Genomic DNA, 144,179 nt, shown 5'->3' with positions numbered 1-144,179 from the left:
GTATTCAGATATACGAGGATTGGAAGGTGAGGACCCAGGAGTTTCTATCCTTGTTGCACTTAGAGGGGTGAGGTTCAAGAGCAGAAGTATGGGCAGTGGAGGAGATGAGCTGGAGGGCACTGTTGATCATGTGGGAGGGGAAATTGCGGTCCTTGAAATAGGAGCCATCAGGGATGTCCTAGAGTGGAAATGCTCCTGCTGGGAGCGGAGGTGGAGGAATTGTGAGTAAGGGATCGTGTTTCTACAGGGGTGGGGGGGTGAGAGGAGGTGTCGTACAGCTAGCTATGGGAGTTGGTAGGTTTGAAATAAATGTCCATATCGAGTCGGTCGCCAGATGTGGAGACAGTGATGTCCAAGAAGGGGAGGACAGTGTCCAAGATCGTCCAGGTGAACTTAAGGTTAGGATGGGAGGTGTTAGTGAAGTTGATGAACTGTTCAACCTCCTCTTGGGAGCCCAAGGTGGTGCTGATACAATCATCAATGTAACGGAGGAAAATTTGGGGATGGTCCTAGTGTAACTGTGGAAGATGGACTGTTCCATGGATCCTATGAAGAAGCAGGCACAGCTGGGGGCCCACATGGGTGCCCATAGCTACCCATTTAGTCTGAAGGAAGTGGGAGAATTCGAAGGAGAAGTTATTGAGGATGAGGACTAGTTCTGCCAATCAAATGAGCATGTCGGTGGTGGGATACTGTTGGCGAGAGAAGAAGAAACAGAGGGTTTGAAGAACTTTGCCATAGTGAATGGATGTGTATAGGGACTGGATGTCCCTGGATTCAACCTAGTGAACCTCTTCTGAACTGCTTCAAGCACGAGAACATCCTTTCTAGGCAAGGAGAGAGAACTAGATTAGAATGGTGCTGGAAAATTGATGTTTCAGGCAAAAGCCCTTCAGAATCCTGATGAAGGGCTTTTGCCCAAAATGTCGATTTTCCTGCCCCTCGGATGCTGCTTGACCTGCTGTGCTTTTCCAGCACCACTGTAATCTATTCTCTGATCTCCAGCATCTGCAGTCCTCACTTTTGCCAAGCAGAGAAAACTGGATACAATATTTCAGTTGTGGTCTCACAAACACCTTGTTTAATTGTAGTAACACTTTACTTTTATAATCCATCTTTTGTAATAAATGTTAGGATTCAATTTGCCTTTCTTATTAAGACGCTGCACCTGCATACCCACTTTCTGCAAAATTTGCCCTTTTATTTTTCCAGTCAAAATGCATAACTTCGCACTTATTCACATTAAACTCCATCTACCAGATTCTAGCTCATTCTCCTAGCCAATCAATTTCCATCTGTAAACTCTTTTATCTTCAAAACACTAGGAGAAAGTGAGGACTGCAGATGCTGGAGAGTCAGAGTTGATAAAGCATGGCACTGGAAAAAGCACAGCAGGTCAGGCACCATCTGAGGAGCAAGATAGTTGACATTTCTGCAGGTCCCTTCTTCGGGGCTAGGTAAGTGGAAAGGATCTGAGAGATAAATGGGAAAGGGGGATGGGACTGTGGAATGGAAAGTAGGATGTGATAGGTGAACAAAGGAAGGAGGCGATGGTGATAGATTGGTGGGAAGTGTGGAGCGGGTAGGTGCGAAGTAAGATGGGCAGATAGGTCAGATCAAGAGAGTGGATCTGAATCAGAGGATTGGATCTGGGATGGGGTGGGGTGGGGGTGAGGAGGGAGATTTGGAAACTGGTGAATTCAATGTTCATGTCATGTGGTTGTAGGCTCCCAAGGTGGACAATGAAATGTTCCTCCTCCAGTTTGCAGGTTGCCTTGTGTAGGCATAGGAGGAGGCCCAGAATGGATATGCCCTTGGGAGTGGGAGTGAGAGTTGAAATGGATGGCCACAGGAAGTTGGGGATTTTTGGTGCGTACAGATCAGAGATATCCTATGAACCGTTCCATGAGTTTGCACTCAGTCTGTCCAATGGAGAGGAGACCACATTCAGAGCACTGATTGCAACAAATGAGGTTAAAGGATGTACAATGAACATTCACCCCACATCCTGGTGAGTCTTCTTTCCATTAGCAACTTTGCTAGAGCTATCCTTGTAATTGCACGAGGTGTGGTCCAATAATCAAATAGGAACCAGGACAGTTTGATATCTATTGAAACTGTAAACTGTTTCTTGAAGCCTGCCTTTAAAGTTTGGACTACTCTTTCTCCAAGACCATTGAATGATGAAAGATATGGAGCTGTCCTCATATGACGAATACCATTTGATTTTAGGAAATACTCAAATTCCCAACAGGTAATCGATAGTCTTTTATTGTGATCAACACTTCCTTGAGTCCGGCATGGCAAAGAACTTGCAGTGTTTGAAGAATGAACTCTACACACATCCAGCCACTTTGAGTGGGCATCTACAATGACTAAGATAATTGAGCCTATGAAAGATCCTACACAGATGGAAATGTGTTGCTGGAAAAGCGCAGCAGGTCAGGCAGCATCTAGGAAACGGGAGAATCGACGTTTCGGGCATTAGCCCTTCTTCAGGAATGAGGAAAGTTGGTCCAGCAGGCTAAGATAAAAGATAGGGAGGAGGGACTTGGAGGAGGGACTTGGGGGAGGGGCGTCGGAAATGTGATAGGTGGAAAGAGGTCAAGGTGAGGGTGATAGGTCAGACTGGGGTGGGGGCGGAGAGGTCGGGAAGAAGATTGCAGGTTAGGAAGGCGGTGCTGAATTTGATGGATTTGACTGAGACAGGCTGGGGGGAGGAGAAATGAGGAAACTGGTGAAATCCGAGTTCATCCCTTGTGGTTGGAGGGTTCCTAGCCGGAAGATGAGGCGTTCTTCCTCCAACCGTCGTTTCGCTGTGGTCTGACGATGGAGGAGTCCAAAGATCTGAATATCCTTGGTGGAGTGGGAGGGGGAATTGAAATGTTGAGCTACAGGGTGGTTGGGTTGATTGGTCCAGGTGACCGAATCAACACGGACATCTACTACAAGCCAACCGACTCCCACAGCTACCTGGACTACACCTCCTCCCATCCTGCCCCCTGTAAAAACGCCATCCCATTCTCCCAATTCCTTCGACTCCGCCGCATCTGCTCCCAGGAGGACCAGTTCCAAAAACGCACATCCCAGATGGCCTCCTTCTTCAAGGACCGCAATTTCCCCCCCGACGTGGTCGATGATGCCCTCCACCGCATCTCTTCCACTTCCCGATCCTCCGCCCTTGAACCCCGCCCCTCCAACCGCCACCAGGACAGAACCCCAATGGTCCTCACCTACCACCCCACTAACCTCCATGTACAGTGCATCATCCGCCGCCATTTCCGCCACCTCCAAACGGACCCCACCACCAAGGATATATTTCCCTCCCCTCCCCTATCAGCATTCCGTAAAGACCACTCCCTCCGTGACTCCCTCGTCAGATCCACACCCCCCACCAACCCAACCTCCACTCCCGGCACCTTCCCCTGCAACCGCAGGAGGTGCAAGACTTGCGCCCACACCTCCCCCCTCACCTCCCTCCAAGGCCCCAAAGGAAACTTCCATATCCGCCACAGATTCACCTGTACCTCCACACATATCATCTATTGCATCCTTTGCACCCGATGTGGCCTCCTCTATATTGGGGAGACGGGCCGCCTACTTGCGGAGCGTTTCAGGGAACACCTCTGGGACACCCGGACCAATCAACCCAACCACCCTGTAGCTCAACATTTCAATTCCCCCTCCCACTCCACCAAGGATATGCAGGTCTTTGGACTCCTCCATCGTCAGACCACAGCGAAACGACGGTTGGAGGAAGAACGCCTCATCTTCCGGCTAGGAACCCTCCAACCACAAGGGATGAACTCGGATTTCACCAGTTTCCTCATTTCCCCTCCCCCCAGCCTGTCTCAGTCAAATCCATCAAATTCAGCACCGCCTTCCTAACCTGCAATCTTCTTCCCGACCTCTCCGCCCCCACCCCAGTCTGACCTATCACCCTCACCTTGACCTCTTTCCACCTATCACATTTCCGATGCCCCTCCCCCAAGTCCCTCCTCCCTATCTTTTATCTTAGCCTGCTGGACCAACTTTCCTCATTCCTGAAGAAGGGCTAATGCCCGAAACGTCGATTCTCCCGTTCCCTAGATGCTGCCTGACCTGCTGCGCTTTTCCAGCAACACATTTCCATCTCTGATCTCCAGCATCTGCAGACCTCACTTTCTCCTCAAAGATCCTACACAGTCAACGGATAACCAACTGTTCCCACAAATGTGGTGGCAATTTTTGTCCTTATTGGCACATTTGGCACGGCTGCACCAACATGGCTATGTCTGTATCCAATCCTGGCCACCAGACTTACCTTCTCATCAACATTTTCATTATGGAAACCCCTGAATGATGCTGGCGGTGTTCAGCCAGTATCTGGTGGTGACCTCTGCTCAGGACAACCACTCTTGCTCCCCATAATAATATCTCATTCTCTAATGTGATCTGATCTCTGAGCTTTCAACTCTGGCTGTGACAGCCCTTTTGTTTCTCCCATCACCACCACCACTGAATTTGGCCTGAAGCTATGGGCAGCACGGCCATGTCCTCTTTAAGTATATCTAGAATGGGTTTGTGGTTCGTTTTTATCACATATCTACATCCATGAAGATGTTGGTGAAACATTCTGACTCCAACCTTCCTTCTCTACCTGGATGTATTTATCTGAATGCATATGCTGTTGGGCGTTCCTCTCCATTGGGCCACCTATGAGCTAATACTACCCTGATGCCATATGGAGAGGCAGCACATAATTATACAGGATTTACCTTGGGATCATCACGAGCCAACACCTTAGAGGATGATAGCTGTTTCTTCACTTGCCTTCTAGTTTAAATCCTCTGTGTGACAGTTTGGGTATTTATCCAGCTGGGAAAAGCATTTTACTGTTCATTCAAAGTCCCCATAAAGGCAAAGCAACATGTTAGGCTTTACCATTGGTATGACCGGTACTGACCCTTCCGCAAACTAGACTACTTGGTCGACTCTTTCACTTTCCAGCCTTCTGATTTCTGCCTCTACTTTTGCCAGTAAGGCAAATGGCAGTCAATGGGCTTTGCAGAATTGTGGAACTGCTTCCTGGTCAACATGCAAGGTGGCTTGGTTTGTTTGATTTTCCCTAGACTTTTCTGAAAACTTCCTGGTATTTAGTTAGGCCTTCATCAGACAGCCATTTTCAAATCAAGAAATGTTGAGTTAATCTAGATGAATCTTTCTCAACCAACTGAATTAACTGTTTCTCATAAGAGATCAGAACCAAAGTTGTACTCAATCCATAAAGGTTCTGTGGCATAGGTTGTCAGTCTACTTGGAGTCTTGCACAAAGTTAAGAGTTGAAGTCTAGAACAAATTTTGGTTATGACTGGGTCTGCAGTCACTAAAATGGCCATGTTGGTATCAACCTCAATTAGAACCAGGTAACCACTCAACCTGACATTTATTCTGATGGGTTCTGAATTGGATGCTGCTAAGCAATGTGTCCCAAACCAGATTTAGGTGGACTTTCCAGGGTATGCACTCACCTGGAAACTGGCCTGTGAGTTTTCTTACTTAATTTAGGTCTACTGGGACTCTTTTGCTGTTCTCGAGACCACATACCGCCAGCAACTACAATGGCTTTATGGCCCGGATCCTGAAGAAAATTTTAACCATTTGGCCAAGGCTTGGTTTTGTTTTGGGGTTTTAATGTGGGCTGACTTAGAGTCCCTCTCTTCAGGACATAGCCTGACCGAGGCTATACAATTGCCTTCACTCGAATAGTGTTTCCCAAGTTCAGCTAGACTGGAGAGGATGTCTGCTTCCATCGGAAATCTCAGCAACTCATATATTCCAATTATTTCATTTTCCAATGATAAAGCCAGTTGTAGTTCCTGTTTGAAGTCCTTTTGGGCTTCCACTAGTAGGTGTTTTGAATGGTTATACAAGGATCAGTGCTGGGCCCTCTACTTTTTGTCATTTACATAAATGATTTGGATGCGAGCATAAGAGGTACAGTTAGTAAGTTTGCAGATGACACCAAAATTGGAGGTGTATTCGACAGCAAAGAGGGTTACTTCAGATTACAACAGGATCTGGACCAGATGGGCCAATGGGCTGAGAAGTGGCAGATGGAGTTTAATTCAGATAAATGCGAGGTGCTGCATTTTGGGAAAGCAAATCTTAGCAGGACTTATACACTTAATGGTAAGTTTTTAGGGAGTGTTGCTGAACAAGGAGACCTTGGAGTGCAGGTTGATAGCTCCTTGAAAGTGGAGTCGCAGGTAGATAGGATAGTGAAGAAGGCATTTGGTATGCTTTCCTTTATTGGTCAGAGTATTGAGTACAGGAGTTGGGAGGTCATGTTGCGGCTATACAGGATATTGGTTAGGCCACTGTTGGAATATTGTGTGCAATTCTGGTCTCCTGCCTATTGGAAAGATGTTGTGAAACTTGAAAGGATTCAGAAAAGATTTACAAGGATGTTGCCAGGGTTGGAGGATTTGAGCTATAGGGAGAGGCTGAACAGGCTGGGGCTGTTTTTCCTGGAATGTCGGAGGCTGAGGGGTGACCTTATAGAGGTTTACAAAATTATGAGGGGTATGGATAGGATAAATAGACAAAGTCTTTTCCCTGGGGTCGGGGAGTCCAGAACTAGAGGGCATAGGTTTAGGGTAAGAGGGGAAAGATATAAAAGAGACCTCAGGGGCAATGTTTTCACGCAGAGGGTGGTACGTGTATGGAATAAGCTGCCAGAGGATGTGGTGGAGGCTGGTACAATTGCAACATTTAAGAGGCATTTGGATGGGTATATGAATAGGGAGGGTTTGGAGGGATATGGGCCAGGTGCTGGCAGGTGGGACTAGATTGGGTTGGGATATCTGGTTGGCATGGACGGGTTGGACCGAAGGATCTGTTTCCATGCTGTACATCTCTATGACTCTATAATCCCACATAGCAAACGATCTCTCAGAAACTTATGGTGAAACCAAAGTTACATGCCTCTGCCAATCATCTTAACCTGATCAAAAATCACAATACAGATTCCCCTGGTTTTTGAATTGCCAAGTAAAGCCAATAGCGTCTCAGAATTAAAGGAGGCTTGGGATTGTAATATTCCTTAACTAAATCCAACAATTCTAGAAAGGTTTTCGTATCTGGTGCCTCAGGGAAAGTTAGGCTCCGTTTCTGTGCTGTACATCTCTATGTCTCTATGACTGTCTGAGGAAGAATTTGGATATTTCAGAAACTCCCTTGTTGAAGTTGGCCTCATCAAAACATATGCAACAGAGACAGAGGAACTGGCAGAATGGAATGGTGTCTTTACAGGAAAGAAGGTGCAAGGATGTATAGTCCAGGTAGCTGTGGAAGTTTGTGGGTTCACAGTGGATATTAGTGGCCAGTCTATCCCCAGAAATGGAAACAGACATGTTGAGGAAAGGCAGGGAGGAGTCAGAGATAGACCAGGTGAAAGTGAGGGTGGAGTGGAAATTGGAAACAAAATCGATGAACTTTTCCAATTCCAGAGGTGAGAGAGAAGCAGAACTGACGGCATCTTCAATATATTGGAGAATGAGTTGTGTGTCGAGGTCAGAATAGGACTGGAACAAGGAATGTTCCATGAACCCCATAAAGAGACTGGTAAAACTGAGGCCCATGCAAGTATCCATGGCCACGCCTCTGGCCTGAAGAAAATGAGAGGAGCTAAAAGAGAAGTTGCTCAGAGTGAGGATGAGCTCAGCCGAGCGAAGGAGGATGGTGGTTTGGTCGGTTCAGGCCTTTGCTCCAGGATGAAGCGGAGAGCCCTGACCATCCTGGTGGCAGATGGATGTGCAAAAGGAATTGCAAACCCATGGTAAAATGGAGGTAGCTGGAGCCTGCAAACTGAAAATTCCGAAACTGGCATAAAGCATCAGAGGAATCATGGATATAAATGGCAGAGATTGGACCAGGAGAGAAAAAACTGAGTCAAGGTAGGAAGAGACTAAGTTCTGTGGGGCAGGAGCAGGCTGAAACAACGGGTCGGTTGGGCAGTCCTGTTTGTGGATTTTCAGAAGAAGGTAGAAGTAAGAAGTAAGCTATGTGGGGCTGGGGAACTATCAGCTTGGAAGCAGTGGGGGAGGGGGGGGGGTGGGTTGCAGATTACCAGATGAAATTAGGTCAGTGACTGTAGTTGATACAATAGCCTGATGTGCCATGGAGGGATCATAGTCCAGGGGAAGATTGGAGGAGGTATCTGACAGCTAGCACTCAGCCACTGCAATGTAGAGGTCAGTGCGCCAGACTGCAACATCACCAACCTTACCAGCAGGCTTAATAACAAAGTCAGGGTTGGATCTAAGCACACTGAGTACCATCAATTCGAATGGAAATAGGTTGGATTGGGTGAGGGGGGGCAACCCATATCATGTTGACAGTTTTCAATGAACAGATCGAGAGCAGGTAAAAGGCCAGGGGGAAGGGTCTAGGTGGAGGGAGAGTGTTGGAGTTGTGCGAAAGGGTCTGTGGGATGGGGCAAGGACTCTTGTCCAAAGAAATGGACATGAAGGCGAAGATAAAGGAACTGGAGTTCAAAATCATGTCATGCCTGAAATTCATTAAGGTGAGCATGCAGAGGAATAAAGCTGAGAAATTTGCTGAATACAGAACATTCAGCATCAGAGAGCAGAAGGTTAGGAGAGATGGTGAATACCCAACAGTAGGTGGACTGGAGGGAGGGGATAGAGTCAGAGGAAAGAAAAGGAAGGTTCCAGAGGCCCATGGGTCTATTCTATGAAGTCCACCTGACTAACCTCATTAAATGACTACAACCACCACATCCTCAAGCGCATCTAAGGACAAGCAATAAATGTTGGCACAGCCAGTGATGCCCAGGTCACATGAGTGAATTTTTTAAAAATCTTGCACTATAATCAGAATATGTCTTTCATATGTTCACTGAGACTTGCATCCAGCCAGAGTCTGTGTTTGAAATTGGAGTTGTGTCTAATGACTCTATTGGAACATGAATCTAATATATGCAGAAAGCAACTTTTGTGTTGTATCTTTTTGTCATGCAACTATTTCCCAATATGTATTATAGTTACATCCTTTGTGACTCATAGTTTAATGTTAGTTAATATGAAATCCTGTATACTATAACTTACATTATCTTCTTCCTTCAATCAGATTTGTGCCATTCATTGCAACACATTCTGGCTTCTAATTAGTCTTCAATACTAACCCTTGCTAAGAAAAGTATCTTGAAACCTGACTGTGGTTTATCTGAATTTAATTGGCCCTAGACTTGACAGGAACTCATTGATAGACAGTGACTACTTCAGAAAAGTATTATAAAATCCACCTAAATATCTTTAGCAGCTACTACCTTGAAGAAGTGTGCGTGATTTAGAAGGCCATAAAGTTTATGACTCAGAAACCAAATACAACGCCCAGCTAACGAATATCAAATCACGAACTGGAACATTCGCAGCATTCCAGCAAGTAGCAAGCCTCATGTCAGGTAAATCGTGGATATGGACTTGGCAGCATCTGTTCAAGCATTCATGATAAAGACTTTAAACAGTATATTACTCATGACCTCATTAGTAGACTGAAACAATTGGGAACTCAAAAACTTCTCATTTAATTTTTCCAAGCATTATGAGAATGCATAATCTTAATAAATAGACAGACTCATTAACATATACAGCAGATTTGGGACATTACAAGAAGAAAAAACAAACACAGACAGAAAATTGTGGCCTGTAGCCAGAAAAGCATTATGAAACATGCACTGATCTGCTAAACAGTAATTTGAGACAAGATATTTTATTTTAAATAAATACAGGAATTGCCCATAGGATGAATGGGTACAGCTTTCCTCCAAAGAGTAAAATTAAAAAGAAAGCTTCTGATCTAATTGTAAGTAAGATTATTGATGGACTACAAATTTAAGTTCTAATCAAGAGATAAAGGAATTGATGGGGACCATAGCAATTCAAAAGAGTTATAGGCCATAAATCACTGTTTTGCCCCTGTGAAAAGTTTTGCATCCATCAGATGAAATGAAATCCAAGGCAGAAAGAAGTAGGTGTCGTCTATGAAGGATAAATCTCTATTTTGTGATAACAGTTAATCCAGAAGGACTAACACTAAGGATAATGTATAGATTGTTTAAAATATTTGGAGTTCTGGAAAAAGTGTGCTTTTGTGTGAAAAAATGCATAGGAGAAACCATGTGTGTATAGAAGCTCTTTCCTGAAAAGAAAAGCAGCTTGGTCCTTGAAGTAAAGAGACTGGAATTCTGTTTGTAAAAATTCAAGCTTTGTGACTGGAAATGTTATTCATATCAGTGGCATGGATCATCTAGATATCTATGACATAGCCCCTTCAGTATCACCTATTCCATATCAGTGTGAATACAACATTTTATAAGTGATTATGTTTTAAGCTGCCTCTTTAATTCAAGCAAAAATGGAGGAGTGAAAAGGGCCAAGTGATATGCTTCAAGTTTTGTCAACAACAAACCTAGGTGGCTTGGTTTTTCAGGACAGGGTCATCCAGATTGAGATTTACAAATTTAAATTGTAAATGACAAATTTACAAATCGTTCACACTAGAAAATAGAGGCAGGAGGAGCTGTGCTACCTGTTGATGTTCAGTCTTGTTTTTCCAGTTCTGCTTGTTCTCAGCAAACTACCAAAGAGGACAATTGTTAGCCAAAAAATTGCATCCTGTGCAGTCTAAAGGCTCTGGTAGATTTGCCTTCAGACAGCTAGGAGGGTTAGTTGCCAGAGTGGACATTGCTAGTGCTCACATAAGGAATTTTCTGAAAATAGAGAAGACTTGCATCAGACAAGGATATTATGACTTAATGAAACAGGGAGTTCGGAACTTCTTGGAAGCTGGCAGTGACTGTAGACTATTTCATAGAAAAAGACTTTAGTCTTGTGGACAGCATGCATAAATGTATAGTATTCAACTATTGGTTGCATTAGAATATTTATAAAAAAAGGTTGGGACAGGGAGAGAAATCATAGGCCCAAGTGTTTCTCTGTTTCCAAGCCCCTTATTAGCTTCAGTTAACCCTCTCTTTCAATTACATGTTATTTTCTCTCCATAACATTATAAAATATGGCAGCATAATAGGTTATCGGCCCATCGAGTCTGCGCTGCTATTTGATCATGACAGATATGCTTCTCAACCGCATTCTCTTGCCTTTTCTTCATAACCTTTGATCTCCTTACTAATCAAGAACTTATCTACCTCTGCCTTAAATACACTCAATAACTTGCCCTTCACAGCCTTCTGTGGCAATAGAGTCATAGAGATGTACAGCATGGAAACAGACCCTTCGGTCCAACCCGTCCATGCTGACCAGATATCCCAACCCAATTTAGTCCCATCTGCCAGCACCCGGCCCATATCTCTCCAAACCCTTCCTATTCATAATATAAATTTCACCCTCTAGCTGGAAGAAATTCCACCTCATCACAGTTCTAAAGGGTTGTCGCTTCACTGTGACACCATGCACTTGGGTCCCAGTCTCTCCTGCTAGTGGAAATATCTTCTTCACATCCCCTCTATCCAGGCCTTTCAGTAATGAGGTCCCCCTCATCCTTCTAAACTCTATTATGGTCAGGCCCAGAGCCCTCAACCACTCTTTATTTGACAAGTCCTCCATCCCCAGGATTATTCCTGAAAACTGGCTCCCTCAAAGATATCCTGCCTTATATACAGGGTCTAAAACCACAATATTCCAAATGTGGTCTGACCAGAGCCTTATACAGCCTCAGCAATACATCTTTGCTCTTGTATTCTAGCCCTCTCAAAATGAATGCTAGCATTGCATTTGCTGTTCTAACTATTAACTGAAGCTGCATACTAACCTTATGAGAATCTTGAACTAAGACTCCGAAGACTTCTTCAGATTTCTGAATCCTTTTACCTTTTAGAAATAGTCTACACCTCTATACTTCTTACTAAAGTGCATAACCTCACACTTTCTCACATTGTATTCCATCTGTTATGTCTTTGTCCACACTCCTAGCTTGTCCAAATCTTTCTGAATTCTCCCTGCTTCCTCAACACCACTTGTGTTTCCTCAACACTACTTGTCACTCCACCTACCATTGTGTCATCTACAAACTTAGAAACGACATCATAAATTTCTTTGTCCAGATCATTAATCTATAATGATAATAGTTGTGAACTCAACACTGTCCCCTACCAAATTCCATTAGTTACCAGGTAGCCTTTATTTCCCTTTATTTCCACTCTCTGCCTTCTCTTAGTCAGCCTATCCTCTGTGCATAGCAGTGTTTTCCTTTAACAAAATGGACTATTATCTGATTTAGCAACTTCCTGTGCAGCACCTTGTCAAAGGCCTTCTGGAAATACTTCTACTGGTACTCCTTTGTCTATTTTGCTCAGTACCTCCTCAAAGAATTCGTACAGATTAGTCAGGCATGACTTCCCCTTGATGAAGCTGTGCTGACTTAGCCCTGTTTTATCATGCACTTCCAAGTTCTCTGCAATCTTTTCCTTAATAACGGACTCTAAAATCTTACCAATTGAGGTTCAGCTAACCAGCCTATAGTTTCCTGTCTTCTGCCTCCCTCACTTCTTAAACAGGGTGTTATGTCTGCCATTTTCTAGATATCTAGGACCCTCCCTGACTCCAGCAATTACCAAAGGATCACCACCAATGCCTCCACAATCTTTTCTACTTTTCCTTCAGAACTCGGGTAAGTCATCCAGTCCAACTGATTTATCACCTTCAGACCTTTCAGCTTCTTCTTCTTAGTTATGGCCACTACACTCAGTGGTTTCTGCCCACTGACTGTCTTGAAGTTCTACTATGTTGCTGATGTCTTCCACAATGAAGATCGATGCAAAGTACACATTCAATTCCTCTGCAATTTCCTTGTCCCCCATTATGACTTCTCCAGCCTCATTTTCACACAGTCCAATGTCTACTCTTGCTTCTCTCTTACATTTTCTATATCTAAAACAAAACTCCTGCAATCTTCTTTGATATTACTAGCTAGCTTACCTGTATATTTCATCTTCTGCACATTTATTGCTTTTTTTAGTTATCCTCTGCTGGTTTTTAAAGGCTTTCCAATTCTTTGGCTTCCCACTAATCTTCACCATATTACATGTTTTTCCTCTTGCTTTTATGCTATCCCTGACTTCCTTTGTCAACTATGGTTGCCTCATCCTCCTCTTCATATGTTTCTTCTTCTTTGGCAGGAATTTCTGCTGTGCCTTCTGAATTACTCCCAGAAATTCCTGCCATTGCTCTTCCACTATTCTCCCTACTAAGATCACTTCCACTCACCTCTGGTCAGCTCCTCCTCATGTCTTTGATTACTTTTATTTGAGTGTAATACCTGATTCAGCTTCTCCCTTTCAAACTACAGAAATTGTGGTGTAGTGATAATTTTACTGGATTAGTAATCTTGTAGTTTTCTTGTCATTCATGCAAGTGTCGGGTGCTCAAAGGCACTGTTTCTTCATTAAGTCCATGTTCTCCTGTTCTGGTTGTTCAATTGGAACCCCTGACAATGTAGCCACTGTGATTTCATATTTTCTCTGAAAATGTTCAATTGTAGTATTTTATCAGTCTTAAGTGGATCTTTTGTACCCTTGGTAGCAAATGGTGGATGGGGAGAGGTTTTCTTGATTTAGCAATTTTACTAAATCATAGAAGATAGATATACCTGTCCCAATGACAATATCAAAATATATTTTACACTCATTTACTCTTATGTCAGTACTCCAGTATTTTCCATTTGATTCATTTATTTCTACCAGAAACATTACATTGTGGGCAAAATCTTTTTACAATGACAAACACTTTAAAATGCCCAGTCTTTCGCAGGTATGATATTCCATAATTTTTGCTATTCCTTTGTGCTCAGTTACATTTGTAAATAAATTTTAACTTTGGCATGTAATCCAATTTTCTTTTATGCCCAGTGTGAATAGGCAACTTGCCTTGGTTTATGTTCTCAGCACTAAATGGTAAACTATCCTTAGCTTCTCTAGGGCTTGAACAACTTTTTGAATTAATCTCTGAATCCATCTCATTTACTCTGCTTATCCTTTTCGTCAAGTTTAAAAATAAGCCAGAGATCTTTACAAGATTTTCTGTTCAGTAAAGTTCATTCTTGATTTTGTCTTTCAGTTAACTTTTAGTTAGAACTTCTTGGTTACTGGAGTCAAATGGTGGATGGGGAGAGGTTTTCTTGATTCAGCAATTTTACTAAATCATAGAAGATAGATATACCTGTCCAAATGACAATATCAAAATATATTTTACACTCATTTACTCTTATGTCAGTACTCCAGTATTTTCCATTTGATTCATTTATTTCTACCAGAAACATTACATTGTGGGCAAAATCTTTTTACAATGACAAACACTTTAAAATGCCCAGTCTTTCGCAGGTATGATATTCCATAATTTTTGCAGGATAATCTTCAGTGGACAGAGATTCTCACCACAACTGTGAAAACATTGCATCTGCCACTCTTTCTTTGCACTTCCCTGGTCTCAGCTTTGTTCTGCTTTCGATTTTGTGTCCAGCCTGCTGTGCGAATGGAACCATTTTTTTTTCCTAAGAACGCCTATGTCATCTTAAGCAAAGACTTCTGTTTCCTTACCAGCAGCTTATTTTCTGAATTGCACAACATTTGCTTCCCTGGTCTGTAAGATGTCTGATGAGGTTTCTTCAAATTCTGACCACAATCTAATTTCTAACTAGGTCATCTTTCAAGGTCCTGTCTTCACTACTAGCTACTAAACAATATATGTCATAGATCAATAAATCTATGCTGTCTCCAGTTTTTGCTTCAATTTACTAAATATTGCTCTCTATTTCCCTGATTATATTTCACCAGAGATTGTAGTACGATTGAAAGCTCTAATAAGTTCTTCATAAATCACAATTTCTTCATTTATACCTTACCTTGCTAAAACATTAGTTAAAATTGCTACCAATTCCATAGAGAAGGATATTGATTTTGTACTTCTTTCAATTAGCTCCTAACCTTAAAGTATTCCACTATTTGATGAAACATCCATGACAGTATTACAATTTCTCAGTTTTTGATTAGCTCAACTGGCTGGATGAATGGCTATGTTTGTGATGCAGAGTGATGTCAACATTGTGGGTTCATTTCTTGCAGTGGTTGAAATTGCCATAAGGACTGTCCTTCTCAACCTCTCCCCTTGTATGAGGTGTGATGACCAACAGGTTGAACCACCTCCACTTGTCTCTCTGTAATGAGAGAGCAGCCCTTGGTCTGATAAAGACTATGGCAACCTTTTACTCTGCAATTCCCTCATCCAAAAGGCATTGTTTTTATACAATATTTACATCATTCGACAGTTTTAAATATTACTATAAATATCATCAGCAAGAATTACTAAGAACAATAACTTTCAAATATGTTGTTAGTTCACGTGCTCCCTATAGGTGATCCCACAATGACTATTAAACTGGAAAAAGGATTTTAACAGCATCATGCACTTAACAAGAAAATAACCCATTATTTTGGGGTGGGTCAGATCCACAATGGAGGGAATTGGGCCGAGTACCACAGGAGCAGAGATTGGATTAATAGACTGGAATTGGTGTTGGCCCTGGGGGAATGGAGTTTGGGTCCATGGAGAGAGGAATAGTATTGGGTCTCTGTGTGCAAAGGTGGGGGTGAGGGTTGTTGCATCTAGTGTTAGCAGGTGTTGGGTTCTGGGCAGGGGTGTGTAAGGTCTCAGGGTCAAAGGGGGTATCAGATCCTAACAGTCATATCCGCTGTCACATGAGAGTTTCTGGTATGTGTAACTGACAGTGCATGATCAGTTGGTGTGTCAGATGAATAGTTACACAGAAATTAATTCGTTTTTAATAGCTTTAATAACTTGTCCTGAATAACTATTAAATTCAGTGGAACCCTTCAAATTCTCTGATTTAAGTTGATATTTTCAGCTGGTACAAGGTGGAAGGGAATTGCTCAGTAGAATCTTCAATTTTGCAAGCAATTCCACAGAATCTCCATAGGTAACTACCATAACACTTCATAAATAATTTAGATTTGGGTTTTTAGGTTTAGATTTTAGATTTTGTTGGAATGTGTACTCATGTACAGAAGTACAGGAGTACAGTGAAAAATATGTTGGGTCCAGTGTCAGCAGGTGTTAGGTTCTGGGCAGGGGTGTATAAGGTTTCAAGGTCAAAAGGGATATCAATCCCATATGGTGCCATCTTAGGTACCAAGGTACCTAGGTGCAAACAAAAATCTTAGGTACAAAGTAGTAAGAAACAAGAGTTAAAAAGTTAAGCATTACTTCACAGAATGGTAGAAATATAAATGCATCAGTAATAGCTTACATTAAAGTCTTTTATATTTTAAACTAGGAAAATAAAGGAATAAGTTAAAAGTTTAACATCTTTGATGAGTCGTCCGCTTATCTTGCTCTCCAGTGAGACATCAACTGTCTTTTCTCGACAACGCCGCCACAGGTACACTTACTGTTGCTGGAACTGCTGCCTCCCCAATCTCCTCCAGTGCTTCAACATAACATCCAAACGGGGTAAAAACAAGGACTGCAGATGCTGGAAACCAGAGTCTAGGTTCGAGTGGTGCTGGAAAAGCACAGCAGGTCAGGCAACATCCAAGGAGCAGGGAAATCGAGGCAGGGTGCCTGCAGAGTGGAGAGATAAATGAGAGGGGGGCGGGGGTGGGGAGAAAGTAGCATAGAGTACAATAGATGAATGGAGATGGGGATAGAGGTGATAGGTCAGAGAGAAGGGTTGGGGAAGGTAGCAAAGAGTACAATGGGTGAATGGGAGTGAGGATGAAAGTGATAGGTCAGAGAGGAGGGTGGAGTGGATGGGTGGAAAGAAGAACTCCTATACTCAAAGGTCTCATTCATGAATCAAGCATGCTAAACACCTTCTTAAGTGTGCTGTCTACCTGTGATGTAAATTTCAAAGAACTATGTACCTGAATCCTTAGGTCTCTCTGTTCTACAGTATTATCCAGAGCCCTGCTATTAATTGTATAAATCATGTCCTTGTTTGTGTTAGCAAAATACAATACTTCACATTTATCCAAATTAAACTCCATCTGCCACTCCTCAGCCCATTGACATAATTGATCAACATCTCTTTGTAATCCTCGGACAACCTTCTTCACTATTAATTATACCGCCAATATTGGTGTCATCTGCAAACTTATGCCTCCTATAATTCTCATCCAAATTATTTATATAAATGACAAACAAAAGTGGATGCAGCATCAATCCCTGATGAACATTACTGGTCACAGGCCTCCAATTCAAAAAACAATCCTCTACCACCACTCCGTGTCTCCTACCAGAAAGCTAATTTTGCATCCAATTGGCAAGCTCACCTTGAATCCCATGTGTCTAACTTTACCATTAACCTACCATGTGGAACCTTGTCAAAGGTTTTACTACAGCCCGAGTATATAACGCTTACTGCTCGGCCCTCATCAATCGTTTTGGGTACTTTATGAAAAAACTCAGTCAAGTTTGTGAGACACCATCTTCCTTGCATAAAACCATGCTGATTATGCCTAATCAATCCTTGCCTCTCCAAATGTATGTAAATCCTACCTTTCAGAGCCACTTCCAAATTGAGTATAGGAGTTGAGAGGTCATGTTGTGGCTGTACAGGACATTAGTTAGGCCACTTTTGGAATATGGTGTGCAATTCTGCTCTCACTCCTCTCGGAAAGATGTTGAGAATCTTGAAAGGGTTCAGAAAAGATTTAGAAGGATGTTGCCAGAGTTGGAGGGTTTGAGCTATATAGAGAGGCTCAATAGACTGGGGCTATTTTCCCTGGAGCTTTGGAGCCTGAAGGGTGACTTAATCGTGGTTTATAAAATCATGAGGTGCATGGATATGGTAAATAGACAAGGTCTTTTCCCTGGGGTGGCAGAGTCTAGAACTAGAGAGCTTAGGTTTAGGGTGAGAGGGGAAAGATTTAATAGGGATCTAAAGGGCAACTTTTTCATGCAAAGGGTGGTGCAGGTATGGAATGAGCTGTCAGAAGAAGTGGTGGAGGCTGGTACAATTACAACAATTAAAAGGCATCTGGATGGGTATATGAATAGGAAGGGTTTAGAGGGATATGGGCCAGGTGCTGGCAAATGGGACAAGATTAATTTAGGATATCTGGTTGGCATGGCAGAGTTGGCCCGAAAGGTCGGTTTCCGTGCTGTACATCTCTATAACTTACCCTCTACCAATGTCAGACTCACAGATCTATAGTTCCCAGCTTCTCCTTTCTGATATTCTTAAACAATGGCACAACATTAGCCACCCACCTACGGTACTTCATCCATGTTTATGGGTGATACAAACATTTCTGCCAGGGGCCCTCCAATTTCCTCCTTAACTTCCCACAACGTCATGGGATACATTTGATCAGGCCTGGAGATTTATAAATCGTTATGTTTTCTAAGAGCTCCAGTACTTCCTCTTCTGTGATGTGAACTGTTTTCAAAACATCAGCATTTATTTTCCTGAGTTATCTAGCTACCACTTATTTCTCAACAGTTAAAATCAAAACTAAATATTCATTGCCTATCATAGAATCCCTACAATGCAGAAACAGGCCATTTGGCTCAACAAGCCCACAACAACCCTCCGAAGAGTAACCCACCCAGACCCGTTCCCGTACTCTAGATCTCCCCGACTAATCCACCTAACCTACACATCCCTGAACACTGTGGGCAATTTAACATAGCCAATTCACCTAATTTGCACATCTTTGAACTGTGGGAGGAAACCGGAGCACCTGGAGGAAACCCACACAGACACAGGGAGAATGTGAAAACTCCACACAGATTGAGGCTGGAATCAAACCCAGGTACCTGATGCTGTGAAGCTAAACACTAAGCCACCATGCCGGGCCAATATCTCTTCCAACAGCTGAGATTCAACACAAAGATGACCTCATTGATCTTTAAAGGGTCCTACTCTCTCTGGTTGCTCCCTTGCTCTTAATGTACTGTAGATTTTTAAAAAAATTATCTTTAACCTTACCTGCCAAGGCTATCTCATATTCCCTTTTTGCCTTCCTGATTTCCTTCTTAAGAATGCCCCTACACTCTTTATACTCTTCAAGATATTCAGTTGTTCTCAGTTGTCTATTTCTAATGTGATTCTTTTTTATTCTTGACTGGAACCTTTGTTCTAGATCTTTGTTCTTCCATTGTTCCCTAATCTTACCAGCAGTGCCTTTCACCCTAACAGGAAGTTAACGCCTCTGAACTCTCACTGTCATTCTTTTGAAGGTCTCCCACTTGTCAATCATCCCTTTACGTGCGAACAGTCCACTCCAATCAACTTTTGAAAGTTCTTGTTTCATACCCTTAAAATTTGCTTTACTCCAATTCAGAACTTTAATTTTTATGGAACTTATTCTTTTCTATAACTATTTTAAAATTAATAGCAATTTAATCACTAGTGCCCAAGTGTTCCCCTTGAGATATAATTGCAATATAATGATAAATAAAATTGCAATCACAGAGACGTAGGGTGGGAACTGAATATCCTATGGTATTCAATATTTAGAAAGGGAAAAAGGAAAGGGAGCTTAGGTAACACTGTTAGTAAAGGTTGGAATCGCTGCAGAAGTGAGAAAGGATAATGGCTCTAAAAAATGAAATATGGAATCAGTCGATGTGGAGCTAAGAAGCAATGAAAGCTTGAAAATATTACTGGGTGTTGTCTATAGGTCTCCAAACAAATAATGGTAAGTTAGGAGTTGGCAGTAAACAGGAAATTAGCAAAGCATGTAACAAGAGTCTGACAATAAACATTGGTGACCTTAATCTACATAGAAACTCAACTATAATATGGTGTAGAATGTAGTCCTAGAGTGTATACAAGTTATTATTTTACACCAACTAGGGAAGAGCTATCTTAGATTTTGTCTTGTGCAAGAGAAGAGAATGCAATGAATAATCTTGTTGTGTGAGATCATTTAGGGAAGAGTGATCATAACATGTAAAATTCTTCATTGGGATAGAAAGTGAAGTGGTCCAATCCTAATCTGTGGTCCTAAATTTAAATAAAGCAGAAAGGTTTGAAGTTTGAATTAGCTGCAATAGACTTAAACCTCGTTAAAAAGCATGTCAGTGGATAGACAATGGCTAATATTTAAGGAATATACATGCATTGCAAACTTATATATTCATTGCTGGTGTAAAAATAATAGGAAAAGTGGCCCAACTATATCTAAAAGAAAATCAAAAGAGGAGTCATAGAGTTGTTATAAAAAACAGCATATCTAAGGATTGGAAGCAGTTTAGAATTCAACAAAGCAGAACCAAGATATTGATTAAGAGGGAAAAATTAAAGTATGAGAATAAACCTATGAGAAATATAAAAGCTTTAGAGTATGATAGCTTATAAAATAATACAATACAATCAAATGCAACATGGTACAGGAACAGGCCCTTGAGCCTACCAAGCCTGTGCCAATTCCTAATCCTTATTTAGACCTGCTACTTATTGCTCATATGTGGTTTCTATCCTTCTGTTCACCTTCCATTCATGTGTCTATCAAAATATGCCTTGAACATTGCTAATGTGCCTGCTTCCACTACCTCCACTGGCAGTGCATTACAAGCAGCCATCACCCTCTATGTGAATACGTTTTCCCACACTTCTCTCGTAGATGTTTTCCTTCTCAACTTGAACCTGTGCCCTCTTGGAGTTGACCTTTCCAACCTGAGAACAAGCCTCTGACTATCCACACTATCTGTGCCTCTCATAATGTTGTAGACCTCTGAGAAGTCACCCCTCAGCCTCTGTCTTTCCAGTGAAAACAATTTGAGTTTATCCAACCTCTCCTTCTAACTAAAACTCTTCAGGTCCAGCAACATCCTGGTAAACCTTTTGCACCCTCTCCAAAGTATCCACATCCTTCTGGTGGTGCAGCAGCCAGAACTGAACACAATATTGCAAATGTGGCCTAACTAAAGTTTTATACAACTGTAACATAGCATTTATATTTGATGCTCTCGCTGAAAAAGGCGTGTGTTGTACGCCTTCTTGACCACATTATCCACCTGTGTTGCCAGGGATCTTTGGAATTGTACACCCATACCCCTCTGCATTTTAATACTCCTAAGTGTTCTGCCATTTAATGTATAATTCACACCAAAATTCAATTTTCCAAAATGAATCATCCCTCATTTGTCTGGATTAAACGCCATCTGTGATTTTTCTGCCCAAATCTGCAATCTATCTATATCATGCTGTATCCTTTGACAATCCTCTTCACTATATGCAACTCCAATTGGGTTGGACAAATTTGGGTTCTATATGAAAAGGGAGAGTTGAGAATGGGAAAGAACAGATAATATACATCCCAGGGCCTGATAATCTACATCCAAGAGTATTGAAGAGGTGGCCATGGACATATGAAAGACTTAGTTGTCATCCTCCAAACTTCTGCAGACTCTAGACCAGACCCAGCAGATTGGAGGATGGCAATTGTCATCCCATTATTTTAAAAGAGGGAGGGAGAGAGAAAATAGGGAATTACAGACCAGCTCGTCTATTATCAATAGGTAAAAAGCCAGACTTTATAATAAAGGATGTGATAACAGATCATTTAGAAAATATCAACAGGAATAGTCAAAGTCAACGAGGATTTATGAAAGGGAAATCATGTTGAATAAACCTACTGGAGCTTTTGAGGATTTAACGAATATAACAGATAAGGGAGAGCTAAGGATATTACGTTTTTGGATTTTCAGATAACTTTCGATAACGACTTGCCGAAAAGCTGATTCTGCAATTTAAAGCACATCGGAGTGAAGACAATATACTGGCATGACTCAATTAATCGACAGAAAACAAGGAGTAGGAATGAAAGTTGAAGATGGTGATGCAGTACCATAGGGGGGGTGGACAAAGTCAGAACTTACACGACACCAGATTATAGTCCAACAGGTTTATTTGAAATCACAAGCTTTTGAGCTGCAGCATCACTCCAAAAGCTTGTGATTTCAAATAAACCTGTTGGACTATAACTTGGTGTCATGTGACTTCTGGTATTAGATTGGACATGTAGGAATCGCAGCTTTATGTCCATGTTGATTGTCTTGAATGCCCATATGTTGTGGAGCTGCTGGATGACTGATGCTGCTTTGCTGATTCTTGTATGGATCTTGATATCTACATCACACTCTCTGGAAACATTTCTTCCTAGACAGAGAAAGTGATCAATGTCCTTGATGTACTGTAGCCCAATGGTGAGGCAAAGTGACCCTGTTGCCACCCAGTCATCACTGTCTTGGCATTCACAGAGCTGATGTGTAGACCAACTATTTCCAAGACTAATAGTCATGTTTTGGAGTGCATGTGATGCTTCAGCCAGAAGGGCAAAGTCCTTTCTGAAATCCAGTTCTGTCCACTAGTGGTACTGCTATGGAATTCCAAAGTCTGCAACTTTCTTCACTTCCTTCACAGTGAAATCATTAACTAGGTGGAAAAGGAATAGAAAGAGTATGTAGCCTTGCTATATTTATGTTGAAGGAATTTGTGACTTTTCTACTGATCTTGAAACAGTGACTGAAATCACAGTATAAGAGTTTGAAGACATTAATATGCAAACCATAATCGCAAACTAAACTAGTCCTACCTGCTGCACTGGTTCATATCCCTCCAAACTTTTCTTATTTGTGTACTTATCTAAATGTCTTCTACATGTTGAAAATGTACCCACGTCCATCATTTCCTCTGGAAGCTCATTCCACATACAAACCACTCTGTGTAAAAAGAAATGCCCCTCCTATCTTTTTTTAAATCTTTCTCCTCTGACCTTAAAAATATGCTCCCTGGTCATGAGACTCCCCCATCATAGGGAAAAGACAGTTGCTATTCACCTCATTCTATAAACCTCTATAAGGCCAAATGGAAACGTAATATTGTGAAGATAACAGAGATTTGGCTAAAAAAAATAGAATTGGAGACTAAATATTCCTAGATAAAAGGTATTCATACAAGATAGGGAGGGAGAAGAGGAGTTAGGTAGCATTGTCAATTAGGGAAAACTTTACAGGATTGGAAAGAAAGAATATATTACAGTAGTCAAGAACAGAATCTATTTAGTTTGAGCTAAGAAACAAATTGTATGTGTATTGTTGCGGTCCAGACAGAACCCCTCAAAATATTTTAAGAAATTAGCCCAGACACTAGCTTTTTCTTATTTTAAAGGCAATTGCAAGCGTGTTCCAAATGCAATTCGAATTATCACACTACCAGTCTTGAAGCAAAACACACTTTATTCATACTCTATAGTTAAAATACAACAAAAGAAGTAAAGGGAATAACTTAATTCTATTGGAAAACTTAACAGAATAACTAACTTATTTAACTACTAAACAATGACTGTTCTAACATAATAACATTCCATAAACACACCATTCGCAAAGATTCAGTAAAATAGATTATTTCACATGCAATTCTGCAGTCCAGGAGAAAAAGAAACACATAAAGAGAAAACACTGAGACAGAAAGTAGCAAGGAGAGATGTACTGCAGCTTCCAAATCCAGCTTCAAAACCTAAACAACAGTTACTGAAAAACAAAAAATAAAAATCCTGGTTCTGTGAAAGCTTGACCTCACTCATTGAAGTTGCTTCTATTGTTCCAACTTTAAATAAAACCCAAGGTTTGACAAGCTGCTAACTTTATTGACTTTCAAGCAGACTGCCCAGCAGTTCTGTCACAATCTTCCTTCAATTAAAAACAGGATAGAATACACCTCTTAAAGCCACAGTATTGTCACAAATTAAATTCCTGGGTGTATTCCATAGCCCACTAACTAGTAGAAAAGAATTAAAAATCACACAACACCAGGTTATAATCCAACAGGTTTTTTTGAAAGTACAACTGTTTGGAGCGGTGCTCCTTCGTTAAGTATCTACCTGAAAAAGAAGCAGCACTCCGAAACTTTGTACTTTCAAATAAACCTGTTGGACTGTAATCTGGTGTTGTGTGATTTTTAACTTTGCCCACCCCAGTCCAACACTAGCACCTCTATATCATAGTAGAAAAGATACAGAGGAATAAACTTGAAAGGATATTACAATAAGGTACGGTGGTTAGCACTGCTGCCTCACAGCGCCGGAGACCCGGGTTCAATTCCCGCCTCAGGCGACTGACTGTGTGGAGTTTGCACGTTCTCCCCATGTCTGCGTGGGTTTCCTCCGGGTGCTCCGGTTTCCTCCCACAGTCCAAAGATGTGCAGGTCAGGTGAATTGGCCATGCTAAATTGCCCGTAGTGTTAGGTAAGGGGTAAATGTATGGGTGGGTTGCGCTTCGGCGGGTCGGTGTGGACTTGTTGGGCCGAAGGGCCTGTTTCCACACTGTAATGTAATGTAATGTAATGTAATCTAATCTAATATTATGGAGGAGGAATAATGTGGAACTTTTACTATCCTAATATAGAATTAGAACATTAGAACAAAAACAACAAAGAAGGTCAGTTCTTAATTTGAGTTCAGAAGATCTGGATGAGTATGTTCCCAGTTCAATGAGTTAGGGAGACATTGTTGGATCTTGTTCTCAGGATCAAGTTGGGGAACATTTAACGGTCAGTGGCATCCTAAGGTTCAAGTTAACAATGGAAAAGTAAAGAATGAAACTAATCAACTGGAAGAAAGTCCACTTTGGTAGACAGTGATGAAATCTGGCCCGGGTAAATTGCAATCAAAGTTTGATTCCTATAGTGTTCTGAAGAAGGGTCACTGGACCCGAAAGGTTAACTCCACTTTCTCTTCACAGATGCTGCTAAATTTGTTGTGTTTTCTCAGCAATATCTCAGAGTCATAGAGATGTACAGCATGGAAAGAAACCCTTCAGTCCAATTTGTCCATGCCAACCAGATATCCTGGCCCAATCTAGTCCCACCTGCAGGACCTGGCCCATATCCCTCCAAACCCTTCCTATTCATATATGATCCACATGCCTTTTAAATGTTGCAATTGTACTAGCCTCCACCACTTCCTCTGGCAGCTCATTCCATACACGTACCAAATCTAGTCCCACCTGCCAACACCTGGCCCATATCCCTCCAAACCCTTCCTATTCATATACCATCCACATGCCTTTTAAATGTTGCAATTGTACTAGTCTCCACCACTTCCTCTGGCAGCTCATTCCATACACGTACCACCCTCTGCGTGAAAACGTTGCCCCGTAGGTCTCTTTTATATCTTTCCCCTCTCACCCTAAACCTATAAACTCTAGTTCTGGACTCACCGACCCCAGGGAAAAGACTATCCATGCCCCTCATAATTTTGTACACCTCTATAAGGTCATCCCTCAGCCTCCGACGCTTCAGGGGAAACAGCCCCAGCCTGTTCAGCCTCTCCCTGTAGCTCAAATCCTCCAATCCTGGCAACATTCTTGTAAATCTTTTCTGAACCCTTTCAAGTTTCACAACATCTTTCCGATAGGAAGGAGACCAGAATTGCATGCAATATCCCAACAGTGCCTAACCAATGTCCTGTACAGCTGCAACATGACCTCCCAACTCGTGTACTCAATACCCTGACCAATAAAGGAAAGCCTTATGCCTTATTCACTATCCTATCTATCTGCGACTCCACTTTCAAGGAGCTATGAACCTGCACTCCAAGGTCTCTTTGTTCAGCAACACTCCCTAGAACCTTACCATTAAGTGTATAAGTCCTGCTAAGATTTGCTTTCACAAAATGCAGCATCTCACATTTATCTGAATTAAACTCCATCTGCCACTTCTCAGCCCATTGGCCCATCTGGTCAAGATCCTGTTGGATTCTGAGGTAACCCTCTTTGCTGTCCACTACACCTCCAATTTTAGTGTCATCCGCAAACTTACTAACTGTACCTCTTATGCTCACATCCAACTCATTTATGTAAATGACAAAAAGTAGAGGACCCAGCACCGATCCTTGTGGCACTCCACTGGTCACAGGCCTCCAGTCTGAAAAACAACCCTCCACCACCATCCTCTGTCTTCTACCTTTGAGCCCGTTCTGTATCCAAATGGCTAGTTATCCCTGTATTCCGTGAGATCTAACTTGCTAATCAGTCTCCCATGGGAACCTTGTCAAACGCCTTACTGAAGTCCATATAGATCACATCTACCACTCTGCCCTCATCAATCCTCTTTGTTACTTCTTCAAAAAACTCAATCAAGTTTGAGAGACATGATTTCCCACGCACAAAACCATGTTGACTATCCCTAATCAGTCCTTGCCTTTTCAAATACATGTACATCCTGTCTCTCAGGATTCCCTCCAACAACTTGCCCTATAGTTCCCTGGCTTGTCCTTACCACTCTTCTTAAACAGTGGCACCACGTTAGTCAACCTCCAGTCTTCCTGCACCTCACCTGTGACTATCAATATACAAATATCTCAGCAAGAGGCCCAGCAATTACGTCTCTAGCTTCCCAGAGTTCTAGGGTCCACCTGATCAGGTCCTGGGGATTTTCCACTTTTATGCATTTCAAGACATCCAGCACTTCCTCCTCTGTAATATGGACATTTTGCAAGATGTCACCATCTATTTCCCTACAGTCTGTATCTTCCATATTTTTTTCCACAGTAAATACTGATGCAAAATACTCATTTAGTATCTCCGCCATTTTCTGCGGCTCCACACAAAGGGCACCTTGCTGAGCTTTGAGGGGCCCTATTCTCTCCCTAGTTACCCTTTTGTCCTTAACGTATTTGTAAAAACTCTTTAGTTTCTCCTTAATTCTATTTGCCAAAGCTATCTCATGTCCCCTTTTTTGCCCTCCTGATTTCCCTCTTAAGTATACTCCTACTTCCTTTATACTCTTCTAAGGATTCACTTCATCTATCCTGTCTATACCTTCCATATGCATCCTTCTTTTTCTTAACCAAACCCTCAATTTCTTTAGTCATCCAGCATTCCCTATACCTTCCAGCCTTTACTTTCACCCTAACGGGAATATACTTTCTCTGGATTCTCCTTAATTCATTTCTGAAGGCTTCCCATTTTCCAGCCATCCTTATACCTGCGAACATCTGCCCTCAATCAGCTTTCAAAAGTGCTGTGCTCTTCCAGCACCACTAATCCAGAATCTGGTTTCCAGCATCTGCAGTCATTGTTTTTACCCTTTCAAAAGTTCTTACCTAATACCATCAAAATTGGCCTTTCTCCAATTTAGAACTTCAACTTTTAGATCTAGTCTATCCTTTTCCATTATTATTTTAAATCTAATAGAATTATGGTCGCTGGCCCCAAAGTGCTCCCCCACTGACACCTCAGTCACCTGCCCTGCCTTATTTCCCAACAGTAAGTCAAGTTTTGCACCTTCTCTAATAGGTATATCCACATACTGAATCAGAAAATTGTCTTGTACACACTTAACAAATTCCTCTCCATCTAAGCCCTTAATACTATGGCAGTCTTAGTCTATGTTTGGAAAGTTAAAATCCCCTACCATAACCACCCTATTTTTCTTACAGATAGCTGAGATCTCCTTACAAGTTTGTTTCTCAATTTCCTTCTGACTATTAGGGGGTCTATAATACAATCTCAGTAAGGTTTTCATCCCTTTCTTATTTCTCATTCCACCCAAATAACTTCCCTGGATGTATTTCTGGGAATATCCTCAACACAGCTGGAATGCTATCCCTTATCAAAAATGCCACTCCCCCTCCTCTCTTGCCTCCCTTTCTATCCTTCCTGTAGCATTTGTCCTGGAACATTAAGCCGCCAGTCCTGCTCATCCCTGAACCATGTTTCCGTAATTGCTATGATATCCCAGTCCCATGTTCCTAACTATGCCCTGAGTTCATCTGCCTTCCCTGTTAGGCCCCTTGCATTGAAATAAATGCAGTTTAATTTATTAGTCCCAGCTTATCCCTGCCTGCCCTGACTGTTTGACTCGCTTCTGTTCTCAACCGTACCAGTCTCAGATTGATCTCTTTCCTCACCACCTCCCTGGATCCCACCACTCACCCCCCCCCCCCCCCCCCCCCCCCGCCCCACCTTACTAATTTAAATCCTCCCGAGCAGCTCTTGCAAATTTCCCTGCTAGTATATTAGTCCCCTTACAATTTAGGTGCAATCCATCCTTCTTGTACAGGTCACTTCTACCCCAAAAGCGATTCCAATGATCCAAAAATGTGAATCCTTCTCCCATACACCAGCTCCTCAGCCATGCATTCATCTGCTCTATCCTCCTATTTCTGCCCTCACTAGTTCATAGCATTGGGAGTAATCCAGATATTACTACTCTCGAGGACCTCCTTTTTAAATTTCTGCCTAACTCTCCCTTCAGAATCTCAACCTTTTCACTTCCTATGTCTTTGGTTCCAATGTGGACAATGACCTCTTGCTGGCCCCTCTCCCCCGTGAGAACATTCTCCACCCTCTCTGAGATATCCTATGACAGTCCCAGTCTATGTTTGGAAAGTTAAAATCCCCTACCATAACCACCCTATTTTTCTTACAGATAGCTGAGATCTCCTTACAAGTTTGTTTCTCAATTTCCTTCTGACTATTAGGGGGTCTATAATACAATCTCAGTAAGGTTATCATCCCTTTCTTATTTCTCAGTTCCACCCAAATAACTTCCCTGGATCTATTTCTGGGAATATCCTCCCTCAACACAGCTGTGTCGATCCTTGATCCTGGCACCAGGGAAGCAACACACCATTCTGCTTTTTCGCTGCTGGCCACAGAAACGTCTGTCTGTACCTTGAACTAGAGAGAATCCCCTAACACAATTGATCTCTTGGAAGCCGACGTACTCCTCGTTGCATTAGAGCCGGTCTCAATACTAGAAACTTGGCTGTTCGTGTTATGTTCCCCTGAGAATCCATCACCCCCTACATTTTCCAAAACAGCATACCTGTTTGAAATGGGACGATCCACAAAAGACTCCTGCACTAGGTGCCTACCTCTCTTACCTTTCCTGGAGTTAACCCATCTATGTGACTGTCTCTGAGACTTTCCCCCTTCCTATAACTGCCATCCATCACATACTGTTGCTGTTGCAAATTCCTCATTGCTTCTAACTGTCTCTCAAACCGATACATTTGATCTAATAAGATTTGCAGCCAGCAGCATTTATGGTAGATATAATCTGCATAACCCTTAAACTCTCTTTAAACTCCCACATCTGACAAGAAGTACATATCACTCTATTAAAGGCCATTTTTACTCCTTCACAATCTACAGACCCAGAAAATAACACCGTCTTATTCCTCTACAAACACTGCCCCAGGTTTAATTAATATTTATGGCTTATATTTTAAGTTTAATCAAGAGACATATCTCCAAAAACATACAATAAAGAAAGAACCTACTCTACTCACTACTGCAGATTCTCTGTAGACCACACTTAAAACAACGATTAACTTATCTGATTCTGTGCTGTGAACTTCGCCCAACAGTTCCTCCAAGAACAGTTGTGAATTTCACTGTTTGATAATTTTCCCAGATGCACTCCGATGTCCAGCGATACATGAAATCAAAGCCAGTACTGTGCAGGCGCGCATGGGCGCACTCGCTCTCTCTCTCTCCCTCCCGCTACTGTTGTTTTGACATTTTTTCCAAAGTTCCAAAACAATGCAACAGCATATAAAACAGTAATTGCTGCTCCTAGAATTCAAGGAAATCACCTCCAGCACCTAAAATACCTCAAAAAAGGAGCAACTGTTACAGCCAGAAATTTTTTCTGTCCTCCATCTTGAATTACCCAGAATCCTCATATCTGTTTTTGTTTCTGATTTCCAGCATCCAGTTCTTTAGGTATTTTTTAATGATAATCAAAGCTTGACAGGCTAAATTATAACTGAACAATGGTGCTATCTTTGAAGAGGAGATAATTCAGGTACAGCCAAAATCCATTCCCACGTGGGAGAAATGTAGGGTAAACAAATCCAGCATTCTTAGGATTAGGTAATGAGTAAGACAAAGCAAAAAATATATGCATCTGACACATGTCAGATGGATCATATAATTTAGAACCAGAATGAACATAAATAGTTCAGACAGGAAGTGAGAAACAAAAAAAAAACAAATAAATAATGTATGAAAAGCTAACATAAAGGAATCCAAAAAGTCTTCAAACTGCATATAAATAGTTAAAAGATGATCAAGAGAAGAGTATGCCTAATTATGTACCTAAAAGGGGATTTATACTCGGTAACAACAGTTATAGCTGAAGTGCTACTAAAATAGTGCTTTACCAAGAAGGACATTACTGCCCAAATCACAGTGAAAGAGGAGGTATTTCAGACAGTTGATGGGCTAGAAACGGATGGAGGAGATATTAGGTAGACTGGCTATACTTAGAAGTTAATAAATCACTTGGAGCTGATTAGATTCATCCAAGGAAACTGAGGGAAGTGAAAGTACAAATTGTGGGGGCAATCTTTCAATTCTCCTTCAATGCAGATGTGGTGCCAGACATTGAGGAATTGGAAATGGTACACTGTTGTTCAAGCAAATGTGTAAGGATAAGCCCTGCAACTGCAGGCTAGTCAGGTTAACCTCAGCAGAGAGAAAGTTTTTGGAAATGATCATTCATGACAGCAATGGCTTGGCCAAATGCAGGTTAATTAAAAAATGCCTGCACATAATTCTTAACAATAAATTGCTGAAATTTGTTGATGAGATAATAGACGATTGAGGAGGAGTAATTGATGTAACATAAAGTGCTTCCAAAAGCCATTTCATAAAGTGCCACATATTAGGTTTCTCAGCAAAGGAGAGGCATTCCTTTTTCCCAGGGATGGCAACAGAAAGCAATTCTTACTGATCAAGCCACATGCACAGACTTAGCAGGGATGTCAGGAGCCATGGGCAGAACAGAAGAATGTTGCTTCGGTGTCACAAAAGGGTAAGTGATCTGTTCTGCTCTGCTATGGTACCTGGTCTACTTGATGCAAACGTCTCATTCATAGTGGTATGAAGCATTGTAAGATTGTAACTGCAAAGACCTGTCACACATCAGGGTGACACTGAATTTGTTGAAATTTGTTGTGAACAGTGGAGGAATGGAACTAGATAAAGAAATAGTGAACACCTCCAAGCTTTATTGTAACATCATTCTCTTCCCATAGCACAATATCTCACTTTTTTTACTTTCAGGGAGTTTAAGTATAACTCAATGAAATCAAAATTTTGAGGCTCAATTTCTTTAATGACATACTACAATACTGAATAATAGCAGGACTAGTATTGAGATTTAACAAACTACTGAATGAAGGTTACCAATATAATACCATATGCTGATAACCTCTGGGAAATTTTCAGCAAATGCAAGTAAAAAAACTGATATTATTTAATATTGTGTATTTTGAAAGCCATTCTAAGTGCTGTTTTCTTTTATTTCTTTATGTTGGAATTCAGGAAAAACTATCTAAAAGATGAAAAATTTAAACAAAAATATAGGTTTTGCAAGTACTACAGTAAAATTCATGTTTGAAGAAAATTTCTGAATTTAAACTCCTAAAATTAAATATGTTTATTTTAGCAAAACATTTTAGTAGCTCACTTTCTAAAGAAAAGCAGCGAACAAGAGTTTTCTTACAAACATTTTGATCAGGGATAATTTCTGAAAATAAGCAAACGAGCGTTTTCTTTCAAGTATTTTGATCAATGTAGTAAAAACATCATCCTAAAAGGATGATTGTGAAGCTGGAGCAATGCAACCCCAGATTAATTGCAGTTTTATGCATGTAACTGCAGCATCAAAAAACATTTATTTCATTGTCATTGAAGAAATTGTTTACAAATCATATCAATGAAATGCACTTCTCTTTCTCACCTCAATCCTATCTAATACCTAGTATCATTTTTTTTTCCCCAGTCTGATGCAAGGTTACAGTTGAAATATTGTCTTTTTTTTCCAGATTTAACAACCAACTGATAATTTCCAGCAATGTCTGTTTTCTACTAAGAGACAAACTAAATTCTTTCTTCCTAGAGTATTATTGTGGAACAAATTCTGAGAAATACTTTCCGAAATTGATACAGTATTAAAATAGTGGAGAGTAAATAATCATTCTTTACCACAGTGAATTATATTTTCTTTAATTATTGTGTTAATTTTGACACCTGATGTGTCTCTTCTGATAATTAAGATGTCAATGATTCAGCAGTAGCATACTTACCTCTGGGTCAGATGGTACGGCTTCAAACCCATCAGCAATTTGCACATAAAATCTAGGAGATGCTGCAACATTGGTTCTACTAACATTCAAAAGCATTAAGCCAAGGTAATATACAATCCTTTGGCACTAGTTCAAAGAAGTGTTGGAGACCTCTCCCTAATGTACTAGCCAATATTTCCCCTCAACCAAAATCATTAAAAGAAATTACTATTAAACATTACACAAATGAATATTTAAGTATTAATATTGAAATTAGTAATATTCATATCAGCAAAGTGCCAGACAATGACTATCTTTAATATGAAACTTTCAATAACTCAATAAACAATAGACAATAGGTGCAGGAGTAGGCCATTCAGCCCTACTCCAATAGCTGAATACCCCACTGTCAACATTCTGGGGATTACCATTAGCCAGAAACGTAACTGGACTAACCATACAAATTAGATTAGATGAGATTCCTTACAGTGTGGAAACAGGCCCTTCGGCCCAACAAGTCCACACCAACCCTCCAAAGAGCAACCCACCCGGACCCATTCCCCTATACCTAACACTATGGGAAATTTAGCATGGCCAATTCACCTGGCCCGCGCATCTTTTGACTGTGGGAGGAAACCGGAGCACCCGGAGGAAACCCACGGAGACACGGGGAGAACGTGCAAACGCCACACAGACAGTTGCCTGAGGCAGGAATTGAACCTGGGTCACTGGCGCTGTGAGGCAGCAGTGCAAACCACTGAACCACCCAATAGAATGTTCACAAGATCAGGTCAGAAACTGGAAATTCTACAGCGAGTAAGTACTTCCTGATGCCCCTGAGCTATCATTATCTGCAGACATGAGCTTATGTAAAACTTGTTTGGATAAAAGTTGGCTGAAAATTGTTGCAAATGTTTCAGCCTTTTCTTTTGCACTGATGTGCTGAGCCCTTCCATCATGGGGCATGGGGGAGGTATTTTGGAGCCTACTCCTCCAGTGAATTATTTGATTATACACCATAATTCACAACTGGATGTGGCAAGACTGTCGAGGTTAGATCTGGTCTATTGTTATGAAATGAGCCATGAGGTTGCAGATTGTTGAAGTACAATTCTGCTGCTTGTTAAAGGCCCACAGCTCTTCATAGATGCCCAGTCTTGAGTTGCTAGATCTGTTCAAAGTCTGTCTCGATTAGCAGGGTGATACTGCCACACAACACAGTGTAATGCATGATCAGAGTGAAGGCAGGACTTCATCTCCACAAGGACTGTGCAATAGTCACTCCTCTCCAGACATCCCCAACAGTACCCTTCCACCGACACTCTCATTCGTTTGCCCGAACTGGTCCTCACCCTTAACAATTTCTCCTTTGAATCCTCCCACTTCCTCCAGACCAAAGGGGTAGCCATGGGCACACGTATGGGCCCCAGCTATGCCTGTCTCTTTGTTGGCTACGTAGAGCAGTTGATCTTCCGTAATTACACTGGCACCACTCCCCACCTCTTCCTCCACTACATTGGTGACTGCATTGGCGCCACCTCGTGCTCGCGCGAGGAGGTTGAGCAATTCATCAACTTCACCAACACATTCCACCCTGACCTTAAATTTACCTGGACCATCTCTGACACCTCCCTCCCCTTCCTGGACCTCTCCATCTCCATTAATGACGACATTTTTTACAAACCCACCGACTCCTGGATTACACCTCTTTCCACCCTACCTCTTGCAAAAATGCCATCCCGTATTCCCAATTCCTCTGCCTCCGCTGTATCTGCTTCCAGGAGGACCAGTTCCAACACAGAACACACCAGATGGCCTCCTTCTTTAGAGACCGCAATTTCCCTTCCCACATGGTTAAAGATGCCCTCCAAAGCATCCCGTCCACATCCCGCAACTCCGCCCTCAGACCCCACCCCTCCAACTGTAACAAGGACAGAACGCCCCTGGTGCTCACCTTCCACCCTACCAACCTTCGCATAAACCAAATCATCCGCCGACATTTCCACCATCTCCAAACAGACCCCACCACCAGGGATATATTTCCCTCCCCACCCCTTTCCACCTTCCGCAAAGACCGTTCCCTCCGTGACTACCTGGTCAGGTCCACGCCCCCCTACAACCCACCCTCCCATCCTGCACTTTCCTCTGCCACCGCAGGAACTGTAAAACCTGCGCCCATACCTCCTCCCTCACCTCTATCCAAAGCCCTAAAGGAGCCTTCCACATCCATCAAAGTTTTACTTGCACATCCACTAATATCATTTATTGTATCCGTTGCTCCCGATGCGGTCTCCTCTACATTGGGGAGACTGGGCGCCTCCTAGCAGAGCGTTTTAGGGAATATCTCCGGGACACCCGCACCAAAAAACCACACCGCCCCGTGGCCCAACATTTCAACTCCCCCTCCCACATGGAGATCCTGGGCCTCCTTCACCACTGCTCCCTCACCACCAGACGCCTGGAGGAAGAATGCCTCATCTTCTGCCTCGGAACACTTCAACCCCAGGGCATCAATGTGGACTTCAACAGTTTCCTCATTTCCCCTTCCCCCACCTCACCCTAGTTCCAAACTTCCAGCTCAGCACTGTCCCCATGACTTGTCCGGACTTGTCCTACCTGCCTATCTCCCTTTCCACCTATCCACTCCACCCTCTCCTCCCTGACCTATCACCTTCATCCCCTCTCCCACTCAACCATTGTACTCTATGCTACTTTCTCCCCAGCCCCACCCTCCTCTAGCTTATCTCTCCACACTTCAGGCTCACTGCCTTTATTCCTGATGAAGGGCTTTTGCCCGAAACATCGATTTCGAAGCTCCTTGGATGCTGTCTGAACTGCTGTGCTCTTCCAGCACCACTAATCCAGAAACTTCATAATAATTGATATTGCTGAGTAAAGAATCATTGCTAGTGGTCTAGAGTCACATGTAGACCAAACCAGGTAAGGATGGCAGATTTCCTTCCCTGAAGAACACTAGTTCAAAACAAGATGCTTTTTTCACGACAACAGCAGTGTCATGAACAGATGCATCTATTGCCGGCAGATTGGTGAGACTAAGACCAAGTATGTTTTTCCTTTTTGTTGGTTCTCTCCCACCTGCTGCAGATCCAGTCCAGCAATAATGACCTCATGATCCAACCAGTAGTGCTGCTGCCGGACCACTCTGACCCAGTGTACATTCTGCACCCTTGCCACTCTTCGTGCTTCCTTCAAGTGTTGTAAGAGTCCAAAGTCATCAGGAAGGAAGATATATGGTAATCAGCACAAGGTTTCCTTTCCCATACTTGACCTGATGCCATGGTGTCTGAAATCATTGTTGAGGACCAAGATTGTATTCCACTGTGACGGTGGGACAGGACACTGTTTGTAGGGTATAACTGAGTATGACTATGTCAGCCTGTTGCTTGACTAGTCTGTGAAACAATTCTCCCAAATTAAGCACTACCCCCATTTATTTGTAAGGAGGACTTTGCAGGGTGAACACAACTGTTGCAATTGTCATTTCTGTATGCCTAGATTGATGCCAGGTGGTCCATCTGGTTGCATTTCTTTTGCGAAACTTCATAATAATTGATATTGCTGAATAAAGAATCATTGCTAGTGGTCTAGAGTCACATGTAGACCAAACCAGGTAAGGATGGCAGATTTCCTTCCCTGAAGAACACTAGTTCAAAACAAGATGCTTTTTTCTCGACAACAGCAGTGGTTTCATGATCATTGTTAGACTTTTAATTTCAGATGTATGTTAAATTCAAATTCTACCATCTACCATGGCAGAATTTAAACATGGGGGCCTGAAACCTTACCTAAGTTTCTGGATTAAAAGTCCGGATCATGATCAGACAGGACAGAGTAGTTTGGGTGAAGCTGTTTCCCCTTGCAAAAGAAACAAAAATGAGAACACATAAATTTAAAGTGATGTGTAAATGAAGATAAACAGTTTTAGTCCTCACATGTTGACCAATCAGGATGACAATTTCTGATTTTTGTTACAGATAGCAGAATGGAGTTGGCATAGTAGACAATCAAAAGAAAAAAATAGCTATTTTAACCCATATATGGTGTGGCAGTAAGACACATTATAAGTGTGCTTATGATTTTATTTGCAAGAATCACAAACCAGAAGTGATACAAAAGAGCCCTAACTCTAAACAGTCAAGAAATACTTGTTGGACAAAATTAATTAAGTTGTTACTAGCTTTAAAGTGACTGCAAAAAAAATCTTATATTTAAAATACCTTGATCTGGAGTCACTGTAGCTTCAACAATGCCATTGTTTTATCATCCAAGATCCCTTTCTTCACATTACTGTTGACAGATAAAAGCTTGTCTAGATGCTCAACAGAGCTATATTCAAATGAAATTGTGACTACAGTTCAGTTTCTTCTTTAAGAACCTATGCAGTCTAATTACAGAATTGCAGAATAATGACAGCGCAGAAGGTCACTCAGCCCATCATGCCTGCTCCAGCTCTATTATCTAATGCCAATCATCTGCCTTTTCTCCATCCCTGTGTACCATTACTATCAAAACTATCATCCAATGCCCTCTTGAATCTCAATTGAACATACCTCAACCACATTTCCAGGCCATATATTCCAAACCCAAACAACCAGGGTCGGTGATGACCTCATGGTATTATCACTGGATTATTAATCTAGAGAGCAGGAGATAGTGAGGACTGCAGATGCTGGAGAAGTTAAGGGTCAATAAAGTGTGGCGTTTAATAAAAAAATATACAGCAGGTCAGGCAGCATCTGAGGAGCAAGACGTTTCAGGTTTAAACCTTAATTAGAACTCTCTTGCTCCTCAGAAGCTGCTTTACTTTTTCCAGTGCCACATTTTATCAACTATTAACCTAGAGACCCAGGTAATGTACTGGAGACCTGGGTTTGAACCTCCCATGACAGACAATGAAATTTGAATTCCATAAAATCTGGAAAGAAGAGTTTAATGATAACAATGAAACTGTTGTTGATTCACTAATGTAATTTAGGGGAAGAAACTTCCATCCTTACTCAGTCTGGTCTATATGACTCTGGAATGTCCTACAGGTAATAAATACTGGCCTAGCCAGTGATGCCCTCATCCTGTGAATGAATAAAAAAAGTTCAACGTACAAAAACATTTTTCTCACCCTTGCTTCATTTACACATCACTTTAAATTTATGTGTTCTCATTTTTGTTTCTTTTGCAAGGGGAAACAGCTTCACCCAAACTACTCTGTCCAGTCTGATCATGATTTTGAAAACCCCATGCAGCCTTCTTTACTCCAGGGAGTACAGTCCCAATTTCTTCAATCTATCCTCATAGCCCAGGTTTCTCATACCTGGAACCATTCTAGAAAATTGCTTCTGCATTCTCTCTAATACATTTTCTACAATGTAGTGCCCACAACTGTACACAATCTTCTAGATGAGGTCAAACAAGTATTTTGTTCAAGTTCAACATCACTTCATTGTTCTTTTATTCTATGCACTAATAATATAGCTGAGAACGGTGTGGTTTAATTACTGCTCTCACCACATCTACTACTATATTTGATAATCAGTGCACATATATAATCAGGATCCTCTGCTACTGCACCCCCTTTAGAATTACACCTACTATTTTATCTTGTCTTTCAGTGTTCTTTCAAACAAAGTGCACCACCTCACTTTTCTGCACTGAACATCATCTGCCACCTATCTAACCACTCCACCAACTTGGAGTTTCACACTGTCCTCCTCACAGTTTAAAATTCTTCCACATTTAGTATCATCTGCAAACTTGGAAACTATCCACTGAACACTTAAATCCAGATCAATAACATATATCAGGAAAAGCAAGGATCTGATACCTGTCCCTGGAAAACTCCCACTATAAATTTTTCCTCCACCTCAAAAAATATCCATTGACTATTACTCAGTTTTCCATCACTCAGCCAATTTGTATCAACGCTGTTTTATTGTGCTAATCAACCTGATCATTATTATTCCATACCTCAGGAGCAAGTTGGACTGTCCCTACAATAACATCATTGTCTAGTTAAAACTAACATCCACACTCTCAGAGCTGGTCCTAAATCCACAGGCTTATGATGGTTTTAGTGTCAATTCTTCTACAAACTGGAATGGCTACAAGTTTTCCTTTGAACATTACAAGCTTTTCCTCACAAACAGTCCAGTTTTACCCAGTACATTCTTTAGTGACAATCAATTTTATTTCTGGCACAAATCAGACAAAAGAAAATTGTTCCCAGGTTGCAGTGCACAAAGAAGCCAGGTTCTGTGTCAACCAGTGCATCAGACACAGCTGTGTGCTGGGCATGCATTCTGCAGGCTGTTTAATAGCAGGCTTCACCACATGCCAAAATCAGCTATTTGGAATGCCAGGAATCAAAAAATGGATCATTCTAACTGCTTTCCAGTGACCATAAAAGGTTGTTATGAGCATCCTTGAAGAGGAAAACAATGAGCACACAAAGAATAACTTTATCTCATGTGGTGATATTTTATCATTCCAAAACTCGATCACTTAACAACTCTAATGTTTGAACCCTCTAAGCTTAGTGAGTCTCTTCTGCCACCCAGTGGGTGTAGGTGATTCTTCAAGCAATGGAGCAAAACACCTTTTAACTTTTATTATTAACCTATTTTTCCTACTCAGCCTGTTCAGAGATGTTATTATATACCCTTAGAGCAGGTGGGACTTGAACCCAAGTCTCTTGGTTCAGTGATAGGGATACTACCACTAAACTACAAGACAGTCCCATTAAAACATTTTTCGATGTTGTGTATTTGACAAGTGTGCATTAGAGAATTAGGCTTCACAGCTATGCAATTTCCATTATGTTTCTTGAAGGTGTTGTCTGTTACTGGAGAAATTTCTTGAGCATCTTAGCTCTTAGAACCCTCAAAAATGTAGCCCATATGTGAACCCCAAACAATAAGTGATAAGAAAATGCCCCTATATAAAGAAGTGGGTGAATAATCCTGAAAGTGTGATGGACATGAATCAGTGACTTTGGAATTCAAATAAGGCGTACAATTTATTTGCCTGTGAACAACTCAATTAAGCAACAATTTATGAAGGTCTGGAATCCATCATGAAACGGTTGAACTAGCAAATTATAATTCTTTATTTTTTTCTTTTAATTTATCCCTTAATTGTGTCTGTCTGTTGGTATGTTAGTCAGGGTTTTGGTTAAAGAATATTGGGCTGACATCATTGATATTAAGTAGATAGTTGTGTTGTTTCTTCAAGTTCTGACACAGTTACATTATTAATAATTGCTCATTTTTCTTTAAGTTATAAATTTGGTGTCTGATATGTGTTATTCCAAGCGACTGGTAAGGAACAACTGGGCAATTTTGAGGCTCATTGAACGTATTAATTTCATTGTGTTGCAAATCCAATGTTAGCAAGTCTGATTTGGACAGGCTTGCCAACCCTGTGTCATAACAAGGGAGTTAAAGATGCACTTCTGCAGAATCCCTTGCTCGTTATATGTTTTCAAAAGTCAATCATTAACACCTTTAGGAACAGACATTTTGTGTGATGCCTTCTCTCCAGCCAAACACAAAATCAAATAATAAATGAAAAGATAATGTCTCCAAATATAGGGTTACACAAAGATTTTGTGCTATAGTCTCAAAATCATATTGTTGAACTTAATAAATGAGATAGCTTTGGCAAATAGAATTAAGGAGAATCCAAAGGGTTTTTACAAATCTATTAAGGACAAAACGGTATCTAGGGAGAGAATCGGGCCCCTCAAAGATCAGCAAGGCGGCCTTTGTGTGGAGCCACAGAAAATGGGGGAGATGCTAAAAGAATATTTTGCATCAGTATTTACTGTGGAAAAGAATATGGAAATATGGAAGATATAGATATAGGGAAATAGATGGTGACATCTTGCAAAATGTCCAGATTACAGAGGAGGAAATGCTGGATGTCTTGAAATGGTTAAAGGTGGATAAATCCTCAGGACCTGATCAGGTGTACCCAAGAACTCTGTGGGAAGCTAGAGAAGTGATTGCTGGGCCTCTTGCTGAGATATTTGTATCATCGATAGTCACAGGTGAGGTGCCAGAAGACTGGGTTGGCAAACGTGGTGCCACTGTTTAAGAAGGGCAGTAAAGACAAGCCAGGGAACTATAGACCAGTGAGCCTGACCTCTGTGGTAGGCAAGTTGTTGGAGGGAATCCTGAGGAACAGGATGTACATGTATTTGGAAAGGCAAGGACTGACTAGGAATAGTCAACATGGCTTTGTGCGTGGGAAATCATTTCTCACAAACTGGATTCAGTCTTACGAAGAATGAACAAAGACAATTGATGAGGGCAGAGCAGAAGATGTGATCTATATGGACCTTCAGTAAGGCATTCGACAGGGTTACCCATGGAAGACTGATTAGCAAGGTTAGATCTCACGGAATACAGGGAGAACTAGCCATTTGGATACAGAACTGGCTCAAAGGTAGAAGACAGAGGGTGGTGGTAGAGGATTGTTTTTCAGATTGGAGGCCTGTGACCAGTGGAGTGCACAAGGATCGGTGCTGGGTCCTCTACTTTTACATAAATGATTTGGATATGAGCATAAGAGGTACAGTTAATAAGTTTGCAGATGACAGCGAAGAGGGTTACCTCAGATTACAATGGGACCTGGACCAGATGCACCAATGGGCTGAGAAGTGGCAGATGGAGTTTAATTCAGATAAATACGAGGTTCTGCATTTTGGGAAAGCAAATCTTAGCAGGACTTATACACTTAATGGTAAGGTTCTAGGGAGTGTTGTTGAACAAAGAGACCTTGGAGTGCAGGTTGATAGCTCCTTGAAAGTGGAGTCACAGGTTGATAGGATAGTGAAGAAAGCGTTTGGTATGCTTTCCTTTATTGGTCAGAGTATTGAGTACACGAGTTGGGAGGTCATGTTGCGGCTCTACAGGACATTGGTTAGGTCACTGTTGGAATATTGCATGCAATTCTGGTCTCCTTCCTATCGGAAAGATGTTGTGAAACTTGAAAGGGTTCGGAAAAGACTTACAAGGATGTTGCCAGGGTTGGAGGATTTGAGCTATAGGGAGAGGCTGAACAGGCTGGGGCTGTTTTCCCTGGGGCATCAGAGGCTGAGGGGTGACCTTATAGAGGTTTACAAAATTATGAGGGGTATGGATAGGATAAATAGTCAAGGTCTTTTCCCTGGGGTCGGGGAGTCCAGAACTAGAGGGCATAACTTTAGGGTGAGAGGGGAAAGATATAAAAGAGACCTAAGGGGCAACTTTTACACGCAGAGAGTGGTACGTGTATGGAATGAGCTGCCAGAGGATGTGGTGGAGGCTGGTACAATTGCAACATTTAAAAGGCATTTGGATGGGTAAATGAATAGGAAGGGTTTGGAGGGATATGGGCCGGGTGCTGGCAGGTGGGACTAGATTGTGTTGGGATATCTGGTCGAAATGGACAGGTTGGACCAAAGGGTCTGTTTCCATGCTGTACATCTCTATGACTCTAATAAATAAAGGTGATCTGTTGATCATTGCGAATTCAGCATCTGCTTATAATAGCAATGAGTAATATACAATCAAAAAGAACATTTGTATACATCCTTGAAATTAGGAACATTAATCAGGTCATTGCTGGGAAGGATTTCAGGTAAAAAGTATCCTGTGGAAAATATGGCTAGATCTGTATGTGGGCTTTCACCTGACCAGAAAAACCAATTGTCGGCTATGTCTATGAGTACTGCAAACATTTTTGTGAGTGATCTTAATTGGGATGAAGACACCTTATTCTAGATTAGAGTGGTGCTAGAAAAGCACAGCAGTTCAGGCAGCATCCGAGGAGCAAGAAAATCAACGTTTCGGGCAAAAACCCTTCATCAGGAGGGTATCTGCAGTCCTTGTTTTTACCTAGTTGATTTTAACTCTACTGCGAATCCTCTTGCAAGGATGCCTGCCTTAAAGAAGTTTTCCCCCTCCTGATGAAGGGCTTTTGCCCGAAACATTGATTTTCCTGCTCCTCGGATGCTGCCTGAACTGCTGTGCTTTTCCAGCACCACTCTAATCTAGAACCTGGTTTCCAGCATCTGCAGTCCTTATTTTTGAAGACACCTTAGTATGTCCATTCCAACATGGTATTTTGAATCCTCTTGATTTGGAGAAACACATTTTACATTGTAAACATATGGTGTATTATAGTCATGTGACCTCTATTGCATCTTACATGAAACATATTATATGACAGATGACTTCAGAAGTCAAAGAGATTGTACAAAAACATTAAGGACAGAAGAGTAAATATAAAGAGAATAGGGTCTCTAATAAGGCCACCTATGTGTGGAACCACAGGAGATGGGTGAGATACTAAATGAATATTTTGCATCAGTACTCACTGTGGAGAAGGACATGAAAACTAGGGAACTTGGAGAAAAAAAAGGGATGTCTTGAAAAGTAAAAAATACTACAGAAGAGGAAGTGCTGGAGTCTTAAAATGCATAAAAGTAGATACACCTGATCAGGTGTATATCCCAGAACTTTACAGGAAGGTAGGGAGGAAATTGCTGGGAAACTTGCTGAGATATCTGGATCATTGACTGCCACTGGTGAGGCGCCAGAAGACTGGAGAGTGGCTAATGTAATGTCATTATTTAAGAAAGCTGGTAAGGAAAAGCCAGGGAACAATAGACCATTAAGCCTAATGTCAGTGATGGGTCAGTTATTGGATGGAATTCTGAAGGACAGAATTTATGTGCATTTGGACAGGCAAGGACTGATTAGGGATAGTCAACATGGCTTTGTGCATGAGAAATTATGTCTAATAAACTTGATCGAGTTTTTTAACGAGGTGGCAAAGAAAACTGATGAAGGCAGAGCAGTAGACATTGTCTATATGGACTTCAGCAAGGTGTTCAGCAAAGTTCCACATGGTAGAATGGTTAGTAATGTTAGATCACACAGAATCCAGAGAGAGCTAGCCAATTGGATACAGTGGGTAGTGGTAGAGAGTTGGTTTTCGGACTAGAGGCCAGTGACCAGCGGTGCGCCACAGGGATCGGTACTGGGTCCACTTCTTTTCATCATTTATATTAATCATTTAGATGTGAATATAGGAGGTATGGTTAGTAAGTTTGCAGATGACACCAAAATTTGTGGTGTAGTGGACAGTGAAGAAGATTATCTCAGAGTACAACAGAATATTTAACAGGTGGGTCAATGTGCTAAGAAGTGGCAGATGGAGTTTAATTTAAATAAATGTGAGGTGTTGCATTTTGATAAGGTAAACCAGGACAGGATGTATAAAGAGTCGAGACTGTGGTGCTTGAAAAGCACTGCATGTTAGGCAGCATCCATGGAGCAGGAGAATCGGCATTTCGGGCATAAGCCCTTCATCAGGAATGAGATGAAGGGCTTATGCTCAAAACGTTGATTCTCCTGCTCCGCGGATGCTGCCTGACTTGCTGTGCTTTTCCAGCACCACATTCTCGACTCTGATCTCCAGCATCTGCAGTCCTCACTTTCTCCCATGACGCAAACAGTTAATGGTAGAGCTCTGGGGAGTGCTGTTGAACAAAGAGACCTTGGGGAGCAGGTGCATAGTTGACTTTTCTTGCAAGTGGGGTCTCAGGTAGACAGGGCGGAGAATAAGGCATTTGGCATGCTTGCCTTCGTTGGTCAGTGCACTGAGTATAGGATGTCATATTGCAGCTGTACAGGACATTGGTGAGGCCACTTTTAGTACACTGCATTCAATTCTGGTCTTGCTGCTACAGGAAAGATGTTGTTAAAACTTGAAAGGATTCAAAAAAGATTTACAAGGTGTTGCCAGGATTGGAGAGTTTGAGCTATAGACTCATTGAGTCACACAGCAAAGAAACGGATAAGGAGAGACTAAATTGGCTGGGGCATTTTCCTCTGGAACGTGACCTTATGGAGGTTTATAAAATTATGAAGGCCATGGATAGGGTGAATAACCAAGGTCGTTGTCCCAGGGTAGGGGAGTTAAAAACTGGAGGATATATGTTTAAGGTGAAAGGGGAAAAATTTAAAGAAGACCTGAGGGACAATCTTTTTATGCAAGGATTGTTGCGTGTATATAACAAGCTGCCAGAGGAGGTGGTAGAGGCGGGTGCAATTACAACATTTAAAAGGCATCTGGATAGGTACATGAATAGGCAGGGTTTAGAGGGATATGGGCCAAATACTGGCAAATGGGACTGAATCAGTTCAGGATATCTAGTTGGTATGGATGGGTTGGACGGAAGGTTCTGTTTCTATTTGGGTATAACTCTATGATTCTAAAAGGCCAGAAAAAATTGAATGCATTTTCAGAGCAATAAGACAACTACCATATGTAAAAAACAACTAGGATGAATTAAAACAGCAGTTTGCAACTTTAAATTGCTCAGAATGACTGAATTTTCCAGAGTTTGGTTTATTAGAAATGCAAAGCAATATGAATCAGAATTGGAGTTACTCAGTAGCAAAACTATGAAGTAGCTACAGACTTGAATAAGGAACTTAAACAAATCATTCTGTTGTCAGTGTTGAGGAAAAAATGCTGCAAACTATACTGGACCTAGATCTCACCAGGGAGCAGAAAAGTCAAACTGGAGAAACTTTGATGACAATGAAAACATATTTTGAACCCTCTATTAATTTACAAATGGCAAGTATTCAACATCAGAACTCAGAGAACAAGAGGAATGTTGATCGGCTGTGACGGCACTGATATCCAGCTGACATCTGTGATTTTGGTAAGTGGGAGATGATCTCATCAGAGTTAAGTCTGTTTTAGGCACAAGAAATCCTGTGTGAGAGCATATATGCTAAAATAGGGGAAAGTTATTCTGCACAAAATTATCAACATATGCAGAAGCTTTGAGATTGTCAACCAGTCACAGAATGATAATGGGAAAGCAAATGGAATTTTGCATTACATTGACAGACAACCCTGGCCTAACAATAGCATTTAAAAAAAGGGGAAAAAATGCAGAAGTGCCAACCTTTCAAATGCAAGAAGCTAAATCACATTGTACTTAGGTGCTTAGCTAGAAAGAAGCAAACAGAAGATTCTGCAGTGACATCAGCTGATGACTCTGACAATTATTGTACACCATACAACACATTGACACTGTCAGGTCTAAAGGTAATAATTTTTTTTTGTCTATTAGAATGATGAGTGCAAGAGTGTGTTCAGTGAATGTGAAATGCCAGATAGATACTGACACTAAGTGCAACATCATGAGCTTCACAGACTTGTGTGAAGTGACTCAATTTGATGATTCAAAAGTTAGGTTAAGGTAAACTGAGGGTATATGATAGAATACTCATCCCAAGGCAGCAAATGAAGCTGAGATGTCAATGGCAAGAAAGAAAGAAGATCTGCAGTTCCAGATATTAGATATTCAACAAAATCCTCTTGCCTCAGCATAAGAAAATCTAAAGCCTGGGCTGATAACCCTACATATGCAGAACAGTTCTGCTGCATATTGCAGGCCTCTAAGCCGCTGGAAGCTAAACAGACTTAGAAGATCAAAGTTTGTGAGAAGATTTGTGGCTTGGGTGCTCGTTGTTGTGGTTCTGTTCGCCGAGCTGGGAATTTGTGTTGCAGACGTTTCATCCCCTGTATGGATGATATCCTCAGTGCTTGGGAGCCTCCTGTGAAGTGCTTCTGCGATCTTTCCTCCGGCATTTGTAGTGGTTTGAATCTGCCGCTTCCGGTTGTCAGTTCCAGCTGTCCGCTGCAGTGGTCGGTATATTGGGTCCAGGTCGATGTGCTTATTGATTGAAACTGTGGATGAGTGCCATGCCTCTAGGAATTCCCTGGCTGTTCTCTGTTTGGCTTGTCCTATAATAGTAGTGTTGTCCCAGTCAAATTCATGTTGCTTGTCATCTGCGTGTGTGGCTACTAAGGATAGCTGGTCGTGTCGTTTCGTGGCTAGTTGGTGTTCATGGATGCGGATCATTAGCTGTCTTCCTATTTGTCCTATGTAGTGTTTTGTGCAGTCCTTGCATGGGATTTTGTACACTACACTGGTTTTGCTCATGCAGGGTTTTGAACAAATCAACGGCACACCCATGGGCTCACCCATCTCTGGACTCATAGCAGAAGTGGTAATGCAAAGATTAGAACAAACAGTCTTACCGCAAATTCAACCCAAACTCTGGGTCAAATATGTGGATGACACCTTTGTAATCATTAAAAACACAGAATAGAAAACACACACCGGATCATCAACGCCACACTCACAGGAATCCGATTCACTAGAGAGGAAAAAAAGGACTACTAACTCCCATTCCTAGACGTGATGGTACAGAGAACACCGAACGGAGAATTCACCACAAAGGTATACAGGAAAGCCACACACACAGACCAAGTCCTAAGCTACGAAAGCAACCACCCCAACACACACAAAAGAAGTTGCATCAAGACACTATTCAAAAGGGCCACAACACACTCAGTACACCAGAACTGCAAAAAGAGGAAGAAAAACACCTATACAATGTATTCGCCAAAAACGGATACCCCCGCAATTTCATCAGCAGATGCCTAAGGGAAAGACAACGGAATGAGGACATGCCGCAACCCAAAGGACTAGCCACACTACCATACATCAAGAGCATTTCTGAACTGACAGCCAGACTACTGCGACCACTAGGACTCATAACAGCACACAAACCAACAGCCACTCTCAGACAACAACTCACCAGAACGAAGGACCCAATACCCAGCATGAGCAAAACCAATGTAGTGTACAAAATCCCATGCAAGGACTGCACAAAACACTACAGAGAACAAACAGGAAGATCCGCATCCATGAACACCAACTAGCCACGAAACGACACGACCAGCTATCCTTACTAGCCACACATGCAGATGACAAGCAACATGAATTCGACTGGGACAACACTACTATTATAGGACAAGCCAAATAGAGAACAGCCAGGGAATTCCTAGAGGCATGGCACTCATCCACAGATTCAATCAAAAAGCACATCGACCTGGACCCAATATACCGACCACTGCAGCGAACAGCTGGAACTGACAACCGGAAGCGGCAGATTCAAACCACTACAAATGCCGGAGGAAAGATCACAGAAGCGCTTAACAGGAGGCTCCCAAGCACTGAGGATGTCACCTGGACAGGGACGAAACGTCTGCAACACAAATTCCCAGCTCGGCGAACAGAACCACAACAGACGTAGAAGATTACAAAATGTTTTTAATGGTCTTAGATGTCTTCCTGGTGAATGTCATCTTGAAGTATATGAGTGTGAGACCAACACAGCAATTGTCAAAGGGTGTTCCAACTATGTCCATGTCCAGCCAAAAGATAAAATAGAAAAGGGTATAGTTAATAACTGACAACTCCTATAAACCAGATTAACAGCATGGTAGCATTGAAAAGTAAGACTACAAAGTGTGACAGTATTCATATTTTCAAAGACTTAAAAGAGATCGCACTAACCCGTGCCAATCATTGAAGAAATTTTGCCACAAGTTGCCATAATCTTTATTACCCTCAGTGAAATGGATTGCTACCAGCAGGTGAAGCTGATAAAAGTAGTTTTCTAACTATATTCTTGGTGCTCTCCTGTGGCACAGTGGTAGTGTCCCTACAACTGGACCATAAGGCCCAGGGTCAAGTTGCACCTGCAATAACACTTCCGAACAGGTTGATTAGAAAAAATAGTCTAACTACATTCTGACAAGGTTCTTGTGCTACCCTAGCTGTGTCCCTATCTCTGAACCAGAAAGCCTGGGTTCAAGTCCCACCTGCTCAGAGACGTGCAATAACACCTCTGAATAGATTGATTAGAAAAAAATTGGTTTAAATACATTCTGGAGCCCTCTTGAAGTGCAGAAGTAGTGTCCCTACACCTGGACTGAGAGGCCTGGGTTCCAATCCCACCTGGCCCAGACGTGTGTAGTAGCATGTCTGAACAAGTTGATAAGAAACACGAAGGCTGAAAACTGACAAAGTAAGAAAGCTGGAAGATGTTCATGTGTGAGTGAGAGAAAACATTCTTTTGTAAATTACGTTCACTGACTAAAGGGTTCAAGGGACAGAGAGAGAGAGACAGACAGACAGACAGATAGGACTGAAGCTGGTGGAAAGATTAACTCTTTGTGGTCCGATTTGAGTGAACACTGGCTTGTCATCGATTAAATATTTGTATGTTGTTCCCTGGAGCTCAAGATCTGGGAAGGTTATGAATTTAATTTGCATTCTGGCAATCTAAGATGATTTGAAAAGAAAACGTTATTTTGTCGGACAACGATACTGGACATGCTAGCTGAGCAATATTACCTCATGACCTTTCCCACATAGTTTAGGCTAGTCCCTCGTTACAATGTATTGTTAAAAGGGAAGGTTATTTAACCAAAGCAATCAGCCATTTGGGCCTGGCTGGATCAAGGTTTTCCACTCTGATGTGCACGTAGCGTAATTAGTCATGCATACACAGACTTGTCAATTAATTTCTCTTACACTACAAACTTTTGCCATTTTATTGCTGCTTATCTGATTACGGACATTTGACATTTTTGTAATTTTAATACCAAATTCTGTATAAAGACAGCTTATTTGCAGCAATAAGGAGAGTAGGCTGAGAGAGCTCTTAGGGGTAAGAGCTGGCACCACTACTTTTCTAATGGTTTTAGAATCTTAGCTCAAGCCTGGCTTGTGAGTATCGATGTTATCATGTAACATTGATGCAACTGGTAAATAAAAATAATCATTTAACTAAACTATCTGTAAGAGTTTTATATTCCAGACTACCACAGAGTACAATCTCCGGGACAAACCAAGAGAGGCTTACAGGTCAAGTCCATCAGGGATTTCCTGAGCCATCTCGAATAGGAACTTTAACAGAAACATGATGGAAGAAGCCAACAAACCATTAACAGAGTCTACTAAAGAGAGCAGACCAGATGAATGGGATGCTGAAGAAGAAAAAGATGCAAAAAATACATATGTCATGTACAACTTAAAGGGTTTCACCTGAATCCTGACAAGGTGAGAGCTGTACCAGAGATGCTATGACCAACAGGCATGAAAGTGGTGCAATGATTTGTGAGCTAAGGTTTTGTTATTTGTCACCAGTGTGAGCATCTCTACACAGTTCATTGTTAAGGACGTGCAGTGGCAGTGGGGCACAAAAGACTGGTTATCTCACAATCAAACAATGAGTGACGACAATGCCAGTGCTGAGGTACAACAGTGTCAACAATGAACAAGCTTGCAGTGTGGTGCAGTAGAAGATAGGATTTGGAGCAATCCTTATGCGGCAAAGACATAAGGATTTGTATCCAGGGCACTAATGTAAGCTGAATTTGCTACATATACATTGAGAGAGATTTCACTTCATAAAATTGTTTAAAAACTGCCAAAGCTGAGCACTGGAGAGCCACTTACAATGCAAAATTCAATGTTTTCAAATGACAACTAAGACCTCTGTGAGCAACTGTCATCTCAAGCATATCTGGTGAATTTGAACCATAAGATCATAAGACATAGGAGCAGAAGTTAGGCCATTCAGCCCATTGAGTCTGCTCTGCCATTCAATCATGGCTGATAAGTTTCTCATCCCCATTCTCCTGCCTTCTCCCCGTAACCTTGATCCCCTTGACAATCAAGAACCTATTTATCTCAGTTTTAAATGCACTTCGTGACCTGGCCTCCACAGCCTCTGTGGCAGGGAATTCCACAGATTCACCACTCTCTGGCTGAAAAAGTTTCTCCTTGTCTCCATTCTAAAAAGGTCTTCCCTTTACTGTAAGGCTATGCCCTTGGATACCTAGTGTTACGAAACAGTTGTTGAACTCCTCTGTTAACTAAACCTAACACCCAGAAAAGCTGCCTTGCCTTGTAATCTGTTATAATGTGAGTGACAGAGAACTCCAAAATTCCACTATTTAAAGAAAAAATATCAATTTTTTTTAACTCTAATAGTGAACATTAAACAAAAAACTATTCACAAATCCAACCCCCCCCCCTTACAATCTGACACCAATTCTATAAAAATATGCTGTTCCAATAAGACACTTAAAATTACGTTAACTTAATCTCAAAACTAGACTGCCTTTGTCTTCTCCACGGTTTCCAGTTTTCCTGCTGATGTCCCTGCATTGTCTTCTTCCTTTTCACTGCAAATAGGCTTTACATGAAAAATATCTTTGATAGAGAGGGGTTATTTTTCTGATTTCTCGAAGCGCATCATGTTAGATGGGCATTTAGATCTCCAGCAGCTTCTGTCTCTTTGGCAATTGCTCTCTGACCAATTTTCAAAATGCCTGCATTTTTATACTCCCCCAACATTGATCATCTCGTTGACTCAATGTTGGCAAAACAATAAATTCAAATTTGATTAGGTTTTAGTACCCTGATGTATAATCTAAACTGACTGGTTAAATTTGAATTATTGTCAAAACAGCAACCAAACCTCATGTATGCATTTCACCGCCAAATGTTATATATTTTCAATTTTCCAGTACACTCTGAGACTGCCATCCAGTTATATACAAGGGCTCGTAATCTCTCAGTTCAGAACAGCATTCTCTCCCTCTTAAAGGTACAGTATACAACTCCAACTTCATAACACTAGTCTCTCCTACCAATGGAAACATCTTCCCAACATCCACTCTGTCCAGGCCATTCAGTATTCTATAAGTTTCAATTAGATCCTTCTAAACTCCATCTAGTGTAGACCCGGAGTCCTCAAACAGACCTCAAATATTATGCTTTTCATTCCGTTCTAGTGAACCTCCTCTGAAAACACTCCAGGGTCAGTCCATCCTTCCTGGGGTATGGGGCCCAAACCTGCACTTAACACTCCAAATGTGATCTGACCAGAGCCTCTTAGAGCTTCAGAAGTACATCCCTGCTTTTATATTCAAGTGCTCTCAAAATAAATGGCATCATTGCATTTGCCTTCCTAATTACTGACTCAACCTGCAAGTTTACTATAAGAGAATTCTGGACTAGAACTCACAAGTCTCTTTGCACTTCAGACTTCTGAATTTTCTCCCCATTTAGAAAACAGTCCATGTGTCTATTCTTCCTACCAAAGTGCATGATCTCACACTTTCCCATGTTGTACTCCATCTACTACTTCTTTGCCCACTCTCCTAACCTGTCCAAATCCTTCTGCAGCCTCCCTGCCTCCTCAATGCAATCTATCCCTCTACCTATCTTTGTATTGTCTGCAAACTTAGCCAGAATGCTCTCAGTTCCTTCATCGAGATCATTAATGTACAAAGTGAAAAGTTGTGGTCCCAACACTGAGCCTTATGGAACACCACTTATCACCAGTTGCTATCCTGAGAAAGACCCTTTTAACCCTACTCTCTGCTTCCTGCCAGACAGTCAAGTTTCTATCCATGCTAGCACCTTGCCTCTCACACCATGGACCCTTATCTTACTCAGTAGCCTCCTGCGAGGTACCTTGCCAAAGGCCTTCTTGAAATCAAGGTAGATAACATCTAGTGGATCTCCTTGGTCTCACTTGCTCGTTACTTCCTCAAAAGCTTCGAGGAGATCTGTCAGGTATGATCTCCCTTGATGACTTTGCCCTATTTTACCAGACACTTCCAAGTATTCACAATCTCATCCTTCACAATGGAACAGGATCTTACCCACTACTGAGGTTAGGTTAATTGGTCTGTATTTTCCATCTTTTGCCTCATTCCCTTTTTAAACAGGGGTATCACATTAGCAACTTTCCAGTCCTTTGGAATGACTAGCTACATCATTGCAACTGTACAAAGTTAAAAATCACACAATACCAGGTTATAGTCCAATGGTTTATTTGGAAGTACAAGCTTTCGGAGCACTGCACATTCGTCAAGTAGCTACCTGATGAAGGTGCAGTGCTCCAAAAGCTTGTAATTCCAAATACATTTGTTGGACTATAACCTGATATTGTGTGATTTTTAACTTTGTCCACCCCAGTCCAACACCAGCACCTCCACATTGTTGCAACTGTGGACATATATGTATAACCAGTGAAGTTGCTCCTTTACTGTAGGCAATTAGAGAAAGATAGATGTTACCAACTGCACAGAATATAGAAACTTCATCTGTCCCAGAGGAACACGGACATTTACTATAAACAGACCGACTCCCACAGCTACCTAGACTACACCTCCTCCCACCCTGCCCCCTGTAAAAACGCCATCCCATATTCTCAATTCCTTTGTCTCAGCTACACCTGCTCCCAGGAGGACCAGTTCCAATACCGAACAACCCAGATGGCCTCCTTCCTCAAAGACCGCAAATCCCCCCCCAGACGTGATCGACGATGCTCTCCACCGCATCTCCTCCACTTCCCACTCCTCTGCCCTTGAGCCCTGCCCTTCCAATTGCCACCAGGACAGAACCCCACTGGTCCTCACCTACCACCCCACCAGCCTCCGTATACATCATATCATCCGTCGTCATTTCCGCCACCTCCAAACAGACCCCACCACCAGGGATATATTTCCCTCCCCTCCCCTATCAGCGTTCCGAAAAGACCACTCCCTCCGTGACTCCCTCGTCAGGTCCACACCCCCCACCAACCCAACCTCTGCTCCTGGCACCTTCCCCTGAAACCGCAAGAAATGCAAAACTTGCGCCCACACCTCCCCCCTTACTTCCCTCCAAGGCCCCATGGGATCCGTCCATATCCGCCACAAATTCACCTGCACCTCCACACACATCATTTACTGCATCCGCTGCACCCGATGTGGCCTCCTCTATATTGGGGAGACAGGCCGCCTACTTGCGGAACATTTCAGAGAACACCTCTGGGACACCCGGACCAACCAACCAACCACCCCGTGGCTCAACACTTCAACTCCCCCTCCCACTCCACCAAGGACATGCAGGTCCTTGGACTCCTCCGTCGCCAGACCATAGCAACATGACGGCTGGTGGAAGAGCGCCTCATTTTCCGCCTAGGAACCCTCCAACCACAAGGGATGAACTCAGATTTCTCCAGTTTCTTCATTTCCCCTCCCCCCACCTTGTCTCAGTCCCAACCCTCGAACTCAGCAACACCTTCCTAACCTGCAATCTTCTTCCTGACCACTCCGGCCTATCACCCTCACCTTAACCTCCTTCCATCTATCACATTTCCAACGCCCCTCCCCCAAGTCCCTCCTCCCTACCTTTTATCTTAGCCTGCTTGGCACATCTTCCTCATTCCTGAAGAAGGGCTCATGCCCGAAACATCGATTCTCCTGCTCCTTGGATGCTGCCTGACCTGCTGCGCTTTTCCAGCAACACATTTTCAGTTCACTGTTCTGCAACAAGGGCAATGGATAAGCACTCCTACCTGTTCCCCATATGTAGAATAACTTACAACTACAAATGATTGCAATTTTTAACGAAAAGGGCGTCGTTTGAAGAAATTCAGTTGTGCCATTTCATAGTCATGTGACCTCTGTTGTACAAAAACCGAAAGGACTGCAGATGCTGTAAATCAGAAATAAGAACAGAAGTTGCTAGGAAAAACTCAGCAACTGTTCAGAGAAATCAAAGTGAACGTTTCGGGTTCTGTGACCATTTACACGTGCTGAGGAAAGGTTACCGGACCCGAAACGTTCACTTTGATTACTCTGCACAGATGCTGCCAGACCTGCTGAGCTTTTCCAACAAGTTCTGTTTTTCGTTTTTGACCTCTGCTACAGGTTGCTTTCACTTTCGAAGTAGAAGCCATTGAAATATATTTCAGGTTTTTGGGCACGCCTTAATGAGAAACTTATTAAATATGTTATACCATGTCACGTGACTTTCCAAATACACTGACATTACCATTTCCTTCAATAGATTTGCAGGCGACATCTTATAAATCCATGTTGAGTAACTTTTTCACTTGGTCGACACAGGTAATCATAAAGTTTGCTTCAAACATTCTGTTTGATTTTGGCAGCCAGCCAAAGATTTTGGTGTCAGGAACGGTTCTAATTCTCGAATGCTTTCCTTTAGTGCATCTGTTTTCCAGATTTGTCTGAATCTTGATTCCAAGAGCCTCTCTCCGCTTGTGACTCATAGTCTACGCTACCCAGTGACACTTTCTTCAGGGGAAAAAATGCGCTTCCAAAACGGTGCTGAGAGACTGGGGATTTTTTTTTTGAAATTGACATTTTAAGAACATTTTCCAGATAGTTGTATGTTGAGAGCGATTTCACGGCAAATTATAACATTAGGCGCAATTTTAAAATCTGGAGAATTGACAGCGGTATAATGTCTAGATGCCGCCATCCGCACGTTATTCTGAAGCTGACGTTGCTCAGAAAGAAAACTGGTAATTTTTGTATTGTTAATGATTTGGTGAGGGGTCGGGTTTTTCACAATGATAGAATACTGTAGCACTAAAGACGCTCACGTTGGACTTTGCCGGAACTACATAATGCCAGTTAGACTCGCGCCTCATCGTCAGAATTCAACAGGCAGCGCGCGACCAACGGTCGTGCAAGAAAGACACGCAGTACGGAGGGGGAACCCTGTAACGGAGCTGCGCGTGCGTGGCCTTAACAGGGTGAGCGCGCGAAGTAGGGGGCCCCGAAACGTTGTGGGGGCGGGAATACGGCCCATAAACAGCAGGCGAGGAGGGGCAAAGGGGAGGGCCATGTAGGGGTGCGTGCAACGACCCCCACCCCATAACAGAGCGGGATGGGGAGAGATCCATAACACAGACGGAGGATTAAAGAGGGAGCCGCCCATTACAGGTGCGGTAAAGAGGGGGCCCGTTACAGAAAAGGACAGGGGGCGTGGCTCCCTGTAACAGCAGGAGAGAGAGAGAGAGAGGGTGGGGAAAATTGTAACAGTGGCAGTGAGAGGGTGGGGATCACTAACAGAATGGGGAGGGCTGGTAACAAACCTGGGAGGTGGGGGGTGTGATGGCTGTAACAAAGCAGAACAGGGGGCAGGGGCCTTGTAACAGCCTGGGAATGAGGTGGGCCTGTAATAGAGCTGGGTGGGGGAAGGGGCAAAGAGGCGCCCCATTACATAGCAGGAGAGGCAGTATATTATGGAGTGGGAGGAGATTGTAGATCAGGGGTGATGGGGGGATGATAAGGGTCCCCATTATGGGGGATGGCATAACAAAAGGATTGGTCATAACAGAGTGGGAGCAGAGGGGGTACCTTTACAGAATAGGAGAGGTTGAAGAGTGGGTCCATTACAGAGTGGAGGAGCATTTCAGAGCAGGAGGTGGGGGAAAGGGGCCCCTTTACACAGTAGTGGGGTGTGAATAACAGCTGAAAATGTGTTGCTGGAAAAGGAGATTAAGGTGAGGGTGATAGGCTGGAGTGGGGGTGGGGGGATGGAGAGGTCAGGAAGTAGATTGCAGGTTAGGAAGGTGGTGCTGAGTTCAAGGGTTGGGACTGAGACAAGGTGGGGGGGGGGAAATGAAAAAACTGGAGAAATCTGAGTTCATCCCCTGTGGTTGGAGGGTTCCTAGGCGGAAGATGAGGCGCTCTTCCTCCAGCCGTCGTGTTGCTATGGCCTAGTGATGGAGGAGTCCAAGGACCTGCATGTCCTTGGTGGAGTGGAAGGGGGAGTTGAAGTGTTGAACCACTGGGGTGGTTGGGTTGGTTGGTCTGGGTGTCCCAGAGGTTTTCTCTGAAATGTTCCGCAATTAGGCGGCCTGTCTCCCCAATATAGAGGAGGCCACATCGGGTGCAGCGGATGCAGTAAATGATGTGTGTGGAGGTGCAGGTGAATTTGTGGCGGATATGGAAGGATCCCTTGGGGCCTTGGAGGGCAGTAAGGGGGGAGGTGTGGGTGCAAGTTTTGCATTTCTTGTGGTTGCAGGGGAAGGTGCCAGGAGTGGAGGTTGAGTTGGTGGGGGGGTGTGGACCTGACGAGGGAGTCACGGAGGGAGTGGTCTTTTCGGAACACTGATAGGGGAAGGGAGGGAAATATGTCCCTGGTGGTGGGGTCCGTTTGGAGGTGGCGGAAATGATGACGGACGATACGATGTATATGGAGGTTGGTGGGGTGGTAGGTGAGGACCAGTGGGGTTCTGTCCTGGTGGCAATTGGAGAGGCGAGGCTCAAGGGCGGAAGAGTGGGAAGTGGAGGTGTAGTCTAGGTAGCTGTGGGAGTCGGTTGGTTTATAGTAAATGTCCGTGTTGATTCGGTCGTCTGAGATAGAAATGGAGAGGTCTAGGAAGGGGAGGGAGGAGTCTGAAATGGTCCAGGTAAATTTAAGGTCGGGGTGGAAGGTGTTGGTAAAGTGGATGAACTGTTCAACCTCCTCGTGGGAGCACAAGGCAGCGCCGATACAGTCATCGATGTACTGGAGGAAAAGGTGGGGGTGCTGCCAGTGTAGCTGCGGAAGATGGACTGTTCCACATATCCTACGAAGAGGCAGGCATAGCTGGGGCCCATGCGGGTGCCCATGGCTACTCCTTTGGGTGGGGATGGTGCCAGTGTAGCTGTGGGAGATGGACTGTTCCACATATCCTACGAAGAGTACCAACCAGTACCCTTCCACTGACACCCTCCTTCGACTGAACTGGTCCTCACTCTGAACAACTTCTCTTTCCAATCCTCCGGTCATCTCCTGTGAATAACAGAGGAAGAGCCGAAACAAAAGAGTGGTGTGGAGGGGGGAGGTAGTATCAGGGGGTTGCCCATAACAAAGGTGGGGAATCAGCATGGGGAGGGGCAAAACAGAGTGAGGAGGGCTCGTAACAGTGTGGGACAGGGTAGGGGCCCTGTAACAGCCTGGGAGCAGGGTAGACCCATAACTGCCAGTTGGGCACCATAACAGAGTGGGTGAGGAGGGTGGGCCCAGAATGGAAGGGGTCCCATAAGTGCGGCTGAGTGGGTAGGGAGAGGGAAACCATGACAGAGCAGGGGGAGTGGGAAAGAGGGGGCTCATTACAGAGCTGGAGGAAGGGAGGCAGAGAAGCCCATAACTGAGCGGGTGGGCCGCATAACAGAGTAGGAGGAGGAAGAAGGGGACTATTACATGCAGGGGCAGGGCCATTATAGAGTGGGAGTGGGGAGAAAGGGGCCCCATTACAGAACGTGGAGGGGGGGGGCCTTCAATAACAGGGGGGGTGTCGGGGGGCATTACAGAGTGGGAGGAAGGTGGGCCATAAGAGGGTGTGGCCATAATATTGTGGGTGGGGGGTGGGGTAATAGTGGGCCCATAACAGAGGGTGTGAGTACCATTACAGAGTGAGGTTGGGGGATGGGAAGAGGATGTCCATAACAACCTCACTCTGGGAGAGGGATAGCCCACAACAGGTGTGGGGCAAGAAGGTGGCCCATAACAGAGCATAGGAGAGGAGAGACCATAACAGAACAGTGGGGATAATAACTGGAGGGGGAAGAAATGAACAGGCCCATTATAGAGTAGGAGAGGGAGCGGGCCCATTGCAGAGTGGGGATAGGTGTGGTGGAATGAGGCCAATGACAGAGCAAGGGATAGTGGAAAAGGCTTATTACAGAGATGGGGGAGGGCCGAGTGTGGAAGCAAAAGAGAACTTCTGTAAAGCAGTGGATGTGTGGGGGAAACAATCTGTTACAGAGCAGGGGAATATTTTATTTCTCCCAGTATATATCCAAATGGTATTTGTTCTTGAGTGAATCTTTAACCAATTCAGAAGACTATTCAAGCTTCAAAACTTTTTTTTTGTGATGGCCTAGCATGAGCAACTGTGAAAGCGTAATATTCTTGGAGTAGGATTGCTGAATCAAAATTTGTCGAGCTAGTCTGCTCAAATTTCTGAAGCAATATATTTGAAATGTTCCGAAGCCTGACTAAAGATGTTACGATTGGCAGATATTTTAATCATCCTGTTAAGCAGTTCTATTACATATCTCTGAAGCATCTCTTAAATCATCAGGTGCATGATGAAAATGTCTAAAAGTTTTCAATTTTTATACTGATCAAACATTGTCGATTCTGCTTTTAGTTGAATGCAGTCTACTTGCAATGAAGCAGATTCCACTTAGAGTCATAGAGATGTACAGCATGGAAACAGACCCTTCGGTCAACCTGTCCATGCTGACCAGATATCCCAACCCAATCTAGTCCCACCTGCCAGCACCCGGCCCATATCCCTCCAAACCCTTCCTATTCATATACCCATCCAAATGCCTCTTAAATGTTGCAATTGTACCAGCCTCCACCCACATCCTCTGGCAGCTCATTCCACACACGTACCACCCTCTGCATGAAAAAGCTGCCCCTGAGATCTCTTATATCTTTCCCCTCTTACCCTAAACCTATGCCCTCTAATTCTGGACTGCCCGACCCCAGGGAAAAGACTTTGTCTATTTATCCTATCCATGCCCCTCATAATTTTGTAAATCTTTATAAGGTCATCCCTCAGCCTCCAACGCTCCAGGGAAAACAGCCCCAGCCTGTTCAGCCTATCCCTGTAACTCAGATCCTCCAACCCTGGCAACATCCTTGTAAATCTTTTCTGAACCCTTTCAAGTTTCACAACATTTTTCCGATAGGAAGGAGACCAGAATTGCACGCAATATTCCAACAGTGGCCTAACCGATGTCCTGTATAGCCGCAACATGACCTCCCAACTCCTGTACTCAATACTTTGACCAATAAAGGAAAGCATACCAAACGCCGCCTTCATTATCCTATCTACCTGTGACTCCACTTTCAAGGAGCTGTCAACCTGCACTCCAAGGTCTCTTTGTTCAGCAACACTCCCTAGGACTTTACCATTAAGTGTATAAGTCCTGCTAAGATTTGCTTTCCCAAAATGCAGAACCTCGCATTTATCTGAATTAAACTCCATCTGCCACTTCTCAGCCCATTGGCCCATCTGGTCCAGATCCTGTTGTAATCTGAGGTAACCCTCTTCGCTGTCCACTACACCTCCAATTTTGGTGTCACCTGCAAACTTACTAACTGTACCTCTTATGCTCGCATCCAATTCATTTATGTAAATGACAAAAAGTAGAGGGCCCAGCACCAATCCTTGTGGCACTCCACTGGTCACAGGCCTCCAGTCTGAAAAACAACCCTCCACCACCACCCTCTGTCTTTGAGCCTGTTCTGTATCCAAATGACTAGTTCTCCCTGTATTCCATGAGATCTAAACTTGCTAATCAGTCTCCCATGGGAACCTTGAAGCATTATTTGGGCCACAAAAGCTTTTTTTTATTTCAAAAGCTTCCTTCATGCATTTTTTACTTTTTGGGCAGATTCAAAAATACCTCTGGAAATTTATCAACCTGTAAAATGCAACTTATGTCATTTTTTTTATATTAGTTATGTCACTGATAAAGCTAGTGTTTGATGCTCATCCCTAAGTGAACCTTGAACTGAGTGGATTGTTAGACCATTTCAGACGGCAATTAAAGTCAATACAGGACTGTGGAACTAAAGTGATATGTAGGCCAGCCTGGTTAAGGATGCTAAATTTCCGAAAAAATCATGTGTGAGCCAGCTGGGTCTTTAACCTGGTAGCTGATAGTTGTTGCCATTAAGGAGCCAAATGGTCTATTCCTGCTTTTTGACTGATGCCAGCTTCATGTGTCAGATTTATTAACTGAATATTTGATTTGATTAATTGTCACTTTGTACCAAATTACAGTGAAAAGTATTATTTTGCATACTATCCCTACAAATCATACCTCACATAAGTACATCAGGGTGATAGAGTGCAGAATATAATGTTACAGCTGCTGAGCAAGATCAACTCTAAACATATGAGAGGTCTGTCCATAAGTAAGATAGCAGGGAAGAAGTTGTAAATGAATCTGTTGGCATGTGTTTTCCAACTTTTGTATATTTTGCCTCATGGAGGAGGGTGGATTTAAACCCTTGCTGTCCGAGCATTTACGTGGACCTCTGGTTTACTAATCCAGTAACATCGCAACAATAGCACCAATGTTCTACATTTCCACAAAGACATGGTAAAATAACTTAACACATTTTCAGAATTTGTATACCCCTGTACTCAGTGTGGGAATATCTACTATAATGTGTGGAGGTCTTCAAAGTCTCAAGTAACTAGCCTTGTTTTTTTATTTATTCACGCATGGGGCATGGGCATCACTTGCTGATGTGCATTTATTGTCTGGCCTCATTTGCCCTTGAGAAGGTGGTGGTGAGCTGCTTTCTTGGATCTCTGCAAACCATGTTTTGTAGGTTGACCCATATTGCTCTTTTGGAGGCAATTTTAAGATTCTGCCCTAGCAACAGTGAAGGAATGACAATATACTCCCAAGTCAGGACAGTGAGGGGAGCTTTCAAGTGGCTGTGTTCCCATATATCTGCTGTCCTTGTTCTTCGAGATGGAAGTGGTCATGGGTTTGGAAAGTGCTGTCAAAAGATCTTCGGTGAATCTTGCAATGCATCTTATAGGTATACATGCTGCTGAATGTTGGTTGTGGAGGGAGCAGATACTCGTGGATGTGGTTCCAATCAAGCAGACTATTTTTTTCCTGGATGGCGACAAGCCTCCAGTGTGTTGTTGTGCGGCACACTTCCAGGCAAGTGGGGAGTAGTCCATCATACTTATAACTCATGCCATTGTAGATAATAGACAGGCTTTGGGGAGATGAGTTACTCATCACAGTATGCCTAGCTTCTCACTTGGTTTTGCAGCCACTATGTTTATGTGGCGAGTTCAGTTGAGTTTCTGGTCAGTGATAATCCCAAGAATGTTGATATGGAAGGATTCAGTGAATGTCAAGGGATGATTGTTAGTATTATGTATTAGTTGTGTGGTGTTACCCATTTGAGAGTGGGTCAGATGTCCCAGCCATAGCAAGGACAGGCTGTCTCTGAGCGACTGTAGAACTGAGAGGGTGTATAATAAAGTGTTTCCTGTTCCAGTTTACCCTCCATCTGCCTGGTTTTCTATTTAAGGTTCTCGTGAACCACATTTGTAACAACTGGCGATAAAAATGGGATCCAACCCACAGGTTGCATGCAAACAGTTTTGTTGGGAGGAAGGATGTCTCCCATATTTTGAAAACTCTGCAGGGTTTTGGAGTTAACATCAAGGGAAACGGTCATGAGAGGACTTGGACTGAAGTTGACATCAGGGAGAAGGGTACTCCCAGACAGCATGATTAAGAGGAGACTCAGACAACAGCTTAGGGCTGAAGAGGGAAGTACTGAACCAATAGCTTACTGAAGTCGTCCATAAAGCGGTCGCAAGAGGACTTGGGCTATAGGCAATGCCAGAGAAGAACGCTGACCCAGATGGTGATGGAGCAGCCAATGTAGAGCAGTTCACCAAGGAGACTTGGGCTACAACTGGCTCCTGCTAGACTTGAGTGGGGCGAAAAGTTTTGCTATTGGGAAAGCAAACTGGCAGCCAATTTGGAGCAATAGACCATTTGATAAAGAGACAAACTTGGGTGCTGAACACTAAACATTTTAATGCATTTTCAACGGTGAATTAGGTGGCTGAAGACATAATTTTACTCGTTTCCTTGAGTACTATTGGGAATAAGAAATTTGCAAGCCTGAGGAGTCTGGTGCAACCAGAAAAACCAGCAGAGAAGTCACACCAAGAATTATGTGAAGTGTTAGTGAGCTACTTTGCACTAAAGTCACTGATCACAGAATGTTTCTGTTTTTTATAAAAAGGTATATCACAAGGGAGAGTTCATAGCCTAATTTGTGGCCACTTTGAAGAGGTTATCATAAGATTGCAAATTTGGAGGATTCCTCCAAGATGCTTTGTTGAACCATTTGATTTGTGGCTCCCAAGAAGCCATCCAACGGAAGCTACTGTCCAGGACAGATCTGGATTTCAAGCCAGTTTTGAAAATTACTACCCTAATGGAGTTGGCCGCCAGAAAAGCAATACAGTTCAATCTGGATGTCCATTGCTTGGAGTGGCGAAACCTCAGCAGAGTGCGGTACTAACTGTAGAATGCTGCAGATGTGGCAAGAGTGGCAACAAGCAGTCAACATGTTGGACCTGAGAAGCCCAGTGCCCCAAGTGTCAGCAAGTAGACTGTCTCGCCCAAAATTACAACTCGAGCAAGAGAAGGGGTGTCTAAAGGAGACCATTCCGAGAACATAGTATAAGATACATGTCACCAGCCAGGGAGTAGCCTCCAAGTCAGTTGGATCTGCGGGAGAAGCCGAAGGGCCAGGGTCAGCAGAATTTTGGTTAAACCTCTTAGTTTGGGGTGAAGTTAATCATTTCTGAGTTCTTCCCAAATTAGAGGGTAAGACCGTAAAGTTGGGAGTGGTTACAGGTGCAGCAGCAACTCTGATTCCTGAATCAGTGTATGGGGAAAAGTTTTATAGGCATTGCCGTCAAAGCCTGCCAAGATTGCGGACATATACAGCCCTTCAGTGGCACCACTTGTTTTGTGTACTGGTAACAGAACAGATAAGGGACCAGTCTACCAAACTGCCTCCATAATGTTACAAAGTTGAAAGCACATGTGGCCAGTTTAAGGTAGAAAGTGCTTTTCTGAACTTAAAGTACAGCCAAAACAGCTAAAGGTTAGGCTGTTCCAAATCTAACAATTGGCTTTTCAATGGCTATCTGAGTTTTGGTGGTTGTTTTGAAAACGATTCGAATTTAGCCAATTAGTTTAAATTATACCCAGGATACTCTAAGCCAGTCGAATTTGAATTTTATTGTTTTGATCCCTGGAAACCAATCAAATTTATAAATGTAATGTGTCATGTGGGGTATTTTGAAAATTAGAGGAAGAGCAACTACAGTGGCGCTGTAGAGCTAACTGCCTATCAAATATCTTGCTCTCAAAGAAATTAGGAAACATTCGCTATCAAAAGTACCTTTTTCACGTAAAGCCTACTGGCAGTAAAAAAAAGATAACACAGGAAGATCAGCAGCCAGAAGATTGAAGACAGCAGAGAAGTATGATTGTTGGTTAATGTTCACTATTAGAGTTAAGAAAATAAATTGTTTTTCTTTAAATAATGGAAATTAGGAGTTCTCTGTCACTCAAATTTTAACAGATTACGAGGCAAGGCGAGCTTTTCTGGGTGTTTGGTTTAATTAAGAGGGGTTTGACAGCCACTTCATAACAGTTTGGGGGCTTGCCATCCAAGATTTGGCAGATTTAAACATTTCACGGTTAGTGTCCTATATCCTTAAATTTAATTTAGGTGAGAAAATTTGTTTAATTTTGCTTACTTGTGTTTGGTTAAATTAAAAATGAGGAAAATGGCTCTTAATGTTGTTTAAAAAGGTTCTGGGGTTTGAAGACGCTTCCCAAATTTGCCAAGAAGATTTAGAAAGACAGAGGAAGGATATACTTTTAGAATTAGTGAACAGGTTAGAATTGGCTTTAACCAGAGACAAAAGGAAAGCTGAAATCGTAATGAAGTTGGTCAAGCACTTATGTGTATCAGAGAAACAGACAAGTACAGTAGAGTTGCAAATAAATAGCAAATGAGGCAACTGGAGGTAGAAGATAAAGAAGAAGAGAGAAATTTCTTAGCTGAGCGAAAAGAGAATTTGAACTTCAGAAGTTACAAATTAGTCAGGAAAGTCGAGTGAACAGGATGGAGATGAAGAGAGAAGATATTTATGTATATGAATATGTTAAAATAGTGCCACATTTTGAGAATGAATTCGAAAAATTGGCTAGGCAGATGGAGTGGTTAGAGAACTTGGAATAATGCTAGTTCAGGCTAAGCTAGTAGGCAGAGGTAATGAGGTATTTGCAGTGCAGTCAGGAGAGGGGTCAAGAGATTATGCAGATGTCAAAATTGTTGAGTGTCTATGAATTGGTACCAGAAGCATACAGATAATGGTTCAGAAACATAAAGAAGGAACCAGGTCAGATTTATGTTGAGTTTGAAAGAATTAAATATAGCAATTTTGATAGGTGGGTGCGTGCCTTAAAAATATACTAGACATATGAGCCTCTAAGAGAGGTTATTCTGTTGGAGGAGGTTAAAAATTCACTTCCAGAGATAAGATTTTATGTGGATGAACAGAAACTTCAAGTGAGAAAAGCTAATGAGATAGCAGATGAATATGAATGGTGCATAAGGTGAAGTTTAGCTTCCGGCAGGAATTTTGTCCTGTGAGGGATAGAAATTGGGAGGAGCAATCCTTCACTACAAAACAAAGAAAATATCACACTGGAAATAGTTTACTACAGGTGGCAAAAGAAGCCCAAGGAGGTGAAAGGCCTCAGGTGTTTCTTCTCTGATAAGGTGGGACATGTTAAGTATTGTTGAAAAAAGGCACTGTGGGCAAAGACGTGGTAAAAGAGGTTAAGCCAGTGGGATTAGTGAAAGTAGTAAAGGAACCCTCAGGCAAAATTGAGGAGCTGCAAGAGAGGGCACAGCCTCGGCAGGGGCTGAGTATTGAGACCTCACCTCTGTGGGTAAACTTTACTCAGCAAGAACAGGAGGAGAAAGGAAAGAAGTTACAATTTTAAGAGATACAGGATCTGGTCAGGCTTTAATCGAGATGAAAATATCAGCATTCTTTCAGACTTGTTACTCGAGAGGGTGATAATTTGTGGAATAGATGGACAGAAAATTGGCATTCCCCTATGTAAGATCAGGTTGGAGAGCTAAACCAAGACTGGGGAAGTAACCATGGGAGTGATTGACAGGTATCAGTTCCTGGGATACAGTTTGTTCTTGGGAACGACCTGTCAGGATTCAAGGTGGGAGTGACATCCCTTATGGTGGAGAAGCCCAAGGAAAATCAGGGAACTGAGGCAGTAAAAGAAAAATACCCTGGAATTTTTCCAGACTGTTCAGTAGCAAAATCCCACTATCATAAATTAGAGCAAGAAGGTAAAACTAAAGAGAAAGACAAAGGAGTTTAGGCTAACATACTATTTGACGTAATGGTGCATGAAAATCCTGAACAGGTGGAGGGGTCAGGCAGAGATGTTTAGTCCTGAAAGGCTAATGGGCATACAACAGAAAGATGAGCTAATAGAAGATGTATATATTAATTCATACCCAGAAAAGGAATCAGAATGCATTGCTGAGGGTTATTATCTTAAGGATAGAATCCTAAGACAAAAATGGAGGCCACGACAGGTTAGTGCAGAGGAGAATAGGCGGGAAGTGCACCAGATTGTGTTGCTGGTAGCATTACAGACAAGAAGTATTACCGGTAGAAAGTGAATTACTATTAGGAGGTTATCTAGGTGTGAGGACGATGCAGGCTAAGGTACAAGAACACTCCTATTGGCCTGGACTGCATAAGGATGTGATTAAACTTTGCTATACATATCATGTGCCAAATGATAGGCAAGCCACAGGCAGTAATAAAACCAGCACCTTTGTTGCTAAAACACATATGAAAGGTTCTTTAAATGCGGGAAATGATTGATTGTGTAGGTCCCCTCCTTAAAATTAAAAATGGAAACCAATATTTGCTAACCATAATGGATGTGTCTACCAGATTTCTGGAGGCAATTCCATTATGGATGTTAAGGCAAAAAAGGATGTGGAGGAACTGGTAGCTTTATTTACCAGGTATGGGCTACCCAGGGAGATTCATTCTGACCAAGGGTCTAATTTTACTAGGCTGTTTAAGGAAGTCATGGAGAGCTTAGGCATTCAACACTTTAAATCAAATGCATACCATCCTGAATCGGAGAGAGCCTTGGAAAAGTGGCATTAGACCATGAAGACCATGTTAAGAGCATACGTCAGGATTACCCGAATGATTGGGATAAAGGGATCCCATTCATCTTGTTTGCCATTAGACATGCCCCAAACAATGTACTCACTTTACTCCCTTTGAGTTAATATTTGTTAATGAAGTGAGAGCGCCTTTGAAATTAATTAAAGATAAATTGATAGGACCGAAGTTGGAGATCTCACACTTGGATTATGTATCAGAGGGTGAGGGAGAGATTAAACCGGGTAGGTGAATTAGCTAAACAGAACTTGAAGAGGGCACAGCACAGAATGGAGTAGGTGGCAGATAAAAACTCTAAAATTCGGATGTTTTCCTGTGGGGCTGAGTTATTAGTATTGTTACCAGTGGTAGGAGATCCCTTCAAAGCCAGGTTTAGTGGTTCCTATCAAATTGAGAAAAAATTGAGTTAGGTAAGCTCTCTGGTAAAGATGCCGAATAGGAAAAAAATCTCAGGTATGTCATGTGAATATGTTGAGATGTTACTATAAAAGAGACGGAACTGGAGAAACAGGTGTTAGTTACTGCCTCTCAGAGTGAAGAATCAAATCCAAATGGGTGTGGATTTTGATTGCCTCAAAATTCATTTAAACAACAAAGAAGTCCTTGAGAAATGGGATAGGATAGTGATCTATCTGTCTCAGGACCAAAGAACCGAATTGAAAGGTTTGTTGCAGCAGTATGAGGACATATGCAGGAATAGAATGGGGAGGACCAGTACTATTGTGCTTGAGGTGGAATTAGGGAATACTGTTCTGATAAAACATCACCCCTACAGGCTTAATGCTCTCAAACCTGCACAAGTCCAGAAGGAAGTGAATGCTATGCTCAACGAAGACATCGAACTGAGTCAGAGTGAGTGGAGTTCACCAATCATGTTAGTTCCCAAACCTGACAGGGCTCAATGATTTTCTTTGGAAGGTCAACGCCATAACTAAATCAGATTCCTATCCGACATCAAGGTTGGAAGACTGGAGAAACTTGGACAAGCCACATACATCGCAAAGTTGGCCTTACTGCATAGTTATTAGAGAAAGCGAAAGACTGCATTTGTAATCCCAAATAGGCTATATCAATTCAACGTGATGTGCTATGGAATGAAGAGCGCATCAGCCACATTCCAAAGACTCATGAACAGAATTGTGGCTGGATTAACAATTTGTGCAGTTAATCTGGATGATGTAGTGATCTTTAGCGAGTCATGAAAAGATCACTCGGTACAGTTGACAGAGCTCTTTTAACAATTATGAGAAGGAAAACTGGTAATAAAGAAAACAGACTTCGCAAAGGCATAAGTGATGTTCTTGAGGCATAACATTAGATGTGGAAGACAAAGGCCATCAAGGAATTTCGATAACCATCCTCGAAAAAAGTGGTGCTTCAATTTTTGGGCCTGAGCAGATTCTACCAGAAGTTTGTTCCAAACGCTGACAGATTTACTAAAGAAAAACACAAAATTTCAGTGAACAGAACAATGCCAGGAGGCACTTGAACATTTAAAAACTGTTAATCACCGCACCAATTTTAGCTACACCAAATTTCAAAGTTGCAATCAATGCTAGCGGTTATAGGAATTGGAGCTGTACTGATACAGGAAGGTGATGATGGAATTGAACAGCCAATTGGCTACTTTTCAAAAATAAAAGCTCAATGTTCAGCAGAGAAAATACTCTACCGTCAACAAAGAATTATTGAGTTTGGTACTGGCCTTCCAACATTTTATGTGGCAAACAATGTGTTGGAGAGGGTTGTGTACACGGACCATAATCTTCTTACATTTTTGGAAAGATTTTAAGACAAAAATATTTTGTTGGAGTCTTGTGTTACAGATGTTTAATTTATAAGTTGTACATGATGTGGGTTGTAAAAATGTGATGGCAAACAGGTTTAAAGGAACAAGTAGAGATAAGATTTGACTGATTCCAACATTACACATGTGTGCAGAATTAATATGAAAGGTATAACTTGGGTTAGTGACATACATATTTCATGGTATTAATAATTAGAGAAAAAAAAGCCATCTTTTCATTACGATGGTTCATTTTTTCCTTTTAAGTAGGAAGGTGTTACGAAGTCGAAAGCATCTACAGTCATTTAAGATAGAATGTGCTTTTCTGAATTTAAAGTACAGCCGCAGCTGCCAGCTAAAGGCAGGCTGTTCGAAATCTAACAATTGGCTTTTAAATGGATGCTTGAGTTTTGGTTGTTGTTTTGACAACAATTCGAATTAAGCCAATTAATTTAAATTATGCCCGGGATACCAGAAAGCCGATGGAATTTTAATTTTATTGTTTTGACACCTGGAAACCAATCAAATTATAAAGTTAATGCATCATGCAGGGTATTTTGAAAATTAGAGGAAGAGCAACTGCAGTAAAGCTGGAGCTAACTGCCCATTGAACATTTTGCTCTCAAAGAAATTAGAAAGCACTCTTTTTCAAAGGTAGCTTTTCATGTAAAGCCTACTCGCAGTTTAAAAAAAAGCAAATGATGACCCAGGGAGATCAGCAGCTGGAAGATTGAAGACAGCAGAGAAGACAGAGACTGTGTGGTCTTGAGATTAAGTTAATGTAATGTTTAATAAAAGGGTCATTGGAACAACATATTTTTATAGATTTGGTGTCAGATAATAAGTAGTTAAGAAAAGGGAGGCTTGGATTTGTGAATAATTGTTGTTCAATGTTCTCTATCAGAGTTAAGAAAATAAAGTATTTTTCTTTTGAATAGTGGAATTTAGGAATTTTCTGTCACTCATATATTTTAACAGATCACAAGGTGAGGCAAGCTTTCCTGGGTGTTTGGTTTTAACTAACAGAGGGGTTCAACCTCCATGTTGTAACAATATGTAGTGAATGCCGACTAACCTGTGTTATTTGGATGCACCTAGTTACAAAAGTTAAAGTTAAATTGGGGCATGGTTAATAGACTGGTGGATTCAAAAACAAGTTTGTAAGAGTTTTTATAAGAATGTATAAAGGAAACCCAGGGGGTTATGAAACAACTCGAAATTAACCATCAGTTGAAGTGGGAGGCTCCTTTCAAGGAGTTTAAAGCATGTTCAATACTGTTCATTGGCCTAAAGTGGAGGCAGAATTGGAATAGCTGGTGAACTTGGGAGCATCAGAAACTGTAACCAGTCCAATTGTTTCTGTTTTAAAAACAACACAGTGAGGATTTATGGTGACATTAAGGTCACAGTCAACCTAGCCCAGCCCTGTGTGTGGATTAATACCCACTTCCATATATTGAGGATCTGTTCAGTTGACTGGCTGAGGGGAGAAGAATTCTCAAAAATGGATCTGTCGCAGGCCTATTTGTAGATGGGGGTTAAGGAATCCTAGCTGCCACTGATGTAAGTGACACACCTGGGACTGTTCTGCTACAAGCAACTGCATTTTTGCATCACATCAGCTATTACAGAGACCATGGACAAAATTTTGAGTGATTGCCAGGTGTCCAGTATTATCTGGATAATATTCTAGTTACTGAATCCTCTGAAGAGGGGCATTTGAAAAGCCTAGAAAAAAAAAACTTTAAAAAAGGTTGCAAAAGCACAGTCTGCAAGTAAAAAGGGAGAAGTCCAAGTATTTTAAAGACCCCCTAGAATACCTGGGCCATGTAGTTAATGGTGAGAGACTACAAAAGGCTCTCAAGAAGATGGAGGTTTAGATTAGATTAGATTACTTAGATTACTTACAGTGTGGAAACAGGCCCTTCAGCCCAAAAACTCCACACTGACCCGCCGAAGCGCAACCCACCCATTGCCCTACATTTACCCCTTTTACCTAACACTACGGGCAATTTAGCATGGCCAATTCACCTGACCTGCACATCTTTAGACTGTGGGAGGAAACCGGAGCAGCCGGAGGAAACCCACGCAGACACGGGGAGAATGTGCAAACTCCACACAGTCAGTCGCCTGAGTTGGGAATTGAACCCGGCGCTGTGAGGCAGCAGTGCTGACCACTGTGCCACCGTGCCGCAATGGCCCCGAGACTAGAGAACGTGTCTCAGCTGCGATTGTTTTTGAGAGTTGTGAATTACTATGGCAAGTTCTTGTCTGATCTGGCAACAATGCAAAATCGCCTGCATGATTCACTGGGAAAAGGCTGACTGTGGAAATGGGCCCAGGAACGTGAGGAGGCCTACCGGGAGGTGAAGCAAGCCCTAAACAAGGTTGGAAGTGTTGACTTACTTCAACCCAAAGTTTCATCACCTAACTTTATGGGGTTGGTGCTGTACTGTCACACATCTTGCTGAATGGAGATGAGCAGCCTATTACATTTGCATCATGGTCACTAACCGTGGCAGAGGAGAAGCGTGCCCAAGTGGAAAGGGAGGATTGGGCATTGTATTCTGTGTTAAGAAGTTCAACTATTTCCTTTTGCGGCAGGCATTTGTGCTGCCAACAGACCACATCTGGCGGAAAATGGGTCCCAGTGGTGGTGGCGGCTCAATAAGAACTGTTGCCATATACGGTACAGGCTAAGGATGAATTGGTCTGGAGAGACAAGGACCAGCCGGCCGCTGGACCTCACCAGTAGGAGGATGTTACTCTGAATACTGTACCAGTCCAGATGGGACCACTGGTGTCAACAAAGTAATGTGTCTCTTAGCCAGGATTGGCCATACCCAGGGAGGAGACAACAGCAGCGTCACAAGGCAACAACAACCAATTAGCAAGGGGTATGCCTGCAGAACAGCAGGAGCTTATGGAAGCCTGGGAAACTACATTAGAAAAGGTTCCTGAGGTGAGGAGACTGTCTTTGAAGAATTGCCATCCCCCGAGAGACTGATTATGTCAGTGTAACAGTAGAAGGGTTGTTTCCTTTTTCAGTGCTTTTTTTTTAAGTATTTCTGATGTGCATATATATATATGTAAGGTATTAGTTATTATTGGGTGCATATGTACAGAGGAACCTCGATTATCTGGCATTTGGTTTGTCCAAATATCGGATTATCCGGCAAGATTAGCTAAACTGTTATCCGGCATTCGATTAACCAAATGAAATACTCCCTGCCTGTGTCCTTCAGATAATCTAGGTTCCTCTGTATATAGATAAGGGGCGTATGGAAATAAAGAGCAAAGGGTATTATAGTTGTGTGGTGTTCCCCTTTTAAGAGAGCAGATCAGGTGATCCAGCACAGGAGCCAGGAGAGGCAGTCAAATATCAACTATGTAGGTGAGATGACACACAGGAAAGTATTCCTGTTTACCCTCTCTCTAACTTGTGTTCTATTTATGCTTCTAGTGAACCACAATCATAATTATATTAGATTATTTCTTATTGGAGATGGTCATTGCATGGCATTTGTGTGGTGCAAATGTTACATGCCACTTGTCAGCCCAAGCCTGGATATTGTCCAGATCTTGTTACATTTGAACATGAACTGCTTCAGTATCTGAGGATACTGGAAGAGCTTGACTAGGAGAGCAACAAGTTCTGGAATGCAATCTTTAGTACTATTGTTGAACTCTTGTGCGGGCTCATATCTTTTGCAGTATCCAGTGCCTCTGAACATTTCTTGATATTATGTGGAGTGAATCAAATTGAACCTTTTTCATTCAAAGCCATCTATGCAATTAAGATAATTGTCTCCTATTCAGTATTTTAAAATAAACACAATTCCTGACCACTATCTAATTCCTTCTGCTGCCAATTTATTCTTTACTGGCAGCCACTAAAACTTTCATGTGGTCTTCTGGTTCTACTCCTATCAAGGCTGTTGTTTAAATTTCATCTTGTATAATCTATTTGAGGAGCAGCCTCTATTTGCACTTTGATTTTGTTTGGCACTACTAATGCAAGATCTCTCTTTCACAATTGGAGACCCTGACTTAATTGTTATCTTGAATATTGGCAGTAACTTCCCTACATATCCCATAACAGTCATGCCTCTCAATTACAGGATCCATCTGAAACGTATTTCACCTGTGAATCCCTCTGAACTTAATGCACTCCATTGTCTCATGTCTAACCCCAATCTTGTCGCCAAATCTACTGACAATGCTAGTGCTGTTGTCATCTGATATGCTGACCTCCACCTTGCAGAAGCAGAGCACCAAGTCTCAGCTACTTCTATCTCCTGGATCAAAACACGATCTCCCAACATCGCGCTGTTGTTTCCAGCACTGTCTCTGGCCTCATGGCCTTTGGAAGTCTTCCTTCCACAGCTTCCCACTTCATAGATACCCAAACAACTGACTTCTATCTTCCTTACAAAATCCACAAACAGGACTGCCCTGGCAGACCTATCATTTCAGGCTGTACCTCACCTACTGAACTTATTTCTTCATAGAGGGCTCTATTTCCTTCTCCCTTTGTCCAGTCTCTTTCCACATTGTTCTGTCACTTTACTTCAGTTCCATAATTTCCAATTTCCTGGCTTCAGCCACCTCCTCTTCATCATGGACATACAGCCGCTGGACACATCCTTTCCCTTCAAGACGGTCTGAAAGCTCTTTCCCCTTGCAAGGAGGCCAGAGCAGTTCCCATCCACTACCACCACCCTTCCTTATCTGGCTGATGTTATTCTCACGTTGAACAGTTTCTTCTTTACCTTGTCTCACTTTCTCCAAGTCAAAGTATAGCTATGAGTACCTAAATGAGTTCCAGTTATGCCTGTCTCTTTGTGAAGTTGGTGGAACATTCCTTGTTCCAGTCCCTTCCCACATTTTTCTCCAATCTCTTCATGACATCATTAATTCTTCTTGCTGTTGTTGTTCAGAATAGTAAATTTAATCAATATTCCTTCCAGTTTCCATCTTTTTCTCACCTTCACCTAGTCCATATCTGACTCTGCAGTCCCTTACTTGACCTCTTTGTTCCCATTTCTGGGGAAAGACTGATAATTGATATCTGTTGCAAACCCATCAACTCCCACTATTATGTTAATTATAATTCATTGTACCTTGCTTTCTTAAAGACTCAATTCCATTCTTCAAGTTTCTTCATGTGGTGATCCCCCCTTTCATGGGGCTGCTTCCAACCTGTCCTCTTTTCTCATCAACTGAGGATTCCGACACCATCATGGCTGTTCAGCTGTAACTGATACATTTTCCACAGGTCTCCTCACCCTTAATCGCCCTTCCAGAAAATCAAGTGTTCCTTTATGCTCACTTATTGTTTGCATGGGTTTGCTCTCAAAGCTGACCTAATTTCTGCTAATAGCACCTGCCATTGAAACCTGTTCTTTATCTTTATCTTTCCTCCTCCATTAGCATTAGCACTCCCTTTGCTTTTTGCTATCAACACCCTTGCCATCTGTTCCACCAGCCTCTGTGTTCACAGGACCATCCTTTGTCAATTCTCCACCTCCAACAGGCTGCTTCATTTTCCCCTCTTCTCACTTATCAGCATTACGCAGATAGTGTTCCTTTCATGACACCTTGGTCCATTTGTCCATCACTCCTCAGCAGGCTAGTCATGCAGATTAGGTCACATGCGATCCAGGGAGAGCAAACTAATTGGATTCAAAATTGGGTCAGTGGTAGGAAACAGAGGAAAATGGTAGAGGATTGTTTTTTCGGACTGGAGTCATGTGACTAGTGTGTGACACAAGGGTAGGTGCTGAGAACTTTGTTATTTACGTTAATGATGTGAATGTACATGACACGATTAGTAAGTTTGCAGATGTTCAAAAGGGCCACCACACGCTGCAGTACACCAGAACTGCAAAAAGAGAAGAAGAACATCTAAGCAACGTATTCGCCAAAAACGGATACCCCCGCAGTTTCATCAACAGATGCCTAAGAGAAAGACAACGGCCTGAGGACATGCCACAACCCAAAGGACTAGCCACACTACCTTACATCAAAAACATTTCTGAACTGACAGCTAGACTATGCGACCACTAGGACTCATAACAGCACACAAACCAACAGCCACACTCAGACAACAACTCACCAGGACGAAGGACCCAATACCCAGCATGAGCAAAACCAATGTAGTGTACAAAATCCCATGCAAGGACTGCACAAAACACTACATAGGATAAACAGGAAGACAGCTAACGATCCGCATCCATGAACACCAACTAGCCACGAAACGACATGACCAGCTATCCATAGTAGCCACACACTCAGATGACAAGCAACATGAGTTTGACTGGGACAACACTACTATTATAGGACAAGCCAATCAGAGAACAGCCAGGGAATTCCTAGAGGCATGGCATTCATCCACAGATTCAATCAATAAGCACATTGACCTGGACCCAGTATACCAGCCACTGCAACGGACAGCTGGAACTGACAACCGGAAGTGGCAGATACAAATCACTATAGATGCCAGAGGAAACATCACAGTAGTGCTTCACAGGAGGCTCCCAAGCACTGAGGATGTCACCTCTATAGGGGACGAAATGTCTGCAACACAAATTCCCAGCTCGGCGAACAGAACCACAACAAGTTTGCAGATGATACAAAATAAAGAGGTACTGTTGTTTGCGAGAAAGGTTATCAAAAATTACAGAGGGAGCTTGATCAGATGGGGAACTGGGCTGAGGATTGGCAAATGCAATTCAATACAGAGAAGTGTAAGGTGTTGCACTTTGGAGAGTCAAACCAAGGTAGGACTTATACAGTAAATGGTAAGGTCCTGAGGAGTGTTGTGGAACAGAGGAACCGAGGAGTACAAGTACATAGTTCTTTGAAAGCAGTGTCACAGATAGACAGTGTGGTGAAGGCGGCATTTAGCATGCGGGCCTTCATCAATTGAGGCATTGGGTATAAGAGTTGGGGCATTATATTACAGTTGTACAAGTCATTTGGAGTGAGGCCGCGTTTGGAGTATTGTGTACAGTTTTGGTCATTCTGTTATAAGAAAGACAATTAAACTGGAAAAGAGTGAAAAGAAGGTTTACAAAGAAGTTGCTAGGACTAGTAAGCGTGAGTTTGCAGGAGAGGTTGGACAGAATAGGACTTTATTCCTTGGAACATAGGAGAATAAGGGGCGACCTTATTGAGGTCTATAAAATCATGAGGGGCGTAGATTGGATAAATGCATATGGTCTTTTTCTCAGGGATGTGGAAATAGAAAACTAAAGGACATAGGTTATGGTGAGAGGGAAATGATTGTTGAAGGACCAGAGGGGCAACTTCACACATGGAGTAGTGCTTATATGGAATGGGCTACCAGAAAAAGTGTTTAAGGCAGGTACAATAACAAAATTTAAACATACATTTGAATAGGTACATGGATGGGAAGGGTTTAGAGGGATATGGACAAAATGTGGGCAATTGGAACTAGCTGAGTGGGCGCCATGGTTGGCATGGACCAGTTTGAGCTAAAGGGCCTGTTTCCATGATGTACCACTCTATGACGCTAACATTTCTGTTATAGGCCTGCTGCAGTATTCTAGTGAAGGCCCATGCATGTTGGAGGAACAGCACCTCATTTTTCCCTTAGACACTTTACAACCTTCAGCACTCAACACTGAGTTGAGCAACTTCAGAACATGAACACTTTACTCTATTTTAATTATATCTTTTACCACCACTTCCTCTTCCCAAACCCACACGTGTATGCGTGTGTACACACACAATTGTTTTGTTTGTATGAGTTTTTTTCTCAGAGCTGACCTATTTTCTGCTACTAACACCTGCCATTGAAACCTGTTCTTCATCTTTATCTTTCCTCCTCCATTAGCATTAACACTCCCTTTGTTTTTTGTTGTCAGCACCCTTGCTACTTGTTCCACCTGCATCCTCTCGCCCTTTGTCAACAGCATAAAACATATTTCCAACTCCTTTCAGTTCTACAGGAAGGTCGTATTATATGTGAATTGTCAATTGTTTCTCCCTGCGCAAATATTGCCAGACCTGCTGAATTTCTCCATCACTTGCTGTTTTTAAGATTCATGCCATCCTGACTGAGAGCTACATAGTTCTTTTATTTTTTGACTCAAAACCCTGAAACTCCCTCCCTATCACTTTCCACTGTGCTCCTGCACTTCCGTACTCCATTACCATGACATTTTAGGATATTCTAAGTCTTAACAGCACTGTGGGCAGACCCAAGGCCGTGTGGATTTCAGCAGTTCAAGAAAATGGTTCACTATTACCGGTGCAATGCCAACACGCTCACATTCCCAATAATGAATTGTTTTTAAATTTCAAGGAGCAGTTGTTAACTTAAATTCCATCCCAAGGTTGTAGGAAATGGCTGAAGAATGAAGGTATAGGGACAAGTCAAATCATTTGTATCTAATGTAGTTAAAGAATCAGGGAATATTGAGAATGGAAACCGAGGAATAAAACTGTAGCTGAATGGCTTGTTTTCCAATCATACTACATTGACTTTCAGGTATACTGTTAACTAGATAAGAGAACTGTTAATGAGATCCTCCTCAGAGTTGACAAATAATTAACAGATTTGTCATCTGTTTAATTATTTTGTAAAACTTATGAATAGCCTATGTAATTTTTCACATTTAAAAAAATTGTGTGCAAATGACGTGCCATCTGAGGTGAGCTGAGCTGCTTCTTCAAAATAAGTATCCTTGTTTTAATATATCCATTGTGCTTTCCAACCACTGTTCTTTTCAGTGTTGCTTGTTCTCGTTATGAAATCGTAGACAATATGTTATCAGTCGTTCTGCTTGACCATCCAGATTATTTCAAATTGCATTTAGTTGACTTTACACATTGTTCAAATCAGTTTCTTCTGTATTGCACTATTTCTCAATATCTGCAATTCTGAAATGTCAAAGATTTTGTTTTCTAAGTAATTTTGTTATTAACAGACTTTATTTTGTTATAGTATGTTGAAATACTCAGCATTTACGTATGGTCAGCAATGCAAAATTCTATGTTCTCCATATGTTATTTCTATTTGTTTGATTTATTTTCATTTTATATAAATGTGAACTATTCTGGAGACATTAGTGTTTTTAAGTCAACATGTGGACATTTAATAGATTTTGCTTGTTTTTCAAGAGGGAATAAATGCTGATTATTTGAAATTTATGAATTGCTGAGATTTGACAACAATGTGTGGTCTGTTACTCAGCAACTTGCAGTGCAAACTTATCCGCATTTGGCGCCATGCAACTCTGTTCATAGTGTATGTGTAACCAAGTATTAATTAAACTGCTGCATGGTTCATGGAAGCCGATTGAAATAACAGTTTCTGAACAGCTCTCTATTTTATCTTCAGAATGGCAGCCAATCAAAGAACATTTACAGATGTACAGAGAACTGTTCTCTCTGCTCATAAGGAGTCCACGACTGAAGATAAGATGTCCTTTTATGACAGTTGGTCTGAACTCTATGAACAGGTGACGTAACAGTGACAAGTGTGACTTAACAAGAAAGGGAATCATAAAAGTATGGACAAGGGCAGGAGTTGGCCATGCAGTTCCTTGAGCCCCCTTTTCAAGTCAGTAAGATCGAGGGTAATCTTTTACCTCCACTTCCAATTTTCATACTATCCATTATCCATTGATTCCCTTATATTCAAAGGGAATCCAAGATTGAGAATTCCAAAGATTCACAACCTTTTGAGTAAAGAAATTACTCCTCATCTCATTCCTAAATGGTCAACTTTACGTTTTGGGACTTTTATCCTAAGTTTTCAATTCTCCGATCAGGAAAAGCATCTTCCTAGTATCTGCCCTAACAAGCCCACTAAAGCTTTGTATATGTTTTAATGAGATCATCTCTTATTGCTCTATGTTCCAGATTATATAGATAAAATTTACTCAGCCTTTCATAGTACTATCCTGTATCCCAAAAATCAGTTGTGAAAGTTTTTTGCACTCCTGCTAAGGCAAGAGTATTCTTTCTTTGGTAATGAGACTAAAACCAAACATGGTACTCCAGGTGCGGTCTCATCCTGTGCTGAGAAAGAACAGTTATGTGGACTTCTGTGTTGTATAAAAAGCATATCAGATTAGAGAAAGTAAATCTGAGAAACAACCTTGCTTCGCTGTTATAAAGGACAATTGTTTGGATTCGTAGAATGGAATCAGCAGAAATCATTTGTTAGGAAGGATAGACTCTGCTAATTTTAAAAATGCCATAATGATGATTTGATGAAATCTGAAAGACCAAGGATGACTGCTTCTGTCTGAACCTGTACAGTATTGTAATTACAACCTTTATTTCATTTGTTTCTGCTGCAGGATATGATGATTCTGGATTATCGTGCTCCTGTCATGGTCGCAGAAAGTCTAGCAGCAGTAATTCATGAAGATCGCGATAAGGCATTGGTCTTGGATGTTGCCTGCGGAACTGGGCTTGTTGCTAAACAGGTTGTTAATTGTAAGCAGTATTATAGCTCTCAACATATTTAGAGTTTTACAAATGTTCCTTCTGCTTGCTTCTGATTTTCAGTTCAAAGCAAATCTGTCATAACTAATTGCTTATGTGGCTTATTTTGTCTAGTTGCAAAGATTTGGTTTTCATAACTTTCATGGCGTGGATGGTAGTCAAGAAATGTTGGAATTAGCGCGGTCCAAATCAATATACCAAACACTTCAGAAATGTGTGCTGGATTCTGAGTTGCTTCCAGCGTCTTCAGGTAACTGAAAATCTAAAGCCACATATACTTATCTGCGACAGGCAATATTTTGTTCTTCGACCATGTTCCTAAGAACAAACTTAGTATATAATTTTCTAATTCCATCATTGCCTAGATTTTGCAGTGCTAAAGGAACATGATCTTATGGTGAAGCTGACTCAAATGATTAAGTGAACTGTTCCTATTCCAATTTCTATTGTTCTTGCTACAAAGAATGAAGCAGAGTAGAATGATTTGATTGTTTTCAGTAATCATACATTTCAAAAAATCGTCAATTTGATTTCTGGTCAATTCAGGGAAAGAGTTGGAGGGTTTCACTTGACTTTAGCATTAACCTATGTAATTGAAAAATCAATGGTCTAATCGTTTTGTGCCCATTTTAATATCAAGTGGAGCTAAATTTCACTCTATATGTTGCCTCTGTGATCAAATACGATGCTGGAAAAGCGCAGCAGGTCAGGCAGCATCCAAGAAACGGGAGAATCGACGTTTCGGGCATAAGCCCTTCTTCAGGAATGCCCGAATAGCCAATCAAATAGCCAATATAAGCATCCTATCTAAGCTCAAACATAAAGGTTATTCAAAACCAAAATTTGAATCTGTCTCCCTCTGAACTGACTGCATCCATGCTCAAATTCAACTCTGACTTTGTAATCAAGCCTGACAGTAAGGGTGGTTCTGTTGGTGTCTGGTGTACTGACCTCTTCATTGTGGAGAGTGAGCGCCAGTTCTCAGACACCTCCTCTTATCTCCCCAGACCTGATTTCCACTATCGATCATCAGGCTATTGTGTCCAGGTCCATTACTAATTTCATTTTAACAAGGGATCTCCTCCCCTTATCCTCCAAGCACACAGATCCTTATTCCCATACAGCCCACTTCTACCTTCTTCACAAAATCCACAAACAAGACTGCCCGAACAGACCCATTGTTTCTGCCTGTTTCTATTGCGTGGAACTTTCTTCCTCTTGACTCCATTTTTTTCTCCACTTGTCCAGTCCCTTCTCACTTACATCCGGGAGTGGATCTTCAATCCAGTGCTTTTGGCTCAGAAGTAGGGACTCTTCCCACTACACTACAAAACCTCATCCATTCATAAGCAGATGTGAAAAACAAATGTATATAAATAGTACTCCATCACATAGCTTTCCCCTCCTTTTTCTGTATCAGCTATCTATCACTCCCGCTTTAATTTGTATTGCAAAACTAGACAAGGAAGGAAATTTTTTGCTTAATAGTACAAGGTCAGGTTTTGCAGGTGTTAATCTGAATTTATGTTAAATTGATGTTTTAAATTCTGTTTCAGACAGTTATGATGTTGTTGTGATTGTTGGGGCATTAAGTGGAGGGCAGGTTCCATTTGCTATCCTTCCTGAACTCCATCGTGTTACCAAGCCAGGTAAGAAAATTTCAGGTCTTTTATGAAACCCGAATGGTTCTGTAGAAGATAAATGTAAATGGGTTGCAATGGATTGTACCTGTAGAAATCCTGGAACAGCAGTGAAGCAGACTTCTGTGGCTGCCCGACTCTTTGCATCCAAGGGGAATGAATAACTTGGTATACTTTAGCATCAGTCACTTCCCACAACTTTCTGCAGTGATCTCCAGTGGCTCCCTACAATAATCAGCTTGCATAGAAATTGCAGGCCACTGCTACATTCAAGGCAACTGGAGTGGCCAGCGGCTGGCAGATGCAGAATGCAATGGCCCTGGGACATATTGAAGAGATTTTGACCTTGCCTGTCTGTTACTTGTAGATAGCTGCACTGAAGCATGTAAGTGCAGTTTTGGGCCACCTCTCACCTGTATTTTACATGATTTTCCTCAATGTAATGACTCTGCAATCTGGACTACAGCCACTAACTGTTGTTGCAGCAACTATTGTCTCTGGTTCCTCATTAACTGCAAGGTGATCAGAGGAATAAAAGGTTGATCTGTGCCATCGTATTCAGTTTCAGGAGATCTACAAAGACTATTTAAATTTTTAAAGCTATAATTGGATGCCAATAGTCCTGTTTTTCTTTGGCTTTTGACTTGCCAGTCTTCACCACTGTGCCTGAGGTAAATCTTTTCAGCTAGCTATCTTCCCCCCCCCCCCCCCCAAAACCAGCATGGAACATGGAAAGCAGTATTCTATGTGGCTTCAGAACAACAACTCGTGATCAAACATACAGTTGCACGGAGGTGGAGTACATTGTCTGGGATAGTTAAAGCAAACTGATGCACCTTCCTATTCATAATGATCGGCTTTGTTTTAGAGAGGTTGGAGCAGAACCCTTCAAATCTTGTTTTGGGCAGCCAGCTTAATTGCAATGATTTGTGAGCTGCTGATGCATGTCAATAAGTTTCTGAACAGCGGCTGGCAACCCTGCTTTTGTGATTGAAGGACATAATTACTAAAGCTCAGCTTGACAGGAAGATTTTGACTGTCTCCCAATTGAGTTCACATTGCAAGGTTTGCTTCTCTCCTGCAGGTGTGGAAAGTCCTGCCCTTTAAATTTGTTTTCTGTTCTTCAGGGGGTTTTGTGTGCATGACTACCCGAAGCAATACCTCAAATCAACTCTACAAAAAACAACTACAGGCTGTCATAAAGGAAATGGAACAAAATGGATTGTGGGAAAGAATTACAGTGCAAGAAATAGAACATTGGGAAAAAGCAATAGCTGAATGTGAAGCTGAACAAGGTTCTACATACATCTCTGGGACTATCTATTTGTACCGAAAATCAAGGAATTAGGATTAAATTTCTACCTGAGAATAATCAAACCAAATCTTCATTGAGGCTCTGTCGCTTCAGCATGGAATTTAATTCATTCTGACCAGTCAGATGTTTGTACAAAATACAGGATTGTTGGTAACAAAAATTGTTTTATAATCATTGCAGCTATAGGCTGATTGACAGCCATCATTCTAGTAAAAAGTGTTTTACAATTGGAATGAGCAAATTTAAATTTATCTGTGAGAAATGGTGTACTCCAAAATCACTGATAACACCTTAGTTGGAGCAGTGTCAATAAAATCAGAAAATACTAGAAATATTCAGGTATTTCAGCATCTTAAGAGAGATATTCTAATTGCTATCTCTGTGGCAGACATGTAGAGTTAAAAACTGGTAATAATAGTAGGTTTCCTTTCTCTGCCTTAAAATATCTTGGAGTGTCGATTTATCTTTTTAAAGAAGTATCCCTTTGTCTCACAATGTCCAACTCATTTCGAACTGGTCAGCACTGACCTACAAGTCACAAGCATCAATAACTACCAAGAAGGCCTACTGAAATTTTGGATGACCAACACAAAGTTATTTATTAAGATAGCTTTCAATCTCTCAAAAGTTGCTTGGCATTCCTGTGACTACACTTATTTTACCTGTTGCAAGTAAATCAGTATGGCAGCTAAAGTGCTGAAATTTGGCCCATATTTGTGGTGGAAATGACACGTTCATAAAAACCACATGATTTCCCTTTTCATGTTGGGCAGGAAGATCCATCAATGTTAATATTTGTAGTTCTTCACAACAGCTGTCTCTAAACCATTATAGGTGCCTTGGGTGGGTAAATATCCATGCTTACTAAGGCTAATTCTTTGCAATTTATGGCATTATGTCACACAATATAATCTTCTGTAAAACCTTCCAGCTGTTCCATCTGGAAAATGTAATTTCAAGCAAGTTACTCTCATGCAAACATTTCTGTCCTGAGCCTGCTGCAATATGCTAACACAAGCTCAAGCAGCAACATCTCATTATCTGCTGAGATACTTTACAGTCTCTAGGGCTCAATATTGAAATCCACTACTTCAAACAGAGCCCCCATTTTCCCTTATATCCCTCCCACCTACCCCTGTAGCCTTGTTTGTGTCTTGTTTACATTGCTGTCAGGGGAGACATTTTCTACTTTTCTCATCTTAATTTGCACACATTTTACATTTCTGTTTCTCTTGTACCACAGTTGGAATACTGTGTTCAATTTTGGTCTCCTTGCAAAGGAAAGATGTTGTTAAACTTGAAAAGGTTCGGAAAAGATTTACAAGGCTGTTGTTAGGGTTGGAAGTTTTGACCTATAGGGAGAGACTGAATAGGCTGGGGCTATTTTCCTTGGTGTGTCGGAGGCTGAGGGGTGACCTTATAAAGATTTATAAAATCATGAAGGCATGGATAGGGTGAATAGTCAAGGTCTTTTTCCCAGGGTAGGGGAATCCAAAATTAGAGGACAACAATGTAAGGTGAGAGGGGAAAGATTTAAAAGGGACCTAAGGGCAACCTTTTCATGCAGAGGGTGGAGCATGCATGAAATGAACTACCAGAGGAAGTGGTGGAGGCTGGTACAATTGCAACATTTAAAAGACATCTGGATGCGTATATGAAGAGGAAGGATTTAGAGGGATACGGGCCAAACGTTAGCAAATGAGGCTAGATTAATTTAAGATATCTGCGTCAGACTGAAGAGTCTGTTTCTGGGCTATACATCTGTGACTCTCATTGATTGATTCTAATTAGCAATGTCTTTGGCTTTTGCATACTATCTGCTTCCTTACTCCTGCTCCATCTCTGCCAAATGTATATAAAACACCATTTTCCAAATAATTTCAGTTCTGAAGAAGACTCATAATGGGTTCAAAATGTCAACTGTTTTGACTTCCATAGATGCTGCCAGATATGCTGAGTTTCTCCAGTATTTTCTGCATTTGTTTGAAATTTCTGGCAATCACAGCACTTCTGTTTAAGTGGCAAATGACATTTGAGCCACACTGGTGCCAGGCAATTACAGTATCCAAAAAGAGAGAATCTAACGATCACTCTTTGAAATTCAGTGAAATTACCATTGCACAATTGTCGATATTCTGAGGTTTGCAACTAACTGGAAACTGAACTTAACTAGCCATATAAACATTGTCGCTACTCAAGCTGGTCACAGGCTGGGAATCCTGCAGTGAATAACTCACTTCCTGACTCCCCAGAGCCTGTTTACCATCTACAAGGCACAAGTCAGAGGTGTATTGGAATACTTCCCACTGGCCTGGATGAGTGCAGCACTGAACAAGCAGGAGAAAGCAACCTGTCTAATTGGTGTCCCATTCACCAAATCAAGGAATCACTCCCTTTATCACCAACTAACAGTAGCAAGATAAGGCAGCAGATACATGGGAACAACACTGCCTGCAGGTTCCCCTCCAAGCTCACTCTGTCTTGCAAATGTATCACTATGCCTTCCCTGTCACTGGGTCAAATCCTGAAACTCTCTCTCTAACAGCATTGAAAGTGTACCTATGCCAGCTAGAAAGCATCACCCTCTCAAAGGCAACTAAAGATGGCAATGGTTACTGTTTCAGCCACAACTCTGAAAATATTCATGGATGAAGATTCGACAGTTCACAGGACAGAACTGGGAACAAGTTGTGTCTGATGCAAAGATTTAATGTAATGAGTCATTTATCTGGATTTGAAACACAAATGATGATTTTGAGGGATAGTTTTGATTTTCTGTGTGTTTTAAGATATTTCAAATTATATTTAATGTTTAGATAGCTTGATTTGATTCTGTTTTATTTTGTGTAATAAACTGTTTTATTGTTAAAGAATACTACAGCCTTATGTGCCTATGTTTAAGTGAATGACCACCATATTAAATTTTAAAAATCCAGCAGGCCAAATTTCATTCTAGGATGAAAGCAGCAAATGCTGGAGACCATAGCAGGTCGGGCATCCATGGAGCAAGAGCAAGCTAATGTTTTGAGTCTAGGTGACCCTTCATCAGAGCTTTACTTGTTACGTTCTCTGCCACCATATGTATTCCCATCTGTGAGAAACGAAGCTCACTGCCAAATAATTTTAGTCCGAGTCAAATTCAGAAGCAGTCTTTATTCATACAAGCCCGGGTGACCACATAGTAGGCACACTTCTGAATAATATTGCTCAGTTATATAGTTTTCTATGACCCTCCCTGTACCTCCCCTTTTACCTCATATGTAACAGTTGTATTGCTCTGTGCAGCTGCTAATCTAATCGGCTTACCACATCTGTCTGTGGCCTGTTGTTAGCATGCAACCCCCCCTTGATAGCTGAGTCTTATGACTTTTGCTGATGCAACACTGGGTCTTATCACTTCTGCACACTGAGTCTTTATGACTTCTGAGTATGTGACTTCTGCAGAAGCAAGATGCGGCTACTTGTAGCTGTTTGTGCAAGCATATCTAGCTTAACATACCATGATTCAGTCTTGTGATATTTGCAGAAACAACAACATTTTTCAAGCGCCTCTCACACCCCCTTTTTTTTAATTGTTGTTTTCTGCATTTCCCTCATATGTCGCCCCCAAATTTGCAAGCGTCATCCCCGAGACTTGGTCCATCTTGGCCTCAAGGTCACTCATCCCCTCATTGTTCAAGAGGTAGAGTTCCTCTGCCTGATTACCTTTTAGGGGCATCTGTTTTGCCAAGGCTGTCTCAATCAGCCATTGGGTTAGTCCCTGTGTACAAGGTATGATACAACAGCCAATTGCTACCAGTACCCCTGCTACCACTATCAGGGAGGTGGGGATGGAGACTACCACTCCCTTCCATTTCCCAAACCCTGAATCCAGCCATCCCGTGAGTGATGTTTATTCCTGAATTCTCAGCCAGTTCTTCCGCCAAGGTGGTCAATCCTCGCAAGGCACGAGTGATTGACCTGTCAGGTGCTGTATTATTTGGAATAAAAGTACAACAGCTCCCTCCTAACATCATGCATACACCCCCTTTTTCAGCTAAGATCATATCTAAGGCTATTCTGTTTTCCCAGGCCATTCTACTGGTTGCATCAAGCTGTTCTGTTATGCCTTTGACAGCATCCCTAGTGTAATTGATGAATCTTTGCTGATTATAGAAAATATAGTTTATCCAGTCCACATTTTTGTTGACCGTTACCCACCAGAATAGAGCCGATTCAAAACCTGCTGCAATCTGGTTGCGAGCCTTGTACTCGTCCAGCACCCCTCTAGGAACTCTTATAGAGTCTAGATAAATCCTATCATCAAAAGTAGTGTCTAATAATGATCTTTTACTCCTCCCCCTTTTTGTTGCTACCTTCTCCTTTTCAAATGCCAAGGTGAATTGGATTGCCAGTTATACAATTGCACAAATCCCTCTCCAATCCGAAGGTAGCGTGGGTCTCAATATTTTGCCTCCAGAGTACCACCACAGATCCGCTCGGGGAACCTTCAGTGCTGAGTAGTTCTCTCCCTTGTCCGTTTCGGTGACATTCTCAATTTCTATGCATAATTTCAGTTCCCCCAAGTCTCTGGACTAATTTGTACCTTGTCTACGTACACACGATTTCTGACTGCGGCTGAAAACGTAGGGGGGGCTTTTAAGTGTTTCTTCTCCAAGGGAGGGAACATTAGAGATAGGGTGGTACAGTTCCTATCATTCCATGCAGTCTTATCCTGGTACAGGGCTATCATACATTTCATGCTCTTCCTGTCTCGCTTCTACCCGAGCGGACAGGGAACCACCTGGGCCACTGGCCTACCGGAGGCACATGCATAGCAATTGCTCTTATTCAGACTTTTTACAGTATACTTTACCCATTCAACCCAGGCATTTGCATCCCCATGTCCAGTTTCTATTTCGATGGTCTGTTTCAAGTCCTTCACCTCTATAATTTTTACCACCTTAGGGTCATCGAGAGGGATGAAAGGTTGTTTGTTATTATCCAGTTTTTCTGCCTGTATTCCCTTTCCTGCACTAATTTGGAAACAACAGCCTGAGAAATCCTTCCCATTTGTTTTCATTTCTATCCCAAATGTTTCATTTAATTGTACCTGATAGGTTCCCCCCAGAATCGCTTTGTGCCATGTAGTTTTCTTTATCGTTAAAAAGTGTAACCCAATATACTTATCGGGACAATCGAGAACTGGTTGGAAAGGGGCCCAGTGTACTGTGACAAGACCAGTATACCAAGTACCAACCCCAAGGCCATCCCCGTAGGACTTTAGATGTATCTCTGAGTAGCTATACTGCCTCTGATTTTCTACATTTCCACAATGAACTAGGCTGCAGGCATCGGTATCTATTACTTGCGGATTATCAGACTTGGGGACCGTTAATAACAAGTATGAAGACGATGTTTGACAAAATCCCAATACTAAGAGAGCTAATATCATAACCCTAAGCATCCCCAGCATTCTACAATAGTATTGAAGCACCGAGAGATTTTACATGCAATCTACAAAACCATCCAGCGCTCACGTTGCCACAGTATAATCAATCACTTAAAGTCTTTTTAGCCTGGGTTTCAGTGGTTCTTGCGTTTATTCAGCTGTCCAGACTTCTTTCTCAATCAGGGATTCCACTGGTCCCTTAATCCTGGTGTATTGAGTCCAGCCTTTTTCCGCCGTTCTTATTGCCGTTTCGGTAGTCAAAAGAGCCTGGTACGGTCCCTCCCAATCCGGTTGCAATTTAGTTTCTGTGCATGACTTAATTAGGACCCAATCTCCCGGCCAGATGGGATGTTCGGTGAATTCAAGGGGCAGTGTCTGTGCCAATAAATCCTATTTCTTGAGGAAAGGCAAAGAGGAGGATAAGCCCAATATATACTTCTTTAAGGACAAATCTTTAGTTTCTGGGATTGGTAGTTCCTCTTTTGTTCTCAAGTATGGCAGACCAAACAATATCTCATAGAGGAGACAGCCCCAAATCTTTCCTTGGGGCCATCCGCATTCGCAAGAGGGCTGTAGGTAACACTTAGTCCAAGGAAGTCTGGCTTCTATTATTAATTTAGATAACTACCTTTTGAGTGCCTGGTTCATTCTCTCAACCTTTCCTGATGAGGGTGGAACTCCCAGGAGATTCCTAACCCCTTCATCGTTCCATGGAGTACATTGGAAGTAAAGTGAGTTCCCTGATCCGAATCTATACACTCCAATATCCCGTATCTGGGAACTATGTGTTCAAGTATTATCTTGGACACCCCACTTGCGGTGGCAGTGGCCAGAGGATACGCCTCCACCCATCCAGATAAATGATCTACTATTACCAACATATATCTCAGTCTTCCCACTCTGGGTAATTTGGTATAATCTACCTGGATGCTCTGGAATGGTCTTAGTCCAGGTTCTCTCCCTCCTGGGACTTGTTTCCTTAGCACCTTCTTGTTTACCTGCATGTTATACATCCCTCACATATCTGTTTGGCTATTGTATATATCCCTTTGCATCCATATTTCCTTGAGACTAAATCACACATTGCTTGCACTCCCCAATGACTCCCCTGATGTAGGACAACTATAATCTCTCGCATCATTATTTTATTCAACATCTCCCTCCCATTGGGTAACATCCAGCGCTCTACCACTGTCTTTGCGGCCCCTAAGTCTTTTAGTTCCTCTTCCTCCTTTGCAGTAAACAACGGGGTACCCTGAAGATCCGGAATTACAGATATTAGGGAGTGTATCGCTGGTCCTTGTGGATTCAGGGCCACTTCTTTAGCTACCTCATTGGCCAGTCTATTTCCTCTTACTTCCAGATCATTCCCCTTCTGACGTCCATTTATATGAACTATTGCAATTTCCCTCGGGAGTAACAGTGATTCTAGTACTCGTTCTATCAATTCCTCGTGTGCCAGTTCTTTTCCTTGACTATTTATTAGTCCTCTTTCTTGCCAACTTTTTCTGAAGGTGAGCACCACTCCAAATGCATATTTGGAGTCTGTGTACACCATTCCCTCCTTGTTTTCTAAGGCTCTGCGAGCTCTTTCTAGGGCATAGAGTTCACAAGTTTGGGCTGACCAGCCCGTTAGGCAGTCTCCCGGCCTTGATAATGCTTCCCTCCATCCCATCTATTACAGCATATCCATTATGTCTCTTGCCCTCAATCATCCTGGAGGACCCGTCGATAAACAACCGAGTTCTGGCATAGAGCGGGATGTCCCTTAGGTCTATCTGCACTTTCGTCTAATATTCAATACTATCAAGGCAGTCGCGTTCTGGATTACCAGGGGCCTCACCCTCTCCCCGCCACAGGAATGTGGCCAGACTTAAGCAACTGTCTGTGACTAACACGAGGTCATCCTTCTCTATTAAAATTGCTTCATATTTCAGGATCCTTGAGTCTGTGAGCCGTCATCCTGCTTTCTGATTTAATATGGTCCATACCTGGTGTGGAGTACTGACTTTTAGGGCTCCCCCAAAGGTAGTGTTTCCGACTTTATTCTACCAATAAGGCTGTTGCTGCCACTGCCTGCACACACTCTGGTCACCCCCTTGAGTAGGCAACCGGTTGTTTCATTCCCCCCCTCCCCCCCCCCCCCCCCCCATCGCTGGGTTAGGACCCCTGGAGCCACTCCCCTATCCACTGTGGCAAACAAGTGGAAGGGCTTGTCCAAGGTGGGTAATGCAAGGACAGGGGCATGGATCAGGCTCTTCTTTAGTTCTTCAACCAATTCCCTCTCTTCATCTGTCCAATTCAATAATTTAGATTCTTCCTCCAATAGTTTCAGATATAATTTCTTTGTTTTCTGTGTATATGAGTCTATCTATAATCTACAGTACCCTGTTAACCCCAAGAATTTTGGTGACTCCCTTTTGGTCTTGGGTAGTGGCATTTCCACGATTCCCTTTATTCTTTCTGGGCTTATTTTTTGTTTTCCTTTACTGATTAGATGCCCCAAATACTTAACTTCCTTTTCTACATACTGTAATTTCTTCTTGGAGACCCTCAATCCTTGTTGTCCCAGAAAGTTTAGTAATTTGCTTGTGGCCTCTACTGCTTTGTCTCTCCTCTTGCCTGTTACCAGAAGATCATCTACATATTATAACAGAGTAGTCCCTTTGGGACAACTGAATTCCTCCAAGACTTGTTCCAACACCTGACCAGAGATTCGGGGATTCAGTGAATCCTTGTGGGAGTACTGTCCACCTGTACTGTTGTTTTCATCCTGTCTTTGGATCCTCCCACTCAAAGGCAAACATATTCCTACTTCCTTCTGCCAGTGGACATGCCCAGAAGGCATCTTTTAGATCCACTACACTGAACCATTTATGGTCATGGGGAATCTTACTCAATAGTGTATAGGGGTTAGGGACTACAGGGTGACGGATTTGTACTATTTGGTTCAACGCCCTCAGGTCTTGTACCAGATGGTAAGTGCTGTCCGATTTCTGTACTGGAAGACTAGGGGTATTGTAAGGGGACATGTAGGCCTCCAATAATCCATCCTCAATCAAGCCCTCAATTACCAGCTGCAATCCCCTGCGTTCCTCTGTTGAAATTGGATACTGTCTTTCGCATACTACGTCTCCCTCCCTCTTTAAACTGATCTCTAAAGGAGGTATTTGTAATCTGCCGCGATTCCCTTTCCGAGCCCATACCGTGGGTTCTATTTCTCTCTCCTCTTCCTCAATCAGGATGGCCATTTGTATCACTAATCTCTGGTCCCATACTCCAATTTCCAGCCCCAAGAGTATGATTAACTCCCTCCCCAATAAATTACTTCCAATATCAGGGATATATAACAGTTCACCTTCGACTATCTCTTCTCCACTTTCAATCATCATAGGTTCAAAAACTGGGACTGTATATCCCTCCCCTTTTACCCCAGAGACAGATAATATTCACTTCGAAATTCCCACTCCCCTGGGCTTGAAATTAAGAGATGACCTCGCTACCCCCCGTATCGACTAAGAAAACTACATCCTCTTTATAAGGTCCACCTTTAAGTTTATCAAGGGTTCCCAGTGGGTCCCCGGGGGCAGGAACCCCTGACACCCCTATTCTTCATCAAAGTTCATAAGCGGTATCGCTCTCTCTTCCCTTTTCAGATCCGGACACTCCCGCTTAAAGTGACCTGTCTTTCCACAGTAGTAACATCCCGCCTGTGGGGATTTCCACCTTAATCCCTGTCCCTGTCGACTGGACCCCCTAACTGTCCTCCTCATTCTCTTCCCCTACCTCTATTTTCAACATGCTCCAGCCACCTCTCCGGTTGCTTACTCTCGGTTCCACTCTTAACTACCTCATCAACCATGGCTACCATCATTTTTGCCTTATGTTTTTGCTTCTCATCCTATCTTCTCACAAACACTTTCTGAGCTTCCCGCAACAACTCATCTAGGGGCTTTTCGCTCCACCCCTCTATCTTTTGAATCGTTTTCTGGATGTCTGGCCATGATTTTGTTACAAAATGTACCCTCAGTAGCCCTTCTGCTACTGACCCTTCCAGATCTATTCCAGAATACATTCTCATAGAATCTCTTAACCTTTGGAGAAAGGCCGAGGGGGTCTCATCCCTTCCCTGGCACACTTCAAACGCCTTTGTCAAATTTTATGACTTCGGTGCCGCTTCTCTGATTCCTTTTAATATTAAATCTTTGAGCTCTTTCATGTCCTCTCAATGATCTTCATTTTGATTATCCCACCCGGGGTCCCTAAAGGGAAACTTTGCTTCACCTTCTCCAGCCTGCCCGTCCCCGACTGGATGCTCCCTGTCCCAGATCTTAATCGCGGCTCCTCTAATGAGCTCTCTTTCCTCTCCAGTAAATAAAATGTTTAATATAGACATTAGTTCCGCCCACGTGTATAAACTGGGACCCAGAAATTGGTCGATTTGTTCAGACAATCCCACCAGGTCTTCTATGAGGACCTTCATTTCCTTCTTAAAGGTCCGTACCTCCCCGCTCGTTAGGGGTGCACTTACAAACCTGATTTCCTTATCCCCTATTGGGACTTCACGGAAGGGATACATAATGGAACTTCTTTGTCCAACTTTTCCTTCTGCCTTTCCCTTTGTTTGCGGGTAATCATCCCTGTCATTCTAGTTTCCCCCGGCCCCGGCCCTGGTCCTGACTTTGACTCTGGCTCTGGCCCTGTCCCTGCTGCCAATTCCCCTGTCCCTGCTCCTCCTGACTCTTCTTCTGCATTATTTGCAGGTTCGTTATATGGGGGCGTCAGATTATCTAATAATTCCCACAGAGGCAGCGCCGTGGGAGAGTCTTTCTTCTCTGTTTTAACTAAATGATTATTTGTTCCTGAACCCCTCTTCCAACATGAAGCATAATCTGATTCGTCCTGACTAAGGGGCTGTTTGCTGTTGACATACAAGTTCAAATATTGACAAACCCAGTCCTCGTCTGACCTGTACTTTGGCCAGAAGACGGCGGGACAAAGAATGGGCTCCTTAGTCCATGCAAAACAACAATATTTAATCATCTTCTTCTTATCCTTTTCCCTTGTACAAGTATTATGTTTCCAATTCCTCAACATCCTCCCCAATGGACCTTCTGGTGGAATGTTGCCAGGGACCCCGCCTCTATTTCCATTTCCTTTTCTCCCAGAGGCTCCTTCTTTATTCCCAGTACTACCCATGTTAAGCTCTTTCGTTAGTCCCTTATTAACTACTAGAACTCAATCCCAGCCACCGAGGTAGTAATTAAAAGTCAATTTTCTTACCTTGGTCCGTGCATGGAGTTGCCTGGCTTGACGTCTCCCTGTGCCTACCGTTCAAGTATTACCACTTAACTCTTTCCTGGTTCAGAATGACTCCCTGAGGATTCTGGTCAGTCTGCTGGGAGGGACATCCACCATCGAGGCACATCTTCCCAGCCGTCGATGGTGCCTACTCAGCTGGTGATGACAGGATCCCGGACATGAGCCCCCAATTGTGAGAAACGAAGCTCACTGCCAAAAAATTTTAGTCCGAGTCAAATTCAGAAGCAGTCTTTATTCATACGTTCTTGCAAGCCCGGGTGACCACAAAGTAGGCACACTTCTGAATAATATTATTGCACATTTATAGTTTTCTATGAGCCTCCCTGTACCTCCCCTTTTACCTCATATGTAACAGTTGTATTGCTCTGTGCAGCTAATCTAATCAGCTTACCACATCTGTCTGTGGCCTGTTGTTAGCATGCAACCCCCCTTGATAGCTGAGTCTTATTACTTTTGCTGATGCAACACTGGGCCTTATCACTTCTTCACACTGAGTCTTTATGATTTCTGAGTACGTGACTTGTGGCTGTTTGTACAAGCATATCTCGCTTAACATACACCCCCCCTCATGATTCAGCCTTGTGATTTTTGCAGAAACAACAACATTTTCAAGCGCCTCTCACACACCCCCAAGTGGGACTATATGTTCTTTCAAGCCTGGCAGTTAGATACACCATTGTTCTGCCATTTTCACATTCCGATTACTTAATCTGCTCTATCAACATCCTTTTTTTCCTACACTCCACCCCCTCCCAACAGTAACATGAATGCTGCACCGTGCGCACTTCATTTCAGCTCTGATCAAGAGTCATCTGGACTCAAACCATTAGCTTGCTCTCTCTCTCTCCACAGATGCTGCCTGACCCGCTGTGATCTCCAGCATTTGTTGTTTTCAGTGCAGACTCCAGCATCTGCAATAATTTTCCCCTTCATTCTAGGATCTGACTGACTAATAGTAATATTAGTTGGGATGATAGTACTATGAACAAATAAGAGAAAACAGATCTTTTCTGAGAATTTGCCCTAGTCAACATAGTCTGTAAGTCTTTTTTAGGATGATCCTGTCTTGAAAGTCTCCTGCCTTACAGCCATCTCACCCAGTTGAGACCTATCTAATATGACCCATGACTGCTTGTCACCTTCCTTAATAGGCAAACAGTTTATAACTTGGAGAACTATAATAGATTTCATGCATGTTGTATATAGCTCACACTGACTTTTAATTGCCTTTATTATGACAGCTTTGGAGAGGTAAATTACTCACTGTAGAATTTCCACTCTGTTTTTGTTGCCACAGTATTTAAATGACTGGTGCAGTTCAGTTTTTGGTCAATGGTTACACGTAAGAATGCCAGCAACATTCCATCATTGCCCCTGTCCTGTCATTCAGGTAAAACTCCTGAAAAGTTAGCTGCAATAAACTTGACGCTGTATCACTATGGTCAAAAAGTATAAGAACAGGGCAGTTGTGATGATCTTATACAAGACACAAGGTTGACCTCAGCTGAAGTAGGAATACAGTTCTAGACACCACACGATAGATAGGAAATGAATGGAAAGGGTACAGAGTTGTTTATGCTCCTAGGGATGAGATATTTCAGTTATGAGGAAAGTTTGGAGAAGTTGGGACTATTTTCTACATCACAGCGGCAAGAGTTCTTCAAATGGAAATAGTGAAAGTGCAGAGCCTATATATTCTCATAAGGTGAAAAAAGGAAAGCTTTTAGGAGACCCTGAAGACTCAGAATGCCAGAAGCCCAGTAGGTATGTAGAAAGTGCAGCGGGTTACATTAAAAATGTATTAGGAAAGTGAAGAAGGGACATGATAAAACACTGGTCGAAAAATAAGGGAATATCATAATTATATTAGGGGCAAGGTAATAATCTTTGAAGCCATCAGGGACCAAAGTAGGAAACTGTGTGGAACCAGAAGACATGAGTGAGATTTAAATGCATTTGTATTAACTATAGAAAAGGATGATGAAGTAAAATTAATAAAACTCATTTAGAAATAAGTCAATCAAATTTATTAAATCAGAAGTCTTTGAGAGGGGCAACATGATTCTGACTGTAACCGTGGGACTTGACCACATCATCTCTCCCAGAACAACAGGTACAGCAGTTTTTATACTCTGGATGACATGTACAAAAAAGCCTGCGAAAGACTGTTTTTTGTGCATGCAGAGATTGTTGTTTCCGGGAACAGCGCACCACGCTGTTGTGATCTACGAGCATTTCTTCTTTAGTTAGTCTCTATTTTCAGTCCCCCTTGTGGTCCGAGACATGCGGGAGCATGACGACCAGACCACCTACATCCAGTAATCATTAGTGGGGCCAGAAAGGGGGTGACTCCCAGCCGACTCAACGTGGAGGCTAGCTGTCAAAACTTTACAACATGAGTTAAGGACAGCCATAACAACGCAACAAGCGATGACAATAACAATGAACATGATGAAGGCATGCAAAAGGTACGAGCCCCAAGATCCAACTTGTAGCCATCCTAGCCACCCTGGGGGATTATAATCATGAAACTGTTTCCCATCCTGCTGGATCTTATCAGCCTCCAAACAGTTGTGATCCGCTAGGTTAGTTATATTGTCCGAAGCGTCCGGAATGTATGTGCAGCACTCAGGGCCAATAACAGCACAGGTGCTACCTTGTGCTGCTAGCAAATAGTCAAGGACCAAACGGTTCTGCAACGCAACAGTACAGGTGGCAGTACCCTCAGCCGACACCTCAGAGATGGTCGTGCTAACAACTGCAAAGCCATCGGCAGTCTCATTAGCCAGCCTTTCCAAGGTCGAGGCCGTGTTGATCAGTTCCCCAGCAGCCTTAGCAATTCCATAGGCAGGGAAGGTGATCATAAAGAATCAGTCAGTCTCAGTGATGGACCATTTGGATCGAAGTAGGTGTATGTTGGGAAGAAGGCGGAAGGAACTGCAATGGCAAACAAAAGGGATCACATAGGCAAGGTAGCAAGATCCAGACCAATTTGAAGGGAGCCAAGAGTAGGCCTTGGAACCATAGACAAAATAAGTACCATTGTAAGTCTTCAGATAATCAGTCTGAATTCCAGTCCAAATGGTTTTGAACATTTTACCTGTAGTCATGTTGACAACCTCAAGGCTTAGAATACTTCCAGAAAGAAATGATTGGCGGCCAGGCGGAGTAAGGAGCAGGGAATGGGAACATTCGCAGGTTCCGGCATTCCACCCTGACATGCAATTACATTGAAAACAAATAGTTCCGGTGGGTGTTCCTTCACCTGTGGTGTCTGTGAGGGACAGAGCCGAGGGTGTATGCGGAAGATGGTAGTGAGGCTGGAACCATCCTTTATAGTTTTACATGTTATAATGTGCAGTCTCCTGGGTGATCTTTTCATTGACAGCATAAATGATCCCGTCAGGGTCTTGCATGAATGACTCGTGAGATTCTCTGTCAGACGACTCCCACCCACCCCCCCACCCCCGCAACAAACCTGCCAAATGGGTTATTGTGAGGATTGGTCCTGGTCCAACCACCATACCGCAATTTCTAATTTATTAAACGGAATGGGTCTCAGGGGAATCCCCCCTCCCCGATTAGAGTGTGCGGGGATTTGAGTACATTTAAAGATGTTATATTGATGCACATGCATATAGGACATGTATAGGTAAATATTAACATGTAACCTGTGTCTACTCTGGTGAACAGTGCCTTGGTCGTCACAATTCCTTTGGTGCTCCCCCCCAGTGGCTACTCGGCAAAGGGCAAAGGCAAAAATCAACAGAAACATCCGGGAGCTCACCAAACGGAGTTATAAATGGTTCCAAAGGCTATACCACCCGCGCGCAACAGCCCACACTCTTGGTTCGTTTGCAACAACTGTGCACACACAAACAACATCAGCAGGCCTCAAGAGGAGTCAATCTGAAAAGAAAGCAGAGGGTGAGGATCATCAACCAGTGTCTGTATATTTCTTCAGATGTGACAATGTTTCCAGACCCCCTTCCCACGTATGTCAATACAGGCGACATGTCACCGCTAATGATATCCTCATCTGGACCATTCCACTTAGGGGGTGAAGCCAGGTTTAATGGGTAGAGTGTCAATCATAACCTTACTACCCATAAATGGGACCTCCAGAAAATCCTCTAATTGCCTCTGTTCATCCCACCCCTCCTGTTTATCCCTTACTGCTTTCCGCATCTCCTTCAGCTGGGCACTCAGTTCGAGCACATAGCGACGTATTCTATCGTGGAGAGGGTCAACATTGGAACCCCCCCCATGATGATGGATTTGGGCAGTTGCATTTTCCTACCTATCACCGACTCATAAGGGGTTAAACCAGTCAACCGCCTTGTGGTGGACCGGAATCGCATGAGTAAAGCAGGCAGGACTTCAGTTCAGCATTAATCAGAGTCCTGCATGGCCTTAGCAAGGGAGGTTTTAAGAGCTCTGTTCATTCACTCCACCATGCCAGACCTTTGTGGATGCTAAGGGATGTGAAATTTCGGTTTATGCCCATATATGGTGTCATATGGTTTTTACAACTCTTCCTATAAAATGGGTCGCCTGGTTGGAGTCAATCTGGGATGGCAACCCCCACCTGGGAATCACCTCCTCAGCTAAAACCCTTGTAACAGTGTTGGCAGAGCAATTCTGGGCAGGTTAGGCCTCAACCCACCAGGTGAATTAGCCAATAATCACAAGGCAATACGTCTTCCCACGGGATTGGGGAAGAGGTCCTGTAAAATCTATCTATACATGCTCCCAGGACCTTTGAGCAATGCTGGTGCTCCATTCTAATTTTAATGGGCCTGCCTTGGTTGTGCTGGGCACACGTCACACAGCAGTGACAGAATCAAACTATATCTCTGCCTATGCCCTTCCATCACCCTTTCTTTCCAATGCTGGTCATCATAGCATCACGCCCCACATGGGAAACACCAGGATGTAATTGCATAAAAGTGTGTTGGATGCACGCGGGGGCCAGGACCTTGTCATTCAATCTCCAGACATCTTTCTCATCTGGCATGACCCCTGTGCCTTCCACCTGGCACATTCACCCTCAGGGGTATCAATGTGCAGTTGAGTAATGCTTATGGTGGGGCCATCCTCAGCAAAGGTGGCAGACAAAGGATAGATGTCTTCTGTCTCTAGGGTCGATTGAGCAGCTTTGTCAGCAGCCTGGGGGTTCCCCTTAAAATTGTGCCACTTGGGATTCTGTTTACCTGGTTCTCTCAGTGGGCCTTGTACTTCAACACTGCAGCCTCCAATGGAAGCTCGCTGGCCTCCAGTAAGGCCTTTATTATCTGCCCATACTTGACAGGGGTGTCCCCTGTGGTGACAAAACCCTGTCTTCACCAAACAGTTATGTAATTGTGGAAAATCGCAAATGCATATCTACTATCAGTGTAAATGTTAACCCTCTTCCCTGTTGCCTCCATGAAGTCCTGGGTGAGGGCTACTAACTCAGCCACCTAGACTGACAGGCCTCCCTCTATTCTCCCCGCTCAACAACCCGTAGGTCCGCGTTCACTACTGCCCATCCCGTTCATGTCAAACTATCTATATATTTCCATTAGCCATCCACAAACAGGGTCTCATCTTGTGCCTTCATGGGTACATCCTTTATTCTACTTTCCTCTACTTTATCATCCACATTCCCACATACACGTGGCTCACCATCACGTAACATCCCTTCCACAGGGTTTTCCTGGGTATCTTGTACAATGGTAATGGATTTGGTTGGTGGCAAAAGAACAGCCTCCTATTTTGCCCTTTTCATGTTAAAAACCATGTGTAATTTTCCCTTATTTAACATTTCTACAAGCATCTGTTTGGTATGCAAGACTATATTCCCTGTCATCACAATAGACTCACTGACCCTCACAGCCCATGCGGCACAGTTTAAAACATCTATACATCTGGGCAAGCCGTTCACTACGGGACCCTCAGCAGTCAAGTAGTACCCCACAGGTCGCTGTTTATCGCCATACTGCCAAGTAAAAACCTCCTTCTTCGTTGCAGTAAATGTGGAAGTCTTTACTAGCTTCTGGTAATCCCAGTCCTGGTGCTGACATTAACTCTTCTTTCAGTTTTGTATAGGAGTTGTCTTGCTCTGGTCCCCAGTCAATTGGGTCCGTTGCAGGTTTACCCCCTTTTACCAATTGTTGTATGGGCTTGACAACTTTGGCAAACTTGGGGATAAACTTCCTGCAGTAATTAAACAAGCCCAAGACCTTTCTCACACAATGGACTATCACAGGCCATGGCATCTGTTGTCTAGCTGACTTCCTGAAGAAGGACTTATGCCCGAAACGTCGATTCTCCTGCTCCTTTGATGCTGCCTGACCTGCTGCGCTTTTCCAGCAACACATTTTTCAGTTCCTGTCTGCAGGCATTTCTGTTGTGCCTTGGGAAGTTAAATGCTTCAAGTAAAGCACTCTAGTTTTCCCAAATTGAGCTTTCTTCAGGCTGGCTTTTAACCCTCTTCCCTCCAAGTGCTTCAGGACTAAATATAGCCCTTCCTGATGTTTTGGCTAGGATTCAGAAGCCAGGAGGATGTCATCGACATATTGGAGTATCATACTGCCATGGGACAGGTTGATGTCCCAGAGTACCTCAATCATTACACAGTGAAAGATGGCTAGACCGTTATGGAATCCATGGGAAGTCTGGTCCAAGTATACTGTTTATCCCTGACGGTAAATGCAAGCTTATCTCGGAGGTCATGATGGAGGGTGATTGACCAAAATCCATTCGCAATATCCAATATAATAAAGACTTTGTGGAACAGGGAGAGCCCATTTAAGATGTGGATGGGCTGGCGACTATAGGGTGTGATTTAGGAGTGACCCTGTTTAGGGCTGTATAATCAATTGTGAGACAGTAACTGCTGTCATGTGGGGGAATTAGTAGTGCTCATATTGTCTTGGCGAATTCCCCTCTCCACTAATCCTTTCACAGTTTCCATAACTGCTGGTCTGGCTTCAGGTTTTATTGGGTATTGGCGGTACGGCTTGTGTTCCCGACCCTCCGCGACTATGGGGTCAATTTTAATCAAGCCTGTATCTAATTTAGTCTCTACCCATACCCCCTGGGACAGAGGTGCAAATGACACCAAAGCCATTATCCTCTAGCTGCCAATCGTATCCCATAGAGGAGGCGACTTGGACAGTGCTCAAGTTGCTTGCATAAGTCCCCATTTTTTCCTTTCTCCCATTGGGACGGGAGACACATTGACGCATTAATTCACCTTTCCTACTGTCTATAAGGGTTTTGTACTCCTTCATTAAATCATTTCCTATAATAGTTCCTTTTTATTTTTACACTCATAAGATTGCATTAATATATACAGGTTATTGATTTCTACCAGAGTAGTCTCACTCAAGTACGCAGAGTTTGTTATCCATTAATCCCCTTCACATAAATCATTTTGTTAGTTGTGGGCAGGGGTAGGTCAGTAATAGATATGAAGGCTCCTGTGTCCACTAGCATCTCACACAATCTGGCCCCTACCAGTGCAGACACGTAAATCCTTCCCTCCTTATCACCCGTGCCCACAGGGGCTGCTGGACATCAGTCAAATGTATTTTCGGTGTTTATTGGTTTGCTGTGTTTTTCCCAACAAGCGTCTGGAGAGTGGCCCCTTTGCCACAGTACTGACAGACACAAGTGGGCTTCCCGTTGTTCTGTTTCATCTCCCTACAATCCCAGACAAAGTAGCCCATCTTGCCACAATTGTGACACATGAGCCTGGATTTTGTCTTTGAGATGGCGGCTGGGTTTTCCTACTTTACACGCACAGGGGTTTTCCTCCTGTGTTCTCCTTAACACCTGTTGCCCATTCTACCAGGGCGTCATAATCTTGGAGAATGACGACCCCCATTTTTTGGACTGCCTGGTGTACGGGCGACAGTCCCTCCTTGAAAGCCTGAATGAACGCCCGGTAGGAGCAGTCTGGGGAATCCCTGAGCATCCTTGGTTAATCCTAAAGAGTCATTTCCCATATATGAAGGTGCCTTCCCCCTTCTGGTGTTTGGTGTTTGTTATTTTTGCCCAATTGGCGGGCGGTTTCCTCAATTTCAACCTTAAATCTGCAGAAGGGCTCCTGCTGATCCTCTGTATCTGCTTTAATAAGGGTACCCTGGGTCCACCTGCCTCTCCTATAATCTTGATTTCATTGCTGTGCACCATCAGCTATGTCAGACCCGTCAGACACCACTCGTCCTGAGGGCATGCAGCCTGGACCAGTTGGTGGATATCCCTTAACTGTAGTTGGTGGCCCACTCAGGTGGTATCTAATTCAGCCTAACTTTTGCGTTATTACTGCAGGGCTGTAAGCTACCTAGGGAAGCTAAGACCTGTTGCAATTCACCTGGTATAAACAGCTTATATTTTGCATTCACGTTAGCTCCTTCCCCACTGCGAATTACCGGGACCGAGTTAATTTCCTCGGGAGGGTAGTCCAACGGTTCAGTCCAGGCTCTCCCGGGCATTATAAAGTGGTTATGATCCCCACTGACTATCCTCCAGGAACTGATTTTTCTTTTCCAGTTCCCTTAGTCAGGAATGAAGCATTTGTTTTCCCTCGGTCCATTTCTTTGTGGATTCCAAAGTCTGACCTATGAGGCTATCCAATTGATGAACCAAAAGGACACCTATTTTCTTGATCTTATCTTTCATTTCACCCATGAGCCAATTTCGCTGTTGATCTAGGGTCTGGGACATATTCCACCCACTCTTTCTCATCTGTCGAATGAGAGAATGTCTGTCTATCATATATTGGCAAATGAGAGATCGCGGGAGTCCCCATTGATCTCCCTGTCCTACCATAACACTGATAGATTTATACACACGGATCTTCTGTTGGTCAACTGCATTTACCAACCAGCTACGACTGCTGCGTGTTTTCTCACCTGCCACATCTCACCCGGAATCAATCTTCTCAGAGGCCGGTGACACCTGTTTTAGGGAGTGATCATTTCTCTATATCCTGCTTATTTAATCTAGGCCTTTATCCTAGGCAGGAACAATTACACTGGCATCTGAATATGACTCAACTCAGAGGTCACACAACGGACACTCTCATTCACTCTTACTAAGTCAACAGCTTCTGTAGTTTGAGCAACTTTTGTCCGATATCCTGCACCGACACTGGGAGGTGGCCACCCTATCCGGGACCATGAAAAGGACCCTGCTCGCAGCGCTAATTTGTTGTAGTAAAATTAATAAAACTCAAATTTAGAAGCAAGTCAATCAAATTTAGAAGCAAGTCAATCAAATTTATTAAATCAAATGTTTTTGGGAGGGGCAGATTGATTTTGACCCTAACCGCAGGACTTGACCACGCCGTCTCTCACAGAACAACAGGTACAGCAGTTTTTATAGTCTGGATGACGTGTACAAACAAAAGCCAGCAAAAGATGGTTTCTTGTGTTATGTACGCAGAGATTACTGTTTCCGGGAATGACGTACCACGCCATTGTGTTCTGTGCATGCGCACGCAGAGAGGACTGTATCTGGGAACAGCGTACCATGACAATGTGTTCTGCAAGTATTTCTTCTTTAGTTATTTCTTCTTTAGTTAGTTTCTATTTTCAATGATGTATCTATAAAAATTTGGGACAAATACTGCAACATACTTGAACAAATTACAATTGAGAGGGAAGAGGTTTTAGCAGGCTTAAAATTGGATAATTTCCCAGGCCCACATAAGGTAGATCCCAAGCTGTTGTGAGAGGTGAGGGAAGAACTTGCAGGTACCCTGGCATTAATTTTCAAAGGAGAGTTGCCCGAGGTCTGGAGGATAGCTATTATTGTACCATTATACAATGTGACCTGTAGTAATTGAGTCCCCCACTCTTGGAAAAATCTTCTTGCTATCCACTTTGTCTATACCTGTCATGATTTTGTAGACCTCAATCAGGTCCCCCGTCAACCTCCATCTTTCTAATGAAAATAATCCTAATCTACTCAACTTGGGCTGGGTGCTGGCAGGTGGGACTAGATTGGGTTGGGATATCTGGTCGGCATGGACAAGTTGAACCGAAGGGTCTGTTTCCGTGCTGTACATCTCTATGACTCTCCATAGCTAGCACTCTCCATACCAGGCAACATCCTGGCGAACCTCCACTGCACCCTCTCCAAAGCATCCACATCCTTCTGGTAATGTATCGAGCAGAACTGTACGCAGAAATGTGGCCGAACGAAAGTCCTATACGATTGTCACATAATGTGCCAATCTTGTACACTACCCCCTCCAATGAAGGAAAACTTGCCATATGCTTCTTGACCACTCTATCGACCTGCGTTGCCATCCTCAGGGTACAAAGAATGTAAACACCCAGGTCTATAAGTACATCAATTTTCCCGAGGGCTGTTCCATTTACTGTATAGTTCACTCTCGAATTGGATCTTCCAAAATGCATCACCTCACATTTGCCCAGATTGAACTCCATCTGCCATTTCTCCACCCAACTCTCCAATCTATCTATATTTTGCTGCATTCTCTGACAGTCCCCTTCACTATCTGCTACTCCACCAATCTTAGTGTCATCTGCAAAATTGCTAATCAGACCAGCTATACCTTCCTCCAGATCATTTATGCATATCACAAACAACAGTGATCCCAGCATGGATCCCTGTGGAACAACACTAGTCACAGTTCTCCACTTTGACATACACCCTTCCACTACTACTGTCTGTCTCCTGTTGCCCAGCCAGTTCTCTATCCATCTAGCTAGTACACCGTGGACTTCATGCAACTTCACTTTCTCTATCAGCCTACCATAGAGAACTCTATCAAATGCCTTACTGAAGTCCATGTATATGACATCAATCAACTTTGTCACTTCCTCAAAGAATTCTATTAAGTTGGTAAGACATGACCTTCCCTGCACAAAACCATACTGCCTATCACTGATAAGCCAATTTTCTTCAAAATGTAAATAGATCCTATCCCTCAGTATCTTCTCCAGTAGTTTCCCTAACACTAACTCACCAGTCTATAGTTACCTGGATCATCCTTGCCACTCTTCTTAAACCAGGAGACAACATTAGCAACTCTTTAGTCCTCCGGGACATCATTCGTGTTCAAGGATGCTTCAAAGATATCTGTTAAGGCCTCTATCTATTTCCTTTCTTGCTTCCCTCAGTAACCTAGGATGGATTCCATCTGGATCTGGGGACTTGTCCATTTTAATGTCTTTTAGAATACCCAGCACTACCTCCTTCCTTAATGCTGACTTGACCTAGAGTAATCAAACATCTATGCCTAACCTCAACATCCGTCATGTTCCTCTCCTCGGTGAATACCAATGCAAAGTACTCATTAAAAATCTAACCCATTTTCTCTAACTCCACGCATAACCTCTTCCTTTGTCCTTGAGTGAGCCAACCTTTTCTCTAGTTACTCTCTTGCTCCTTATATACGAATAAAAGACTTTGGATTTTTGTTAACCCTGTTTGCTACAGATATTTCATGACTCCTTTTAGCCCTCTTAATGCCTCGTTTCAGATTGGTCCTACATTCCCGATATTCTTCCAAAGCTTCATCTGTTTTCAGTCGCCTAGACCTTATGTAGGCTTCCTTTTACCTCTTAGCTAATCTTACAATTTCACCTGTCATCCATGGTTTCCTAATCTTGCCATTTCTCTCCCTCATTTTCACGGGGACATGTGTGTCCTGCACTCTAATGAACCTGTCTTTAAAAGCCTCCCACATATCAAATGTGGATTTACTTCCAAACAGCTGCTCCCAATTCACATTCCCCAGCTCCTGCCAAATTTTACTATAGTTGGCCTTCCCCCAATTTAGCACTTTTCCTTTAGAACCACTCTCGTCTTTGTCCACAAGTATTGTAAAACTTACAGAATTGTGATCACTATTCCCAAAGAAACTTCAATCACCTGGCCGGGCTCATTCTCCAACACCAGGTCCAGTATGGCCCCTTCCTGAGTTGGACTATTTGTATACTTCTCTATAAAACCCTCCTGGATGCTCCTTATAAACTCTGCTCCATTGAAACTTCTAGCACTAAGTGAATCCCAATCAATGTTGGGAAAATTAAAATCTCCCATCACTACCACCGTGTTGCTCCTACATCTTTCCATAATCTGTTTCCATACTTGTAACTATCTCACGCTCCAACATTTTTACCATATCCTTCCTATTTCTGAGCTCTGCCCATATTGCCTTACTGCTCAAGTCCTCCATATTGCTCTCCTTCAGTACAGCTGTGACATCCCCTCTGAACAGTAATGCAACTCCTCCACCCCTTTTACCTCCCTCTCTATCCCCCTAAAGCATCTATATCCTGGGACATTTAGTTGCCAATCTTGCCCTTCCCTCAACCAAGTCTCAGTAATAGCAATAACATCATACACCCAGGTACTAATCCAAGCCCTACGTCCATATGCCTTACTTACTACACCTCTCGCACTAAAACAAATGCACCTCAGACCACCTGTCCCTCTGCGTTCATCATCTGCTCCCTGCCTACTCTTCCCCTCAGTCACGCTGACTTAATTACCTAGTTCTTTACAGGCTTTAGTTACTACCTCCTTACTGTCCACTAACCTCCTCATTTGGTTCCCATCCCTCTGCCACATTAGTTTAAACCGTCCCCAACAGTGTTAGCAAAAGCACCCCCTAGGACATTGGTTCCAGGTGTAGACCGTCCACTTTGTAATAGAATTTGTGGTAAAACTTTAGAAAATATACAGGAATAGAGGGATTTTGGTGTGTATGCCCACAGATCCTTGAATGGAACAACAAGGTAGATAAGATGGTGAGGAAGACAATTGGAATATTTGATTTTACTCGTTGAAAGATTGAATACAAATGAGGTTATGATAGAACCGGATAAGGTGTTAGTTTGGCCACAGCCGGAGTACTGTGTGCAGTTCAGTTCACTGCTCTATAGGAAGTATTTTATTGCAATAAAGAGGATGCAGAAGAGATTCATAAGGCTATTGCCCAAGCTGGACTGATTCACCTCTGAAGAGAGTCTAAATAAGCTAGAGTTATTTTCCTTAGAGCAGAGAAGGCGGAGGGGGAACCTGTCTGAGGTCTACAACATTCAGGATCATAGATACAGTAGTGAGGAAGGAAAGCTTCCCCTTAATAGAGAGGATACCAACCAGGGACCACAGATTTTAGGCAAGGGCAGGATATTTCAAGAGGATTTGAGGAAAAATTGTTTCATTCAGTGAGTGGTTGGTATTTTGAACTTGCTACTTGAGTGTTAGAATCAATTATCAAGGAAGCAATATCAGGACATTTGCAAAATCAAAACGCTATCCATCAGAGTCAGCATGGTTTTTTGAAGGGCAAATCATGTTTGACTAATTTGCTAGAGTTTTTTGAAGATGTAACAAGCAAAGTGGATAATGGGGATGCTGTAGATGTAATTTATCTGGACATCCGGAAGGTGCTGCACAAAAGGTTAATTCACAAGGTTGGATCATATGGGATTGGGGTAATTTATTAGCCTGGATAGATGATTGGCTGATGGACAGAAGACAGAGTGTCGGGAAAAATGCTTTTTTTTCTGGATGGCATGATGTAACTAGTGGGGTGCCACAGGGTCCGGTCATTGGACCCCAGCTATTTACAATCAACATTAACAACTTGGATACAGGGATATAAGGTTCTATAGCCAAATTTGCGGATGACACAAAAGAGGCGGGATGGTAAATTGCAATGAAGAAATAAGAAAGTTACAACTGGATATCGATAGGTCAGGAGAATAGGCCAAAATGTGACAGATGGAGTTTCATGTGGATAAGTGTGAGGTCATCCATTTGGGTCTAAAAAAATGGGAAGGTGACCTTTATCTTAATGGCGAGAGACTTCAGGGTGTTCCCGTGCAGCGGGATCTAGATGTACTTGTTCATGAGTCACAGAAAATTAATATGCAGGTACAACAGATAATAAAGGAATCAAATGGAATAGAATATAAAGGTAAGGAAGTATTGTTGCAACTACACAAGGTATTAGTGAGACCATACATGGAGTATTGTGCACAATTTTGGTCCCCTTATTTGAGGAAAGATGTAATGGCATTGGAGGCAGTTCAAAGGAGTACCACTAGATTGATCCCAGAGATGAGGGGTTTGTTATCTGAAAAGAGTTTGAATAGTTTAGGCCAATACTCTCTGGAATTCAGAAGAATGATGGGAGACCAAATTGAGGTATTCATGATGATAAAAATTGCGGATAAAATAGACATGGATCAGATTGTTCCTCTTGTGGAGTACTCTAGGATGTGAGGTCATAGTCTTTGAATAAGGGGTAGCAAATTTAAAACAGAGTTGAGGAGAAACTACTTCTGAATCTGTGGAATTGACTACCCCAAAGTGTGATGGATGCTGGGACAATGAGTAAATTTAAGAAGGTGTTAGGCAGATTTTTAATTGGTAATGGGTTGGAAGGATATGGAGAGAAATCAGGAAAATGGGGGTGAGGAGCATATCAGCCATAATTGAATGGTGGAGCAGACCCGATGGGCCAAATGGTGCAATTCTGCTCCTATATTGTATGAACTTATGAATGTGTGATGAAGGTGGGATCCATCATAACATTGAAGAAATATTTAAATGAACACTTGAAGAGCCATAATATACGAGGCTATGGACCAAGTAATGGAAAATGGTACTAAAGTAGATAAATTTTGATGGCCAGCATAGGCACAATGCGTTGAAGGGGTTAAAGGGCCTCTTTCATTGCTGCTCAACTCTATGACTGAATGTTTTCTTTGAAGAGAAGAAGGCTAAGAGGAGATTTGAAAGAAGTTTTCAAAATAATGAGGAGTCTGGACAGAGTAGATAGAGAGATATGCTGCTTTTAAACAGATCGAAAACTAGAGAACACAGATGTAAAGTTTCCCACAAAAAGCACAAGTGCAAGGTGAGTAGAAACATTTTCAAACAGCGAGTAGTCAAGAGTCTGGAATACTCCACCTGGATGTATGGTGGGGCAGATTCATTGAAGCATTCGAGAAGACATTGGATGAATATTTACATCAAAACAACATGCAGAATTATGGGGATTGGCATCAAGTTAAAATGCTGAGAGACCCAGTGCAAGCACCATAGGCTAAATGACCCTCTGTACTGTAACAATTCTTTGATTTTGTGAACTATAATTTTGTTCAAATATATGTACCCAGAGATTCAAAGATTCATTATCCATGTTTAGCATAAACATCTCTGTACTGACATTTTAAATTTTGAACTGTGTGGTATATTTCCCATTGTCATGCATGCATAATGTGTGCTTTTTCAGCATCTGTTGTGGGTTTTTTTTTGGTCACAAGATGTCACTGTTGCACTATACTAGATCATAATGAAAAAATAGAAAACTTTACAAATGCTAAGTAGATCAATTGCTTATGTTGAAAATCACAGTTCAACATTTTAGACACTCTTCCTTCAGAGCTCAGTTCTTTGTCATCTAAAATGGTGAATGAAAATCAGACTCAACTATTCCAAATCTCTCTGTTAGCCCCCCATCACCTTTTTCTGTAAACTTGAACTTACCTAAATCTCTGGTGTATATTTCCGAACCTGAAATCAGATTAGTTCACTCACTGATTTACTTCAGTCCCAGTCATTCAATTCATCAAATTTTAAGTTCAGATCTCCTCATAACTCTTACCTTCTCCCACTCTCTAACCTGCTCCAGTCCTACACTGGTCCAAGAGCTTAATTTTCATCAAATTCTGGTTCCCTACCATCCCATTTGGGCTGAGCAGTTTAAAAATGGAATCCCAGAGAGATATTGACCTCATTTCTATCTCTTGATCATTCCACTTAAACTCTCAGATTGCTTATTGAGATCTGGTACCAAAGGAACAGAAATTTCCTCCAGCCAAATATAGGGAAGACCAAAATTGTTGCCTTTCATCCATGCCACAAACTTAATTCTTGCCACTATTCCTCTCCCAGGGCTTGAGGACTAAATCAGCCTGTTCACAACCTTGGTGTATTTGATCATAATTGATCTTGGTGATATTTTAACATGAGATTATTTTCCTACCACACATCCATAATATCACTCAGATGGTCAGTTTCCACCTTGAAGGCACTACGTGACTCAATCTTTGTTTTAGCTTGTCTGCTGCTGAAACCCTAAATCAATCTTTTGTCATGAATATTGAGATTATATAAACCCCAAAACCTAACCCTAATCACTTTCTCCCTTTCATGTCAAATTATTTTCACCAACCCTAGCTGTAAACTTGTGTATTTTTCTTGTTTCTATCCTGTCCACTTCATCTTCCCCCTATGAACCCATCATGTCCAGGAGAGAGACCTCTTGTTCTAGTTCCACTAAACCGCACTTGATGTTAGCTGACATCATGAATGATTCTCTTTCCTCAAGTACTGTCTCCTTCTACTTTGAATCTTTATACTATCTTCTTTATAACATTTCTCAATGTCATGCCCACAGATCAATGCCTTGGATCTCCAAAGGACATACCTAACTTATACATTTTCAAAAGAGGGCTGATAAGGCAAATGTTTTGCAGATATAAATATAGCGGCTATATGGAGAGAAACCTTGGTATGTCATGCATGCACAAGACAAAGAATTTTCAAAAGTAAAATGCACTACAATCCAAACTGTAATCCCCTGTGAATACCTTAATTTATGAACATGATGGTAAAAAAAAAGACAGTAACCTGAGTGAGAGATTAATTTGTGTTTTCCCAAGAATACAAAGGGGCAGGGGTTAAAAGCAATCCACAAACCAGTCAGTGGTTAGTGGCCGGACATTCTTTATGTGGTCTACTGTTTTGTGAACATCTCAACTTTGAGAACCGCATGAAATGCCTCTACAATACAGGTAAAGAAAGAGAAAGACAGTCACTCACTCTGAGTCCTCCGAGCCACTGTGGGATGTAATCAAGGCAAAAAGATTTCAGTCTTCAATGCAGTGAATTTTGGAATTGACTATTCAATGCTCTAATGTCAACACTACTGGTTACAACCATTGTAGTGACTCCAATGTACTTCCATTTACTCATCCTGAATGACCCAGAAACTGGATATCTTTCAATTTGCATCATTTTTGGATTCATTTCTCATTTCTAATCAGTGTGTCTGTGAGTTGTGTTCTTAATTCTTAGCATGTTTTGTAATTAATAATCTTATTCTTTGTTAACTGAAAAGAACCCAATTAAATTAGCTCCTTTTAAAACATAATTTGGTCTGGGAGCAAGGTATTCATAAATGAACAGCTTTGTTAATTGTGCAACCAATTGAAAGAGAGAGTAAGTAAAGAAGGGGAGGCAGTTCGACCCTCCTGCCTCAAATGTTTAACAGTTTAAAGTAATCTATCTGGAAATGTAAGAACTTGGGAAATCTCACCTGGTAGTAAGACCAGACCTTCACTCCTCTGCCCTTTCAAACTACTGTCACATCTTCAACACCACTTTCTTATAGAAAGTCCTGAAATATGTTATTATCTCCAAAGTCCATTCCTATATTTCCCAGGTGATATGTCCGGATCTCTTCAGTTGGATTTTTGCACTGCTGCAGTTCTGAAGCAGCCCTCATCTAACTCATAAATGTCATCCTACATAACTATGAACAACATAAACTATCCCTCTTCATCCCTTTGTCCCCTCTGTAACCTTTGACACAATTGGCTGCACCATGTTCCTGGTGCTGTAGTCTAGCTCGGTGGGACTTGCTGGATCCCCAACAATGCTGCCAAATTTGTAACATTCTCGCTAGGCACAAGTAACTTTTAAATAGACCAAATGAGAGATATAAAAGTCGAAGACAATAACATCTCAGAATTGTTACAGTGCAAAACTAAGCCATTTGACCTATCATGCCTGCACTGGCTCTTCAAACCAACACCATTACCTATGCCAATCTCCTGCGTTCTCCCATGCCCTTCCACACTATTTCTATACAAAAACTCATCCAATGGCCTATTGAACACCTTAATTAATCCTGCCTCCACTATATTTCCAGACAATGAATTCCATATCCAAACTAACTGCTGTATGAAAAATTGTTTCTCACATTAACCTTGCATTTTTTGCACATCACATTAAATCTATGCCATTTTGTTAGTAACCAGTCAATTCATGATTTTGATCTCATGGTAAAAATAAGATTCCACTGTTTTGAACAAATAACATTCGATTTTACTAGACAGTGTTAAAACATGAATATAACCAACATTAGATGTGCAACTTATTTCTAATACTCAAAATTAACATGTGGAAAAAATCAGTAATATTGAATACCTGACCGCACACATTAAATAGGAAATGTGATGAAGGCAGATCCTATGGATTTCTCAGCAACTCCTTCCAGACGTTAATAACACACTGAGTCATCAAAACTCATTAACCTTTGCAAGGGGTGACAGATTTTCCATTTTGATTACCTGAACTTGAAAATCCTCTCAATAACTGCTTTGTCATAGAATGCCTCAAAACTGCCCTTACTCTGGTTGATCGCTCTACTTTCTTGAACCTCCTCTCCTGGCCTACCAAACTCCTTCCAGAACTCATAAGCAGAACTCCAGCTCTTCAATGCAGCTAATATCACAAAGCTAAAACTGCCCTGGACATTTCCCTAAGCTCTAACCTTATCAACTGTATCCAGCAAATACTGCTTGTGAATCTTTCAACCCTCACTCTCAGCTGTACTGAATTATTAGTGGCACACATCTTCTTCTGAGTCATCACAGCTCCTGGGATTTCCCTGAGCCTCCACTACACAGAGTAATGCAACTGCACTAAGACTTTCTTGAGTCTTCCGTACACAAAGTCTGTGTAATTCAGCTGCCTTGGCAACACAGTTAACATCAGCACTGCCTAGCATGAAATTTACTTATGTTTTTAAGTCGCTCACCATGTCTGCGTGGGTTTCCTCCCACATTCCAAAAGATGTGCTGGTCACGTGAATTGGCCATGCTAAATTGCCCATAGTGTTAGGTGCATTAGTCAGGGGTAAAAGAAGAGAAACGAGTCTGGGTAGGTTACTCTTCGGAGGGTCAGTGTGGAATTGTTGGGCTGAAGGGTCTGTTTCCGCAATGTAGGGAATCTAATCTAATCGTACTTAGCTACCTATAAACTTCAAAATCCTCTTCAGTAACTCCCAAACTGTCCTGAGTGACCAATTGAAAACTTTGCAAAAAGAACCTCTGCATTTCTGGGCAGAATTGAATGTTGTCACCTGGCAACTCATAATTTACTTTCTGAATGTTACATTTTCACAGAATGCTAGAAATGGAATTCATCAACGACTGTTCTTACCCTCATTCAATTTTATTTATTAAATTATAGCCAGAGAATCATCTACATTGGGCTTCTCTTCTGGCTCTCCACCTGATTTCCCCCTTAGTCCCCTCCTCTTTCTAATCCATTTGCTGCCACAGGTATATCATCCAAAAATACAGAATTAGTGTCTATGTCTACATCAATGACGTTTAGCAATAACATACTCATCTTGAACTCTTGACTGTCTTAAAATTATAAGGCCACTTGACCAATATCTAGTATTGATGTGGAGAAATTTCTTCCAATCAAATATTGACCACCGAAAAGCATTTTCTTCCATGCCCTCCAAAAATCTGGTCCCAACCCATCTACTGCCTACCTGTTCCTAAAAGCTACCTCAGGCCAAAACATACTGGCACAATCTTTGTGTCATACAACCCCAAGGTGAGGTTCCGACCAGTCTCTATGTCATGTTAAAATTGTACAAGACATTGGTTCAGTCTCATTTAGAATACTGTGTACAGTTCTGGTCGCCACATTACCAAAAGGGTGTGGACGCTTTGGAAAGGATGCAGAGAAGGTTTATGAGGATGTTGCCTGGAATGGAAGGTGCTAGCTATGAAGAGAGGTTAAGTAGGTTAGGTTTATTTTCATTAGAAAAAAGGAGATTGAGGGGGGACCTGATTGAGGTTTACAAAATCATGAGGTATAGACAGGGTGGATAGCGACAAGCTTTTTGCCAGGGTGCAGGATTCAATAATGGGTGAGGTCATGCTTTCAAAGTGAGAGGTGGAAAGATTAAGGGGGATACACGCGGCAGGTACTTCACACAGAGGGTGGTGGGCGTTTGGAATGAGTTGCCAGCAGAGGTGGTAGAGGCAGGCACGGTAGATTCATTTAAGATGCATCTGGACAGATGCATGAGTAAGTGGGGAGCAGAGGGATACAGATGCTAAGGAATTGACCGACAGGTTTAGACAGTACATTGGATTGACTCAGGCTTGGAGGGCCAAAGGGCCTGTTCCTGGGCTGTAAGTTTTCTTTGTTCTCTTTTCATTGTTCTTACTGCCTATTTCCCCTCTGAAACCTTGTGCTACTTCACCTTTGCCTCAGCTGATCTGTTGCTGAAACCCTTGTCCACACCTCTGTTCTCTCTAGGCTTGAGTATTTTAATATATTGTTGTTTTATCCCCAATTTCTGCTCATTTCAAGCTTGAGATCATCCAAAATTCTACTATTCATGAGAATGTGTGTATTGAATTGGGTTCCTCTGCTGTACATCACCTGTACCTGACGCAGCTGTGCGCTACTAGTTGCCAATGAGCTAGACCATCAGGGTGTAGTGTCAGTGCATTAGAGGATGCCAGCATAGTGCTGATGGCTCCCTGAAATTGGAGTGCCAATGTCCATATGGGAAGGGTATGGGCAGCTATTGCCTCAGGATTCTGCTCCACTCTGCAAGTTCAACCTGCCAAACACCTACTCTGATTTTTGTATTGAGTTTTCTGGGCAGCTAGTTTGTATGATAAATTTGGTAAGATCACAACCCACAGTATGTTGAGCTGTTCAACAAGCAGTAATGAGCATTAGTGGGAAATTTGCTGTTGCCTTGCGAGGATCTCATCAGGCTGCATGACAAAAAGCATACAATATATGGCGTAGATTCTTGTGATATAGTGATAGTGTCCCTACCTCTAAGCTAGAAGACTTGGTTTCAATTTCTACCTTCAAGAGGTGTGCCATAACATGTCTGACATGAAGTGGGGGTACCAGTGTTGGACTGGGGTTGACAAAATTAAAAATCACATAACACCAGGTTACAGTCCAACAGGTTTATTTGAAAGTACAAGCTTTTGGAGCGCTGCTCCTCATGAAGGCTCTGAAAGCTTGTATTTCCAAATAAACCTGTTGGACTATAACCTGATAATGTGTCTGAACAGGTTAACTTTAAAACAATCTACAAGGTGATCTTGTGTCAAGATGGGATTTGCCAATCATCTCGCCATAGCCCCCATTGTTCAGAGTCTAGTAAGATTCCACTCATCATTTATATCCTTCAATCAATGTCACAAGAACTGATTGCCAGCCCAACTGTGACTATACTTCATAAGCATGTAGTTGACTGTGAAGTGCTCTCAGATATCTGATGGTCATGACATATGCTATATAAATGGACTTTATTTTTCTAAACTTGACATCATCCAAAACCCCATGTCCCAACTCATACCAAGCCCCATTCATCCATCAATGTCTGTGCTCACTGGTCTGATTTTAACATTTTTATCCTTATTTTCAAATTGTTCCATGCCCTTTCCCCTCTATATCACTGTAACCTCCTCTAGCCCTACAATTATGCTGTAAGGTTGCGTGAAATAGGAGTTGATGGGAGGGGTGAGGGCAGTAACAAATTAAAAATACTATACATGAATGCACGAAGCATTAGAAATAAGATGGATGAGCTTGAGGCTCTTTTGGAAATTGGCAGATACGATATTGTGGGGATAACTGAGACGTGGCTTCAAGTGGACAGGGCCTGGGAAATGAATATTCAAGGCTACACGTGCTATCATAAGGACAGACTGACGGGCAGAGGGGGTGGGGTGGCCATGTTGGTAAGGGATGATATTCAGTCCCTTACGCAGGGGGACCTAGAATCAGGGGATGTAGAGTCAGTGTGGATAGAGCTGAGAAATACTAAGGGTAAAAAGACCCTCTTCGGAGTTATCTACAGGCCCCCAAACAGTAGTCTGGATGTCGGATGTAAGTTAAATCAGGAGCTGAAATTGGCCTGTCGCAAAGATGTTACTACAGTTGTTATGGGGGATTTCAACTGGGAAAATCAGGATGGTATTGGACCTCAAGAAAGAGACTTTGTGGAGTGCCTCAGAGATGGATTCTTAGAACAGCTGGTGCTGGAGCCGACAAGGGAGAAGGCAATTCTGGATCTGGTATTGTGCAATGAACCAGAATTGGTCAGGGACCTCGAAGTGAAGGAGCCATTGGGAAGTAGTGACCATAATACAATAAGTTTCAATCTGCAATTTGAGAGGGAGAGGGTACAATCGGAAGTGACAATATTTCTGTTGAATAAAGGGAACAATGGAGCTATGAGGAAGGAGCTGGACAAAGTTCAATGGTGCAATACCTTAGCAGGGATGACAGTGGAGAAACAATGGCGGATATTTCTGTGTATAATGCAGAAGTTGCAGGATCAGTTCATTCCAAAAAGGAAGAAAGATCCTAGGAGGAGGCATGAGTGGCCGTGGCTGATGAGGGAAGTTAAGAAACATAAAGTTAAAAGAGAAAAAGTATAACATAGCAAAGATAAGTGGGAAAACAGAGGACTGGGAAGCTTTTAAAGAACAACAGAGGATTACTAAGAAGGAAATACACAGAGAAAAAATGAGGTACGGAGGTAAACTGGCCAAGAATATAAAGGAGGATAGTAAAAGTTTTTTTAGGTATGTGAAAGGCAAAAAAATTGTTAAGACTAAAATTGGGCCTTTGAAGACAGAAACAGGGGAATATATTACGGGGAACAAAGAGATGGCAGAAGAATTGAATTGGTACTTCAGATCTGTGTTCACTGGGGAATTCACAAGCAATCTCCCTGAGGTAACAGTGGCTGAAGCACCTGAACTGAAGGGAATTTATATTTGCCAGGAATTGGTGTTGGAGAGACTGTTAGGTCTGAAGGTTGATAAGTCCCCAGGCCTGATGGTCTACATCCCAGGGTACTGAAGGAGGTGGCTCGAGAAATCGTGGATGCGTTGGTGATTATTTTCCAGAGTTCGATAGATTCGGGATCAGTTCCTGCGGATTGGAGGGTGGCTAATGTTATACCACTTTTTAAGAAAGGTGGGAGAGAGAAAGCAGGAAATTATAGACCAGTTAGTCTCACCTCAGTGGTGGGAAAGATGCTGGAATCTATTATAAAGGATGAAATTACAACACATCTGGATAGTAGTAACAGGATAGGTCAGAGTCAGCATGGATTTATGAAGGGGAAATCATGCTTGACTAATCTTCTGGAATTATTTGAGGATGTAACTCTGAAGATGGACAAGGGAGATCCAGTAGGTGTAGTGTACCTGGACTTTCAGAAAGCTTTTGATAAAGTCCCACATAGGAGTTCGTGAGCAAAATTAGGGTGCATGGTATTTGGGGCAAAGTACTAACTTGGATTGAAAGTTGGTTGACTGATAGGAAACAAAGAGTAGTGATAAACGGCTCCATTTTGGAATGGCAGGCTGTGACCAGTGGGGTACCACAGGGATCAGTACTGGGACCGCAGCTTTTTACAATATATGTTAATGATATAGAAGATGGTATTAGTAATAACATTAGCAAATTTGTTGATGATACTAAGCTGGGTGGCAGGGTGAAATGTGATGAGGATGTTAGGAGATTACAGGGTGACCTGGACAAGTTAGGTGAGTGGTCAGATGCATGGCAGATGCAGTTTAATGTGGATAAATGTATAGTTATCCACTTTGGTGGCGAGAACACGAAGGCAGATTACTACCTAAATGGAATCAAGTTAGGTAAAGGGGCAGTACAGAGAGATCTGGGTGTTCTTGTACACCAGTCAATGAAGGTAAGCATGCAAGTACAGCAGGTAGTGAAGAAGGCATGCTGGCCTTCATAACAAGAGGGATTGAGTATAGAAGCAAAGAGGTTCTTCTGCAGTGTACAGGGCCCTGGTGAGACCACACCTGGAGCATTGTGTGCAGTTCTGGTCTCCAAATGTGAGGAAAGACATTCTGGCTATTGAGGGAGTGCAGTGTAGGTTCACGAGGTCAATTCCTGGAATGGCGGGATTACCTTACGCTGAAAGACTGGAGCGACTGGGCTTGTATACCCTTGAGTTTAGAAGACTGAGAGGGGATATGATTGAGACATATAAGATTATTAAAGGATTGGACACTGGAGGGAGGAAACATGTTTCCGCTGATCGGTGAGTGCCGAACCAGAGGACACAGCTTAAAAATACGCGGTAGACCATTTAGGGCAGAGATGAGGAGAAACTTCTTCACCCAGAGAGTGGTGGCTGTGTGGAATGCTCTGCCCCAGAAGGCAGTGGAGGCCCAGTTTCTGGATTCATTTAAGAAAGAGTTGGATAGGGCTCTCAAGGATTGTGGAATCAAGGGTTATGGAGATAAGGCAGGAACAGGATACTGATTAAGGATGATCAGCTATGATCATATTGAATGGTGGTGCAGGCTCGAAGGGCAGAATGGCCTACTCCTGCACCTAGTGTCCATTGTCTATTGTCTAATTTAATGTGTCAGCCTAGACCTAACTGGTAACATTTTTAACCTCGCGCAAGGTTTTTGGTTTAAGTTCCACACAATCACTTGAGTACAAACATCAAGGCTCATACTCCAGTGCAGCAGGGAGTACAGAGGAACGTCGATTATCCAGCATTCGATTATCTGAATTTCGGATTATCTAGCAAGATCACAAGGTCCTGGTGCTTGTCTAAATTGTGTTATCCGACATTCGATTATTCATATTTCGATTATCCGAAAGGAATACTCTCCACCCATGTTGTTCGGATAATTGAAGTTCCTCTGTACTTCACAATTGCAGGAACTGCTTTCCAAGTGAGATCCTAAACTAAGCCTTCCACTAGCTTTGGGTGGATTCAAAAGATTCCTATTCTGAAGAAGAACAGGAGATTTACCAGTGGTGTCCAGACCAATACTTATCTCTTGGTCTGCATTACAAATTACAGAATCAAAAAGTATGGCACTGGAAAAGCACAGCCAGTCAGGCAGCATCCGAGGAGCAGGAGAGTCAATTTTTGGAGCATAAGCTCTTCATCAGGAATGTTCATCAGAAAACATTCCTGATGAAGAACTTATGATCAAAACGTCGATCCTCCCTCTCTTTGGATGCTGCCTGACTGGCTGTGCTTTTCCAACGCCACACCTTTTGACTCTGATCTCCAGCATTCTCCGTTACAAACTACAGATTATCTGATCACGGCCACTTTGCTGTTTGTCAGATTGCTGTAAAGGAATTAGCAGCTGTGTTCCCTACACTGAAAAGAGTAACTACACTTCAGAAAAACTTAATTGGCTGTAAAGCATTCTGAGGAGAAAGTGAGGTCTGCAGATGCTGGAGATCAGAGCTGAAAATGTGTTGCTGGAAAAGCGCAGCAGGTCAGGCAGCATCCAGGGAACAGGAGAATCGACGTTTCGGGCATAAGCCCTTCTTCAGGGATTCCTGGAAAACCACAGCAGGTCAGGCAGTATCTGAGGAGCAGGAAAATTGATGTTTCGGGCATAAGCTCTTCATGAGGATTGAGGCTTGTGGGCCAAGATGCTGAGAGATAGGTGGGGCAGGTTTGGGACTGGGGGCAAGGTAGCTGAGAATGCAATAGGTAGATGAAGGAAGCGGGAAAAGGTGATAGGTTGGAGGAGGGTAGAGCAAATAGATAGGAAAGACGATGGACAGGTCAAGAGGATGGGGTGCCGAGTTGGAGGCTTGGGACTGGGATGAGGTGGGGGGGAAGGGAAATGAGGCAACTGGTGAAATCCACATTAATCCCATGTGGTTGCAGGGTCTCAAGGAGGAAGATGATTCGTTTTTCCTCCAGGTATAGGGTGCTTAGGGTTTGGTGATGGAGGAGGCCCAGGACCTGCATGTTCTTGGTGGAATGGGAGGGGGAGTTGAAGTGTTCAGCCACAGTGTGGTGGAGTTGGTTGGTGTGGGTCTCCCAGAGATGTTCTCTGAAACAATCTGCAAATTGGAGTCCTGCTTCATCTCCTCTGCCCTGAAGCTCTTCAGCCACGTCCAGAAGCAGACTTGCTACCACAGCCACATCTCCTACCTCAGTGCCTGCCTTTGGAACCGACTGATCCCGCAGCCCTGATCTCCAAGATCTGCAGTCCTCACTTTCTCCAAGCTAATGTTTCACATCTAGATGACTTTTCAGCAGAGCTGATGTGAAGTAAATCCACGGTGTGCTGCAATACTGTAGCAAATTAGAGCTCAAACTGGAGGAACAACATCACGCTTTCAGACTAGGCACTTTACAATCTTCTCAACTTAATAAAATGTTGAGTTCAACACCTTCAGATTGTGAACTCACTCTCATTTCTTCCCTTTCTTTTAGATTCACTTGTTGCATTCTTTGTCATCGTGTCCTCTCTCCCCTCCCCCCACTCCATTGGGACCATCTGTGCAGTTAGACACACCATTGTTCTGTCATTCTCACATTCTGATCACTTAATCTGCACTTTGAGCACTTTTGCTCCTCCAGCGCTTCACTCCCTACTATTGCAGAAATGCTGCCCCCTCTACATTCCACGTCAGCTCAGATGCAGAGTCATCGAGACTCAAAATGGAAGCTTGCTGCCACTCCATGGATGCTGTCTGACCAGCTGTAATTTCCAGCATTTCTTTGTTTTCAATACAGATTCCAGCAAGTGCAGTAATTTGCTCCAGCATCGTATTTTTCATAAATTGTGCACTTGGACATTCTGCTCACGGATCACAGCATTGACTTCAAGTTCCAGAAATTGCTGCAGCGTATAGACTTCAGAGATCCACAGAGAGAAAGAAAATGAGAGGAAATGCTGTTTACAACCCTTCACATGTTGTTTGCATTCCATCAATTCTGGCCTCTTCAGCAGTCCAGGTTTTAATTGTTCTATGATTTGGAGATGCCGGTGTTGGACTGGGGTGCACAAAGTTAAAAATCACACATCATCAGGTTTTGGCCCAACAGGTTTAATTGGAAGCACACTAGCTTTCAGAACGTCGCTCCATCATCAGGTGGTTGTCTGATGAAGGAGCGTCGCTCCGAAAGCTAGTGTGCTTCCAATTAAACCTGTTGGACTATAACCTGGTGTGTGATTTTTAACTTAGTTGTTGGTGGCTGTGCTTTCAGGTACCAAGGATCTAAGATTTGAAATTCCACTGCCCAAATTTTTCTGCCTCTTTACCTCTCTTTTTTCTTGTAGGATCTCCCTTAAATATCCCTCTTTGATCTGGATTCAGTCATCAGTCCTCATATCTCTTTACCTTGATAAATTACAATTTTCTGTTTAATCACACATGAAATACACCTTGGAATGTTCTGTTTTGTTAAAGATGCTATGTAATTATGGAGTATAAGTAAGTAACTATACCAATATTCTGATAAAATCTACTAATGTGTGTAAGGAGCGCTGTCATCATGACGTCAGACCTCATGCAAGTGAGACTTGCATTGTTTTAAAAGCTGTTTAATTTTAAAATGGACTTTCCGAGACTAAAATAACTGATACAGATCACGTGATTTGCAAATTGGCTGTAGCTCTAGAAACTTCCAGCTGTAATTTAAAGGACAAAGCTAAAAAGATCAGTCCTGGTAGAGAATTTCTCATTCGAGCACTGCAAACACAGGAGATAGAGAGAGCAAACCTGAACAGATAACAAAGGGAGAGTCATCAAACATCGCTATATTTGTGGAGGTGCTGATAACCCCATTAATCTCTTAAACTGAATAATGTGCCAGAAGGAATGAAACTAATTGTTAACTTGAAACTGACTCATCCAGGAACCAGTCACGTGGCTAAAGTTCATCTGATGTGCAAAGTACTGCAGATCAGAAATAAAAGAAACAGAAAACACTGGTGAAATTTAGCAGATCTGGCAGCATCTGTGGAGAGACAGATTAGGTTAATAATACGAGTCCAATATGACTCTTCTTGGGAAACAGCCAGTTCTGAAGAAGAGCCATATTAGACTCTAGATATTAACTCTATTTTTTGCTCTGCAGTTGTTGCCAGATCTGCTGGGGTGCTTTGGCAATTTTTGTTTAATCTCTTCTGGTCTCTGAACAATTCATTGATAACCTCAACCCCTCACCTCCATCTGCTAGGAATCTGTGATGTGGAGGAGCCGGTGTTGGACTGGGGTGGGCAAAGCTAAAAATGACACAGAACCAGGTTATAGTCCAACAAGTTTATCCGAAGTACTAGCTTCCAAATAAACCTGGAGAAAGTGAGGACTTCAGATGTTGGAGACCAGAGCCGAGAGTGTGGGGCTGGGAAAGCACAGCAGGTCAGGGCAGCATCCGAGGAGCAGGAGAATCGACATTTCGGGCATAAGCTCTACATCAGGAACCTGTTCCTAATAAACCTGTTGGAATATAACCTGGTGTTGTGTGATTTTTAACTTTGCTAAGAATCTAACATACAATTAGAACATGATGCCAGGCTAACGGCTAAGCTGTCCAAGACTCCTTGAAACCTAGTTCTGAAAGAAGCCTTGTACTTGACTGAAAAGTGGACCAAATTTCTACATGCCAACCTCATACTACTGCATCTTCATTAACTTTGAAATGAATTCTGCAACTGTGGTCCTCCCTCAGCAAGCTGAATCTGATTGGATCAGAGTTCCTGTCCGAAAGAACCCTGACTGGGCATTAAACTTTTGAACTCCAATAAACACATGAAATAACATTCATATTATGAGTTTTTAAGTTTTCTTAACTGTAAGCTCTTCTTTCCTTTTCTTCCACATATGCGTGTACATGTATATATATTGGAATAACCCTCCCACAGTTTTGAATGAATAACAATATTTAACCCGAAAGGAGTTTTGATGCAGGTCACTGTAACTCTAGATTTCACAAACAGAGGGTTTGGAGGAAACATGCCACATCCTTTTTCAAGGGCAGAAAAAAATTAAACCACTCAGGCTATAGTCAGAAGGCAAGAAAAGAAAGGAATTTAATTCACCTCTCTCCCTAACTGTACCATTCAAAATCGGAGACAGTTACAGAGAGTGGTGAACTCGGCCTGGACAATCACAAAGGCCAACCTCCCATCTATAGAATCCATCTACCAGGCCCGCTGTCAAGGAAAGGCTGCCAGCATTCTCAAAGATCCATCCCACCCTGGCAATGTTTTTCTACAACCTCTACCATTGAGAAGAAGGTACAGAAGCCTGAACACACGCATAGTAGATTTCGTAACAGTTCCTACCCTACTGTTGTTAGAATACTGAATACAGTCACAAACTCTTAACATTCATCTGTACCTGTGTTTTTGTTTTTGCCATTGTTTACCTATTATTTACTATCTATGCTACTTAACTCTGTGATCTTCCTGTAATGCTCACAAGACAAAGCTTTTCTCTGTGCCTCGGTACACGTGACAATAAATTCAATTCAATTCAATTGTCTGTAACCATACTGAGGTAGAGCTAACTTCAGGTGCAATCTGGAGGAATTGAGTTGGATATGGGAGCTGATCCCATGTGTATGGACATTTGTCCTGTAATGCAGCAAGTCAATCAAGTAGAGAGGCAATGATAGACTCTTGAAGAACTGAAAATTTGACAAACAGTGTTGGAAAGAGAATAAATAGCCAGCGACTCCAATTATGGTCAGAGAAGTCAGAATGTAAGCTTGTGCTGTCCAACACTGCTGGGCATCAGAAGCAAGGTATTGGGTGGAAATGGTGTGGTAGACCACGTGTCAAATGCAGAAAGGTTACATCATTATGATTTTAGTTTGGCCCTTTTGAGATTCTGGAAAGGCGGATGCTGGATTAGAGCATAAAGTATTTCAAAAGAGAGGCCACAAATTAAGCTGGGAATTAACAAATATTCAAGAACATTAAAGTTGGAGTTTAAGTGATATTTTAGAGGCGACATGGTGGCACAGTGGTTAGTGAGGGGCATAATCATGAAAGGTTTTGAGCACAAGAATGAGAATTTTAAGTTGGAAACAGTGGGGGGCAGGCTGAGAATAAAGGTCAGAAAGCACAGTGTTTCAAATGAAATTGCATGCAGGTTGCATGCCTCCCACCACCAGGAACCCGGGTTCAATGCCCAACTCGGGCAGCTGTCTGTGTAGAGTTTGCACATTCTCCCAGTGTCTGCGTGAGTTTCCTCCGGGTGCTCCGGTTTCCTCCCACAGTCCAAAGATGTGCAGGTTAGGTGAATTGGCCATGTTAAATTGCCCGTAGTGTTAGGTGAAGGGGTAAATATAGGGGAATGGGTCTGGGTGGGTTGCTCTTTGGAGGGTCGATGTGGACTTGTTGGACCGAAGGGCCTGTTTCCACACTGTGAGTAATCTAATCAATTTAAAGTTCTGAGTCGGCTTGGAAACAAGGTGGAATAGCAACAACAGTTTTGAAAGGGAAAAGGGCAGTTTCCTGAGGAGAAGCAAAAATAACAACTTCAATTCAAGAACACCTTTAACATGATAACAACATCTAAAATTATCAAATAAAATTAGGCACCAAGGCAATACTAACTCAGCTGAATATAAGATGAGTCAAAGACCTCAGTTTTCAGAACTATTTTAAAGGAGGCAATGAAGTAGAAAGAGACACATTTGGAAAGGTGTTCCAAGTATCTGAAGGCACAGATACAATGATGAAACAATTCAATTCTGGAATGTCCAAGAGGCCAGAATTGGAAGAGCAAAGACATCACAGAAGGCTATACGGTCATTTACAATGTAATCTAGCATATTATAGACAGCGGTAGGAAGGAAAGTTTAATCACTGGGTGTTTGGTAATTGCAGAGAAAGAGAAAAATCTAAAATAAAACATGAAGCAAGAGTTGCACCACAGCACAGAATTTAGAACAAAAAAGTTAGAAGGGAACAAGTCAACGCTGTGAGCCAGGTTTTGTCTTACTCAGAATGTCAATGTGCTTATCCTTGTTATTGCATCGTGGTTGAGCCACATTAACTTCTGGTTAAATATCTAGTCATTTTCTTTGGCCTGCACCATAAACTCTTTCATTATCACTTCATCATTTTCTTCTGCCCACAGTCTTCGGTTGAGGCTGACTGTCACCAAAGAGTTCTATTTGGCGCAGACCTGAACTTGCATGTTATATGGATGCGATTCTCCCCTCCCTGGAGGTGACAGGAAAGGTGGTGAATTGAGACATTATTTGACAATTTGACCCTAGGGGGATACTCACCCCCATTGCCGCCATCTAAGCAGTTAAGCGCTGACGAGAAGATCCATTGGGGACCTGCTTGACTCAGCAGCAACTAAGGCTTGACCATTGATTTACCCCCCCTCTGGGGCCATTGAGGGACATTGATTAAACCATCTGATTAAAGCTCAATCCAACAAGCTTTCTTGTTGGTTGTGAGGGCGGAGTTTGGAGGGGAGAAGAGGGGGAATTGTAAAGTCAGTTATAACTGAACACATATATTCCTACACCTAGGCATTGAAGAATTAAATATCAGCTGCATTCTCTTCATCAACATTGTGCTTACTCTCAAGTCAATGATACCGATTGTGGCTCAGTTGATAACAGATATTTCTGAGTCATAAGGCTATGGATTCAAGTCCTACTTGACAGATGAATGAAGAGGCAAGATGCTTCAGCACAAAACCTGGACAAGCAACTCAGTGTGGGACTGAGGGACTGCTGACAAGTTGCAGGTTTTCATATGAGATATTAAACTGATGCCCTGTCTGCTCTCTCATATGAACATGAGCGATCCCGTGGCACTACTTTGAAAACAAGAGAAACTTATATCTTGTGTCCAGCTAATATTTATCCTTTAACATTGCTTTAAAAACCACTAAATCATCATCATACTATTGCTGGTGGGAATTTTATGTGTAAATTGGCTGCCATATTCCCTGTATTATAAGAACATTAAAACATTTTGAAAGTAAGCATTTTTGAGTGACCTTGTAAAAAGTATTCTATCAATGCAAGTTTTGCATTTTGTTTCACCTCAGTTGCTGCCAAAACCTCTTCCATGTCTTTGTCACTTCGAGACTCATCTATTTGATTGCTCTGTTGGACAGCCACATCCCATTCCAAATTACTTGACCACATCCTAACCTGCATGCAATTCCATTTGAAACACTGTGCTTTCTGACCTTTATTCTCAGCCTGCCCCCCACTGTTTCCAACTTAAAATTCTCATTCTTGTGCTCAAAACCTTTCATGATTATGCCCCTCACTACCTCTAACCTGCAAGCTGCTTCTTTCAATTCTGTCCACTTGTGCTTTTCCTTCCTTTACCTCCTTTCCAGCAATGGCAATTGGTCTGTCAATTATCTACATCCTGAACAGCCCTTGTCAAATTCTCCAAATCTTAACTACCCACTACCAATCTTAAGACTCTTCTTAAAACTATATTTTAATTACCAAACTTTTGGTCTCAATATCTAATATCTCCTGCTTTGGCTCAATGTAGTTTTTAGTCTAATTGCCATTCTGTGAAGTGCCTTATTTCTTTTATCTTAACGGCAATAAGTGTTATGTGACCTTACATTAATAAAAGTCCTATTTGTTTTTGAAGTCCTAAATGGAAAAGTTTTTAAAAGGAACAAAATCTTTTTCAATGAAATATGGAAGAGTAGGGTCAGGCAATTTGGGCAGAGTCTTCCCAGTCCCTGATGACTTGGGTGTTGTTGGAGACGATCAAGAAATTCACATGAGATGGCCAGCAATGAGTTCCCAAACACTGACATCAAAAAGTCCAATTTCCAAAGCAAGTGTTGAATGGCAAAATGAGACTCTGGCTCGTAACCAGCTCGAATTTGCATGCATTAGCATCCTTATATGATGTCACCTCACCTTATTAATATGCAGTTTCATATTCTTTATCTTTTAAGGACTAGGTAATGGCAGAGGCCTGGTGAGCCATAGGGCCTGTTCCTGTGCTGTATTGATCTTTGCTCTTGTTCTTCGTTCACCTGCCAGATAGAAACTAATTGACAACAATTCCCAGCCAGAAATTCAGAACATTAACTTGGAAACCCTAGTTCACTACTTGCTCCTCTGGCCCTCCATCAGTCACCAATGTTCGTGACCAAGAGCTGCATGGAATCCCCATCCACATCTTTTGGCAAAGTCGGGTGCCATTGGAGGAACAACACCTTTTCTTCCGTATGGGCACCCTGCAGCCCGGAGGACTCAACATCGAGTTCTTCAATTTCAAATAACCTCCCTCCCCATTCCCTTCTAAGCCCCTCCCCCTCCCTGCCACTGCTCCCTGCCACCAACCGGATTCATTCCTCCCATTGACCACCCAGGTAGTACCTTCTACCTGTCATCAAATATCCCCACTTCACCACCCTGCCCCTGCAGCTCCCCCCACACCCACCCCCTGTCCTGAAGAATGTTTTGTTTTCTATTTATTCTGTAACAGAATGAGGGCTTCGCTGGCTAGGCTGCATTTATTGCCCGTCCCTAGATGCCCAGAGGACAGTTAAGAGTCAACCACATTGCTGTGGGTCTGGAGTCACATGTAGCCCAGACCAGGTAAGGATGGGAGTTTCCTTCCCGAAGGATGCTGATGAACCATTTGTGTTTTTCTGACAATTGGCAATGGATTTATAGTAGTCATTAGATTCTTAGTTCCAGATATTTATTGAATTCAAATTCCACCATCTGTCATGGTGGGATTCAAACCTAGGTCCCCGGAACGTTACCTGAGTCTCTGAGATTAACAGTCCAATGATAACACCACTGAGCCATTGCATCCACATCAACTCCATTTGGGTTACACTCGAAACGTTGACTTCTGCACATCCTGACGTTGCCTGGTTTGCTATGTTCTTCCAGCGTCCTGCTTGTCTACTCTGGATTCCAGTATATGCAGTTTTTTTGTCTCTAACCAAGTTTGCGTTTACCCGACAAGTCTGGCATCGACAGGAATTTTGTCAGAATTTTCGCAAACTGTCATTTTTGTTGAGATTCATGGAGAGTCACAATCTGTGAGGTCTAGTTTGACACACGATCTGCAAGGTCTCGGGACTAAGAGAGAAAACTGGCAAAGGAATGGCTAAACGTCGGCCTGGGGGAGTCAATAGCTGCTAATGGGGATCATTAGTTATAGAGTCGTAGAGATGCACAACCTGGAAACAGACCCTTCAGTCCAACCCGTCCATGCCGACCAGATATCCCAACCCAATCTAGTCCCACCTGCCAGCACCCGGCCCATATCCCTCCAAACCCTTCCTATTCATATACCCATCCAAATGCCTCTTAAATGTTGCAATTGTACCAGCCTCCACCACATCCTCTGGCAGCTCATTCCATACACGTACCACCCCTGCATGAAAAAGTTGCCCCTTAGGTCTCTTTTATATCTTTCCCCTCTCACCCTAAACCTATGCCCTCTGGTTCTGGACTCCCCATCCCCAGGGAAAAGACTTTGTCTATTTATCCTATCCATGCCCCTCATAATTTTGAAAACCTCTATAAGGTCACCCCTCAACCTCCGACGCTCCATGGAAAACAGCTCCAGCCTGTTCAGCCTCTCGCTGTAGCTCAGATCCTCCAACCCAGGCAATATCCTTGTAAATCTTTTCTGAACCCTTTCAAGTTTAACAACATCTTTCTAATAGGAAGGAGAACAGAAATGCACGTAATATTCCAACAGTGGCCTAACCAATGTCCTGTACAGCTGCAACATGACCTCCCGCCAACTTGAGGACGCCTCTTCCTACTGCCCCCTTGATCATGACTCCACCCCTCATCACCAAACCATCATCTCCCAGACCATACAGAACCTCATCACCTCAGGAGATCTCCCACCCACAGCTTCCAACCTCATAGTCCAGGAACCCCGTACTGCCCGTACTACCTCCTTCCCAAGATCCACAAGCCTGACCACCCTGGCTGACCCATTGTCTCAGCATGCTCCTGCCCCACTGAACTCATCTCTACCTACCTCAACACTGTCCTATCCCCCCTAGTCCAGGAACTCACCACATACGTTCAAGACACCACCCACGCCCTCCACCTCCTCCAAGACTTCCGTTTCCCCGGCCCCCAACACCTCATCTTCACCATGGATATCCAATTGCTCTACACTTCCATCTGCCATGACCAGGACCTCCAAGCCCTCCGTTTTTTCCTCTCCAGATGTCCCCAACAGTACCCTTCCACCAACACTCTCATTCGTTTGGCCGAACTGGTCCTCACCTTTAACAATTTCTCCTTCGAATCCTCCCACTTCCTCCAGACCAAAGGGGTAGCCATGGGCACACGTATGGACCCCAGCTATGCCTGTCTCTTTGTTGGCTACATAGAACAGTTGATCTTCCATAATTACACCAGCACCACTCCCCACCTCTTCCTCCGCTACATTGATGACTGCATTGGCACCACCTCGTGCTTCCGCGAGGAGGTTGAGCAACTTCACCAACACATTCCACCCTGACCTTAAATTTACCTGGACCATCTCGGACACCTCCCTCCCCTTCTTGGACCTCTCCATCTCCATTAATGACGACCGACTTGACACTGACATCTTTTACACACCCACTGACTCCCACAGCTACCTGGATTACACCTCTTCCCACCCTACCTCTTGCAAAAATGCCATTCCGTATTCCCAATTCCTCCACCGTATCTGCACCCAGAAGGACCAGTTCCACCACAGAACACACCAGATGGCCTCCTTCTTTAGAGACCGCAATTTCCTTTCCCACGTGGTTAAAGATGCCCTCCAACGCATCTCGTCCACATCCCGCACCTCCGCCCTCAAGCCCCACCACTCCAACTGTAACAAGGACAGAACGCCCCTCGTGCTCACCTTCCACCCTACCAACCTTCGCATAAACCAAATCATCCGCCGACATTTCCGCCACCTCCAAAAAGACCCCACCACCAGAGATATATTTCTCTCCCCACCCCTTTCCGCCTTCCGCAAAGACCGTTCCCTCCGTGACTACCTGGTCAGGTCCACGCCCCCCTAGAACCCACCTTCCCATCCTGCACTTTCCTCTGCCACCGCAGGAACTGTAAAACCTGCGCCCACACCTCCTCCCTCACCTCTATCCAAGGCCCTAAAGGAGCCTTCCATATCCATCAAAGTTTTACCTGCACATCCACTAATATCATTTATTTTATCTGTTGCTCCCGATGCGGTCTTCTCTACATTGGGGAGACTGGGCGCCTCCTAGCAGACCGCTTTAGGGAACATCTCCGGGACACCCGCACCAATCAACCACACCACCCCGTGGCCCAACATTTCAACTCCCCCTCCCACTCTGCCGAGGACATGGAGGTCCTGGGCCTCTTTCACCGCCGCTTCCTCACCACCAGACGCCTGGAGGAAGAACGCCTCATCTTCCGCCTCAGAACACTTCAACCCCAGGGCATCAATGTGGACTTCAACAGTTTCCTCATTTTCCCTTCCCCCACCTCAACCTAGTTCCAAACTTCCAGCTCAGCACTGTCCCCATGACTTGTCCGGACTTGTCCTACCTGCCTATTTCCTTTTCCACCTATGCACTCCACCCTCTCCTTCCTGACCTATATCCTTCATCCCCTCCCCCACACACCTATTGTACTCTATGCTACTTTCTCCCACCCCCACCCTCCTCTAGCTTATCTCTCCACGCTTCAGGCTCTCTGCCTTTATTCCTGATGAAGGGCTTTTGCCTGAAACGTCGATTTCGCTGCTCCTTGGATGCTGCCTGAACTGCTGTGCTCTTCCAGCACCACTAATCCAGAATCTGGTTTCCAGCATCTGCAGTCATTGTTTTTACCTCCCAACTCCTGTACTCTGACCAATAAAGGAAAGCATACCAAACGCCTTCTTCACTATCCTATCTACCTGCAACTCCATTTTCAAGGAGCTATGAACCTGCACTCCAATGTCTCTTTGTTCAGCAACACTCCCTAGGACCTTACCATTAAGTGTATAAGTCCTGCTAAGATTTGCTTTCCCAAAATGCTGCACCTCGCATTTATCCAAATTAAACTCCATCTGCCACTTCTCAGCCCATTGGCCCATCTGGTCCAGAGTCTCTGGGGACTCTGCAGCCTTTGGGATTCAATCATTTTACGGACTGATCACCTTCTTCCATGGCCTTATTCCAACCTACACACACCCGGACCTCATCATCAAATGGGCTACTATCAAATCCATTGTCAGTCACTAATTATTCCATTAGCAGCTTTTGATTGCCCCAAGGTTAACCTTTACCTATTCCTTTGTCCAACTATGTTTTCTCTCTCTCTCCTGGGCTTCATCTTCACTTATTATTTACTCCTTCCCCCTGCCCCACATCCCATCTTCAGCATATATATATATATATATATATATATTTATATATACCCTTTACCTGGCTACAATCAGCTCTGAAGAAAGGTCACTGAACTCAAAATGTTAACTGCTTTTTCTCCACAGATGCTGCCAGACCTGTTGAGTTTTCCCAGCAATTTCTGTTTTTATACCTATCTATCTTTGTTTTAAATACACTCAGTAGCCTCAACAGGTCCAGACAGTGGAGTACAGTGGGATTTGTAGTTCCCGACTTGCTGCTACTCTTCCAGAGTTAGGTCCATGTCTGGGTACCCTCAGGCAGTGCCCTTGAAGCCTTTAGGGATGAGTGGGCATTGTCGGGGGGGGGGGGGGGGGTTGCTGGAGTACATATCTCCCTCTCCAAACTACTTTGATTTAGTCCACTTCTTTGTTTTCCCCTTTTTTTTGGTCATACGGAACCCTTATTGGGCAGTTTTTATCTTGAGTGATTTGTTAATTGGGTCACTGAGTTTATTTATAAAAAAGTGTGGGTCTAGTTCAGCAAGCAGTAAAAATTTGAAGTTTGATTGGTGGATGACATGATGTTTTTTAGGTGTGGCTTCAGTCTTAAAATTAGACCAAGTGTGTGTTCCTTCTGTTCATTTTTAAAAGCTTTTCTTCTGTTTCAATGAAAGGCTGACAATGGCTGGTAACTTGGTGACTTTCCAACATTTTCAGCTTTAAGATCGACAGCTTTTACTGTGTTTGATTTGCTTTTTGGTTGGTTTATTTTGCTTACTTTAAACTATGATGTCTAAATCATCTTTGCCTATTTAACTTCAGAACAAAGTATTACGAAAAACCTGAAAAGCCACATACCCCTCACCCACAGCAATTCAGAACATAAAAGGAAATCTGACACAACACCTGACCCACCCTTCCCCCATCAAAACAAATGAAAGAGCAGTTTCCAGTCACAGGCTCCACAGTACAACTAGAAAAAAACTATCTGATTTTGAAAGACATTGCTTGAAATACACAACAGACAGTTGAACTGGAAACTGCGGAGCAAAAACGCTTTTATAGAAAGGAGGCAGGACTGATTACTGATTGATTTTAAAAAGAGAAATCAGAGAGGGACGAATGACTTTTTATCTGTTCTTGTAAGCATCCCTCACTCCTTTATTTGTTCTTTCTAAAAGGTTGGTAATCTTTCAGATTCCACTTACATTAATCTTCCTTGATGTTGATGGCCATGTTTTTTTTTGCAAGCTGTCTTTGTATTTCCCACACAGATTAGTGGTATTCATACAAAGTTCTTTTTAACTGCTTCACCATCTTCCATGTTTCACTCTGACCCCCTTGGCAGTTGGTCACCTAGCTGAGCTCTGCAAGAACAATGGAGACTCGCTATCAAACATGCAAACTGTATGGTAAAATTTATATTTGAATAGTGCATTTAACCCTGGGATCGGTTCAATTGCCGAGGTTTATGTTGTGATGCTTTCCCTGTCAACTATGCCCTCATGTCGAGGTGCAGGTGTTGGACTGGGGTGAATAAGCTCAGAAATCACATAACGCCAGGTTATAGTCCAACAGCGTTTATTTGAAATAACAAGCTTTAGGAGTGCTGCTTTTTCGTCAGGTGAAGTCAAGTGTCATGTGACTTCTGACATTAGCAACAGCTTTCAAATACAAAATTGACTTTGTGTGCTGAGGTTCATGCACCAAAGGTGCATCTGAGCTAAATTAGGTAGATTTATTGCATCACAATGTTTGCAAAAGCAGGGGGAGATGGTTTTACATATAGCAAATGTGATTGTTTACCTTAAATTTCCATATTGTCACTTTAAATTCCCACAATTCAAATGTTGTGAACAGTGCAGAACTGATTAAATACTGACATTAAAAAGCCCATAACAGAAAAAATAGAATAATGCCAAAGCTGGAAATCTGAAATTAAAGATGAGAAATGCCAGAAGCTATTGGCAGGTCAGGAGAGATAATCAGTGTTAACGTTTCTGGATGATGACAGACAGATATGGGCCAAATGCTTGCAAATGGGACTAGATCAGATTAAGATGTCTGGTCAGTGCTATATGACCCTATTACAATGACACTTTGTCAAAACTGGAAAAAAAATTAGAAGCACTATAGATTTAAGCAAGTGTAAGGGAAGCGGGGAGGATTATCAAACAGGTAAGTCTTTGATAGGTGAAAGACAGGAGAGATTAAATGGTAAAATAGTTGATGATGCAAAGGAAGCAGGTAATGTGGAACAATCAGTCCACAATGCTGACCCTGTCATTTTAAAATTCTACCTTATACTCATGCTTACCTTTACCTTTGGTCTCTGGTGATGTTGAAATGGAGCACAACCTAACTTCATGGAAGTCATAATTTGGAGGTGCCGGTGTTGGACTGGGGTGTACAACTGGGCAAAAGTTACAGCTGGGGGAAAGGCAATTATGATGCGATTAGGCAAGATTTAGTAAGCATAGGATGGGGAAGGAAACTGCAGGGAATGGGCACATTAGAAATGTGGAGCTTATTCAAGGAAAAGCTCCTGAGTGTCCTAGATAAGTATATATCTGTCAGGCAGGGAGGAAGCTGTAGAGCGCGGGAGCTGTGGTTTATGAAGGAAGTGGAGTCAAGAGGAAGAAGAAGGCTTATGTTAGGATGAGATGTGAAGGCTCAGTTAGGGCGCTTGAGGGTTACAAGGTAGCCGGGAAAGACCTAAAGAGAGAGCTCAGAAGAGCCAGGAGGAGACATGAAAAGTTGTTGGCGGATAGGATCAGGGTAAATCCTCAGGCTTTCTATAGGTATTTAAGGAATAAAAGAATGACTAGAGTAAGATTAGGGCCAATCAAGGATAGTAGTGGGAAGTTGTGTGTGGAGTCAGAGGAGAAAGGGGAAGCACTTAATTAATATTTTTTGACAGTATTCACTCTAGAAAATGACAATATTGTTGAGGAGAATACTGAGACACAGGCTACTAGACTAGGTGTGATTGAGGTTCACAAGGAAGAGGTATTAGAAACCCTGCAGAGTGTGAAAATACATAAGTCCCCTGTGCCGGATGGGATTTATCCTAGGATCCTCTGGGAAGCCAGGGAGGAGATTGCCGAGCCTTTGGCATTGATCTTTAAATCGTCATTGTCTACAGGAATAGTGCCAGAAGACTGGAGGATAGCAAATGTGGTTCCCCTGTTCAAGAAGGGGAGTGGAGACAACCCTGGTAATTATAGACCAGTGAGCCTTACTTCAGTTGTTGGTAAAGTGTTGGAAAAGCTTATAAGAGATAGGATTTATAATCTAGAAAAGAATAATTTGACTAGGGATAGTCAGCACAGTTTTGTGAAGGGTAGGTCATGCCTCACAAACCTTATTGAGTTCTTTGAGAAGGTGACCAAACAGGTAGATGAGAGTAAACTGGTTGGTGTGGTGTATATGGATTTCAGCAAGGCGTTCGATAAGGTTCCCCATAGTAGGCTATTATACAAAATGCGGAAGAATGGGATTGTGGGAGATATAGCAGTTTGGATCAGTAATTGGCTTGCTGAAAGACAGAGGGTGGTGGTTGATGGGAAATGTTCATCCTGGAGTCCAGTTACCTGTGGTGTACCGCAAGGATTGGTGTTGGGTCCACTGCTGTTTGTCATTTTTATAAACGACCTGGATGAGGGCGTAGAAGGGTGGGTTAGTAAAATTGCAGATGACACTAAGGTCGGTGGAGTTGTGGATAGTGACGAAGGATGTTGTAGGTTACAGAGAGACATAGATAAGCTGCAGAGCTGGGCTGAGAGGTGGCAAATGGAGTTTAATGCGGACAAATGTGAGGTTAGAGTAACCGGAATGCAAAGTACTGGGCTAATGGTAAGATTCTTGGTAGTGTAGCTGAGAAGAGAGATCTCGGTGTCCAGGTACACAGATCCTTGAAAGTTGCCACCCAGGTTGACAGGGTTGTTAAGAAGACATACAGTGTTTTAACCTTTATTAATAGAGGGATCGAGTTCCGGAACCATGAGGTTATGCTACAGCTGTACAAAACTCTGGTGCGGCCGCACTTGGAGTATTGTGTGCAGTTCTGGTCACCGCATTATAAGAAGGATGTGGAAGCTTTGGAAATGGTGCAGAGGAGATTTACTATGATGTTGCCTCGTATGGAGGGAAGGTCTTACGAGGAAAGGCTGAGGGACTTGAGGCTGTTTTCGTTAGAGAGAAGAAGGTTGAGAGGTGACTTAATAGAGACATATAAGATAATCAGAGGGTTAGATAGGGTGGACAGGGAAAGCCTTTTTCCAAGTATGGTGATGGTGAGCACAAGAGGGCATAGCTTTAAATTGAGGGGTGATAGATATAGGACAGATGTCAGAGGTAGTTTCTTTACTCAGAGAGTAGTAAGGGTATGGAATGCTTTGCCTGCAACGGTAGTAGATTTTAAGTAAATTTAAGTCGTCATTGGACAAGCATATGGACATACATGGAATAGTGTAGGTTAGATGGGCTTCAGATTGGTATGACAGGTCGGCGAAACATCGAGGGATGAAGGGCCTGTACTGCACTGTAATGTTCTATGTTCTATGTACAAAGTAAAAATCACACAACACCAGGTAATAGTCCAACAGGTTGATTTGGAAGCACTAGCTTTCAAAGCGCTGATCCTTTATCAGGTGATTGCCAACCACCTGATAAAGCAGCAGCATTCTGAAAGCTAGTGCTTCCAAATAAACCTGTTAGACTATAACCTAGTGTGTGATTTTTACTAACTTCATGGAAAGTATTCATCTATCAAGTGGGTGTTATATATCCTTCCAAACCCAATACGACATTAAAGTTGAACACACAGACAACCAAAGATCATGAAGAAAGAATTCTGTATTCCACTGGCATCAAGTTATTAACACATGAAACCCAATATTTAGTTCAACGATTTCAAACCATAAACTTTGCAACATTTTGTTCCCTTTCTCCTTGCTGGTTTTAGTTCAGCTTCACTTCAGCCAGGTGTTTGTTTTCAAAGAGCAGCAGTTCATCATTCTGCCATGCACACCAACCCTAAACACACTGTTTCTTTACTTTTCCCATTGCCAGTCTCTTGGGTCTTGTATCACCAACACTTTCATCACTTAAACTCTTCTATTTTCCATCATGTCCCCTTTTGCTATTTTCACACCCTTACACTCACTTAAAACTGATTACGTTTCAAACTGTTCCCAGCTCTTAGCTGAAACATTTCTGCTTCTTTCTCTGCAGATGCTGTTCTGATTTAAATTTCCAATATTTTATGTTTTCTTTATATTAATTTAAGTCTCATGTTCATCCACAGTGTGCTCTAAGTTAAAAATCATACTTCATCAGGTTTAGCCCAACAGGTTTATTTGAAACTGCAAAGTTTCGGATCCTACTCCTTCCTCAGCCAGCTAAGGTTAAAAATCACACAACACCAGGTTACAGTCCAACAGGTTTATTTGGAAGCACACTAGCTTTCGGAGCGACGCTCCTTCATCAGGGAATGGTCAGGTGACTATCCCCTGATGAAGGAGCATCGCTCCAAAAGCTAGTGTGCTTCCAATTAAACCTGTTGGACTATAACCTGGTGTTGTGTGATTTTTAACTTTGTACACCCCAGTCCAATACTGGCATCTCCAACTCAGGCAGCTAGTGAGAGAGAATACATTGACACAGAATTTATAGTAAAAGATCAAAGGATCATACAGCTTATGCGAACGTATTGAACAAACCTAGATGGCTATTAAGTCTTTAAACAGTTAGAATGGGGATGCAGGTTTCAATTGATTACTATGTAATTCTCTGTCTCAAGATAACTTCACATTTTATCAGAATAAGGGTGACATTTTAAGTTAAACAATGCATTTTAGACGTGAGACCATGTTTCAAGTCTGCTTGTATCTCATCCTGGAGTCAGACTGGTTTTATTTCCAAAGTAAGAATTTATGAAATGCCACATAGACTGTCTACAGATTGTGTGCTTTTTGAACAAAATAGAATGTATCTGCAAATTCAAATCTGCAAATGCAATTTCACCGCATAGATTTATGTGTGTGCATGCATGTGTGTGAGGGAGAGGGAGAAAGAGTGCATGTCTGTGAGTGTGTGTGTGTGCATGTGCACGCACACACGCGCATGTGCTCTTGAGAGAGATAGTACGTGTGTGCTTGAGAGGGAGTGTGATTGAGTGTGAGGGATTATATGTGTGAGAGCATACACGTGAGCGTGTGCAAGTGTGTGTGCTTGAGAGAGAGTATGTGCAAGTGTGAGGAAGTATATGCCTATGAGTGTGAGTGTGAGTGTGTATCTATGAGAGAGGGTCTGTGTGAGTATGCATATGTGTTTGTGTGTGAAAGTATGAGTGTGTGTGAGTATATGTATGTGAGAGCGTTTGTGTGTGAGAGAGATGGTATGGTGGGGTCACCTGTATTGTGACATGAACCCAAGAACCCAGTTGAGGCCACCCTATCAGCCTCTGTTCAGCAACTCTGCATTGTTGCATGTCCCAAAATCCGCCTTGGCAGATGTTTACCTAAAGATCTGAGGCTGAATGTCTTCAACAGCTGAAGTGTTCCCCCACTGGCAATTGTTGCGCGGTGTCCATTCATCTGCTGTCACAGTGTCTGCACGGTCTCGCCAATAATACCATGCCTCCGGGCACTCTTGCTTGCAGCATATGAGATAGGTAACATTAGTCGAGTCACATGTGCCGTGCACATAGTGGGTGATGTCCAATTGTGTAATGGTAGTATCCATGTTTTGCAGTGGTTGCCATGACAGGGTTGCATGGTGCTGTGGTCAATGTTGTCCTGAAGGTTGGACAGTTTGCTGTGAACAATGGTCTATTTAAGGTTTGGTGGTTCTTTGAAGGCTAGAAGTGGAGTCTTAGGGAAGATCTTGGAGAGGAGCTCATCATCATCAATAATGTGTTGAAGGCTGCAAAGAACATGGAGCAGTCTCTCCGCTCTCAGAAAGTACTGGACAATGAAGGGTACCCGATTAGTCACATACCTTGTCTGTCTCCTGAGGAGGTCATGACAGTTTTTCGCTGTGGCACGTCGGAACTGGCAATCGATAAGTTGAGGATTTTATACCAACCTTATGAATTGAATTGAATCGAATTGGATAGGATAAATAGACAAAGTCTTCTCCCTGGGGTGGGGGAGTCCAGAACTACAGGCCATAGGTTTAGGGTGAGAGGGGAAAGATATAAAAGAGACCTAAGGGGCAATTTTTTCACTCAGAGGTTGGTACGTTTATGGAATGAGCTGCCAGAGGAAGTGGTGGAGGCTGGTACAATTGCAACATTTAAAAGGCATTTGGATGGGTATATGAATAGGAAGGATTTGGAGGGATATGGGCCAGGTGCTGGCAGGTGGGACTAGATTGGTTTGGGATATCTGGTCGGCATGGACAAGTTGGATCGAGGGGTCTGTTCCCGTGCTGTACATCTCTGTGACTCTATGACTCTATGACTATGAATTGAATTTATTGTCACGTGCACTGAGGCACATTGAAAAGCTTTGTCTTCTGAGCAATATAGAGTTAAGTAGCATAGATAAGTAAATAATAGATAAGTAAATAATAGGTAAACAGCGGCAAAAACAAAAACACAGGTACAGGCAAATGCTAAGAGCTTGTTGGTCCATGAGGTGATGCATCTAGGCAAGACTAATTCTAGAGCGAATTATACAAAGAACAGAAGAGCCTTGGAAAAAGTTGATGGGCAGAGAGATCTGGGAGTGCAGGTTAATTGTACCCTGAAGTTTGCTGCATAGGTGGATAGAGTGGTCAAGAAGGCATACAGTATGCTAGCCTTCATTGGATGGGGTATTGAGTATAAGAGCTGGCAAGTTATGTTAAAATTGTACAAGACATTGGTTTGGCCGCATTTAGAATACTGTGTATAGTTCTGGTCGCCACATTACCAAAAGAATATGGACACTCTGGAAAGGTTGCAGAGAAGATTTATGAGGATGTTGCCTGGTATGGAAGGTGCTAGCTATGAAGAGAGGTTGAGTAGGTTAGGTTTATTTTCATTAGAAAAAAGGAGATTGAGGGGGAACCTGACTGAGGTTTACAAAATCATGAAGGGTATAGACAGGGTGGATAGAGACAAGCTTTTTCCCAGGGTGAAGGATTCAATAACGATAGGTCACGCTTTCAAGGTGAGAGGTGGAAAGTTTAAGGGGAATACATGCGGCAAGTACTTTACACAGAGGGTGGTGGGCGTCTGGAACTTGTTGCCAGCAGAGGTGGTAGAGGCAGGCACGGTAGATTTATTTAAGATGCATCTGGACATAGTGCATGAGCAGAGGGATACAGATGCTAAGGAATTGACGGACAGGTTTAGACAGTACATTTGGATCGGCCCAGGCTTGGAGGGCCGAAGGGCCTGTTCCTGGGCTGTAAATTTTCTTTGTTCTTTGTTCTTTGTTCTATTCTAACAACTATAGGGTAGAAACTGTTTTGAAACCAGATAGTGAGTGTCTTCAGGCTTCTCTACCTTCTCCCAGATGGTAGAGATTGTGAAAAAACATTCCCAGAGTGGGATGGATTTTTAAGATTGCTGGCAGCCTTTCCTTGACAGCGGGCCTGGTAAATGGATTCTATAGATGGCAGATTGGCCTTTGTGATTGTCTGGGCTGAGTTCACCACTCTCTGTAACCGTCTTCGATCTTGAATGATACAGTTGCCATACCAGGTAGTGGTACATCCAGACAGAATTCTCTCGAAGGCACATCTATAAAAGTTAGCAAAGGTATTCACCGTCATGACAAATTTCCCCAGCTGCCTGAGGAAGAAAAGATGTTGTTGGGCCTTTGTATCCAATGCGTCCATGTGAAGAGTCCAAGAAAGCTTGTTGTGGCTGACCACTCCCAGGTGCTTGACATTCTCCACGCGTTCCACCTCTGTGCTGTTAATGTGTAGGGAGGCATGAGTAACATCCCGCCAAAAGTCAATAATGAGTTCCTTGGTTTTGCTGGCATTGAGAGCTAGGTTGTTCTCAGTACACCACCTTTCCGGTCTTCCACCTCCCGTCTGTAGTCTGTTTCGTCACTATCTGAGATTCGACCGACTATGGTGGTGTCATCAGGTGCAAGGTGCAAAATGGCACTGGATATGGTCGACTCCTTGCAAGCTCTTGCATGCAGATCTAAGTTTCCTATTTCCTACAATCATTCTACACTCTTTATGAGGGCATCCCTCAACACCTTCAGGTGTTCGTTGCGTTTCCCCTCTTCCAAGCAGATCCTGTGTATGTGTAGGGCTTGATTGGACAGGGATGTTCCCTCCCAGTGGAGGAACACTTCAGCAGTCAAAGACATTCAGCCTCGGATCTTCAGGCGAACCTCCTCCAAGGCGGACTTTGGGAAGCGCAACAACGCAGAGTTGCTGAACAGAGGCTGATAGCCATGTTTGGTACCCATGAGGACGGCCTCAACTGGGATTTTGGGTTCATGTCACAGTACCGGTGACCCCACCATACTATACACGCACACACTCACACATGCGGACACATGCGCTCACACACTCACACAGACCCTATCTCATACACACACACTCTCTCTCACACACAAACACACACACTCTCACATGTATATCCTCCCACAAACACACACACACATTCATACTCTGTCATACAAACACTCATGCATACTCACACAGACCCTCTCTCAGACACACACAGGCACTCACACTCTCTCACAGGTGTATACACACACACACACACACACACATGAAATTACTTTTGAGTATTTGAATTTGCAGATATATTCTATTTTGCTCAAAAAGCACACAATCTGTAAACAGTCAGCCAATGTGGCATTATATAAATTCATACTTTGGAAATAAAACCAGTCTGGCTCCAGGAATGAGAAACAAATAGACTTGAAACATGGCCTCTCACCTAAAATGCATTGTCTGACTTAAAGTGTCACCTTTATTCTGATAAAACCTGAAGTTACCTTGGAGCAGGGATTTACATATTGATCAATGCACCCCCATCCCCAATGGGTTCTGCACAGCTAAAAGTACCATAACAAGTCTGAACTAATCAGTCATTACAACTGCAAAGTGTTTAGGATCTTGTGGCAACATGGTAGCGTCTCTACTCATTGGCCAGAATGCCGGGGTACATGTCGCACTTGTTGAAGATATACAGTATATCAGAAGTGATTAATTAAAAATATCTATTTGTTCTTTTCTGTATGGTTGAAGGACTCAATCTAAAATGAATCCCATAGTGAACGGATATTTACTTGTCTGGATTTCTCAAGTATTCTCTTGAAAACACTTGAACGTGACTTTGAATTTTTTTTTGAGTGTCAGACAGGTTAAACTAAAAATAAAATTCCCAGGCATTAGGACAGATGACATTTTTTCTTTGTTCTTTGGGTCATAGAGTTGTACAGCACAGAAAGAAACCCTTCGGTCCAACTTGTCCATGCCGATCAGGTATCCTAAACTAATTAGTCCCATTTGCCAGCATTTGGCCCTTATCCCTCTAAACCCTTCCTATTCATATACCCATCCCGATGCCTTTTAAAATGTTGTAATTGTACCAGTCTCCAACACTTCCTCTGGCAGCTTCTTCCATACATGCACCACCCTCTGTGTGAAAAAGTTCCCTTTTAAATCTTTCCCCTCTCACCCTAAATCTAGTTTTTGACTCCCCCCCCCACCCAGAGAAAAAAAACCTTGGTTATTCAACCTATCCATGGCCCTCCTGAGTTATGAACCTGTGTACGGTCATGCCTCAGCCTCTGACACTCCAGCGAAAATACCCAGTCTATTCAGCCTCTCCCGTAGCTCAAGCCCTCCAACCCTGGCAACATCCTTGTAAATCTTTTCTGAACTCATTTAAGTTTCACAGCATGCTTCTGATAGCAGGGAGACCAGAATTGAATTCAGTATTCCAAACGTGGCCTAACCAATGACCCAGCACCGATCCCTGTGGCACATCACTGGTCAGAGGCCTCCAGTCTGAAAGGCGACCCTCTACCACCACACTCTGTCTTCTACCTTCAAACCAGTTCTGTGTCCAAATGGCTAGTTTGCCTTGTAGTTCATGTGATCTAATCTTGCTAACCACTATTCTTAACTTTCACTGGCATTGGAAAGGACAAAGGCCAATAATGTAAAATTGAATAATGCCAGTAATTTATACCTTACTATCAGTGAAAAATGGGCATTGGTGAATCACTTGCCTGTCTTATATTCCATCTTATTTGCACGCCTGTACACTGGGTGGGATGTAAAAGAAGTGTCCAATTCATTTTCACCTTCTGATCAAATTTAAAACACCCTTCTGTCGGTTGAATGTAAACACCTAGGAATGATGAATAGGGAAGGTAAATGCTTTGGCTGTCTATTATGCACATCCCTTTTCCCCACTTTAAAAAAAATCAAACAAAAACAGATAGCCACTTTACTATTGTCCATGATTTCTCAGCAGGAGAAGTAACAATTCCCTCCAGGCATTCTACTTCTGGATTTTTCCTGATCAAGATGCTGTTGCACACCTCTGGAAAAAGGCCATTCAGTTCACTTCAGCTGTGACATTGCTCTGAAAGTGCCATTCACATTGTGGTAAAAGTCACTCATGACCCTTTACCTTTTGTTTTTCCAATATTTACCTATTTCCTATTCAAAGGTACTTCACTTTCTGATATTTTAACAATCTAGAATTCTAAATGAAAATCCAAACCTCATTTGTAATTCTTTAACAGTTAACTTAAATTGATGTACTCCATTCCTGATGAAGAACTTATGCTCGAAACGACGACTCTCCTGCTCCTTAGATGCTGCCTGATCGGCTGTGTTTTTCTAGCACCACACCTTTTGACTCTATACTCCATTTCTGACTCACCAACCTTCCAGGGTAGTTCAGGAACCACAAGAATTGAAAATTAGCCTCCCAGACATGTTTCATGTAATGTTGGATAAAATTGTAAGTACTTAAAAAAGCTTTCCCACCTAATTTTCATTGAGCAATTCATTTATTATAGAAGCAGTTGAGTAAGCAGACATTTTGAGTGGGTGAGGTAGAAGACAATAGATCAAGTGATTAAAACTCTGAGAATTTGGCTAAAGAGAGTTATCAGCCTCACATAGACAACCAATGGAAAATACATTTTGCAATCAGAAAGTTAGGAGGGTAAAATGAAGAACTAAAGCACATTTTTAGTTAAATCCCCACACATTGATCAGATATGTTTTCAGTAAATTAATGAATTACTTTGGTGTTGTATAAGAAAAGAGATCTGCTGACTGAGCCTCACCCTACTTATCCAAAGTGTAGTGCCTTGCTGGCCTCAAGAATGTTGCTATACTGGAATTTCAAATTATAAAGCATTCATGCAATACAGAGCTCAGATTTTTAAACCATCTACAAGTTTCAATAGGGCTGCAATGAAACTGAAATGCAAAATTGTGCAGAATTTACTACAGTGACATTGGCTATGGTGAAATGTGCAGCAGATTTAGACAGGTCAAGCAAGATTTTTCTCAACATCAGGAGGGACTCTGTCCAGTGTTTATGCTTTAGTCAGGTTGCAAGTTGGCCAATTAAGAATAATTATTGCTTATTTAATGCCCTGATAATGGCACAATTTCCCTCATTAATATTCAGCTTTCTATTTTAACAAACGCACATAAGAAGCTAGACATCAAGAAAACTTTACATGGAAACCAGAATAGGTACCTGGCCCAATTCAAATCACAGCTTTCCCCATGTTGCGGACAACGGAACTGCATCACAGGCCAAGATCCATGATCACCTGCCACACACAGCTCTCATCCACAAACATTGTCATCCAGTGTTTGCCAACCTTCATGACCATCATGTCATCCTTGGGTGCTCTGGAAGCACAGACCCATTGAGTGCATTGGGAGCTGTCATTGAAAGACTGTGTGTCCAAACATAACCAGCTGAAGGATTCAACCAGGCTACATCTCAGGGCTGATCACTTGCTCAATTAGCAGTCATCCACATAGCACTTATCTGTATGCTCACACCATCACTGCCTTGCCTTACCTTGTCTTGCTATACCAATTAATGCAGCTTACCTTGTTGGTCAACATTCCTCAATCAATGGTGAATAATCTTACTGCACAGCAGTGTGTTGTATTAATCTCAGCCTCACACCATGTTTATATGGCAAACACGTTGCATGCAGCTTAGAGGGGTAGTGCTCACCAAAGTCAAAAAATGTGGCGTTGGAAAAGCATAGCAGGTCGGGTAGCATCCGAGGAGCAGGAGAATCGATGTTTCAGGCATAAGCCCCCATTCCTAATGAAGAGCTTATGCCTGAAACGTCAATTCCCCTGCTCCTTGGATGCTGCCTGACCTGCTCTGCTTTTCCAGCACCACACTTTTTGACTCTGATCTCCAGCATCTGCAGGATGTTTCCAGGATTGGAGAATTTGAGCTATCAGGAGAGGCAGAATAGCATGGGGCTTTTTCCTCTGGGGTGTCAGGGCCTGAGGGGAGACCTTATAGAGATTTATAAAAACATGAGTGGCTTGGATAGGGTGAATGGCCAAGGCCACTTTTCCAGGGTAGGGAAGTCCAAAATCAGAGAACATTGTTTTAAGGGGAGAGGGGAAAGATTTAAAAGGGACCTAAGGGGTAAAATTTTCATGCAGAGGGTGGTGCATGTATGGAACGAACTGCCAGAGGAAGTGGTGGAGGCTAGTACAATAGTAACTTTTAAAAGGCATTTGAATGGGTTCATGAACAGGAGGGGCTTAGAGGGATAAGAGCCAAATGCTGGCAAACGGGACTAGCTTCGTTTAGGATATCTGGTCAGTGTGGACGAGTTAGACCGAAGATCTGTTTCTGTGCTGTATGACTCTATGACCCTATGATTCTATGAAATGTATAGCCACCAGTCAAGGGTCCGAGTAGTTCTCCTCTGGAGGATAATTTTAAAGGGAGGCAACAATATCGGAAAGGGAGGATTAAATAAAGGAATGGAAATGGATCGTGCAGGAGGGGAGTTTGTTTCACCCCTGGCTTCAATGTAGTTGGGGAATGTATAAGCACTGGCTTCTCCTTCATGTGCCAGAGACTGGGTGTGAAAGATTGCAGATGTAGGCACAAGTACATGGGTTGGTTGGGGACCTGGGAAGATGTGAAGTCTATGGGATGCATAGGAAGGGCTATGGATGTTTAAGACTCACCCACACGTTGAGGTAAAGTTTACAGGCCACTGACCAAGAGCATTCACTGTCATCCTCCATCGTGCTAGAAATCAAAAATGTGCAATGTGGAAGAAAATGACTGCAATCACAATAGGAGAGGATTGGGTAAGTGGCTCAACTTGTAAGAGAGGGGGCTGGAGGACCCATCAGGTGTTTGGGCTTTTAAAAGGAAAGAACATTGCACACAGACTATGCACTGTACTGTAGAGTTTCTATTCCCTTGCGCAAAGAAGGCCAAAGGTTTTATCAGCATCTTAGCCCAAGACATGACAATTTCCTGTTGCTTTTAGATAATGCAGCAGGCTCTCAGCACAGACCTCCATCTTGCAACATTGTCTGTATCCATGGAATTATGCATCATGCTATAACAATGGCATTCAGGACTAAATAATGAGATGGTCTACCAGATGAAAGGTGAAATCAGTGACATTTATAAAAACTATGCATTGTCACCAAAGCGTCCTCAATAACTCTTCTCTCTCCCTCCCACTATTTCTTGTGTATTCTCTTGTTCCACAGCTGGGGAGGCAGTCAGCTTGCAGTGGAGTCTGTCGGCCCTGGGGTTTTGTTGGATGATCCCATGGGCATTTTCTGATAGGGTCAGAACTCAGCATGAATTTCGAGGGGTGGGAGAGGGGCAAGCAAGTTTAGGGTGGTGGGCCTGGCACTCTTTGGAGTATCTTGAATATTTACATCTGAGGTCATTGTGTGTGATTCCTTCTCTAGCTGGATGCCTCCTGGCACCACCCTGTCTCCTTGTGAGAAAGGGCACCTGGAAAGTTCACCACATTTCCTGTCACCTTCCCTTCAATCCTGACGACCAATGGCTGGGGCAATGAAGTGCAGGTGCAAGCTCCTCTCCACCAGACCCTGAGAAGATAGGTTGATATAGATAGGCCCCAACTGTCCACGGATGGCCTTCATTCCTGATTGGGGACTTTTGCCCGAAACGTCGATTTTCCTGCTCCTCGGATGCTGTTTGACCTGCTGTGCTTTTTCAGCACTACTCTAATCTAGACTCTGATTTCCAGCATCTGCAGTCCTCACTTCTGCCTTGTCTATG

The 144,179-nt window shown here is 42.6% G+C and overlaps 1 protein-coding gene and 1 long non-coding RNA gene across 6 annotated transcripts; one reads left to right on the top strand and one right to left on the bottom strand.

Annotated features, from left to right (window-relative positions):
- Positions 1-53,893: 53,893 nt before the first annotated feature.
- On the top strand, positions 53,894-83,810 carry mettl27 (methyltransferase like 27). Of its 5 annotated transcripts, none has more exons than XM_043718672.2 (6): positions 53,894-53,983; positions 76,866-76,986; positions 77,833-77,961; positions 78,095-78,230; positions 79,537-79,629; positions 80,748-83,810. In XM_043718672.2, the coding sequence occupies exons 2-6, from the start codon at positions 76,867-76,869 to the stop codon at positions 80,966-80,968; spliced, it is 699 nt and encodes a 232-aa protein (XP_043574607.1). In that variant the 5' UTR covers positions 53,894-53,983; position 76,866; the 3' UTR covers positions 80,969-83,810. The 5 variants fall into 5 exon arrangements, with proteins under 5 accessions (XP_043574607.1, XP_087833595.1, XP_087833593.1 ...); XM_087977467.1 differs by lacking the exon at positions 53,894-53,983 and adding an exon at positions 54,322-54,402; XM_087977466.1 differs by lacking the exon at positions 53,894-53,983 and adding an exon at positions 54,594-54,636.
- A 9,926-nt stretch (positions 83,811-93,736) lies between these two features.
- On the bottom strand, positions 93,737-130,270 carry LOC122564108 (uncharacterized). Its single transcript, XR_015752246.1, has 3 exons — positions 130,126-130,270; positions 95,476-95,597; positions 93,737-94,625 (listed from the first exon to the last, which is right to left on the bottom strand). It is a non-coding gene; the product is annotated as an uncharacterized LOC122564108 (long non-coding RNA).
- Between the last annotated feature and the right edge of the window lie 13,909 nt (positions 130,271-144,179).

Source organism: Chiloscyllium plagiosum, unplaced genomic scaffold (genome assembly GCF_037043375.1).
Source record: "Chiloscyllium plagiosum isolate Xiang-an unplaced genomic scaffold, Cpla_swu_hap1 HiC_scaffold_31, whole genome shotgun sequence".
Taxonomy (NCBI): domain Eukaryota; kingdom Metazoa; phylum Chordata; class Chondrichthyes; order Orectolobiformes; family Hemiscylliidae; genus Chiloscyllium; species Chiloscyllium plagiosum.
This window is presented reverse-complemented; position numbering and strand designations above follow the sequence as displayed.

Coding starts and splice junctions, on each gene's coding strand:
- mettl27 (XM_043718672.2), top strand. CDS start 76,867: ATGGCAGCCAATCAAAGAACATTTACAGATGTACAGAGAACTGTTCTC. Junction 76,987..77,832: donor GGTCTGAACTCTATGAACAG/GTGACGTAACAG, acceptor TTTCTGCTGCAG/GATATGATGATTCTGGATTA. Junction 77,962..78,094: donor CTGGGCTTGTTGCTAAACAG/GTTGTTAATTGT, acceptor TATTTTGTCTAG/TTGCAAAGATTTGGTTTTCA.